At 42.5% G+C, this 144,179-nt stretch overlaps 2 protein-coding genes across 2 annotated transcripts; both read left to right on the plus strand.

Annotated features, from left to right (window-relative positions):
• Positions 1-18,502: 18,502 nt before the first annotated feature.
• TMEM131L (transmembrane 131 like) lies at positions 18,503-90,547 on the plus strand. Its single transcript, XM_075287976.1, has 35 exons — positions 18,503-18,690; positions 19,541-19,611; positions 30,316-30,359; positions 41,891-41,953; positions 43,041-43,164; positions 51,447-51,563; positions 53,123-53,218; positions 54,962-55,039; positions 55,139-55,289; positions 55,398-55,453; positions 57,064-57,169; positions 60,418-60,520; positions 62,052-62,205; positions 63,709-63,879; positions 64,949-65,015; positions 65,447-65,567; positions 65,646-65,781; positions 67,756-67,865; positions 67,997-68,063; positions 70,088-70,215; positions 70,400-70,542; positions 71,690-71,876; positions 72,067-72,252; positions 73,661-73,810; positions 74,871-75,496; positions 77,144-77,298; positions 79,931-80,058; positions 81,363-81,520; positions 82,159-82,341; positions 84,819-84,897; positions 86,086-86,168; positions 87,053-87,173; positions 87,925-88,013; positions 89,644-89,810; positions 90,135-90,547. Exons 1-35 carry the CDS (start codon positions 18,573-18,575, stop codon positions 90,405-90,407), a joined length of 4,809 nt encoding a protein of 1,602 aa, XP_075144077.1. The 5' UTR covers positions 18,503-18,572; the 3' UTR covers positions 90,408-90,547.
• A 49,146-nt stretch (positions 90,548-139,693) lies between these two features.
• Positions 139,694-142,069, plus strand: TLR2 (toll like receptor 2). Its single transcript, XM_075287755.1, has one exon. It carries the CDS (start codon positions 139,709-139,711, stop codon positions 142,064-142,066), a length of 2,358 nt encoding a protein of 785 aa, XP_075143856.1. The 5' UTR covers positions 139,694-139,708; the 3' UTR covers positions 142,067-142,069.
• The last annotated feature ends 2,110 nt before the right edge of the window (positions 142,070-144,179 follow it).

Raw genomic sequence — 144,179 nt, forward strand, 5'->3', positions numbered from 1 at the left:
TCCAGTCAACTCTAGAGCTGCAGTCACTATTCTGCTGTTACATCAGTTCTTATACTCCAGTCACATCTAGAGCTGCAGTCACTATTCTGCTGTTACATTATGTCTTATACTCCAGTCACCTCTAGAGCTGCAGTCACTATTCTGCTGTTACATTATGCCTTATACTCCAGTCACCTCTAGAGCTGCAGTCACTATTCTGATGTTACATTGTCTTATACTCCAGTCACATCTAGTGCTGCAGTCACTATTCTGCTTACATCAGTTCTTATACTCCAGTCACATCTAGAGCTGCAGTCACTATTCTGCTGTTACATTATGTCTTATACTCCAGTCACATCTAGGGCTACAGTCACTATTCAGCTGTTACATTATGTCTTATACTCCAGTCACATCTAGAGCTGCAGTCACTATTCTGCTGTTACATTATGTCTTATACTCCAGTCACATCTAGGGCTACAGTCACTATTCAGCTGTTACATTATGTCTTATACTCCAGTCACATCTAGAGCTACAGTCACTATTCTGCTGTTACATTATGTCTTATACTCCAGTCACATCTAGAGCTGCAGTCACTATTCTGCTGTTACATTATGTCTTATACTCCAGTCACCTCTAGGGCTGCAGTCACTATTCTGCTGTTACATTATGTCTTATACTCCAGTCACCTCTAGAGCTGCAGTCACTATTCTGCTGTTACATTATGTCTTATACTCCAGTCACATCTAGAGCTGCAGTCACTATTCTGCTGTTACATTATGTCTTATACTCCAGTCACCTCTAGAGCTGCAGTCACTATTCTGCTGTTACATTGTCTTATACTCCAGTCACATCTAGAGCTGCAGTCACTATTCTGCTGTTACATTATGTCTTATACTTCAGTCACATCTAGAGCTACAGTCACTATTCTGCTGTTACATTATGTCTTATACTCCAGTCACAGCCAGTTCTGCTACATCTCATATGTAGCAGGGTTCAGCACACACTCAGCTCTGCTGCATCTGAGGGTGTAGCAGAGCACAGCGTGCGCCCAACACTGCTACATCTGAGATCGGACCAGAATGGAGACTGCTGTGGACCGATCTTAGACTCCGCCTACTCCGGCAGAACCAGTGTTGATTGGTCGATTGCTGTACTCTGTATGGCATTTGGCCAATCAACGCTGGCCAATGCATTCCTATGGGAAAATGTCAGCTCCCGCAAGCTGACAGGGATCCCGACCAGATAGAGCCCCAAAGAGCTGTGTGAGTAACATTACCAAGTAAATAAAGGTAATCCCTAGCTAACCCTGCCAGTACATCTATCCCTGTCTCACAGTCACATAGTTCACAGTCTCATATGACCCGGATATTAAATCCACTATTCATATAAATTGGAGGTCACCTGATTTAGCCAGCCAATTACTATTTCCGATTTTTTTTCAATGCCTCCGTTGTCGTAGTTCCTGTCTCACCTCCCCTGTGCAGTTATTGGTGCAAAAAAAGCGCCAGGGAAGGTTGGAGGGGAATCAAATTTTTAGTGAGTTTGCCTCGTGGTATTCGACTGGAATCAAACATATCGCGTGATATCCGATCGAACATGTACTCGGTCGAACGCTGTTCGCTCATCTCTACTAAAGACCTTTTCTTTACAAAGACTCCCACCATTTTAAAATGGGAATCTGACCTGGGATGTGGGTTTGATATAACAGAATGGAACAAGGCATTAACATGGTCCCACAAAGCAACCTCATGCGCTTCCCATTGGGAGCAATATCATAAAATCCTAAGATGGTATTACACTTCTCTAAAACTTTCCAAGTTCTATCCAAACACCTCACGTCTCTGCTGGAGAGGATGTGGTCAAACTGGCTCATTATATCACATATTTTGGGGATGCCCGAAGATTGCTCCACTATGGCTTGCTGCCTTTAGTTCACTTAGCTTTTATACTAAAATACAATACCTCCTTCCGCCCCTCCTGTTGGGAATCCACAAATATCCCCCCGCAATGCAGGACCCTCATATGCCACTTCCTTCACGCCACACATCTATTAATCACTAGACATTGGAAATCCTCTCATATACCTTCACTACCTGAAATAATATCCATTACGACACATAATTGCATACAAGAACACGTTAGCCTGCTGTGAAGGTAAAATTGGAAAATTCTCTTCTCAATGGTCAATTTGGTTGGCACACCATCCCCTTCCTCATAACTAACCATTAACATTGTAAATTCTTCACCCAACATTATCTAATGTCTTTATACAATATTTGTGAGCATTGGATATCACTAACGTGAAACATTAATATTCTTTTGCATTTAGCTGGTATGGACCTTCCTTATCCCCCTTGTTTTTTTCTTGTTCCCCGCTTAAGCCTCTCTCTACAGGTTCCCATATTCTTTCAACGACTGTGAAACACCACCACTTGATGATTGATGGACTTTAATTGTTCTTCCTCATAAATTAACTAATATTATACTTCGATACTATAATTTCTACAAATGCGGTCTTATTTGTGTGCTCCCATTTTTGTAACCTATGTTATCCTTGTTTTGTCTGTTACTATGAAAATTAATAAAAATCATTGAAAAGAAAGGGATGCTGTGGATTTGGGACCGGTTTTGTTGGTCATTATTGCATGATCCTCAATGAATGACTATTGAACACTGGCAGGTCAGATCACTGACCAAAAATAGGTTTTGGAGTAGGTGGGCAATATTGTACTAACCATAAAATAGAATTATGTAATCAACTTAATATACTGTAGAGATCTGAAAGTGAAATACTTGGTGATGTGCAACATTTCAACTTCCTGAAAGCCTTGATCAATAAATATGGATGGTGTAGTCTCTACATACAAAATGCTTGATGGGGGATATCCTGGAAATAGGACGCTGAGGGCCAGTGTTGGACCTCTGGTGGGCCCAGGCTCTAACACAATACTGGTTCAACACAGGACACCTAAATTTGAAGAGTACTATGGACTATTCTCGGGGAGTTATTGGAGGGTGGTCCCTCAGAATGATTTAATCTGATGGGCTTGACTACTATGCATCCTACTACAGAGGGGGTATTTGTGTCCCTCCCAAAAAAAAAATGGTTTCCCCGCGGAGAGGCTGCATATAGACACCGGCGGTTTGCTTTAAAAACCCATTCAAATGAATGGGTTTTAAAGCTGATCACCGGCAAGCTGTCCCCTGTCCAGTTTCGTCAGGGATTAGGACGGAAACCCCTGGCTGACAGCAGACGCTAGTGTGAACACCCCCTAAAAGCTGCTAAACTGCAATAGTGCTGTTGACTTTTGATATTAGAGCTTAATTTCCCTGTGCAGTAAATCTAGTCCAGTATGTCTCACAATGTGCCCATTGATGATTACTTATATACAATACCATACAGTATATAATAATTAAATACAGCTGCAATGTGTTCCTCGGTGAAAAAATGCTTCTAACAATTAGTTTAATGAATTCTGAGTTTTCTCTGGCTTGTTATTGAGTCCCATAACATCTCCTATTACGACATTCTCATGGCTAATTCTGGCATTTAAAAAAAACCTGTTGTTCAATTACAGTGTTTTAAAGAAAAAGTCAAATAAACACAGCTGTTTTATGACATGTCCACTGACTCACATATCATATAGTACGGGCCTGGAGACCAAGTCAACACGCAGACTACAACAGGAAGTTCCTGCACAATCTGTACTGAAACAAACTGTTTTGCAGGACCAGTGGACTCCATTACATTTTACAACTGGCTAAACATAAGAGAATATAGAGAATTCATGGTGCAGATAAAAGCGGTACGTGAAAAACCCCTTTACAAGAATATATATATAATCTCAGATTGCTCAGAAATTCAAGATAAGATAGGAAATCAATAAAATAGCTTGAGGCACTATCTTCATGTAAAATACATCAGAGGTAACTTCTAAAGCCGGCTTCTTGACTTCTGTTATTTGTTCACTTCAATGAACTTTTCTGGGTTTTCTCTTAAAATCCTCCTCTATGTTCTACCTCTCTAGTGTAAATAATTGTTTTCCTGATATTTTCTGCTTTCCAAATTCTCTTTTACCTATCTATTGTAAAATGCCTCTAGGTATTAGGAGTATATCTGCACGCTGACATCTGATTTACCTCATCAAACAAATCACGAAAAAAGCTAGTGGACTATACTGAGGAACTGGATATGGTCTCCTAAAGTGTAGCAGTTATTGACCTTTGGTAGTCACATATATATATATATATATATATATATATATATATATTTATTTTTAAATTAATTTATTAATTAAAACCAGACATGAAACATGTTACATTTTTTCTAATCTGTGTGGGAGAGTGTGAGAGTAGTCTCAGCGGTAGCAGCAGCGGACCCAGACAGTCAAAGACAGACACAAAAATCAGGTATGAACAGGTTTTACCCTGTACATTTATTTTTTTGAAAACTGGAGAAAAATAAATAAGCCTTAATTTCAGACACACCCCCCCCCCCCAAAAAAAAAAAAAAAAAAACAAAAAAAAAACAAACCTGCTCTTCTGAGAGGCTAACTAAACACAGGAACTCTAACTATACATGTGACTTGGTCTCTCACCAGAGGTCAGGCTCTAGGGGCACAACCCAGCTCCTCCACTGTTCCCCAGGACTGAGGCCTTGTCAGGCTTTATAGGAATTAAATGAGGCCCCAGTTCCCACCTTTGCTTGAAAGTTCCTTCCACTGTAGGGCAAGAAGGGGTTAAGCTCACAGGTGAGGTTTTTGCTACAGCTCTGTGTTACTCTCACTCACCACACATACGTGACGAATCTGGGGGAGATGTAGTGTCCTTCCAGAACTTTCTCTGTCACTTTCTCACATCTGGTTTTATTTAGTTTGTTGTAAATATTATTTAGTGAATACAATTATGGGGGCAGCCATCTAACTTAAGCTGCTGTTAATAGTCTTTAGATAGATGCTTTATGCTCCACATTCAGAGCCACTTTAACCATATGCCGCACCTGTACCAGGCTCTATGGCAGCAGCGAGTCCCTGTCTATCGTCCTGAATCCAGTGGTACTGTCCTGAAATTCGGGCAATGTCCTGATTTACTTGGTGCATGTCTTTTAACTCTATCTACTTCCTCAGGATGCAGATAGAATTTAATACAATGGTGGAGCAGAGAGCAGTCAGCAACATGCTCCACCATTTATCCTGCTGTCTGCGACTTGGAACACGCAGACATGATACAATGACATCCTCGATTCCGCTATGCCGAACGTAACAGAGGACAAGCCAGAAGAGAATATAGTTAAAACATAGTGTAGAGCATTCTCACGGCTCCTAGGATCCCGTTTAACCAATTTCTAGGTATAAGGCAAACACAGCGTCTCTCTTTTGGTGGCCTCATCCGCAGATTCCTCCACACTCTTATACCTATACTGGCAATTCTATTTTCGTCCTCTGTGGCAATCCAATGGTCTGATGAAGGTCCTACGTGAACCGAAACACTCTCATTAATTTTTTAGATCGCATATGAATAAAACTACTACTGTATGCTACTGAGTACCTGAATCCTTTATTACTACATTTTATGGAGTGAGATCTTTTCCAGTGCACCAGAGCCATTTCTGAAATGGAGTGCCATGACACCTTTCTATGGCAAACGTGGCAACATAATGTCAAAGTCACAGTAAAATATATGTCTATGGCAAAACGGATGGTAGGATGGTAATAAACATTTTGTTTAACCACACACACATTTTTTATGCTCTTTAAAATAAAAATTGTTAAAAAAAAAAAAAAAATTGCCCGTTTCAGGCGAAGATGCTGTTGCTGTGTTTTCAGACACAACGGTTGTATTGGAAGGAATAATGGCTTTTACAAGCAATCCAAAATTATTCTTATTTGGGGACTTGCAAGTGCAGCAGTTTTGGTGTAATGTTGAAGAAAAGATTGTGGCACCATGCCTGGTTGAAAAGTGAAGAAGTAGTGCCTTCTTTTCTGTAAAAATAAAATGCTAAATATGATCCCTTTATGGAAGCAAGTTTTGTACCCACATGATTTTGTTGGAATAAGCTATATATATATATATATATATATATATATATATATATATACAGTGTATATATATATATATATATATATATATATATATATTTATTTTTTGGGGGGGGTGTCTTTTCTAAAAATAACTTTTTCCAGTAGCACAATCATTTATATAATTATGGAATAGCACATAATGGACTAAGGCCCAGTACATGCCTGACTGAATGGTGGTGGTAGCTGTATATAGTATGGAATACAAAGTGATGGTTGAGAGTGGAGCATATCCATTAGCCACAGTGTCAGTGGCTGTTGCTGTAAAGTCAGGGGCATAACTAGCAAAGACTGATCCCCATATCAAACTGTTGACTTGAGCCTCCCCCCCTTCAGGGCATAGCTTCCCCTTTGTTGGCACCCACACAGTATACCGCTCCATTTAAACTCATTAGAATGTCCCATAGTGGCCCCTGTACACAGTATAATGTACTATAGTGGCCCCTGCACACAGTATAATGTTCCAAAGCAGCCTCCATACAGTATAATGTATCACAGTGGCCCCTCCACACAGTATTATTCCCCATAGCAGCCCTTTCACACAGTATAATGTTCCATTGCAGCTTCCATAGAGTATAATGTCTCACAGTGGCCCCTTCACAAAGTATTATGTCCCATTGTGACTCCTTCATACGGTATTATGTCCCATCATGGCCCCAACGGTGTTTGTTGAAACAACTGCAAACATTTTGAGTTCAGTAGATCTGAAATTTTTGGGGTACACCACCCAGTAACTATTATTATTTTCTGGGATGGGGGAAAAGACCCAGAGTATAACGATAGTTTTCTAGGGAGGTGACAAACATAAAAAGCAGTGGCACCTCTCCTGGGCTCCACCACAGTCTACTTCAATGACATCACAGATGTGGGTTATGCCAGGGTCATTATGCGTCGCGATGCAGGCCTGACCCACGTAATGTCACTACAGAGGCTGAAGACTGCATGGAGTCTCTGGAGACCCCAATGTATATTGATAGCAGTGTTTTTTGGGGTCTGCCCAACAAATACTCTTCTCGCGGCCTGACTTACCGATCCCCTCTCCTGCTTACGGCCGCTTCCGCTTTCCCTTCTTTCCTCTAGGGGACTCCAGTGACGTGATATGAGACACACAGGGCCCCTGGTGGGCAGAAGGGGAAGTGGAGGCGGACGTGAGTAGGAACGGGGCCTATTATTTGCTAGGGTTATACCTGCAGGTAACGGCCTATAAAAAAAAAATAAAAAAAAAAAGCACCAGGGGTCTCCGGCCTTGTGACAGCCAATACTGCAGTACTTAGGCCACTGTGTGAAGTAAAACATTTATCTTGTTCCAGACACTGTACTGGCTGTTAGTGCTGATGGTGTTGACAGAGGTGGTGGAGCACAGACAGACATGTGGCTGGCACTGGCAGTTGTCTACCTAAAAGATACAGCAAGCTAGGTACACAGCATGATCCCTATGGGAATCAGGAAAAAGTTAGTCGGGTGCCAGTTAAGTTGGTGAACCACTGGAAGACTGGGCACATGTTGTTACCTGAACAGACATTCTCATATGGGTGCCTGCTGTTGGAATGGAGGCAGAGAAGAAAAAGCAAACAGTAATTATTATTATATTTATTGATAGATCACCATTAATTCCATGGTGCTGTACATTTAAAGGTTTACATACAGTATATAAAACTAGTGCAATACTAACAGTAACCAGCTGGCACAGTGGGCTAGAGAGCCCTGCCTACAAAGGCTTACAAAAGCAAACAGTAATGTTGATGGCAATGACCATGTGTGTGTTATGAATGTGGCCTAGCTACAAGAAAGACCAAGTGGAGGAGAAGTAGGAGTCTTGCTCTCTTTGCTTATCATTGTTAATTCTATTTTCTATTATGAGCTGGAGATGCCTTTCTCAGTATAGAGAGAGGAAGATCCTACAAAAATTCTTAAATGAGAGATGACTGCACAAAGCTGCCATTAACAGGAAACGTCTGCCAGTGCTTCCGCCGTCACCTTCAGTTGCCTTAGGTCTGTTCCTGTTCATTTCTTTCATTGTCTGTGTATGATAAATTTGGTATTAAATGCGATTTAGAGAAAAATAAATGCTGTGCTGTGTTATGATAATTGTGGTAATGAATAGTTTTAGAACCAGGCTGGCAATACCACAAGAAATAATTAACTGCACCGCTGTCGTGTGACAAATTTGGTCACGCATGGGGTTTAGAACTAGCAATACTACAATAAATAATTAAATGCAGGTCACGATATGACAGATTTTGTAACGAATGTGGTTTAGAACTGGCAGTACCACAGGAAATGATTAAAAGAGGACCTTTCATCAGATCGGGCACATGCAGTTCCATATACTGCTGGAAAGCTGACAAAGCGCTGAATTCAGCGCACTATCGGCTTTCCCGATCTGTGCCCCGGGTAAAGCGCTATCGGTCCCGGTACCGTAGCGCTTTACAGTCAGAAGGGCGTTTCTGACACTTAGCCAGGGACGCCCTTCTGCCCAGCAGTGCCTATCACGCTGTACAGTGTGAGCGGGGAGGAACGCCCCCTCCCTCTCCTGATAACACTCGTCTATGGACGAGCACTGTGAGCAGAGGGAGGGGGCATTCCTCCCCGCTCACACTCTACAGCGCGGTAGGTGCTGCTGGGCAGAAGGGCGTCCTTGGTTAAGTGTCAGAAACGCCCTTCTGACACTAAAGCGCTACGGTATTGGGACCGATAGCGCTTTACACTGGGCACAGATCGGGAAAGCCGATAGTACACTGAATTCAGTGCACTGTCAGCTTTCCAGCAGTATATAAAACTGCATGTGCCCGATCTGATGAAAGGTCCTCTTTAAAGGATTCTATCATTAAAATGCTATTTTTTGTCCCTAACATGTAGGAAAAGCCTTAAGAAAGGCTATTCTTCTCCTACCTTTAGATGTCTTCTCCGCACTGTCATTTGGTAGAAATCTTGGTTTTCTTCTGTATGCAAATGAGTTATCTCACAGCACTGGGGCGGCTTGGCTTCAAACTTCTAGGCATGCGCAGTTGGCTCTGCTGTCAGGCTTCGGGCAAAGCAACTGTGCATGCCTGCGGTAATTTTCCTGTGGCCGCTTACACAGTAAACTGGTAAGCCGTTGAGGCCCGACGGCAGAGCCAACTGCGCATGCCTAGAAGTTTCAAACCAGTGCCGGAAGAAGACGCAGGCAGAGGGTGTTCCAGGTGAAGATAAAGGCGGCGCTGGAGAGTTCTCTTGCAGCATTGGGGACCGCCCCCAGTGCTACGAGAGAACTCATTTGCATACAGAAGAAAACCGGGATTTCTACCAAATGGCAGCGTGGAAAAATGCATCTAAAGGTAGGAGAAGAATAGTCTTTCTTAAGGCTATTCCTACGTGTTAGGAACAAAAATTTGCATTTTAATAATAGAATCCCTTTAAATGCACATTTTCGGTTGAGAACAGAGAACACCACAAGAAATGGCTAAATGCATTGCTTCCATCTGATACAATTGGTAATTTGGGAATGAATGTCACTTAGAAAGGCAGTAACAGGAGGAAATAATGTAAAAAAGGTAAGATAAGATTTGGCTCTGAAAGCTTGGCATTATGGCAGACTTTATGTGAAAACAATGCTGTGGGATTTACATAATTGGAACAAAGGGTGGTCACACCAAATATTGATATAATTTAGATTTCTTTTTTCTTCATTCACTTAAAAGGGTTTTCTGGATTTTAAACTTGAAGACTTACAGTTAGGATAGGTCACGTATTAAAAATCCATGGAGATCTACTGACCAGGGCTTCCCGCGGATCACCTGTGTAAAGCTGTTGTGTAGCAGCAATTCTCCTTGAGGACCACAAGGGTTCCACTGACCATATAACATCGCAATATACCCACGGAAAATATCCCCAGGTAAAGGGACATAAGTACATGTTAGTGGTTGTAGATAGTAAAAGAACTTTCCTCAGCTAGGCATATGAGCAGAGGTAGCAATTACTACCAAGCCCTGGACCCTGCAGAGGTTCCAAAGGTCCTTCTACCACATAAGATATACCACTATTCTAAATGGATGGTGACGTAGGGACCCCATTTGTAGATTTTGCATTGGAGTCCAGAAGCTTCAAACTACTAAACTCTCTGATAAGAGGTTGCAAGTGATAACCACTCTGCAAGCTTCACTGTAGGATCAGTGGTGATCTACAGTGGAACACCGCCTTCCTGAGTGTGCACCCGCTATCCTCCTTATCCTTTCTACAGGAAATTAAGGTCTGTTAACAGAAAAATGTTTTACATCCATACATACAAACTGGATACTGTTATTTGTACACTTGGATTACACTATGTAACAGAGTTTTTGATTTTGGTCATTAGATGTTATTTCCTAACAGTGCATAGGTTGGCATTATAGGAAATACAAATTATTATTAATCAACTTTGTTTTTAAGACCAGGGCATCGAAAACAATAAAAATGTTTGATATTAGTAAAAATAACGTCGATATTCAGCTGTATAGCTTCATATACAAAAACAAAATGTCATAGAAAAATAATGTCATTATACAGCACTGTAAGAGTTGAGATATTAAACTTAAAAGTGTGTTTTCTTTCTAGATTTACGATTATACTGTAAGTCACTTTCTCGAACAAGTCCCCAAATGTAATCTCCCATCATATTTTCGCTGGTCCGCAACTTGAACACTTTCATCCAGACAGTTCCACTGTTTAAGTCTAGATGTCAGTAGCTCAGCATTGGACTTTGTGAGTCCCATATCTCGTATCAAGTCGTTGAGATCCTTTTGATTGGGGTAGTATCTATCTCTCCTACTAGTATTTCTCCCGTACTGATACTATAGACTGGATCAGTTACATCTTCTTGTTCAAAATCTGATGTGCCACTTTCTTCGGATGATAGCTGAATTCTTTTAGGAGGTGCAGGTATGGGGAGCTCAGTGCAGTGTGGTACTGGTGCAATTGATGATGGGATATCAGGATACACCACTGGAGGAGCATTCTTGCCACTTCAACCTTTGGAAAATTGACCATGCAAAAGTAGCAGTTGGTTGAGTGGTCGGTAGGATCTCGCCAAATTCTTGGAATAGCACACTTCATGGCACTTCTTTTCCCTCGGAACCATCCCTCAAGTGTTCTTTTGCAGTTTTCACAACTGTAGTGAGGTGCCCAGGGTTTGTCCTGGCTCCGAACCTGTACTCCGAAGTATACCTTATAGGCCTCACACATCCTGACCAATATTCTCAATGAATATTTCTTGTCTTGCGTCTTGATGAATTTGCCACATATGTAGCAAAACGAATCAGCAGTATGCTTACAGCCTCTTGATGCCATCTCTGCATCTCACTACACACTATATTTCTCAGTCCTATTCAGTTGCTGCACTTGCTCTCACATTATATCGCTATCCACTATCACACTATAACTGCAATTATAATAAGTACTACTGTCCAGCAGACGTGCTTATATAGTAAACAGACAGACGCCTAGAATATTCTACCGACGTCTAGACATGGCTAGAATGATGTAGATGTTAGAAGTTTTCAGAACAGTCTAGAATATTTCACCAACATCTAGACATATGATAGGCTTGTTAATTAAAATATATGATTTTAAAATATTGATGCCTTGGTTCCAAAAGCAAAGTTTATGAGTCAAAATTAGTGTTTAATATTCTTTTCTGATCTAAATAATCAGAAAATAACATTATTAAAACAAAGACAAAATAAAAATTTGTTACATAGTGTTATTGAATCCTCTCGGATTTAATGGCACATAAGTGCAAACCTTGGATGTTTGCGAATTGGTGATTAATAAACATTCAAATTTGTACTTCTGAGGCCCGATTCACATCTGCATTCAGTATTCCATTCAAAGAGTCTGCTTGGAAATGGAAACCTATACGCATTAAAAGCGGTGAGCTAAGAAAACCACACGGACCCCATAGAGTATAATGGGGTCCATGTGGTTTCTGCTCAAATCATGCGGAGAGAAAAGGCTGCTTTTGTCATGACAGAGTATGGTATCCTCTAAACTGTCCTACTCTTTTTGCTGCTGTTTAAAGATTTCTGTCATTTTAGATCCATGTTACAACATTTGCAATAAAACACCATTTATTTCATGTATATTTAATTCTATTTTCCATTTGGGTAATTTGAGCAAGTGATACCTTATTATTCTTTTATTTCACAATTCATTTCCTTTTCTATCTTTTTTTTCCCTCATACTTCTTAACTTCTCTGCTTCAACATTTTCAGACAAATGATAACTAATTCCGATTATGTTTTAATAAATGTAATTATATTTAAATATCTCTTCTAGTTACTTCTTTGTGATTCTTAAATGTTAACATGAAAGAAGACGGTGCAAAGACTTCTATTACGGTAAATGAGTTTTTCCAAGAATTGTCATAAGCTTTTTTTTCTGTTGTTTTCACCTTAATTTTCTTGATATTTCTTTGAAACTCTATTTTTAGTTGAGTCATGAAGTACGTCTGCTTAAAAATCACTTGGCGTTCATCTAAAGTTTAGGATTCAGAGAAGGTAACAGTTCATTTTATTTGAATTTTCTGAAGAATTTGTAGCCTATAAATGTTACCATAAAATAATACAAAATAGCAGAAGTGACAAAAGGCAGAGGTGTTCATGTCCTTTATAAAGTATCAACTCAAGAATTTTTAAAGGGGTTCTCCTGGAATTGGAGCAACCCTTGTGGAGGTCGGGGAGGTGTAAAGTAAAAAAAAATAAAGCATACCCACCTGTTCCCGGTGCTCTGTAGTCTGTCGCCTGTACGTTTTCGGTCTCCTGCCTGGATGCTGAAAGTCTTCAGCCTCAGAGTGGGATAGAGGACCGTGCCTGCGAGGGCTTACAATCTATGGGGGAAGAGGGATAGAGACAGAAGGTGAGGGGAGAGACTGTTCAGATGGGTGTGGTGACAGTAGCGTTATTGGCGGTTGTAGGCCTTCCTGCATAGGTGAGTCTTCAGGGTCTTCTTGAAGCCTGTGATTGTGGGGATCAGTCTTATGTATCTTGGTAAGGAGTTCCAGAGTATGGGGGGATGCAAAGGAGAAATCTTGGAGACGGTTGTGTGAAGAGCGGATGAGAGAAGAGCAGAGTAGGAAGTCATTAGAGGATCTGAGGTTACATGTGGGCAGGTAGCGGGAGATTAGGTCAGAGATATATGGAGGGGACAGGTTGTGGATAGCTTTGTATGTCAGCGTTAGTAACTTGAACTCAATTCGTTGGGCAACGGGTAACCAGTGAAGGAATTGGCAAAGGGGAGCAGCCGGTGAAGAAGGGGGCTAAGTGTATTAAGCGAGCAGCGCAGTGTAAGGTGGAATGGAGGGGGGCCATGGAGAAAGGTATTACAGTAATCTAAGCAGGAGATTATGAGGGCATAAACTAGTGAGGAAGGAGCAGATTCGATGGATGTTCTTGAGTTGGAGGCGGCAGGAGGTGTTGAGGGTTTGAACGTGCAACTTAAAGGATAGGTCAGAGTCCAGGGTGATCCCAAGGCAACAAACCCATGGAAGAGGGGTAAGCGTGGTTCTGTTAACTTTGATAGATGGGTCAGGTAGTAGGGCTGTATGGGATCAGGCGAAGATGATGAACTCTGTTTTCTCCATGTTGAGTTTGAGAAAGTGGGAGGAGAGAAAGGAGGCTATGGCCACTAAACACTCTGGAACTCTGGCCAACAGAGAGGTAATGTCTGGTCCAGAGAGATATATTTGAGTATCATCAGTATAGCAATGGTATTGAAAACCATGAGATTCTATAAGTTGGTCGAGGGTGTAGATGGAGAACAGGAGGGGTCCTAGGACGGAGCCTTGGGGAAACCTACAGAAAGAGTGCGTGGTGAGGAGGTGGTATGCGAGTGGGAGACATTTGTAGTATGTGTCCATAAAAATTATCATCAGATAAGATTTCTTTATGGAGGTGGCAATGAAGCATATTTTGAATTTTCCCAGGCATTAGTAAATTTGTCACTCTTTTGTTGGCTACAATTTTCAGCCTGTTGTAGGGATACAGTGAAGCGCATTCTCACATACGCCTTTAGGTTTGTAAGTGTTGGCGCTAATTGTTGATGTCTGTCCTCTTTCTCTCATCAGATCTTCACCTGTCCTGTCCCTTTCCCTGCACCTCTCTCACCAATCCTCTTCCTTTCCAGCCACCTGCTTCTCCCATTGCTCTGTATTGCCTTACTCCATGTCCCGGCAGCAGGGGATTGAACAGCTGGCATCTCTGGTTCAGATTTGGATCCCTAATAAAAGTCTGTGCTTTCATCCTATAATACAGAGGAGATGTGAACAGAGCCTAATGCTGGGTGCAGTGATTGTGTCTAACAAGAACATGCCCATCTTTTTGCATGTATGCATACTTTTTAACACATATCTATACACATCTCCTGGACCTATGGAACAGGCAAGACTCCTGCAAATCAGCTGACATTAAAGGCAAGCTTGCTGCATATGTATTTCCACTATTCATTGATGTAAATGAGAACTGTATAAATATGTAGGCTGCCTTGTTAGGGCTTCAGGCAAGCAGAATTTAATCATTTTTAGTTTTGACTGTGTAGTGTTGGCACTGTTTATGCAAGACCATAAACATCAGGGGCATAGCAAGCTCTTTTGGTGGACAAGCTAGAGCTTTCCAAGTATCACCCCCATGGTCCCTAAAGTTCAACATAATGGATCTTTGATGTCATATCCATTCAGTCAACAGCTATCAGCCCTTGTTTGCCCTGTAATATAGGCTTTGGCTGTGCTGAACATGCATGTTATGTCTGTGCACTAAAAGGGGCTAATCACTTTTTTTTTTTTAGACCAATGGCTTATTAGATCAATATATGATCAATATTAGATCTGTGAGGGACTGACAGCCAGGACCCCACAGATCAGTTGTTTTGGGACAGCATAGTTTCTAGTAATGTTTACCAGAAAGCCAGGCTGTTCAATTGCTGTACAAAGTGTAGCAGTGGCTTTAGGAGCTGCAGTGCTCTCCCATAGACTTCAAAATTATAAAGTGAATAACCCCTTTGACCATTGTATAATGTCTATATATGGATGTATATTTGTTCATTTAAAAAAACAAAACAAAAAAAACAAAACAACAAAACCTGGACTTCCAAATATTGACCCTAGGTGGCACTCTATCCCTCATCCTTGCCTTGGCTAGCACTATTGTTTACGGTGTCTCTTGTCACTGTTTTTGTTGGATACATTACTAGCACTGAGAGACTATAACCTGGTAATAATCCCAGCGTCATTGCTAAACAAAGGCCTCTTGGAAGGTCGGGCATGAAGCTAAAGGGAGCAGCCATTATTGGGTTATTTCACTGGAATCCTGTCTTAAGACAGGCTTGCACATTCCAGTGAGCGCCCTCTATTGGTTTGCAACAATGAGGCAGCAACTGTCTTCCTAATTACATCATGGAAGGCAGATTTGCATATTCTTCCCATAGCACTATAGGGCACTTTGCTAGCACTATTGTGGCCAAGCAATAGTGGTACACGGCTATCAGTATTGTTTATAGGGACACTCTTCTGGCATTTATGTAGGACACTCTGCTAGCACTTTTGTTTATGGGGCAGTCTGATGACACTGTTTATTGGGGGTACTCACCTGGCACTGAATATGAGAGGACACTGTTAACGCTATTTTTTAGGGGAACACTTTTGGTTATTGAAGGGACAATTCTACAACTATGAGTTAAAGATGGCAAGCTGTTGGCACTGTTTATTTGCTTACACTATTGATCATGGGGCCAACTGCTGGCACTGCTTATTGTGAGTACTCATCTGTCACTCCGTATGGTTGGACACTGCTAGCACTACGGGTACAGGCTGTTGTTGGCACCATTGATCAGGGCACTATAATGTCACTGTTTATTTAGGACAATGCTATAACTAGTTTATAGGACAACCTTGTTAAACTGTATTGGGGGCACTCTACTGACACTATTAGCTCTGACATAACAGTACTCCATACACAGTAGGTAGTGGCTGTAATGTAGACTAATAGCTGCATAGGGTTTCTGAACCGACCATTGCTCTTAACCCTTCAGATAGTCACAACAGAAGCATATAAACAGTGGTGATGCATGGGTGCCGCCATATTGGACTGGATCATCAGCAGGTGGAGATCTGTTGTTACGTCAGCTGGGGCCCCCAGGCCTGTCAATAATGAACGTTTCTAAAAATATAAAAACATATAAAATAAATAGAAGAAAAGAGGGAAATAAACTAAGACTGGCCTATTCTTTTCTTGCTTCAACTCCCCCAAAGAAAAGAATAAAAAAAAATATTCCAGCCATCAAATATTCCCCAAAATGGTATCAACAAATACAACTTGTCCCGCACAAAGTACGGTACATGGAAACATCAGAAAGGTTGTCAGAATATCAACCGGGAGGTGAAGTTCCTGCTATACGCCGACGACCTCCTACTCCTGGCCCCCACCGAGAAAGACCTCCAAGAAAGCCTGTCAGTGCTGGAAAAATTCAGCACCACATGGGCCCTACCCATCAACCACAAGAAGACCAAAGTCATGGTATTTCAGAAGAAGGGCCACAACAAAGCCCCCACCCCACAATTCACACTGAACCGCTCCACACTGGAGAAAACCAACAGCTACACCTACCTGGGGCTGGAGCTCAGCCAATCAGGAAGCTTCAAAGCAGCAATAGAAACCCTGAAAGCAAAAGCCTGCAGAACCTTCTACGCCATCAGAAGACAACTGTACCACCTCAAACCACCGGTGAGGGTCCTGCTGAAGATATTTGACGCAGTCATCGCTCCAATCCTTCTCTATGGCAGTGAGATTTGGGGCCCAGCCACCTACCCAGACCAGCCAAAATGGGACTCTAGCCCAACAGAGACCTTCCACCTGCAGTTCTGCAAATACCTGCTCCATGTACATTGCAACACCTACAATATGGCCTGCAGGGCTGAGCTAGGCAGGCTCCCCCTATGGCTCACCATACAGGCTAGCTTTCCAAGCACACATCCAGGGGAGCAACCCCGACTCCTACCACCACCAAGCATGGCTAAGACACAGAGACCTGAGCAAACCCAACACCCCCCAACCAAACAACGGGCAACCACCAAACCAAAAACACCAACAGATGATAACCAAGGCCGAAATAAAGGCGACCACAGAGGCAAACACAGAGCAGTACATCGAAGAATGGAGAAACAAAATAAATAACTCCAAGAAACTCACCGTGTACCAATCCCTACAAAGGGACTACACCATGGCAACCTACCTGGAGAGAATACCCCACCCCAAACACAGACAGACCCTGAGCTTGTACAGACTGAGTGCCCACAACCTAGAGATCGAAACAGGCCGACACAGGCAGATGTACAAGCCACGGGAGTACAGACTGCGACCAGGGGGCCCTAGAAGACGAGACCCACTTCCTGCTACACTGCACCAAATACTCAGCTGTGAGGGCCGTCTACTACCAAAGACTCTCTGCCCACATCCCAGACTTCATATATGCAGACAAGAAGAGGAAACTCTACATCCTACTGGAAGAAGAAGAGGCCACTGTGGAGATCGCTGCCCAATACATGTCCAGCTGTCACCAAACAAGAGGAAGATGAGACACATGGATTATCAAACCCCCCACCCAAAAGACCCCACGGACTGTTATACCCTAAATCACCCATCCCACCCCCCACACAGCTGTCACCAACTAAGAGGAAGATGAGACCCCATGGACTGTTATACCCCAAATCACCCACCACCCAATGCCAAATATCTTTTGGGACGTGCCAATAAAGCTTGTTTGATTTGAAGAATACGAGGACAGAAATCTTTTTTCCAAAGCTTAACATTTTTTTTTAAGGCATCAACCCCCCCCCCCCCCCCGTATAAATTAAGTATCAGATCCAATCGTACTGCCCCTAGTATATAGGTAGCATTATTTTTACCGCATGGTGAATGCCATAACAAATCTGTAATAAGAATGGTACAATTGAGTTCATTTTTCCCAGTTCTTCCTCATGCTGAATTTCTTTCCGCTTCCCACTACACTGTACTGTATATTAAATTGCACCATGAAGAACTTCCATTTCTCCCCACAAAAAATAAGCTCTGAATAAAGATCTGGGGTTTTGCAGGCTGAGAGTAAAAACCCAAACCAGAAAGCCCCTGTGAGCCCCTTCATGGCGGCAGCTGTCACACAGACAGTGACTGTAGTTAGGACGTACAGCTCCAGCTTGGTGGTTTGTAGATGGGAAGGCTGTAAGGTTTCCAGGGGAACCTCCTCCCTCCACAGCACACAGATCAGGACTCGGAGTGTGCACATCGTCCATGCATGAGGCAGACCCGTGTCCCCTATTGTTTGGGGCTGCCACAGCCGCCTCTTTGTCTGGGAGGGACAGCACCGCCCAGTGGTGCACGCAAGCAGTGACAGCGTCAGAGCTGTCCCCTCCCCGGGCCGCGTTCACACACCTCGCCCCACGTGTGCACGGCGGGCCCGCCCGCTCCGCTGCTGCTGACACCCGAGCGAGCACTGAGCCCGAGCAAGAGCAGCAGCATGGCGGGGCTGCTTCTCCCTCACCGGGGCAGCCGCTGCTGGAGCGCGACGGCCGTCAATGTTATGCTGGGGCTCCTCCACGTCTTGCTGCCCTGCTTTCGGCAAGGAGGGGGACAAGGTGAGGGGCAAGGAATAGATGCACAATAGAGAATGTGGGTGCCCGCTGGCTGAGGGGCCCTGCTGCTGGGGTGAAGGAGGAGGATCCGGCTGTGGAGAAGAGGAAATGGGCCTGTCTGTAGCTCCATGGATGTGTTCTGGCCGGAGACCAGGGGCTTGTGCTCTGCTGCCTGCAAACTCAAGCAGCCCAGTAGTTTTGCTTTGTTCCTGGGCAGCGTGCATGATGCCAGGGCATTAGGGGCTGGTATACTGGCAACTAGAGCTGCCCCATAGGAGGGAACCTGGATATTCAGGGTCTGCTGCCCTCTGGGAGTTCACAGTGGTCTCCAGGATACTCAGCTCCCAAATATTATTGTAGTGCCTGGTAACCATGTGTACCCAGCATCACTTCCTTGGTACCCTTGGCACATGCCCTCCTTGTGTGGGTCCTCTGGACATACACGTGACATTAGGCAGCTGGCAGACAATGACTCTTATAGGATTCTTCTTATATGTGCATTATATTTACCTGTCTGACACAGAAGAAACCTTCTCTGCTGGGGATGGAGATGGTTTCCTTCATTCCAAAAATAGCCAAGTATTAAGATGAATTCTGCAACTACCTGTCTGAACACCGGTCTCTAAGGACCTGGTTTCCTGCCTGGGATTGTCTCCTTTATCCCGTGACAATTCTCTGATGTCCCTGTCTAAGAAGGTCTCCTTAGAGAAAAGTCTTTGTCTCCGCGCTCCAATGTGCATGGCTAGCTTGTCTCTTGGCGCTTGCTGTCATAGTGTGCACAGAGGTAGGCCTTGTATTATTCGGATAATGCCAATAATATGGGTTCTTTTGTCTTCTTTTGTGCCATCTCTAGTGATCGAGCCTGTCCCTAGCATGGTGGAGCTGTGGCAAGCGGAAGATGCTGAGCTTATGCTACCCACTCAGGTGAGATAAAAGGGCTAACAATGTGCTCCACACACCTAGCATTTCATTGCTATCAGTTTCAGTTGATCGCTAGAGACTGTAGTCTAAGTGATATGTCTTTGACAGCTGCAGTTTTATGGTTATTATGGAGTTTCCTCCATTGGATGAGATAATGAACTTTCAGGATGCTGCCGCTATAAACAAATGAGGTACGGACTCTGGACAACAATAAGGTCTACGTGTGCGGCAGCCTCTTGTAAGGGAATGTGTGGGACGGTACCTAGGATCACCATGAAAGCTTCAAGTTGTTACAGTGTGTTGTGTTTCATTATAATGGATGTGTTTACTGTGTTGCTATGTGTAGATGACATTTGCGCTCTATATTATGTTTGTTGGTTGTATTAGCCCTGGCAGGCTATTCATTAACATTAGTATGGTCAGTGAGCACATTTAGATAAAACTGATATCTCAAGAGCTGCAGAGCTAGAAAATACCTTGTAATATACTATTAGGATTATCTGTATAATATTATAGCAAGCTGCTCAGTTTACAGCTTAAGTAGCAGTTATTGGTAATGCTAGTTCAGAATCCGATCATTGCTATACAGAATTATATATTTTTGGTATCTTCATATTCTCTTCTTAGGTTCTGTGTTTCCTTGATATCCTCCATTAAACGAGTGGCATTTGTGGCTTGTTATTCAGATCCTTTTCTAAGTTGAGGGGGGTGGGGGTTCTATGGTACAGATATCCTGAATAAGTCAGTTCCTGATGTTAACTGTAAATGGCAGTAAATGCATAATACAAGAAAAAGTATTATATATGTGTTAGACTTTCATGACTTAATTGAGTCACGTGCCACACGGGTGCCCATATACCCTTAAAAGCTGTTGACCAAATTGGTTTTGTTGACAGCTGTTCACTTCAGTCTTCCTATACCTATCCATGTTTGGTTCTCCCGACTACATTTATTGGGGAATAGTCAGAAGGGCCCACCTTACACATACACAAAATTGACTGATTCAGCTGATTTTGGTTCTATGTATAGGTATCTCTTAAAGAGGGTTGTCTACTAAAAACGGACAACCCATTCAATTTTTAACCGGGGCAAAGAAAAAAATATTTCTACGGTGCCTCCCAGTGTGGTCCGGTCTTCTCAGTCCAGTGTTGATGTGTGGCTGGTCCCAGCCAAGAGTGACTGCTGAGGCCAATCAGGGGCCTCAGAGAAGGGGCATGAGATGTCACACTACGTGTGACATCATGGGTCTCTTTCTGAGGTCACGTCACCTCTGAGGCCAAGCAGCAGCCTCAGAGGAAGGGATCCATGAAATCACAGATGGTGAGCAGTTTCACTTTGAGAAGACGTCGGAGCAGCAAGACTGAACTGTGCTGGGAGGCCTCTGGAGCACCAAGGACAGGTGAGTATGATTTTTAATGCACTCCAATAAAGCTCCAGTATATCGTTTGTTTGTTTTTTGTCCCTTCCATTTGAAAAAAAGTCTGTGTGTAATATATTGTTGTCGGATAACTTACTGACAGCTTTAGTGTGATGTTTTGTTCTCCCCTATGGAGCATAGACCTCCTGTTATCTCTTCTGATGCACACAGTAGGGGGAATTTATTAAGACTGACATTTCCCATGCCTTGATAAAGGCCCCTGACTGACACTAGGTACGCCTGAAGTATTAAAAATCTGCAGCCTTTTAGTTAACCAGGATCAAGCCCATGCGCCAGAATGGAAAGCAGCACCAGTCTGGAACTGGCTCAGAGTTCCTGTTTTACATACTCCAGAAAACTGGCATGAATTATAATAAATATGTTGGGTCAGGTCATTATGTCATATTCACAGAAAGTGGTATAAAAAAGGCTTTAATAGATTTGCATTACGAGTTTAATTGCCTCTTCACACAGAAAACACTGTGTGCATCAGAGGAGTAGAGAGAATGTCAGTGCTTCAGAGGGAAAGCACATAAGTTCACACTAAAGCTTTACAGTATAATATACTTAATAACACTTCACTTTACCGTCTTGTGAGGGGGGGCACATTTTTTTTTTCTGTAATGCTTCTTTAAAGGCAACCTTAAAAGTTTGGTTTATTCAAAGTATTTCTTAGCACTGTATATAAACTGCAGTCCTAAAGTACAAACAATCTACAGTGCTCCGATGGTGCTCTGTGCACCTCAATACAAAACTCTTTTGCTGCAAAATTCAACAGTAAAATCTAAACTTTTAGGGGAGAATTATTATCCATATCAATGAAAAATATAAAAAAAGAAGCTTGTGGGTTGCCATCTAAAATCTATAAAAACAGAAGCGGTAATGTTTCTGAAGCCATGGTATGGTTGGCGAAAGTGGTAAATTAACCTGGCTACCCAGAAAGAAATTCTTACATGCTAACCCAATGCAAATCTTGCCTGTAGTCAGCTGTATCCAGACAGGAATACCATGTGCCAAACAACTGTGCCTTATACCTATAATAATAATACATTTTATTTATATAGCGCCAACATATTCCGCAGTGCTGTACAATTTGTAGGGTTCAAATACAGACTGATACATAACAAAGAACGTCATTTCACACAATGGGACTGAGGGCCCTGCTCGCAAGAGCTTACAATCTATGAGAAATTAGATAGCTTTTGTTGTTTGCCATTAATCACATGACAAGTATTGCCACTTACTTTTGTAGTTGTTTGCCTCTTTATACTTGTCTAGTGACGAGCTAATGTAATGCTATACTTAGTTCACTGAAAATTATGCAGCAAAGTTTGTGTGTTGGAAGGTACCCTAAGCCGCTGTCATCATCTGTTAGGGGACAGTTGTGAGGCCCCATTACAATTGGAACATTTCTAGTACTAGATATGAAGACTTTTTTGACAATATAGTTCTAATACAAGTAATTCCATGGTGTTCACAATTTGAGTGGATTCCCAAGCTGCAGGATTTGTTGCAGAAATTTCTGTTGTAGTTATCTGAATGGGGTTGTTTTAGATACATTTTTGTAAGATCCAATCAAATCTGCCGTCATTCTTCAAATCTCACTTATACCATAGAGTTAGGCTTCATGCACACATCTATGTGTATTCTCAGTCTTCTGGCCTTGTTTTTTTTATGGCTAGCTCCCTGAAACATTATTTTAATGGCCCCATACACATGATTATTGATTTCAATAGTCCCATGTATGGGACTGTGAGCCTAGGGCAAAACTTGACAGTCCCTGTTCCTGCTCCGTTTTGCACCCTGGCTCACTGACAGCAGTGAATAGGCCTGTGGAGGGACAGATGGCATACTGATGTTATCCATGTGCCATTTAATTGCTGCCCAGATACATGCACATGGCCGTATGCATGTAACCTTACCGTCTTGTGTCCATGTGTGGGCTGCTTTGCACAGACTGACACATGGCAGTGTGGATAAAACTCATTGTAGTGAGATACGATGCTGTGAGCTCTCAAGCAGCCTTTGGTATATGTTCTGCAAAGTTCTCGTTTTAAGGATTATTATGAGTAAGACTAAAACCCCTGTAGGCAGGAAATGCAGACCAACAGGTTAGAACCACTTACAAGATCAACATTTTCAACTCCAACAGGCACACATGTATACACTGTGTGGTAGGGTTAACAATAAAATGATGTATTATGCATTAGTATGTGCATATGCCAGACCCCAGGGCAAGCGAATGTTGCTCTTGGTGTGTTACCTGTACTGGGAGTGTATGCATGTGATGGCAGCCCAGCCCTGGCAGGCTCCAGCAGCCTCCTGTGTCAGATAAGATTATGGCAGGGTGGAGTGGGACCTGTTTAAGTGACTAGCTATCTGTTTGCTAAGTACACAGTTATGTAATGTGAATGTCATTTCCATTGGCTTTGTGCTGACTAGTGCTTTTTGAGAGTCTCCAGCATTGTTTCAGGTAGCAGAATTCTGGACTGTAGCTTTATACTAGAGCAGATGTCCTTTTGTGCATTTACTTTTATTGTGTACAGCAGTATTCAGCATGTGCAAGGTTGAAGAAAGAACTTGGTCCCTTCCACCACCACTGAAAGGAGTTTGTTTCTTCACTGCGTTTTTTCTTTTTTAATGCCTAGGCGACTTTTGTCTAACGTGAGATAGGCGGAGCCGTGTAACCTAATCGACACTTTCCAAACTAGAGGTTTTGTCAGTGCTTTGCATTAAGGTGCCTGATGTAATACCGTATCACAGGCGCGACATGCAGGAGAGAATAGGGTACTGAGAAATACAGGAGCAAATACAGGAGCAATTCTTAGTCGTCTTGAAAGCTCATACAGTTCATAGCTGTTAATCCTGGATTTATGGTTTATTCCCGTTAGCTAATTGCTAATACACTTTTAATTGCTGTAAGCTGAAATAATACTGTTTCTTACAATGCCTATACGGTCTCCCTGTGACTGCAGGAGAAAGTAGTCTGTAGACCCTCAAGCCTTGCTAAAAAGTGATCCGATGGCGGTTCCTTTGTCTCTTTTGAAGTCATTGATACTATAATGTTGACTGTTTGCTGTGCCACATGTGGTCATACAGGTTTCTAATATGGGGATAAGAACATTTTTGTGTGGTAGGTTTACCTGTGTGTGTATGGCAGCTGTAGTATGGCTGCTAACACCATGATGATTAGTGTGTCAATGTAATTGTGCTTGAGCTGTCACACAAAGGGAGAAGCACGCTGACTGTATTCCCCTTCCCATTGCAAGTAGAGGGAGGAGCAGATGCGAAGTCCTTCATGTACTCCCTAAATACCAGCACAAGGAGTTAAGCCTCCATTCATTGTCATTCTGTATAGCTGCTAGAGGAGGCGAACAAAAGGCTCAGAGCTCTACATGAATATGTTAGATATGGTTTGTAATATTCTTTGTGAATTTTTTCCAGCAGAACAAGCAGGACTCTTTAGTCATATTAGTAGCATTACCAGAATTCTACTGTAGAGGTAAACGTAAAGGAGCGGAGGACAATTTGACAAGTTCCCTTTGTTTGGAGGCAGATGATACACCATTGTTATCGGCTGTTGCCTCTCAGTTGACAACAAGCAAGCAAATACATTCTTTATTTTGTTGCATGCTGTTGAATATGTTGGCGCTATATGAATAAAATTATTGTGATTATTTTTTGTCGCTTCCTCATTAAAGACACAATAGGGCAATTTTATGTAAGCACAAATGAACTTGCGTATGGAAATCCCTGAATACTGAAGGAGTGGATAGTGGAAGAACATTTTTTAATAGTATTTTTATTTTTTTTTATTTTTAGATATTTGTCTAAGGGTGCATTCACACTACGGATACGGTGACTGATTCTGAACGTTAAAACACGGTCAGAATCAGCGCGTATAAAGCAGATCCCATTCATTTCAATGGGAGCCGGCATACGAGCGCTCCCCATTGAAATGAATGGGCTGCTTTTTTCTCTACGAGCGCTCCCATTGAAGTGAATGGGATCTGCTTTATACACGCTTACTCTGACCGTGTTTTAACGTTCAGAATCAGTCAGCGTACCCGTAGTGTGAATGCTCCCTAAGACCGGATTCAGAAAGCTGTAATTCTGTTACATCAATGCTGCAACATCCAGACCTATGGTTCTGCTGTACTGATCATATACAACCTTTTGACCGCCTGGACATAGGGCTCTATGGAAACAGACATGGTTTTGGTGTATTACATATATATTCTCATCCATCTATCTATAACTTCATATTGCGTTCACCCCTATACAGCACAGTTTATCACTACTATCGTTAGTCTTGTCTCCAATGGGGTTCCTAATCTAATCTCTATCAATATCTGTACATTTTGTACTTCTGTCCTTATGACTTGAGTTTGTGCTTACATAGGTTGCCTCATCACATACATGAGTAGTATATTGCCAGTTGTCAGGTGTCCACCCTCTGTGACTTTGACATAAGCCTCCAGTAACGCTTTACTGAACCGCTTATATATACTAGGAATTAAAGTGGATGAGAAACTGCAGAAAAGTTCACAAACTAAACTACATGGGTTTCCGTCCCCTGCACAACACGACTTGTGGTTTGCTCATCTGAAGTTAAAGTTCCCATGCTTTGTCCCTTTAAGATAACCCTGTAGCTTACATAGTTATGTAAATCTTTATACTTGTCCTAGACCTCTTTGCCTTATCTCACTACTTGCTTAAAATGAGAAGCCACTTCCTGTCAATGTAGGAACTGTCAGCTTTGTTGGTTTCCTATTAACATTTTGTTGTTAAGCTACTTCCCTTTTTTAGCCTGTGTAGTATAATATGAAGCACAATACGCCATCACTATTATGTGTATGCTGACCTTCCCTGACTGACTAATAAAAATATTCCGTCGACTGTACAGGGATAAATATCATTGCAGAGTGTTTTGTTAAAAAAAAAAAAAGACAGAACACCACTCTCGCCAAACGTTGCTGGTATGTGTATGATCAAGCTATGACAGTAAGCCGCATCTGCTATTTTATAGCCTGTATGATTGTGTATCGATGAGTGATGGCTACCAGAAAATTGACAGTGACTGTGAAACTATACAGAAATTGAACAGTAAGGGGTGGTTGGCATCCAGTTTGTACAATCCGACCGGTTTCCGTCTTCTGCCCCGTGAAACTGGACAATCAGTTTTAAAACTCATTCACTTGATTAGGTTTGCAAAGGTGACCGCCCATGTGCGTCCTCTGCCTATTAACGGGGAAACCACTTTTTTTTTTAGCCGGACACAAAGTCGGATATGCAGAACTTTGTATCCGGTTAAAAAAAACAAAAAAAACGTCTCCGCGATCAGGCAGAAGACTACACACGGGCGGTCACCTTTATAAACCCATTCGGGTTTCCTTCTCCTGTGCAGTTTTGGGGGGCAGAAGACGGAAACCGTCCGGATTGCACAAACTGGATAACGAGCATAAGTGTGAACCCACCCTTAGTGTTGTTTGTCCCGTTCAGCAGGAGACAGGGAGAGAAATACAGGCAGTGAGAAGCAAACACTTTAACTTAGTATTTTGTTGCACAACCTTGAAGGCAATCACTGCAATCAAACGATTCCTGTAACTGTCAATGAAACTTCTGCACCTCTCAGCAGGTATTTTGGCCCACTCCTCATGAGGAAACTGCTCCAGTGGTCTCTGGTTTGAAGGGTGCCTTTTCCAGACGGCATGTTTCGGCTCCTTCCAAAGATGCTCAATAGGATAGGATTTAGGTCAGGGCTCATACACTTTTTCTATTCTACCACAGGTGTTCAAATACTTATTGGTAGACATTGTAGAAGGCCACTTCAGAATTGTCCAATGTTTTCCTCTTTGCCATTCTTGGGAATTTTTTTAGCTGTGTGTTTTGGGTGATTATCCTGTTGCAAGACCCATGACCTGCGTCTGAGACCAAGCTTTCTGACACTGGGCAGCACATTTCTCTCTAGAATCCCTTGATAGTCTTTAGATTTCATTGTACCCTGCACAGATACAAGACACCCTGTGCCAGATGCAGCAAAGCAGCTCCAGAACATAACAGAGCCTCCTCCATGTCTCACAGTAGGGACAGTGTTCTTGCTTCATTTTCATGATATGCTTCATTTTTCCTTATGTGAACATAGAGCTTATGTGCGTTGCCAAAAAGTTTGATTTTTGTCTCATTTGTCCATAGGACATTCTCCCAGAAACTTTTTGGCTTGTCAACATGTAGTTTAGATATTATTACTTTTGTCAGATTCAAGTTATTTTTGTGTCCATTGTGTGTTTTTCTTTCATTAAACGAGGGGTACCAACAATTTTGTCCGTGTGTATATCTCTGCACTGATGCACATATTGGGAAAGCAGACAGTGTGCTGAATGACTGTCTTCTTTCTCGCGATATATAATACTGCACATCTGAGGACATGAAAGGTCTTCTTTAATTAGCCCATTGGGCACCAAAATTAACTGCACTTCTTGCTCATGAATGGTGGGGGCTAGAGGCGAAAGTCCAACTGTAGTGGAATCAGTAGAGGTGTATCTATTCGTAGATGCAAAGAACTTGAAGTGGTGGTGGTGAATGGTCTCTTAAGGTTTTCAAAAAGTTATGGCGATTCCAGTGGAGGCAGTTCTGTGATCCCCTCCCACCAGTCTTTGGTTAAATTGCTGCAGCGATACCAATAATCACCAGCCATGGTGGCGATGTCAGTATTTGCATCACGCGATCTCTGACTAGTGATTGCATAAAACAAGAAGCAGCCATATAAACAGACAATGACGGAAAAGCATGGGGATGCTGGCTCTAAAATAATCGAAAAATTAACTAGGTAGGTAGGTGCTAAAAGCACCATGGAATTAATGGTGCTATATAAATAATAATAATAATAATAATAACTTGTTTTAGACCATAAACGGCTGCTAGATATTTTTTTTAAGGCTGAAAACCCTTTAAAGTATTGTAATTAAATGTCTCTCACAAAATCTCTACTTTCTGTAAGTGACTAGAGACATTCTTGTTTATATCCAGAGTCTTAAGGCTTTCTGAGCCAATAAACCTTGCAGATGAAAGTTTGTTTCCGGCTCTAGTAGAGATAATCCTTAGTGAGCTAAACAGCCCAGAAATAAAAAGAATTGATACAAGTTGATACATTTTATCTACACTCATTGAAAAAAATAAAACACAAAGATAGAAATGTTGGATTGCTGTAAAACTCAGTATGCAGTGCCTTAGGCTGGTTTCACACTTCACAGTATCTCGGATGTGAGATTCAGTCCTTGTGTGAGCCAAATTTGCTGTCTGGTCCATTATGCCGAGAGATCATAGTTATCTATGATGCTAGGAGTCCCTGTCACTCTGTTATATACTGTCTGTTGTGGAGTAACAGGGACCCCTAGCATCATAGAAATCTGCAATGGTAGGAATCCGTCACCTGGCATAGTGCACAAGCTGGTAGATCCAAATCTCAAACCCTTTAAATGTGAAACCAGCCTAAAGCCCCTTGCAGACAACCGTGGGCGAGATCAGGGAGTAAACCGTGTTTTTTTCCAGATAGCACGCTGACCCATTCATTTCTATGGGCACATACGCACGACCCTGATTTCCATGGATCAGAGTGCAGGCCGTGAGTCTGTACCACAAAATATGGAGCAGGCCCTATTCTGTTCAGTGTTTGTGAAATGGACTCTCCCATAGAAGCCTGTGCGAAACTAAAAACCACGGACGGCACACAGATGTATTCCATGTGTTGTCCATATCTGAGGAACAGTTACCTAGATACAGGATTTTTATTGCTTCAATGTGTCATCCATATTTACAGTTCCGCAAATACGGATGACACACTGAAGCAATATTGTCTGTTTTTGCACACATATGGCACTGATGCTGAAGACCCACTGATATGACATCCACAAAAAAAAAAAATCACATGCACTACGTTTTTCAAAAACCCTACACTTTTTGTGCAAAATCACATTCACTTTGCTTGTATTGTAAAATGCCACAAACATTGCATTTCCGTAGCATGGTACCTTATCCAGCTATGTATATGCTTCCAGGTGATTAGACCCTGGGTCTTGCCATAAGGGGGCATAGAGGTGATTCCTCTACTGGTTTATAAGAAAGCTTTGAAGTAACTTTTGGGTAATGAACTACTTTGGGAGAGATCATTGACTGCCGTCAGTATCTCCATGACGCCTTGACGTTTTGCTCAGTTGACAGACTTTGAGAGAAATGGGATGGTTCTTTTGACAAACTGTCCATGATCTAGGACAGGGGTAGGGAACGTACGGCTCTCCAGCTGTTGCAAAACTGCAACTCCCAGCATGCATACTGGCTCTGCTGTTCTGGGAACTCCCATGGCAGTGAATGGAGCATGCTGGGAGTTGTAGTTTCACAGCAGCTGGAGAGCCAAAGGTTCCCTACCCCTGATCTAGGATATTCTAACCTGTTAAAAGGTGCTAAGATGAGTGGTTACATGAGGGAACAGTGCACACAGAATGAACAGGCTCCAAACAACCTAGACAGACTATATCAGTACAATAGTTTCATCCACCATGCAGTAGGAGCAGCGCCCACGATTTCCTTCTCCACCATCCATTTTTCTTGGCATCTTCAGTACGCATCGCTTTCTCTGCCCAGACTATTTCCTAGCCCTCTGCTGAAAGAAATTTTGGTGTCACATGGCCCATTGTGTATCCTGCTATTGACAGCTAGCCGCCATTCCAGGTTACATACCCGAATAAGAGAAGCACCGCTTAAAGGGATTGTCTGCGGAGGGTTAAATTTACTTTCCAGGGTCCAGCCCACATAACACAGGTAATTACCTGTGAAATTGGGAAAGGAGTGAGGGTCGATGCGACTCAGGGGTGTGGGTGCACAATGCTGCTTTGGCTCACAGGACATTTGTGACATCACTGCAATCATTGGGGCCATCATCAGCAATCCCCAGAACAGATAAGTGAAATGCAACTCCCAGGACAAAATTATCTAACCCTTATCAGGTCTGTAAAACTGAAAGCTATATCTAGCTATATCCACCAAGTCTTCCTTCTGGCCCACAGCAGGTCTGTGACCTAGACAACCACCTGTAAACACAGAGGAGAGAGATGTAGTTGTATCTGGCAAATAGTATGAGAGATAAAGCAGTGTATTAAGTAAAACTTTTCAGCTACAAGTGTGACGTGATGTTTGAGTTGGCAATATGCCTTTTAATATTTTCAGTTTTGTTGTATTGTTTGTTTCTGTAAAATATTCCATAATCATCAATTTTCTATATATTTTTTTTCTAGGCTGATTCAGATCAGCATACAGGGGAGCATTTACAAGAACAGAAGTAAGTAAATTGTGTCTATTCTGGGGGTTTTCAAAGTTCATGTTTATGTGGCAGTCACATATTGGTTCCTTAAGTGGAAGACAGGAAGAAAGGAAGTCACTTTGTGCTTGGCCTGGCATTCGTATTGTCTGGAAAGGGTATACATGACCAGTTACACACTACCATGTAAATAAGAAGTGTTTACCGTAAAATGTACACCACCAAAGCCAATTTATCGCTGTTTTATCACATTTTTGCACAAGGAGAGTGCCAGCATTTCATAATTGGTGAGGATATGCAGGACCTTAATCTGAACCAATCCCAATTACCTAATCTCATAGAGATGCTACTTGAAAAACAATGTATAATAATGATTGTCTTTTAATCATCACATGAAAATCTCTTATAGAAATTACATTTTGAAACTTTTCTAGTCGTAACTTTATAACATAGGGTTTTGTCACTGCAAACATTTAGGCTGAGGCCCCACATTGCGGAAACGCAGCTTTTTTTTCTTTTTTTGCAGATTTTGCTGCATTTTTTTGAGCCGAAGCCTAGAACGGCTACAAAACTAATGGGAAATATCTCTGAGATTATTGGCATATTGGGTTGGATGTTGGATATGCAATAAATGTCTGATAAGTGGCTGTTCCTGCTTTAGATGTGCCTGATACCGCCTTTGGCAAAGGGAGGGGGCAACACTACTAATATTTTACCTAGCTGTTTATTGGTGTCTGTAGTGACTGAGAGCATATGACATTGCTGCAGTCCTACCGAAAATCTGCTGCTATCCTTAATGGCAATGAACACCATACTATCGAGGTCAGTACAGGATACTGGACTACTTGATCACTTTAGATACACAGTTATTTTTTTCAAAGTTCATAATACGACATGGCAGATCTCTTCTCTGAACAAGAGCCTGTTTTACAATTTTTGTTAAATCTATGCTAGTTTGATGTTACTGGTCAAAATGCATTTATTTTTCTATTCCTTGTTTCTGTAACACCTGTACTGAATCATTCTGTTAATCAGGCACCTAGTTTATTATATAATAGAATTGCTATTTATATTCAATGTTTCTGATTAATGGTAAACAAAGCTGGGTGCGCCTGCATGTCCTAGATAGAAGTTTTATCTGGTTTAGTGCCTACCACCAGTGTTGTTACAAGGAATAGCGGTCTTCCAGGTAATTCTAAAGTGAGCTAAGGCTACAGACAATGAGTCCACAATGGGATGGCTGTAGTGGACACCCCTCCGTGAGCTTGCCTGCAGCAAAAATACAATCAAAACTATCTGGGTTCCAGATTGGTTCCTGAGCGGTTTGCCCAGCTATGAACCTTTGCATTGTAAAAGATAACAGCCATGGTTGCAGTAATTGACCTGCTCTGTGTACAGAACCTGCAGTGCAAGACACTTAAAACCAATCCGGTACACCGCTACTGTACATTACAATAGGGAAGCCGCTGGCAATTCTGCTTCCAGTTTGCTCTGTGTGTGTTTTAGTATTGTTTTTGTTGTTGCCATACATGATAGTGACTTGCTTAAAAGGTCAGTCTGAGCAGAGGATCCTCCAGTGTCCCAAGCTGTGACAAAGCATTGTATCTGTATTACAAGAAGACCTCAATTATTAATTAAAATTGCATAATATTATGGTGACGTTCTATATGGGTTGGTTCTCAGAATAGATTCCTCAGGGGGAGGGGGGTGTGAATGTAAAAGTATAGGTTCCCATTTATTCACATCTTATATATTTTAAGTTTTCTTCTTTTACTGCAATCCTAAGATTGTTGCATATGTTCAGAACATGATTTAAAACAGAGTGTCAACAGTCAAGTTAGAGATATCCCAGGCTTGGTAGAGTAAAGTGTCTGTCTTGAGGGTACAGGATTTCAGTGATCATGGTACATGGTGGGTTACCTGGAGCCCTGGTTACTCTGTGTGCCCTTTCCACAGCAAATAGCAGCGACAGATTGTCCTTGCGGCAGGCATTTGCCCACATAGTCCATGGGGTTCTCTCCTTCCACCTTCTCACGAAGCCCCACCAAGCGCACTTTATTCCACATAAGGTGGTTCTCTTGGTCATCTTGCTTTATTCCTACAATATGCAGCACCCTGGTATGTTGCTGCACATCCTTTTTTGAAAGCAGAATCTTATTCTCCACCATGTCCACTCCCATAGTGTGCTCTGAATTTTCTTAAGCTTAGAGAGATCCTACTAGAGGTCACCAACTTGAACTGCTAGATATTTATGGCACTGAGCTGTGGCCTTCATCAGTCTGTGTTGGGTTATTTTGTTAGTCAGGGAAGTAGAGAGTTCTATATCCTCCTCAGACAGGGGCTGATCAGCAGCACCCTCATCCTCGGCACTAATGTCCTCAGGGTCAGGACTCTGTGTAGCAGCCAGAGATGAGGCCTGTGCCTCTGCTTCCTGGGATGCACAGCTATGGGAACCTTTCCCTTTGCCATGTCGGGAGGGCATCGGTCATTAGAGCCTATAGTAGTGTACTAGTGCGTATTCACTCACTCTTATGGGTTATGGTGAGAAATAGCAGAAGAAATGGCCATATATCAGCAGGAGCGCAAACCAGACACATTGGGTGACTCCCCCAAAGAATATCACATGAATTGATTTCTGTGTTTAGTAATATAAAACTGCCTGCCACAAAGCAAAATGACTACAGTAAAATGCAATTGAGATATCCAGGCGTGACTGCATGCTGTGAATAAGCTGTTAAAGTATTTCTTCAAGTACATCCATATGGGGGGGGGGGGGAATGCTTATAGAGAAGCTTCTCATTCCTGGCTGTGTCACCTGAAGACGTAAGCAACAAGGATGGTTGTAAAAGCTTGTAAACCACTGAAGTGTGTCTACAGGTCTGAGCAGGCCTGTCCCACCCCATGCAGTCTCCTTTTAGAACTCTTGCCAAAAAAACAAGATCTGTAATGTGCAGAAAGAGTAGAATTAAATGAAGTAGCTTTATCTTGACTGCAGAGAATAAACCTAATATAAAGCATTCACCAAGTAATAGATACCTATTGCTCAGGCACAGTTACTTCCAAGGCTGTAGCATTTGTTTGAAGAAGCTTGGGTGTGCGTGTGAAGTAAAAGCCTATGTGCTGCCAGTAGGACTATTGCCAGGTACACTGTCCTGCAGATATGGATGGATAGACGCCTTATTGCTGTAAAGTACATTGTAACAATTATTTAAGGCACCCGTGTGAAATGTAAATGCTATTTGTCTGTAACGGTATGCAAATTGGGAAACGAAATTGTTGTGAAATGTCCATATATGTTCTGGATTTCAGCATACATTCCATTATGATGTGTGCTTTAGAGCTTTGTGAGGGTTTCTTGTGTTTAGGTGCAGTTCTGGAGTCCCCTGAATGATGTCCGTGTGCTAAGGGATATTCATATGTTATTGAGCTATCTGCAAAGTGTAGGTAGAAATCTGTCAGCCATTGGCAGGTGGGTGGAGGGTAGACCGCTGGACTTTCCTATCGACATCAATACTGTTTAGTACTGCTAAGAAAACGCCGAAAAAATATACTGTTATCTGCAGCAGGTTTCCTGAGCGTGTCTCACTTAGCTCCTCTGTCTCCTCCCCTCTCCATAGACTTGTATAGACTTCAGCTCATTTTCACGGAAGACTGATTTGAGCAGTTTAGGAGGGAGAGGAGAAGGCAAGGCAGCGCAGCCTGATGGGTAGAGAAAGACACATGTTTAAGATTCACTGCAAAACATATTGCCTGTACTATGAAAAAATGAAATGCCATTTCACTTTAAGCCTCAGCAGTTTTACAGAACAGAATATGAAGAGGTAGGTAGAGTGGTATTAGCAGTGGTATTAGCAGTATTTTTGTACCTGTATGCAAAGTGGATATATTTAACCCTACTGGGTGAACAAAGCAACTTGGCAGTATGGATGTATTACTGAAAATGCACCATTCTGACAATCACGAAAATCTGTCCTGTAAAGATTTTCTTATTTCACGTAACCAGGTTCCACTTTGTAGGTACTGTAAAATGCTGCAGTTTTTGCTGGCCAGACTGCAGCGTTTACGCTGTGTGTGGTTCTGGCCTTAAGGGGTTTTCCAGGTCCAAACTTTGTCATATTGGAGACCTATCCACACGGTAGGTCATCGGTATAGGATGTGGCTGAGTCCAACACCTGCACCTCCACACAGATCAGCTGTTCCAGTAACCTCCAAGTAGCAGAAGATTTAAGTGGGTGGAGAGCATGTGTGGCACTCTTCCTATTTAAGTAATAGGATTGGTGCAGCAGCCCCGTCCACTGCATGACAGTGGTTCTGGGGAATTGCAATGCTTAAATTAGGAGCATTGCTGCCTGAGCTCTGCATCCACTAGCAGATTGTGGGTGCTCTGATCATCTGATCTATGCGAGGTTCAGGAGTCAGACTCTGACAGATCTTTTGTTGATATATCATCAGTATAGAAAATCAGTTTGGAGTTGGAAAACCCCTTTAAGATTAAATGTGCATGAGGCCCGATTCACATCTGCGTTCGGGTCATTCTTTTCCTCTCTACGCATTAAAAAAAAAAGCAGAGAAAAGTGTTGCAAGTAGCACTTTTCTCTCCACGTTTTTTGTGTGGAAACCACATGAACCCCATTATACTGTATAAGGTCTGCGGGTTTCCTTAGATTAGGTTGACATTCGAGGGATCCACAAGCGGATTCCCCAAACGGAAACCCATATGCAGATATGAACCAGGCCTCAGAGGTGTTTTCCCAGTTGAATAAATAACGTTTACAGCATACAATACATTTTTGCTAAGTTTCAATGTACTTTTTAAGTTCACCATGTTAGATATTAGGACTGTGAACAGTTTTCTTTCTATTCATTGGTTACAGACCTGTACACGACTATTCCTGCTGCCATCTGTTTCATGTGGATGAGGGCAATGTTCAGTGAGCCAGATAGCCTGTAGCCCTCAGTGTAACCCAATGATGTATTTAGCTCTTAGAGATTTATAGCATTTGCCTGTCACATGACTGTAGAACTAGGTGTGTACAAGTTTGTAGTCTCTGGCAAGTGTTTGTGCCTTTTGGCTGGCATTGGCTTGTATGTTCAGGTGGACTATGGGGCTGCCTAGACTGACTGTGTGCGATGATAAACATGGAGGAGGGATGGAAATCGTTTTGTTGTTATAGTATTTTCATCTTCTGTCTTGTGAAATGTTTGTCATCTTGTTTGTGCTGGCTATCTGTCAGAAGTCTTTTGGCTGTATTGCAGTCGAGTGTTTAAGGAAGTGTCTGACTTTCCCTGTCTCTCTGTGTTGTTTTTCCTTATTCTTGGAATTTGTCATGGAAAACAAAGGTGAAAGTGACGTTTTAGAGCTTATTCCAGTTGTTGTGATTTCTCTTCTTTCCCTGAAACTAGCTGCAGGAGAGAACATTCACCTTTCTAAGCTACAAGTAAAATTTCCCTTCAGCTCCCTGCGAGCGCTTCACAAAATGCTGAATATAGTCTGAGAAAGTGAGGGAGAATTCTGACATAGCACACACCAGTGCATGTCTTGATCCTGGATTATTCTGTCCACCCCCAGGGCTGTAAAGTTGGGGCCAGTTTGGGGTGGAGTTAGTGAAAAAAACAACAACTCCAACTTCAAAACAAAATGCTGAAATATTATAAATACTTTACAATTATTAGTATTGTATAATTAGATGTATGTTTTGTATATTTAATTTCATTGGAATTCAATCACTAGTGCTTTTCTAAAATCACAGCAGGAGACTGAGTCTGTGGAAAAGTAGGGGGTGTCTTCTGTGCGGTAATAACAAGGTCATGTGCAGATAAACATTGAAAAATACATAAGAACAAATTAAACGCTATATTTTCCTTGCATTTTTTGGCTGTATCTCTTAATTTTCATTTTCACCTTTTTTTGTTTTGATTTTTGTAAGTCAACCGAACGATCAGTTTAACAGATGTGAAACCTTAGCTGAAAAATGGACATTAAAAAAGTGGACCCCTAGACTTATATTGGAGCCTGTTGATCCAGAAAGTTCATAACAATTGAACATATCCTATTCTTCAGAAGACCCCTCTTCTCTCTAGTTATCGGTTTGAAAACTTGAGGCTTTGGGTAATAGGACTATGAACCTGTTCCTGTAATATGCTGCCTTTTTTACCCAGCAAAGCATATTCACCACTTCGATCAGCTCCAGCTCTTTGCATCACTTAATAGGTGCGGCTTCACTGATTTCTGAGCAATTGGATTTTTGTTAATTTCACCAATATGCTAATTAGGTTTTCTACTGTCAGGTGGGCGGTCTTTGTCTGCTCCAGGCCAGTGCCATTAGCATGTTTGATACAAAAAGTAACAACAACGATTGTTCAAGAACAGTAGGGGTTAGAAAAATGTCAGCTATACTGGAATCTGGGGATTAAAGGGATCCTATTATTAAAACTCATTTTTTTCTGCCTAATACGTAGGAATAGCCTTAAGAAAGGCTATTCTTCTCCTACCTTTAGATGTCTTCTCCACGCCGCCGTTCGATATATAATCCGGTTTTCGGCAGTTTGCAAATGATTTCTCTTGCAGCACTGTGGGCGTCCCCAATGCTGCGAGAGAACTCTCCAGCTCCGCCTCCATCTTCTTCAGAAATGGTTCTTCTTCCGATGGCGGCTTCAAAAATGGCCTCTTACACAGTATTGTAAGCGGACATTTTCTTGTGGCCAGCAGGCATGCGCAGTCGGCTGCCCGAGGCCTACAAGTTTGAAGCCAGCGCCAGAAGAAGATGCAAAGAAGACCTGTTCCTGAAGAAGATGGAGGCGGCGCTGGAGAGTTCTCTTGCCGCATTGGGGACACCGCACTGCTGTTTGAGCGCAAGGGACCGCACCCAGTGCTGTGAGAGAACTCATTTGCATACCGACGAAAACTGGATTATATATCGAACGGCGGCGCGGAGAAGAATAGCCTTTCTTAAGGCTATTCCTATGTGTTAAGCAGAAAAAAATGAGTTTTAATGATAGGATCTCTTTAAAGGATGCAAAGGCTTGTTGGAGGTGGTAAAAGGTTCCCTTTAAGGTGTATATTGCATCTACAGTATGTACTTTATTTAGCTGGTCAGTCATCAGCTAAGAACTCCTTATAACCTTGTAGTTGTAGACATATTGTCACAGTATAATGAATGTTAGAGTTGTTACATACACTGTAGAAAAGTCAAATATTTGTTTCAGTGGCAGAATGTCTATGTAATGATGACTGCTAATATTGTGCGGCAGGGACAGCTGCTCATGATCTACTGGTGACATGATGTTTGTGTATAGCACCACATACACCTGCTGAGTGTTCCTTTTATAGCATTCGTTCTTGTGGAGCTGCTAGTGTTAGACGTGTGTGTGTGTGTGTGCAATCTCAGAGAATGAAAGGGCTAGAAAGTGTTAATTGCACAGTAATGGTCCTCTACTAACCTGGTGATGGATTGGACTTGACAGGAGTCTTGGCTCAAGTTAATAATTATATGTTAAAAAAACCCAAGACCCTTTACTTTAGAGTTAATCTATCCTTGGATACATGTTTCTAATCTTTACTTCTTGTTACTTAGATGACAGTGTTTGCTTATCAGTATTCTGGTTAAGTGAGTCTTAAACTGTAGCTCTCATGTGACCCACAGCTTGTAGGAAACCAAAATTATCCACTTATTTCTTTGTCAACCCCAAATAAGAATAAAATTATGAAATGGGGTAGTTTATTGGGTGTATATAATAAATAAACAGTTGTATGTATGTGTTTATGGAACAAGAGTTGTATTATCTGGACAAGCCCTCGTAGAGTGAATCCACCCTGGTTACAGCTCACTGTTGGTGATTTGTCTTCTCTAGCCCCGAGCAGTCAGCTGTGATTGCCAGGTAAAGCTCCATGCAGCCACTTAGTTTATCCCATGGTTGTGCCTAGTATGTGAGAAGGCGAGCTTCCCTTTACAGCTGTATTTCCCCTTCTCCAGCTGAGTAATTTGAGGCAGGTTTGTGTAATTCCAAAAAAACACCAACATAAATAAATACCAATATCTATCTATCTATCTATCTATCTATCTATCTATCTATCTATCTATCTATCTAAAAAGTAAGTAAGCTCTTGGTTTATTATATTGACAGATCCTCTTTAAGAATTTAAGAATCCTGGTGTATATTTACACCACTACAAGGCAGATTAACTAAATGTTAAAGTTTTAGCCAGTGCATCTTTACACTAGACTAACGCTAAGTTCAACCTAGTATTCGGGGATTCCGTTCCCCATTCCACTTAAAATAGGCAAAGATAAATGTCCCACAAGCAGGACTTTTCTCTCCGCCAATTTTAGTTTAAAATCGAAACCCGTGAGTAACAGCTTTTTAGGCGAATAGGGATTACGTTTTTCGAGTCTTCAAATGCTAGTGTGAACCTTGCCTTTGCAATTTTAGATAAATTTGGCAACTGTCTAGACTAAGTGCCCAACTGCAACCCCAAACCCACTAATTGCCAACACAGCAATTTAACCTTAATACTGCGTAATCCACAATTGCGGACATTTACGGACCCGCAAAATACGGTTGTGTGAATGGGGCTTTACAGAGCTTTCACTAATACAAACAACTTTGTAAGGTAGCAGTCTCTGCATTTAGTACTTTTGAACAATTAGGGTATGTTCACACAGAGTGTTTTGCAGACGGATTTTGAGGCAGAATCCGCCTCAAAATCTGCCTGCAAAAATGGCTCCCATTGACTTCAGTGGAAGACACTCGCCTTTTTTTCCAGCTATGTAGTAGCGGAAAAAAGAAGCTACATGCCCTATCTTGCCACCAACGCCGCAGCTAAGTCAGCCGCAGTGTCCACGGCTTGAGACAAGGGTCTAATCAGGAGCGGGATGCCACGACGGAATGCCGATGTGAACAAGCCCTTAATGTTCACTAGTTACATCGCACAGGATCTGTTTTATAGAGACCATGCAATGTTACTACAGCCTGTAATATCACATCTGCTATAAAAGATACTGTGTGATATAAATAGTGAAGGGGCCCCCAAACAGTAGTAGTAGTACTATCTGCCCCACAGTGGCCCCCACCACAGTGTAATCTGCTCTGCACTGGCCCCTCTACACAGTGTAACATGCTTCTGTACTTACCTGCACTCTCACAAATTGGGCGCTGATGAATGAAGTAATGAAGTACTCGCACCTGGATTGGAGCAGAGGTGCAATCTTCTGTCAGTGTGAGCTGCGGACCACCCGCCTACACTGACAGTGTTTGTGTATTTGCACATAGACCTCAGAGAAGTGCTCACTTGCCGGGGAATCTGGGACCACTTAGTGAGCGATCCAGGAGACTGGCTGGGGCGACGGTGCATGTGCCCTCACAGAGGCCTCAGAGTGCCCCCTCCGGCACACATGCCAAAAGTTCACTGTCATTACATCATTTTTGAAGTGGCTTAAAAGTTCTTGGCAGATTTTTCGCACATGCAGGTGCAATCTAGATCACGTCTCATTTTCACATTAGTCTCTAAAAAGCATCTAAGTCACTTGATAAATCTGCTGCAAAATTAATTGTGGACTAAGGCCCCATGTTGCAGAAAAGCTGCTTTTTGTTGTTGCAGATTTTGCTGTGGTTTATTGAGCCAAAGCCAGGAGTGTATTTAATGGAAGGCAATAGAATGATTCCCTTTATATTTGCCATCCCTTCTATAGCCACTGCTGGGTTTGGCTCAAAACAGTGCAGCAAAATCTGCAACAAAAATGTAAATTTTCTTCAATGTGGGGCCTTGACATAAAGACATTTTTTAGGATTTGGTGTAAACTTGGGCTACTGGGTCAGTGTAAAACCAAACACAAAAAACATGTATCCAGCACACCATTTTCTAGTCCCTAAATATTTATGTCCATAGGGTAAAAATCTTTTATGGTCATTTCCCCATCACACAGGGGCATTGCTAGGTACAATATATTGCAGCAGAAATGTAGTATTAAAAGCTGACTAGTCAATTGAGCGGTGTATCCTTGTATTCCTCCGATGCAAAAGTCATATGACATACATATGTGCTAAAAGGGGCACTCTTAATAGAAAAAAGAAACCCTTTTAAAGAACTTTTTCTCAGTTTTCCTGCTATAATGATTTCTCACCAAGAGGGTGTTGCTGTGCTGCATGTCCTAAGGCAGGCTTTATCTGTCTTCTCACGCTTGTGACACACCTATCATGTGTTTGACACACCTACAAAATATTAGCAGGTGAAAGTGATAAAATGACATGTAAGTACTGAAGTTTCTATAGAATATACTTCAGATATTGGTTAGTTAAGGGGGCGTTCACACTACCGTCGGTGTCCGACAGGTAGTGTCCGCTCCTAGTGTCCGCTCAAAATCTGGCGCGGACACTAGCTGTGCCCGTGACACCTGTCATTTATTTAAATGGGCATCGGGTGCATTCTTTTGCACTCCGTGCCCGTCCTTTCCTGTCCGCAAGAGAAGATGTCCGACTTCTCAAGCGGACAGAAGAACCCTACATGTCGGACATCTTTACAGGCGGACAGGGAAGGAAGGGCACAGAGTGCAAAAGAACGCACCCGATGCCCATTTAAATAAAAGACAGTTGTCACGGACACAGCTAGTGTCCACTCCTAATGTCCATGCCAGATTTTGAGCCGACACTAGGAGCGGACACTACCTGTCAGACACCGACGGTAGTGTGAACGCCCCCCTAACACAGTACATGTGAGAATGTGTCTTGGTGTAGTAGTTTGTTATACAGTCCAATTACAATCCAGTCCAATTACAGTCCACTTTGATGGATTTGGTTTTCATACTTTCAGGCAAGATATTTTACACACTGTCTACCTGAAGACTGGGTAGGGATAATCATAGAATGTATAGTGATCACAAGGAATTTCAGTGACGTTTCTTTGTTAACGACTATAAGGCCCCACATTGCGGAAACGCAACTTTTTTTGTTGCAGATTTTGTTGCAATTTTTTGAGCCAAAGCCAGGAATGGATTGAGAAGAAGGTAGAAGTAGAAGTGCTTTATATATATCTCCCATTCCTCTTGTAGCCATTTTTGGCTTTAGCTGAAAGAAACGCAACAAAATCTGTAACAAAAAAAAAAAAAAAAGCTGCGTTTCCACAACGTGGGGCCTTAGCCTAAAGGGGTTCTCCAATGGGGAAAAAAAAACTTGGCAAATGATTCAAAGTGGTTTAAAAATATGTGATATCTCCCACCAATCCCTCACCAGTCCAGTTCCAGTTCTGGTGTCCCTGGTCTCTGCTTTGGTCCTTGCAGTGAGTCTCCTCAACCAGTAATTGGGTGAGCTCGTATTTCTTGCTGCCGAAACTGGACCAGGAAGTAGAGACCAGCAAAACCCTGGTGAGGAGATCGATGAGAAGTGTCGCTGTTCTTAAACTTCTCTGAGCCCTTTGTCAAAAATGAGGGCCCGGTGGATGAAATCTTTAAACAAGTAGACATTCAGTAAGTGCTAAAGGCATTGGGAACTGTGAAGGGGCATGGCATACTGTGCTTTACTTGCTGGTAACAACTTTTTTTTAAACTTTTTTTTTCCAGTATTGGAAGGCCTAGTGGGAGGGCCTTACATCTCCAGCCATCTGTTCTGGATTTTGGAGCCCAGTGAGTATGCTTATTTTTGCTATTCATTTTAAAGTCCTGTAACATGCCTGGAATTTCTACTGATCGAATGATAAATTGTCAGAAATGAAGTTCTTGTGTGGAATATTTATGAGCGCTTCTGTTACCTCCTCACAGTCTAATACTAGTTTTCATTGCACAGAGAACTTGTTTATATTCCAAGTCTGCAAACCCCGTACATGGTGTAGTCCTGCTCTCTGCTGAGAAGGGGATACCATACTATGCAGTCTAGATAATGCACAAATCTCACTGCTAGTTTGAAACAATGGTGGTTATGACTAGACACTGGCATTAATATGGCTCATTTAGTTTGGGTTAACGTTTTTCGACATGTTAGACATGGGTGTGGATTCTCAGAAAAGGGTGTGTGGTTTAAATGTGCCAAAATAGTGTCAAAAATACTGGCACCAAGTAAAGCAACTAAAAGGTGGTATAAATGTAGACTAGAGAAACACCAGATTTGCCATCCCACCTCAGTCACTGTGATAAATCTGGTGTATTTTCAGACTGCCTGTCTAAGTTTGTACTGTCTTTTAGTAAATCTGGGCCAATGCATACAGCTCATAGAACATTTCTTAGACTGATTTACATTTATCAGTTTCATCATAGGAGCCAAAAAACAGAATTATAACTGTGACAGATATGTCCTACTATGTTACCAGTGACTAATGGACCCCAATGATATATTATTCCCGTCAGGTTTTTTTCCCAACAAATATGATTGAATGTGCGTCAGAAGATCTTTATGTTGCATCCAGCCCATATATACAAGACTGGGTGCAGTTTATTGTATACATACACTTTTCAGCTGAGGAATGAACTAGCTAGTTCTGCATGAGTTTTCAGCCTGTGAATAGAACATGTGTTCTCATTCTAAAGTAGTTAGTCGATATCTTGAACATGTTGAAAAATGGAAACATAAAGCATATTGGAAAGTTGTAGAAGTTTCCATTTATGGAATAACTGGACTTTATTTTATAATCATATTTGGAAATTTTAATGTGCACCAAAAAAGTTGAATGTTTAAATTGTAAAGAATATAAAACGATTCTCCTACCTTGTTTTTCAGATCAGTGGGTCTCCCAAAAATGCAGACATTCTGCGCGTTCAACCCTAGCAGAGACACAGATATTGAAGTGAACTCAGTGTTTACAAGTGGTAGAAATTTCCATGTGTCTCCTGTACATAGCATGGTGAGTGTTGATGTGCTTTTGGAAACTATGTACTGGACAAGAGCCAAAACATTTAGTTTTTCTTGGCACGTGTCTTCCATGTAGCAGCTCCTAGGACGACCCCTCTCCCAACATACAGTTAAGCATTCCTCTGCTAGAGAACAACTTGATGGTTTTTAAAGTAGAAAAACATGTAGGTCAGATATTTTTGGTAATCTCATGAAAAATATCAGTTATCCATGTCACGTTTTCGGAAAGACTGATAAAAGGCAACTTCTTTATATAGAACTTGGTGGCATGGAATCCTTTTGGTCGGTTGTTTTTTTTGTGTATTCACTCAGCCAAGCATGGCTGTTTAGTCACAGTCACCATTTTGTTTTACACCATTTTGTAGTTGACCTACCATCAAAGGCTTCCTTGTAAAAGATTAAGAATCTATTTTCTGGGGATATATCTACCTAAAGCTTTTGTCCACAGCTGCTTGCAAAACACATTCTAGTTCATAGCTGGACATTAATTTTTGTACCAAATACATTTTTTTCTTTGTATAATTGGGTACATAAGACATGAATATGTCTACGTGTCTTTGTGTCTATCTGATCACTATAATTGGAAACAGTTTACACTTGGAGGACCTGTCACTAGGTCTGAAAATCCCAATGTCCTGCATCTGGTACTGTCACCCTGAGCATCTTGCTGTTTTGGTTATCCAAATTTGTTCAGCCACTCCAAATATAGAAGCCTTTTTAATGTTACTGTAAATTAGGGTACACTAGCCAAGTGGGCAGTAACACTGTGGTTACTCTGGGGACATGGTCTTCTTATTCTGTATGTCGTGCAGTGTCACCACCCACTGGACTAGGTAACCCTGAATTGCATCAACATTATTAGAGCTTATACCTTTGGAATACCCAAATGCTCAGGGTGACAGCACCTATCAGATCATGTATGTCATTGGATTTCTCAGAACTGATTACCCATTTCTTTAAAAAGTTCAGTGTAAAACGTTCTTTTCTTGTTTATACATAGCTTAGGGAAATGGATGTACGAAGTCTAACCTATTGAGGCTGTATTTTATCTTAAAATACCTATCTAACTCAATATTAACAATAGTACAGTTTAATTTTTATTTTTTTTTAAAGAAAGGTTGTCATTCTGAAGACTGAAGGGGAGGATGACAAATGTGACTGCTCCTCCCAGCCTTTTGTTAGCAGCCTATTCATAGATCAGTTGTGGACAAAAGAGTTCGTGCTATATGTCAGCTTATACTTGTGGTTAACATCTATAATTTATGTAGCGTGATAGAAGTGACGGTCAGAATAAAAAAAAAACCAGACTTTCATTTATGTTAGTTTCTTGTAAGCGTAACCTGCATTGAAATGTTCTTTCAGAACAGGAGAAAGAAACCTCAAAGTTTCAGCATGACAACACTTTTTTTCTTTTTTGGTAGGAAGCCACAACAGCAGTCATATGTTTGCAGCTTGTTTGTCGTCAAAGTATTCTGGGCTACCACAACTCGCCTAACATTTTCCTCTTCTGAAGCCACTACAGTGAAATTACTGGGCTGAGCCAGCCACATAGAATACTTTTTAGTATTAGTAGATAAGATGGCTATCCAGATGAGGAGTGACCTCTATGACATCTATAAGCACTTACTTAAAGACTTACTTTCACTGCCTGATTCCAGCACAGTTGGAATTTTTTCTTTAGCCCCCACCATCCCCAAGTAATAAGTGCTGTTAGTTTTGGTGCCTGATATGCTTTTTATCTTCCTATTACTAATTAGCAAACTTGTACCTATCGGTATATACCCTCTACCATATATAGCATCTATAACAAAGACTTAACCTAAATTGTAAGAGGAGTAAAATTTAGATCCATATGGTGATTTGATTAAAATTACGGGAACCTGTGTCAATGATTCTACTGCCCCTACAGGGGAGAGTTAGTAGGTCCTCCTATTAAAATCCTACCCTATAATTATTGGCTGACAATTGCTAAATGATAGCTATAAAATGAGCGTATCAATATTGTAAGAGCATCTGCAGTCCCCTCTTAAGCCAACAGTTCCTGCGGTATGTAAAATAACACACAATGCTCCCCTTCCTTCACTGGATTGCTAAATAATATCATATTTTGTATGTTAACATTTTACAATGCCAACATTATAATGGGGTCCTGGTAGACAAGGTTTCGAAATACTGATATATTTTCTCTTTCAATACAGAAATATGTTATTGTGCGTGTGTTCGTTCTCTAGCATGGCATGTGAGGTCACTTTGCAGCACTTGCATGCTCCATGTGGCTGAAAATCCTCAATTAGGACATAGCTCTCCTTGTTTTGCAGTCTCTAATGCACTGCAGATGTGGATACCGAGACCTGTGCATATTTCCAAAATAAGTCATTGCATAGCTGTCAGAATGTGTAGACTAGTATGTGCCTGAACCAAGCATGGTAATAGAGTAGAGGAATGGGTGTCGTTTTAAGCACCCAGCTGAGATCTAATATATAGCAGGACAGAGCTGCCTGTGTTTGGAATAGCTGCTCATTGGGGTGTAGTGCACTAGTTTTCCCAGCCCTTCTGTAACTCTATGCTGTACTTAGAGGCTGCTTTGTTTTTCTCCCCATGTGCTATAACTTTTCTTTTTTTTTTATCATCTTTTAAGCCGTATGTATGTTTAACACATAAAGGACTTGTGTTTATATTCTGGTCTGATCTCTGTTCTGTATAAACAACAATCCTTTCTTTTTTATGTTCTGTGGTGAATAGAAAGCTAACATGGTAATTTCATAAAGTTATGGAACGCCGAGTACAGGAATCTTGGAACGATTAGCTATTGCTGAGTTACATAATAGGGAGCCTCTGACTTGGAACAAAGAAACTCCAATCCAAAGCTTCATCAGATGCAAATGTTAATGTATTATTCAGCACATTCACCTGAGCTACAAACATCTTTATTCTGAGTTGGAACATTTTTTTTTTTTTTTTTAAAGGCCTTTTAAAAAAGACTGCAAATTGATCTTGAAAAAGGCAACCTATGTCTACTGCTTAAATGTCAGCCCAAACCTTCTCTCCTTCGCGTATTCAGGATTTAATGAGGTTTTTGGTCCGGTTTCTGTGACCAGATCTGCTGAAGTTGCAAATCCAAAGCAAGTGAATGGCCTGTTTTTAGACCCAATTAACATATTGTTTGTTCTTGTGGTAAACCACAGAGATCCATCCGATAACAATGGATAATCCTTGTGTAGATCTATTGGCACACGTGTCAACTACTGATTTCTCCTGTACTTTTACATAAGATTATATTCACATTCAAATCTTGACTCTTATGTGCAGGTTAGCAACACAGGTTTGGTTAGAAGCAGCTTTACCTCCCCTTAAACTGCTCATTTGAGGAATATTGCGGCAAAACCATGTGGTTATTGCTAATGTGGTAGTAATGCAGGGTTATTACTGGAGTCACTCCTGCCTGAGTCCCATAGTAACACTACAGTAGCATATTGCTGATTCTTTAATGTTATTCTCGGTGTTCTTCCTCAAGGCAAGTTAACTACAGTCGATGAACATACTTCTTAGGACAGTGTTTCCCATCCTTTTCAGACTCTGGGTACCCCTGGAGAGAAAAGAAATTTGGGCCCTATCAAATATATATATTTTTTTACTCGAAATCTTTCTAAGGACACAGATAATATTGTGTGAAGGAATCTGGTTCTCTTCTTAACTAGAGCATCGTGGTCCCCTGGCAGGTTTCCAAGACTCTCCTTTTAGCAATCCCTGCCTTAGGATGAACCAAAGCTTAGGATCCAGATCAGTAGGACGTCCTGATAAAGTTCTCTGCTTATTCCACTTCTGCTTTGCTAGCATAAGAATGTGAAAATGATTTTCATCTCCACTGTAAAATGAAGCTAAGCTTTTCTTAACCCATGTCATTGTTTCGACTGGATTTGTATAACACTACTACAGATTGCCTGTATTATTCAACATTATTTATTGGCGCATACAAGATCATCTGTGTATTTGGTGGCAGTAATAATATTGTCTTCGATATTGAAGGGGCTCTATCATTGAGAAATGTCATTTTTGCCTAAGCACATCCTTGCATAGCCTTTAGAAAGGCTATTTCACACTTACGTTTTGTATGTAAATTGCCCCAGTGGCTTTTGAATGAGCCTGTTTTTATTCATATGCTAATTAGCTTCCAGCCAGCACAGGAAGTTCCCAGCAGCACTTGTCTCTGCTATTATCTCCTATGTGTGTGCAAACAGGAAGCAGGGAGTCAGCAGCAGCAGCCCGTGCTGTACACGTACATAGGAAAGAATAGGCAGAGGGTGCACGATGAGACTTCCGGGGTGCACCGACAGGCTAATGCCGGGTTCACATCTGCGTCCCGGCCTCCGTTATGCAAGTTTCCGTTTCCTGCCCGAAACTGGACAAGAGACTGAAACCTGCAGTCATTTTTCAAACCCATTCATTTGAATGGGCTTGAAAAGTGTCTGGCTATGAGTGCCCGTGAGAGTTTTATGCTCTCCGCGGTGAAACAGTTTATTTGTTTTTTAACCCGGACACAAAATCGGACATGCAGGACTTTGTGTCCGCTTTAAAAAAAATACCGGTTTCGCCGCGGAGAGACCAAAACGTTCACTGGCACTCACGGCCAGACACTGTCTGTAGTGTTTCCGTCTTCTGCATGCAGAAGATGGAAACCCGACAGACGGAGACCGGGCGCAGATGCGAACGAGCAGTCATTAGCATGTGAATAAAAACGGGCTCATTCAAAAACCACTGAGGCGATTTACATACAAAAGGTAGGTGTGGAATAGCCTTTCTAAAGACTATGCAAGGATGTGCTTAGTTAAAAATGTCTTTTCCCAATGATAAAATACAGAGAGAGAGGGGCACCGAGCCGACCAATGTGTAGAAATGATGGGTAAAAGGTAGGTAAGCAAAAAATTGGCCGCTCACCTGGAAGAGTTGTGTGTGACACAACAACTCTATGACGTATAATATTGGAAGCAATAGGGACATGGGCAGCCGCTGGAAAGAACGCCTGCAAGACGTCAAGGCAATGAAGCAAAAGAGGGACCGTCCTCCTTGTGGAAGATGAAAGGAAAACCGCGCTCGCCCAGGTACAATGAAAAGACTTTATTTTGCACAACGCGTTTCGAGCATACTGCTCTTTCTCAAGTGCATATGATCAACCTTCCCAAGTTGAGGATTAGTGCTTGAAGTAAAGGGAGAGTGTTATAATTAGGGAGAGTGTTATGATTAAAAGACTTTATAACTGAGTCGTTCATGATGTTAAGGATGCTGCCCTCTATAGGGTGGTGTACAGAGTGCACTCTGTTCTCCTAATTCCATCCAGGAGAATAGATTTGCATATTTTTTACCCATAATCCCTAGCGGAGCAGGAATGACTTGTAAGTCTCCGTACTGCCTATGTAGGCAAACACTCTCCCTAATGTGGACGAGTGCCCCCATACCCTGGTCTATAGTCTCTCACTCTGCTAAATCAGTATCCCTACGCTATGCTGAGGATGGCCCAATAGGCCAAAACAGCGCTGTCCATAGCTGGGAATCTGTTCCTTTTGGGACAGAAATACTGATTTGGCAATTAAATCCACATTATGATTAAAAGACTTTATAACTGAGTCGTTCATGATGTTAAGGATGCTGCCCTCTATAGGGTGGTGTACAGAGTGCACTCTGTTCTCCTAATTCCATCCAGGAGAATAGATTTGCATATTTTTTACCCATAATATTATCTATGTATAAATTACTCTAGTGTGTATTTTGCTTGTAGTTATGTTTTTTTTTGTTTTTTTTTTGTTTGTTTTTTGTTTTTGTTTTTTTTTGGGGGGGGGGGGGAGATTCTAACCCCTTGTTTGTTTCAGTTCAGAAAGTGCCTTTTAGTTATTGCTGCTAAGCCCTAAGCTACGGCCTTATGTTCACCTTATGAGAGCTTGTACACGCATGTCTATGCACAGTGTTTCACATTTTACCTTTTTGGGTCAGCTGCTATTATTTATCTTTGTACACAAAACCGTTTTGGCGTGTCGGTAACCCTTCTAAAGTCGGGTTCGTAAAAAGCATTTTATGTTTAGATATGCCATTTGTGAAGACGCTTCTTGTAATTGTATGTTGAAAACTTGCAGCGTTGTAGTGACACACCCTGCTATCACATTTCTTTCCAAATATCTGCAGGACATTTTTACCAACAGCTAAACTTGTGTACAATTCTTTAATGTTGAATCACTATGTGAAAGATTTACCATAACTTGTACAATGTTTACTGTGACCGAAAAAATGGCTCCTGCTTTTGCATTTGGTAAATGAATGTAAGGTTGTGTTACATTGTTTTAAAGGGGCTCTACTGCAAAATTATGCTGTAAGAGCCCCACATATTCGTGAATAGCCTTTAAAAAGGCTATTCAAGCACCGCTAATGTTATTTTAAACCTCCCCCTCCCCCATTTTAAAATAAAACCATAAAAACATATTTGTAAATCATACTTATCGTGCATGCTGGGCGGTCCTCCAAGGTCCGACATCATCTTGCTGTCGTGCCTTCCTCTTCTTTCTTCTTCCAGCGACGTCCTCCTCTCCTGGCCCCACCTTCATCTTCTGTTCTTCCGGCGGCTTCTGTTCAAATCCCACGCGTGCGCAGTATCGCTCCCTCCAGAGCACTACTGCGCACGCGTTGGTGCCATTTTTTTGTAGTTCTAAGCACCCCATAGAACTACGCGAGCTTCTTTATTCCGGAAGAAAAGAAGATGAAGGTGGGGAAGAGTGAGGACAGGAGGGCGTCGCTGGAAGAAGAAAGGAGAGGAAGGCGTGACAGCAAGATGACCTCGGACCATGGAGAACCGCCCACCATGCACGATAGGTATGATTTACAAATATGTTTAAAATAACATTTGCGGTACCTGAATAGCCTTTTTAAAGGCTATTCACGCATATGTGGGGCTCATATAGCATAATTTTGCTGATAGAGCCCATTTAACCATTTCCATATTTCTTATTTAAAGGGGTTGTGTGGGTCTTTGAGAAGAAGGAAAAAGCAGCCAAGTTTTCATATAGTAACATCATGTCTAGGTTTACATGGCAATGCTACATCTCCATCCTACTAAAGTGAATTGGACTGACCTGAAACATGATGATTCTTCCTGAGAAGAAGAAAACATGGCTGCTTCCTGCACAACCCCTTTAAGATGTGTTGTATAATATGTTCAGCACATCTTATGTTCAACCCATACAATATAGGCTGGCTAGTAGTTTAGACTGTATTTAGTTCAGCAGTCCTCTATATCAGTGTATCTCATCCTTTTAAAGCGAAGTAAAATTCTAGTCGAGACCTACAAACAGACTCTAGTCTGTGATATTAGAGACCCTGCTTTGGGAAAGCCAAATCGGCACACACAGCACACCAAGCAAATCCTTTTGCTTGTCAGGGACCCCAGTGGCTGTGGTTCGCAGTCATGGCACCTACCACTGAGACTGCACAAAATACTCCCTGGGGTACACATGCCACAGGTTGAGAACTATTGCTTTATTATTATATACAGAAACTGGTGTCCAGGGCTGCTCATACACCTTCAATAACTGGTGGCCCAACATTAATATTTTAGTTAAACCCTGGGCCACATGAAGCTGCTGAGAATGCATTGGGGTTTGCATAAACCTAGGACAAGCAGAATTTGCCGGGACTATTTCTGAGAAATTAGGACCATCCAGTAAATATGTTGCGTCTAGAATGTATCTTATTCCTTCTGGCTTTCCTGTACACATGCATACTTGTCTGTGCTACATGTATTTAGTGTTATCGGTGAAGAGAGCGAAGAAAGCTGCTGACGTAAACCACTGACGGTGACAAATCTTCCAGAGGAACAAAGGATAGGACATGATGATAAATTTATAATGCTTAATCTTTCCTTTCTCTGACATCTTTTGTCTCACAAATAAGTTGTGTGGCTCCAAGTGGCCTTGTGGCCCTGCTAAGATCGACTACTTGGAGTCTTACATGGGCCCTCAAGGAATGGTTGGTGGAACATCATCACTGTCGAGGGTTTCTTTACTAGACCTGTAGAATTGGCATATTCTTATACTGTAATAATATGTTATGCTACATAAGGTTTTTTAGTTGTGTTTGTTTGTATTCTATGTGATATATAGCTGTATTGTGTTTGGATTTCTTACAGTTTTGATATCCATAGGACGCATTACATGCAGGCAGAATACCTCATAGAAATTCGCCCATGTATACCAAGGATGTGAATCATGAATGTTTTTTTTCTCTGGCTTTTAGGTTATTCCAGCTAGAGGGAAATCTTCTTTTACTGTTGTTTTCCTGCCGGATGAAGAAGGAAGCTTTGAAAGCTCTCTATTTATAAACACCTCATCGCATGGTGTGTTGTCCTACCAGGTAAGGAGGATTCCTTGTCACAGGGGCGGTCTTCACCAAAACTGAAGGAAAAAGGCTGTCTAGGAACACAATGGGGATAATACAACAGAAAACCTGTGTGCTTTGCACATCATCTGTTAATGGCTTTTTGCGTCTTGTCCAGCAGGAGGTGGAGCTTAGTGGCAATACTGCCGTATCAATGTAATATTTAACGTATGGATTTAAAGGGAGCCTGTCACCAGGAAACTCCCATATCATACTAGACACATTGCATTGTAGGGAACGTTATGCTGAGCACCAGCACACTTTTAGATGGTCTGATAGATGCACCATTGCGCTGACAGAGTGGTTTTTAGAAAATGTGAACAGAAGACCCAGGTGCAGCCGGGAAGGGATGGGGGTGCAAGAAACTTTAAGAGCTCCTTCTCAATTTAATTTGCCATACCTTAAACTAGATTGTCGTCCTTTTCCTGTCCTAAAGCCGTGATGATAAATCCTTGCACATACACCACATGCATTTACTTTACAGGTTGTGGCCCATGGAGGCTCTGTTGTGCCCCCATTGTACTTGAACCTCCTTTGCATATTTCTAAATGGCATTCATCTATTTGATATCTATATCTAAAAGTATGATGGCGTTTGGTATATTGTTGTTGTCCCCTACAATGCACTGTGGCTGGTTTGAGTTTCATGGTGACACTCCCTTTAATGTGTGATAGATTTAGTGAATAAGATAGAAATTAACCTTCTGCCTAAGTACAATATGTCTTACCTTCCAGTTATGCATTATTATGCCTAAAGCTAAACTGTTCAGAAATATCTACTCCAACATATGTTTCACTACTTAATGGAGTTGTCCCATCACAGACTCTGTGGTTGGGTCCCCCGACGATCGGGAGAATGAAAATCTGAAAGTCCCCCGGCATCTTCCCTGTGCATAGAGCACCAATGGACACAAATAAACAGCACTCCTTTCACTTCTATGGGGCTGTCAGCACTGCTAGAATATAGAGTCCTGGAAGCCCCATGGCACTGAATGGAGCGCCAATCACTTGACTATGCTGGTGCTTCATTGACATGGAGGAAGCAGAGGGGGACTTTAAGGTTCCCATTCTCCTGCTCGTTGAGGTCCCCAGAAAAATGCCACTTATCCCTTATCCTGTGGATAAGTATCTGTAAAGGAGTATGCTGGTTTCAGCTTATAAATCTTATTGTTTCTGTAATGAAGTTATGCAGTTTCCAAGTGATTTTTTTCTAAATCTCTTTATTGCTGTTTTTAAAATCTCTCTGCAGATATTCAATAGGATTTTTAAGTGTTTATTTCCAGGGGATAATAATCTTCCCTGGGCATGTGACCCACTGGTATAATACAAATATCAGTGTTATGAGCTGGGCTGTACACAAAATGAACTGGAAAATTTGGAAATGTTTTATGGTTCTACAGTTACCCTTTTTTGGGTTGAGCACAGACTATCCTTTTAATTAAATGGATGTTTTTGTGAAACCTGTAACCATAAAAATTGTCTGTCTAATATGTCAATTATCTATTAGCCTCTTACAGTAACTGTTACTTGTTCTAGGTGTTTGGTCTGGGGACTGCTGCTTCCAGAAACTCTTTTCCGAAAACAGATGTGTTGTTTCCTCGGATTGCAAATATCCATCTCTCACAAGCACAGGTATGTCAAGTTGCCTGCCTTGGTAAAGCCTCAGCTTTGATGTATTGGTTGGTAATAAGTCACACTTTTCTACACTGAATCACCTTCTGTATTGACAGTCTCATAGCTGTGAGTAACAAAGATCCTCATTAAATGTATTTTTTTAGAAGTCCACTTTTATTATTGAAACCTCTGAAGCGCAATAAAAAAGGTCAAAACCTGCATCACAGCTGGACAAGTCATGGTATTACTTTGTACTAGTAAAATATGGTATTTAGTCTCTATAATGAAACATAATCGGAATTTCTCACTGTTAATATTATAATCTATATTTTTTTTCTAGTACACAGCTTTAGATAAAAGTGCAGAGTTAGTCATTTAATACCAAAATTAAAATACCCATGCGTCCAGCAATATCATAGCCATAGACGTATGGGGGGTCTCAAAATTAGCAAGGTAAATAACTACCAGTGGCATATACAGGGGTCTCAAACTCGGCCGAGTGAAAGGGCCGCACATAGAACAAATATAACAGGCCACATTCCTTTCATATTTGATACATTGCAAAATCGTTCATCATTCAGTTGACTCCATAGTATTATGGTTAACTCCATAGGCTTACATAGTGTCTCTGCCAGTTTGCTAATCCTCTACCTTGTTATAACTCTCCAATACTTTAAAAAACAAAAAATCCTCGAAGCTTTCTATACTTACCTACCACCAGTGATCCAGCAGCACTCCAGCATGATAGCATTAAAGGGCCCCAGCATGGTCCACTTTTGGCTTGCTTTCTGCTATCTTTGGGACTTCAGTTCCCTGTGAGACACATATGACAGTCTCGGGGGCCACCTATGGGTCATGCATTTGAGTCCCCTACTTTAAAGGATTTGGATTCGGCATGTTTAAAACTGATCCATTTAAGAGGCATAATTTTATCCACCAAGAAAGCATCTTTGGTGGGTTTTTTTTTTTTTTTTTTTTTTTTTTTTTTATAGAGCTTTCCTATGAAACCTATTTGTTTCTACCCTTTGTCGAATGGCTTGTTAACATTCTGTAAATTTTCCAAAACTGAAATAAATGTTATATGGGTTTTCTCATATCTGCTTTGTCTTGTGTCCTCAAGTGATCAGGAAATTGGGGATTGGCAAGCTTCACCAAATTTCCATGTGAATGGAGCAGTGATGCATATGCTTTGCCACCACTCCATATACTTCCAGGATGGCAAGCTGCAGAAATTCCATAGAAGTTAATATACTGGTGCGCATGCGTGCACATCACCACTTAATTCCCATGGGGCACTCTAGGTTTCTGTTCAGTGGGTGGTGGTCAAAATCTGTAGCAGCAAAACCCATTTAAATGCAGCTTTAAGTGCCATATTTACTTTAAGGTGTTGCATGATACCTAGGTTATAGGTTCATAGTAGTCCCATGGCTTTAATTTCTAATAAAAATCATGATGCTCTGATCATATGAGGTTGCTATCGTTTTGACGCTGTATATTGTGCTATTTTGTCTGTTAAATACGATGGGAGGAATATTATTGAAACTACTTCAGGTGTTTTAATATCTTTCTGGACAGTTTATAGGGTTCGCTTGCAGGAGATGAAACCATCCTACTGGGTGAACCCTTATAGTACTGACATGTATGTGTTGCTCTTCTCACGGAGATATGTTGCATAATGGTGTGTGCTGAGTCAGCGGATGAGTTCATTGTTTTATTAGCATACCAGTAAATTATTCAGTATGTTGTGCGTTCTTTCTGCAGGCAGAAGCTATAAACTCCAGTGTATGGCAGGTTCGTCTGAAGTGCAACATTCCTTTCAAACAGCGGCAGCCGTGCAGAGTATGTGTCACCTGTCTTTGGGGATGTCTGTCTTGTGTGTACCTTTCAGTCTATTACTACTATTCATAACATATTGCTTTTTTCTGCTATGATTTGTAGAGCTGCTTCCTGTCCGGGCACTCTCTGCTGTTGCAGGTCTACTTTGCTGTCAGGCTGGATGGCAGCCAACATGACCTGGAGACCCTCAGGAAATACATACTGGAGAATATTTTTATGATCTTTGTTACAACTGAGCGAAATGAAGACATTGGTAAGGCAAAGTCAATCCACTTAATGAGTATGAATAAAAGTCAGCATGGTTAAGTTCACAAATGCTTACGCAGTGTGACCATGTATTTCTTTTTTTTTTTTTGCACAGATAATTCAATGGTTATGTACGTATTGAATTCTGGCAATGGGCTGGTCCATATGCAGGTAATTTCATGATTTCTTAGTATTTGTGTGACATATGCATAGTCAGTGATCTGTACAGATGGATTGGCCAGATCTTAATTCCACTGAACCAAATTTGGGCCATTTACATCAACATAACCACAGCAGGACTGGTTGTTGCAGCCTTAGTATGGAATCTACTATGTAGACTCAGCATTACTTTTATCAGGATTTGGACTGACGATTGATGTGAAGTTGTTGGAATTTTGTCCAAGTGAAATATGTCCTTTTAATCACCAAATTTTGCACTCCACCTATGTCTCTAGATGATTCACATTTGCCACTACAGATCAGTCTAAAATACTCCTTTTTCCATTGTCTGTGATATTAACCATACAACGTTGGGGCCTTTTTTTTTATACATAAGTGCATCTCTTCCTATTTTTTTTTCCATTGGAGAGATTTTACTTTTATGCAAGTAAATTAATGTTCTATTTCTTAAAAGGCAGTGTAGGCTTTTACTTAGATGCTTTCGATGCACAAATTGAACCTTGGTGGTAGAGGTAATAAGATTTTTACGACTACGCAGTTAAGCTTTTTCATGGCTGCTTGAATTGCCTGGCAGAGTTTATTGATCCTTGTATCATAGCGAGCATTATGGCATTGTGTGTTCTGTCTAGTTACTATGACAATTAACTGAAAGGGAATCTGTCATTAGTTGTGGTGACTTTATACCATTACAGATGCTTTTTAGTACTAGAGAGAAGTATCCATGCATAACACACTGAAGAAAAAGATAATCCCTTTATCAACTGTGTAGCGCGAGTCCTTGTTTTAAAGTTTATAGGTGCTGCAAATAAGGTTAATGAAATATTAATGCACTCGCCTCCCACTGGTCCTCGGCTTCCAGAAGGTGGATGCTGTGCACAGGTACTCCGGCATGATGTCCTCTTTGTGTGAGATGAATGCTGCCATCAATTACAGGCCTCAGCAGTGACCTCTTCACAAACAGCGCACCACTTCTAAGCTCAGTCACTCACGTGCTGTTTGTGAAGAGGTCACAACTGAGGCCTGTGATTGTCTACAATGGTCATCTCACACAACCTGGATGTAACTGCTGATGTTAGCTGGGTGAAGCTAGATTCACACCTGTGTGCGGGTTTCTGTTCTTGGGGACCCAAGAAACGAAAACCAAGTCCACTTAAAAAGCGGTTACCTGTGGACTTTATTTTACTGGGGTCCACTGGGTTTCTGCCTGAAAAATGCAGAGAGAAAAGTCATGCTTGCAGGTCTTTTCTCTCCACATTTTTCAAGTGGAATGGGAATACAGAATACCCAAACTGAGTGTTGGTGTGAACCCAGCCTGAACCATACACAGCAGCCGCTACTGGAAACCGGGTATCAGGAGAGGTAGTACTTTTTTTTTTTTTTTTTTTTTTTATCCTGATTATTTTATGTGGCTCATGGACTTGGACAACCCTTTTAAAACTTCCTATCTTAGACAGGCTTTATTACTGCTTCTATATGAGGATGTGTCCTAAAATTCCTGGGTAACCCCTGTATAGAGATTCAAGGTAATGAAAGCTGATGACCTGTTTATTTGATATAGAATCTAGTTAAATTCTTTCATTTTCTTTTCTTTTTTTTCCCAGGATATTCACCATTTTCTTGGTGACAATTTATTTGTTCGTTTTGATCCTGTAATGCTTTTAAGCTCTTCCATCAATTTCACAAAAGCGGCAACCATTGTTTGCTCAGGTAAGCCACCAACATTTCAGCTTGTTTTTTTTTATCTATAATTCCTTATGGGAATAGGGTTTTTCACTATTACACCTTAAAGGGCAGCTCCTCTGGCCAATAATGTGGCCTTTTAGCACTGGTTCCTTTTCTTTGGAATCCTTAGCTGGATTAGTTGGACAGTAAGCAAATATTATACCCTGCTAAGTGTATTGCAACCTTTGTATTTGTCAAGAAGGATCCTGGCAGTATGTCCACAATTATAGGTGATAGGGTTGTTTTGGGGAGGTATATTAGATAATATCCTGTTATACAGCTCTACTTAACATTTCCTGAGGTGAAGGTATATGTGTACAAACTAACCCTAAAAATAGTTGTAAATCTAAGGAATATTGGTTTAAAGTCACATGTTGTATACTGATGACATCACTTGTACCTATTATGGAACCACTGAGGCCAGTGGAGCTGGTTAAGGGGGTGTTAACTTTTGCGCCCTTTCTCATTCCGCCGGGTTTCCATCCTAAGCCTCGGTGAAACGGGATAAGGGACTGCTTTCTGGCGGTCAGTTTTAAAACCTATTCATTTGAATGAGTTTTAAAAGCAAACCGCCGGTGTCTGCCTACAGCCTCTATGCGGAGAAACCGGGGTTTTTTTTTTTGGCCAGACACAAAAAACCGTTTCCCAGCAGAAAGGCTGGATACGGACACCAGTGGTTTGCTTTTAGAATCCATTCAAATGAATAGGTTTTAAAACTGACTGCCGCAAAGCTGTCCCCTGTCCAGTTTCACTGGGGTTTAGGACGGAAACCTGGTGGAATGACACAAGGGCACAAGTGTGAACGCCCCCTTACTCCTGGAACAGTTTTTGCATGAATAGAATTGAACAGTGTACCTGACAGAGTACTGGGTGTAGATGAGCATCTTTATTTTATTTTAAAAAAAAGTTTTTACTCCATCTCTGACTGAATACCACCTCGGTTTCTCCCAGTTTACTGGAAAACCCCTTTAAGAAAGACTGTTGGTGTTATGGAAAATTTTGCAATGCTGCCATTTCCTTCACATGTTTCTGACAGAACATTCAAGCATATTCAAGGAGCTAAGTGAGCAGCAGACTATGGTAGTAGATACGTTAGGAGATGTTGTACCGCAGATGGCAAATGACATGTTGAGTCAGTAAGCAGAAGGTAGCTCATGGGAGGGAAGGTTAGGGGTCAGTAAGCAGCAGATGGATTCACTGAGAGACGCATTGGTGGGTGTTTTGCAGTAAGTAGAGGATGTTGGGTCAGCATATAGAAGGCAGCTTGTAGGAAGGTGCTGTAAGAACCAGTAAGTAGCAGATAACTTGTGTGGAGAAGTTTTGGTGTTTTGCAGCTGATGGTCGGAAAGGGAGAATTGTAGGGATCGTGTACTGCAAGTATTTTGTGGGAAAGCCATAAGCTGCAACTTTCTTGGAAAGAGCAGAGGGGAAAATAAAATTTGGTGGCAGGTTTTTTATGCAGTTTTTTTGAGCCAAAGCCATAAGGTGATGTAGCAAAAAGATTTCCCATTTCTTTAGGATCCACTTCTTGCTTCAGCTTAGAAGTCTGCATGGAAAACTGCCACAAAAACAGCAACCCTTGCTCAAGAAAGTACCATTAAACTGCTCTTCAAAGAAATGTGCAGTTCACAGCTTTACAATAATCTTCCTCAAAACTTCTTGCATCTCACTATCCCTAAAATTCTCTCTATCCAGCTGTCAGCTGCAAAACATCCAACTTTTCCACGCAAGCCATCTGTTCCTTACTACCCATAACAATCACACCCTTAGGGTGTGAAGTGCTATGCCACTTTGTAGTAGAGAATTTCAGGGATGATGATTATGTTGTTGCAAAACATTGTACAATGATATTGCTTATTTCCTTTGAATATACTTGTATACACATAGAAATTGTACAATTGGTATGTTGGTATTGACAGGTAAAAACTGACAAAATAGTAGTTCTTACATTTCTCAGGAGCTAAATAAACACTAACAGGCAACCACGTAAGCTAAAATACTTGTAAAAGAAACTAGAATACTAATACATGACACTGTTTATCATTAAAAAGGTTTTCAACTGAAATGTTAAAGAGGACCTTTCACCATATCTGGGCACATGCAGTGTTATATACTGCTGGAAAGCTGACAGTGCGCTGAATTCAGCGCACTGTCGGCTTTCCCGATCTGTGCCCGGTGTGAAGAGCTTACGGTCCGGTACCGTAGCACTTTACAGTCAGAAGGGCGTTTCTGACAGTTAGCCAGAGACGTCCTTCTGCCTCGCGGCGCCTATCACGCTGTGCTGTGGAGCGGGGAGGAACGCCCCCTCCCTCTGCTCGCAGCGCTCGTCCATAGACGAGTATTATCAGGAGAGGGAGGGGGCGTTCCTCCCCGCTCCACAGCACAGCGTGATAGGCGCCGCGAGGCAGAAGGACGTCTCTGGCTAACTGTCAGAAACGCCCTTCTGACCATAGAAGAGCTACGGTACCGGACCGTAAGCTCTTCACACCGGGCACAGATGGGGAAAGCCGACAGTGTGCTGAACTCAGCGCACTGTCAGCTTTCCGGCAGTATATAACACTGCCTGTGCCCGGATATGGTGAAAGGTCCTCTTTAAAGCATGCCTTCATTTATAAGCAACTTCTCATAAATGAATAGTACAGGTTAATACAGGAAATTGTGTAATATGTCTTATTAAAGAAATGTTTTTTCTCCAATTTTCACTGCTACTTTCTAGATATTAGTCTATGAAGAGGGGATGATAGAAAGGACACTCTTGTGATTGCTATTTCATTTTATTTGCGCATCAACCCAGCTAGGTTTGTAGATAAGAGGATACTAGTGCACAGAATGAGGAAGTAAATCAATTGCGCACCACACTCCACCTTTCCCTTCTTCATAGATCTGTGTGAGGACAAGATGAATCCAATGTAAACAAACAGATTGAAAATAAGAGAAGAACAGCTTAATAACTGGTAGCAAATAGATCATCTTAATAAGATTCATTTACAAAGGTTCTTATTCACCTGTACTATTCATTTATGAAAAGTTGTTTATAACTGGAGGTATGGTTTAAGTTTTGACTGTCTCAAGTAATATGATCATCCTAATATCTATAAGAGCTTTTTGAAATCCACTGGGTGGTCTGGTTACATTAGTGACAGCTATCTCTGTATGCATACTCATATATGGAACACTGTCAGTCATGGAGTGTTCAACATGACATGACATGGCATTCATGACTTTTGCCACAGCCTTGCGAGAATCTGAGTGTGACGACTCTGATGGAAAACGACTCCCCGTCCCAGAAGCTGTTCCTCCCCCATCCCTGTGTGTTTCCTACAACATAACAGAGGGGTACGTGTACACCACATGATGAAACATTTATCTATGATTTATATCTGTGACTATGAGCTGAAGCTAAGCATTATTTTCATATATGTAATAGTCTCCCTTACTTTGAAATTGCAACACTAAGGCTACATTCACATCTGAGACTCATTCGCAGTGTTTGCCGAAATTCGGGAGAGGAAAATGTCCTCTGTAGAGGATTATTTCTTTCCTTCTCTGGTTTCAGTTTAAAAACCACAGCCGATGGACCGCATTATTGTCAATGGGCTCCAGCAGGCTTTGTGTGTAACCTCTGATCCCCAATGGACCCAAACAACGGAGACGCGATGCTAATGTAAACCTATCCCCATCCCCACCCCCAAAAAAAGATGAGCTCACATGATTGATAGACATGTTAAATGATATGCAAATCCTTAAAGAAAAGAAACAAGATATTAAAAACATCTCAATTTATTTAATATCGAGTATGAGCACCATGGCCACACTTGAACACCTTCACATGCTGTCAGTGAGGTTATTAATGGAAGGAAACCAAGTGATACCTGTTGCTCCCTCCTCCAGTGTACCGAAATAGTACTTGGCCACAGTGCACTTGGGATACAGCATCATATACCACTTGATATGATTTTTGAGATTTAATACGGTTAAAACACTTTGCTTTCAGTCTGACTTTTATGCCCCTCCCACATATCAAATATTGGAGCTAGGTGCTTGAAAATTGGATCATTTGCCTTAGTTTGTCCTTGGTGTTGCAGTTTTTATGTTGGGGAGTATACTATCAAACCAAAATAATTATGAAACTAGTGTGTGTGTGTGTATGCATGCCTGTGTGTGTATGCGTGTGTGTGTGTGTGTATGCATGCCTGTGTGTGTATGCGTGTGTGTATGTGTGCCTGCGTGTGTGCTTGTATGCGTGTGTGTGTATATAGATAGATAATATATATAAAATATGGTCTTCTGATACACTAGTTGTTTGTCAAGTCCATCCTGTAGGCCGGTGTCCCCAGTTATTTGTTGGTCATGAGACACTTTCACATACGACCAAATAAATATGGAAAACAAAAGAATCCCAGCAAGTAGCTCTTTCAATAAGGAGCAGGAAAAAGGCATTAGTGTTGTATTGAAAGAGCCGAGTGCTGGGTTTCCGTTGTCTTCTGTGCAGCTTCTTCAGGTGGTTGAGGATCCTGTTTGCCCATGAACCTCAAAAGTGGTCATCTGATCCAGTTCTCACAGCCATACTGAAGAGTAAAAGTGTAACGTCCTATTAAACATACGGCTTACTGGTATGGTTTTGACCCTACTGCTAAGTGACTTTGATATGGATGTGACCGTAATGCCAAGTTCTTATACTCTTGAGATATCAGTTGCCACCAACACATAATAGTTTCTAGAACTGCCAACAGCTTAATAGCCACTGGTTGTAGAAGACTGGTGTAGACTAACCATAGCTCTACATTTGAGACTATACAGTGCTTATTAATGTGACGATCTGAAATAAATGCCCATGTCTAATATTAAATAACATAATATTTTTCAGGTATTTGAATTTCGACACCTCAAATATATCATTTTACGTTCAAAAACTTCAGGATCCTTCTGGGTTGTGGTCATTATGGCTGGAAAACAACCTGCACTTTCCTGTAGTTGTCACTGATGTCTTTGTACCAGAACAAGTCCGAGGACACTTAAAGGTATGCTGGAAGTAATAGTGGCTTACTTATTTTGTACCTGTTTTACCTGGGGAATTCCAATATCTGCACCTTGTAATGTAGTAATGGGGATGACAGTTATGTAGTACAATGCTTATATGTTAGATGTAGACTTTGTTCTATTATGGGAAATGACTTTGTTCTGTGCTCTCCATAGCATCCAGCAGAAGGTACATGATGGCCTTCTTTCACACTTATTGGGGGCATTTATCAAGTTTATTGTGCCCATTTTTTTTTCTAATCCTGTCCCTTTTACCCTTTATTATGTTTTGCCTGTTTTGAAAGATCTTTCATACCTTTGCTTTATTGTCAGGGAAAGTGGGCATGGTTTATCAGTAGTAAGAGTTTTCAATACATTTGTGGTTTTTTTTTTTACTTTTTTTTCACTTTACTTTAAATTTTTTTAAAAATTGCAAAGAAGGGGCAAATGCACTACATTAAATGGATATAAAAAATGCACCAAAAAGCCCCTATAATATCAACAGTCGAATCCATTTCCTTGAGGTGAATTTATGAAATGCTTATCATTTATTATTTATTTATTGTGCTTACTTATATAGCGCCATCACATTCCGCAGCGCTTTACAGACAATGACAATCACTGTCCTGTATAGGGCTCACAATCTATATTCCCTACCAGTATGCCTTTGGAGTGTGGGAGGAAACCCACGCAAACACAGAGAGAACATACAAACTCCTTGCAGATGTTGCCCTTGGCAGGATTCGAACCCAGGACTCTAATGCTGTAAGGCTGCAGTACTAATCACTGAGCCATATTTTAGTAAATTAGATGCGTGGAAAAAAAAGGCACACACTTCTAAAAAGGGGGAAAAAAAGACTAATAAATAATAAATTTCTCCAGTCATACATATTCCATAAATGTCAGTCTTGTGTGTATGGTGGTATTCTGACTCTCCCCTTACAGCAGATGTTATAGGGTAAATAGGAGATCCGTTCTGATGACCTGTTCAGTCATTCTGCTCTCCAGAGTTAAGCCATAGTCAGAACTGTTTGACAGACTTACTCCATTCTCTTGTTTGTACTTGGTCTAGCAAACATGGATCTGGAGGCAAAAGCTACAGTATCTTATGTGTGTGCCCAGCTTCACTGTTTTATCATCTCTGTAAAGTAATGCTGCTGCAGTGACCTCTACTGGTGAACTAACATCTATCTATCTATCTATCTATCTATCTATCTATCTATCTATCTATCTATCTATCTATCGAATACAGTCAGTGCTATATTATATTATGTCATGCTATATGTAAAAGTACTTGCTAATCATGTTCAGGGAAAATACTTTTATGAAAGGAGGGAAAAACCTAGAATTGCATTGACCAGAGTGTATAAAGCAATAATTTGCCTCCTGCCTTACTGTGTTAGAGGAATATGTGTAGAAACAAGCTGCTTCCTGCAGGATCTGGTGAGCGAGGGGCTGGACACTATATTACAGTAGTTCACTTTTCATTTTTTTTCATGTTGCAGATCCTTAACTTCACTCGCTTGCTGCCAGTTCCTCCAGGTTGCTGGGATATTTTTACATTGAAAACTAATGCCAAAGAATCTTCCTGGAATTTTTTGACCAACATAATGATAAGCACGTCCTTAGGTGTTACATTTGAGATTCCTATGCTGGTGCAAAAGGTTTTATCTAAGGTGAGTTTTCTTCTTGTATTAGCATGTATAAATGTGAGATACAGTAATACAGGAAAGTTGTGTATTATCTACTAATTCAGACTGAGGAGACTGGCTGTGCAAACACGTTCTCCTCTTGTTCTCTCTGGGATCCAGGGTGGTACAAAAATAGAGGGAAAAAAAAGTTAAGCATTAGACTGTTTCAGGGCTGTGGGGTTGGTAGGCCAGTCCACCGTCTCAGGCCCTTCTATTTTCCCAAAGCGACATTCCGCTCCTGATTAGATCCGAATGAATGGGCCTAAACAGGAGCGTGTCTTGAGCCATAGAAGCGGCAAGATCGGGCATCTTGCTTCTTTTTTTTTTTTGTCTGCTACTAGCTAGCGGGGGAAAAAGTGAGTGGCTCCCATTGAAACCGGAATCCACCACAAAATGCAAAGAACTCTGTTTAACCTAGCTCTTAAAGGGGTATTCCCATCACACTTGTTCACCAACCTGCAGGCTGTGTGCTCTCTTCACTTCCTGTTTTTCACACATTGGTGGGCGGGGTTTCACTTGCTATCTGCTATGTTTGCAGTAGTATTGAGGGATTGGTTGTAAATGAATTACCACAGTATGAAGCTGATGTAGAAGCTCATGTAGCAGAGCTGGATTTGAGTCAGTTTGTAATAGATACAGAGGTACTTCTACTGATAGGACTCCCTATCGCAGCCCTTATCTGCCAAATTCAATTAAACCGATTGATAAGTGGAAGAGCAGGAGATAAGTTGCTTGTCTGTGGCAGAGACATACACAGCTCAGAGCTGCTCCCAGCACTCAGCCCCTCCCTCCCCCCCTGAGAGCAGGCAGCTAGTCACTTGGGGACTGAGCAGATAAGCCCCTGGTCTGGGGCCCCTGGTCATAGAAACACATGTAAACAATGAAGTGAATAAATTAAGATAGCAGCCAAACAAAGCAGTTTTGATAAAGCAATGTATTTAGAAAAAGTCTTATATCCACATAAACTAGCAGTATAGATAGGATCCTTGTTATGGGATAACCCCTTTAAGGTTATCTGTACGTAACATGATTTTGATCTTCTATTTTATTTCAGTCTGGAATCCAGCAGATAAATACTGCACAGTGTGGGATTCACCCCATTATCAAGCACTTGAACTCTGGTAAATATCATGTAAAAGCATAGTTGTCCGCTTTTTGCTTTGGTTGTTTGCTTTTATCAATCATCTCTTGTGTACATTTTAAACACCTCCTTCTCCTGTCATGAATTTTAATAGTTCAATATTTATTTTCCCGTTTGTTTTATATCACTGCTTCTTCTATATCGCAGCATACTTTCATAGAATGCCAAGTAATGCTACAAAATGTTTGGACTGTGGGAGGGAACCAAAATATCTAGAAGTACTCCATGGTACTGCAAATGGATAATGCTACCTATTAAGCCACAGTAAAATAGTGTGGAATTTCACATTACTATAATCAGAATATTAGAGATATATTCATAATGTGTGTATATTACTATAGTGTATAAATATGTCTGATATATCATGTAAATCCATTATTGATATTCCTTGTCATGTCTTTGTTTCCAAAGAGGAGAGTTTGCGCTGGCAGCATAGTCTCTCCCTTGGGTTGTCTACCTGGAAAATAGACTACGAGTTAGGTACAGAACTTTATGAGAAGTACCAGAAAATACAAGATAAAGACTCTTGCAGGTATATATCATTGGCTCCTGAGCATTGTATAATCCTTCTGCTTATGTATGTAGATATTAACCTGACTTCCCTCTGTAGGCAGAAAACGTCTGAGAATCCAAGCATCACAAGACAGAAGAAGGATGCGGAGCGACCTTTTGTCTTCCTGCTTCAATTAAATGCTGAGCCTGGTCTTGTGGTGAATTTTACGGCAACTGCTCTAAGTAACAGCTCGGTAATTCTAAATTTCACTACTGTCATGTATTTCCCCATCTGCTTCTAAAAGGTTAGGTCTGGTTTCTTGATCTGAGAGACTTCATTTTAGAGCGATATGAAAATAAAATTCTACCGCCGAGATATTTGCTTGACATTTGAAAAATATAGCCTCTTTGGGATAAGAAAAATTAAATATATGGTACTTGCATAATGCTGCTTATTAGATCCCATAGTTTCTCTAGCACATGTTCCCCTTATCTCTGCTATTGCTAAGACCGTCAAACTTATTAGAGCTAAGTCAACCGAATCCACTAGTTTTGGTGGGACTGGCTCTCTATAGTATATTATTTGTATGAAGACCTCTCAACTTTCCCGAGATCTTCTCTTTGGGGTCGAATTGAAATAACTCTCATTTGCTGATTTACAGCACCCAGTTGTCTTGTTTTCAGTAGATACAAGCTACAGTCAGAGGTGTCTGGGCAGAGGGGAATAAACCACTGCCAATCAGAACACATGCTGCTTGGCCAAACCCAGCACGCATGTGTATGGTGGAGATATGAACAGCAACTGTGAGCCAAACAAGCATTCAAGGTTTTTTTTCCATTAATATAACCATATTTAAAGATTTTTTTTTTTTTTTTTTTTTAAAGTTTTTCTCTAACTGTTTTAGTAATGACGATTCTTTGTCTTGATCAGTTGCCAATGGATATGACCATAAATATAGGAACTTTCTATGGCCTGGGACTTGTTGGAAAACCCAGCTTGATTTCCTTATCGTTGCCGGGTTATCTTTTCATGTATGCAGTTTCCTTGTCCACAATAAAGAAATCAAGGCTGGATTTCAGACATGTCCTAGGTGATAAAAAGTTCCCACATTGATTGTTTTATTTATTGACCACCAATCGAAACCACGTAGATGGAGAAAATCTTTAAACCTTTGCAAAATTTTTCACATGTTTATTTCCTTTGTGTGTATTGGAACAACACACAAAAAAAGGGGAAAAAAGACAAATTGGACATAATTTCACACAAAACTGCAAAAATGGAACAGGCAAAATAGTTGGCACCTTTCCAAAATTGTGGGTAAATAACTGTTTCAAGCATTTGATACTCGTTCAGTCACCTATGGCAAGTAACAGGTGTGGGCAATAATTAAAATCACACCTGAAACCTATGAAAAGAGAAGTTGACTCGATCTTTGTGTGTCTGTGTGTGCCATGGTAAGCATAGAGAACAGAGTAGAAGACCATGTCTGAGGACTTGAAAAACAAAATTGTGGAAAAATATCAACAATCTCAAGTTTACAGATCCGTCTTCAGTGATCTTGATGTTCAACCAGTTTACAAACCATGGCATTGTAGCTAATATTCCTGGATGGAAGAGAAAAATTTTATGAAAGGTTGCAAACCAAGTTAGTTCAGATTGTGGATACCGTAAGTAGCCCCAATCACGTACCAAAGAAATTAAAGCTGTCCTGCAGGTTCAGGGGCATCAGTGTCAGCTCGAACTATCCATTGGCATTTTTGGCGTTTTGCGTGAAATTTATATAATTTTATGTATTTTTTTTTCTCCCTGTTTTTTTGTGTTGGTCCATTACACACAACAGAAATAAATGTGTATAGCAAAGTTATTTGTAATTGCAATAATTTTCTGGAAAATGCCGTCACTTACAGTCATGACTGTATTTACAAAAATGTATAACATCAAATTGTCTACAAACTTCAATAATTGTTTGCATAAAGGAGTTTTCCCATAAACATAATTAAGGTCTGTGCTTTGAGTACCATCACACCACCATCTCAACCCACACAACTGGAGATATTGGACTGTTCATCTGTATAAAAGCATATGATTACTTACAAAATTAGATAGTCATCCATACTAGCCAATTCAGGACCTAAGTGTTTTACTGTGAGTATATATATATATATAAAATATGTTGCTAAACAGAACGGTCTTACCCCAGTTACTTACTCATATATTTTTTGTTTAGGTGAAAACTATGAGACTGAAGAATCCATCCCCTTTTCCAGTGTGGGTGCAGCTGCTACCTCTCTCTCATTATCCCAATCCACAAGCTGCTCTGAGCCTTCTGAGCAAATGGTAAGAACGTGAGCTGCTCTATTGTTGAGTCAGAATAAACCTCCTAACTATAAATATGTTAGGTGCTGCAGAGTCACTATGGTACAGAAATCTCAAGTGTTGGTTTTATTTTTTTTTACCTTTTTGTCTAGGTATGGTGTAAATGAGCAGATAGTGGACTTTACAACAGCTGAGTTCAGTCTCCAGAAGGAATGTGAGGTAACTTCTCCCCAATGCTTATCATTTGTGATGTGGCCTTTATTTAGAGAAATTGTGCAAATTCAGAGCACTCTAAGGCTATATTCATACTTGGATTTGCATATTTTGGCACAAGAAAATCTGAAGGCTTAAAGGGATCCTATCATTCAATCACTTTTTTTTTCCTAACACGATGGAATAGCCTTAAGAAAGGCTATTCGTCTCCTACCTTTCATTGTCTTCTCCACACCGCCATTCGCCTAAAATCCCGTTTTTTCTCAGTATGTAAATGAGTTCTTTCGCAGCACTGGAGGAGGGCCCCAGTGCTCTAACAGCACTGGGGGCGTCCCAATGCTCCGAGAGAACTCTCTCCAGCGCCGCCTCCTCTTCTTCTGCAGTGAGGTCTTCACCACGTCTTCTTCCGGTGGCGGCTTGTAACTTCTAGGCCTAGGGCAAGCCGACTGCGCATGCTCGTGGCCACAAGAAAAATGTCCGCTTACATAGTATTGGAAGCGGCCATTTTCTCGTGGCTGGCGGGCATGTGCAGTCGGCTTGCCCGAGGCCTAGAAGTTACAAGCCGCCACCGGAAGAAACACGCGGTGAAGACCTCGCTGCAAAAGAAGAGGCGGCGGCGCTGGAGAGAGTTATCTCTCAGCATTGGGGCCGCCCCCAGTTCTGTTTGAGCGCTGGGGCCCACCACCAGTGCTGTGAGAGAACTCATTTACATACAGAGAAAAAACGGGATTTTAGGCGAACGGCGGCGCGGAGAAGACAACGAAAGGTAGGAGACGAATAGCCTTTCTTAAGGCTATTCCGACGTATTAGGAAAAAAAGTGATTGAATGATAGGATCCCTTTAAACCTGTTTTCTGATATGAATGTGTGCAAATCTGCTCAAGAGTTGGCCCCATTATTATTGACGTGGGCTAAATTTCTGTTTCCTCTCAAATTCAGTATTGTACTCTTTATTTTTGCGGCAGATTTGTTATAGAAACATGGAATGTGGATTGTTAATCAATTTAATGCAGGTTTCAGTGTTTAGAGTGCGGGCACATACCCTAATGGTACAAAAGCCACCTGTTCATTGTTAAAAATATTAAGATGTGTCGGTGATCAGCCAGTTTTTGTCCAGCACCTGGAACCTGAAAGGTCGTGTAGACCAAACATTTCCCCTTCAGCAAAAATGTGTTTTTTCATTCTGATGAATTGTGGTCCACAAATGGATTCACCACAAAAGTTTCTTAAAGAGGACCTTTCACCATTTTGCCCACAGGCAGTCCTATATACTGCCGGAAAGCTGACAGTGCGCTGAGTTCAGCGCACTGTCGGCTTTCCCGATGTGTGCCCGGTGTGAAGAGCTTACGGTCCCGGTACCGTAGCTCTTCTATGGTCAGAAGGGCGTTTCTGACAGTTAGCCAGAGACGTCCTTCTTCACAGCACAGCCAATCGCGCTGTGCTGTGAGAGCCGGGAGGAACTCCCCCCTCCCTCCCTGATAATGCTCGTCTATGGACGAGTACTGCGAGCAGATGGAGGGGGAGTTCCTCCCGGCTCTCACAGTACAGCGTGATTGGCTGTGCTGTGAAGAAGGACGTCTCTGGCTAACTGTCAGAAACGCCCTTCTGACCATAGAAGAGCTACGGTACCGGGACCGTAAGCTCTTCACACTGGGCCCACATCGGGAAAGCCGACAGTGCGCTGAACTCAGCGCACTGTCAGCTTTCCGGCAGTATATAGAACTGCCTGTGGGCAAAATGGTGAAAGGTCCTCTTTAAAAATTTATAGCTGTGGTGACGAAGAAGAGACTTCTCTGATGTCCAATTGTCCCCAGAGGACATATCGCTAAGGGATGCATTAATAAGTCAGTCTCAATAATGTGAAAGTCCTTGATACATTTGTTACCTTCATGTTATTCATAATGTTATAATATCATGATTTAAGAAGTTAAGCTGGTGAACAGCATGTGTTAGTGGATTATAATAATCTTTTGAAGGAAATTTTCATAAAGTTGTGACATTGATTGTAACTTGTTAACATGTACTTTTCAGTTTGAGGAAGGCGATGACTGCAGCCATGAAGTGGTGGAATTACACTTACAGCCCTGGGAAAGTAAGCAAGTTGGAATCGTTTTCACACCAATAGACTACAGAAAAGTGACCTCTCTTATAGTAATCAGGTATGTATGGTTATTGAGTATGACTTATGGAATAATGTGTATGAGAGTATAAAGATGAACCACACAGGATCTGTCTGCGAACAGTAAAAGCTTTACTTGTACTGAACGTTAAAGGAGATATATATTGGATGATTATTTGTTGTAATGTATTAGAGTGTTGCTAATTGCTTTTGATTGTTTTCAGGAATAACCTGACTGTTCTGGACATGGTCACTGTAGAGGGTGTTGGAGCAAGGGAAATGCTGCGGGTTGGAGGAAGACTGCCTGGAATAGGAGGGTCCCTCAGATTCAAAGTGCCAGAATCCACCCTGATGGACTGCAGACAGCGTAAGTTTCTCCCACATCATGTCGTCTTTCATATACCTTTATTGTTAATTTGACCGCATTAAATGAATAAAGTGAGTGCATTGTGCCGAAATATATTTCCTTCTGTCATAAAGTTAATCAATATGACAAACGTTTTTTTTTCTGTTAGAATGAATATAGATGCACAATGTTCCGACTGTATCACTCAATCTACTACCATTAATGTCTGTTGCTCTCATCTTATAGTGAATGATAACAAAGGACATTAATTAACGGTAGTGTGAACTTAGCCTTAAATAGTATAACTACCGTAGAACTATCTTTGATACATGTTTGGTGCAATACTTTCAGTCCTCTCTGCTTATATTAAGAGTTGCATACACATAGTTTTTTTTTTGTCATACACAACATGGACAATTTTTGGATAGAGCACAATATATAATGGTAAAATAATCTCTTTAGACAGTGTTTATTTTTTGTATGGGTTATTGTGTTTTTGTTATTGTGTTTTTGTTATTTTGTTATTGTGTTATTGTATTTTGTATGGGTTATTTGGGAATGTCAGTATTCCTTTCACTTTTTATTTAATTAATCTTAGGACATTTTTTTCCTAATCCAGTATGCCGCTTGTGCTATTGTAAATGGTCCCTGTTGTTATTAATAATAATCATAATGCTAAACAACTAGAATGAGCATGGACTTTGTAGCCGACTGGGATACAGGACTGTGCCTATGAGTCTACATTCTACAAGGGAAGTAGGAAGGGGACCGTAGATGAAAGTTGAAGTTGCTCATATAATAGAGTAGTGACAACTTGGTTACTGTAACTTGTAGACTTTCTTGAAGTTGTGGAATTTAAAGATAGTTGTTTTGGATGGGTGACAATTAATAGTGAGTTCCAAAGTATGGAGGATGTACAGAAGTAATCTTTGCACGAAACTCTTGTGTGAAGAGCAGATGATCAGCTCTTGGAGATTGCAGTGGGCAAGCAGTGAAAGAATTGACTCAAGGGAGAGGTAGATGCGATATCTGTCAGTTATAATGGACAATAATATTGGGTTTGAATTTATACCACAAAACTCCACCCAATTTTTAGTAGACAATGATTTTTTTATTTTTATTTCTGTATGTGTTTAGTAAATTATTTCTTGTCCCCTTTTTTATACAGAACTTAAGGAAAGCAAGCAAGTTCTATCCATCACTAAAATTTTTAAAGTTGAGAACATTGGTTCTTTACCCATAACAATTGTATCCATGAAAATAAATGGATACAGCTGCCAAGGTTTTGGGTTTGAAGTCCTAGACTGTTCTACATTCATGCTGAGCCAAAATACTTCAAAGGAAATCAGTATCGTGTAAGTCTTCTTCAACATTTTGCTGCTTTTATGATCTATCTATCTATCTATCTGTCTGTCTGTCTGTCTGTCTATCTATCTATCTAATGTATATGTATATATATATGTGTGTGTGTCTTGTGTTGTATTGGTTGGTTCCAGTTATAATATCTATGCTGATGTGTCAATCTGTTTGTCTATACATTGACAGCTTTATTCCAGACTTCACATCTTCCTGGGTTATACGTGAGCTAACTCTTGTAAGTGCTTCCAAGCTTGAGTTTCGGTTTACTCTTAATGTCACTCTGCCTCATCACTTATTACCTCTGTGTGCTGATGGAGTCCCAGGACCCAGCTGGGAGGAGTCTTTTTGGAAACTTACTGTACTTTTTGTCAGGTAGGTGGTCTATTTTTGTTTAATTTTAGTGGAGTATAAATGAGTATTACCCTTTGGCTGTTTAGCAAGCAACTTTCTATGTATGACTTTTGTTTTCCTTTTAACATTTGATCAACGTACTATACAGTGTATGGAGCCAGAAGCAGATGACTCTGTATACTTCTTTGCTCCATTTCAGCTAATGTCATTGATGTCCGTATTAGTTGAGATTCAGTAACATGCCCAACTGCTATGCCGTCCAGTATAAAAGATCCCAATGAATAGGGTTCAGTGAAAATAGGTATTTTTATTAATACATTGTGCCACACATGGAATAGCAGAGTGCAAAATACAACGTTTCGGCTGTTATAGCCTTTTTCAAGCTCAATATTTTATGCTTGAGAATGAACGTCGCCAGTTAACTGTAAGCTCGGTTTACCTGGTGAAGGCCGGAGTAGCTTTGTTAGCTCTGATAGAATTGAAAGTGGTAATGTCCTATCTGGAGGAAGTTGAGCTCTTGGTGTAAATAGTGGTTCAGTTGGTTGCAGTTCACTACTTTACGGTGGTGGACCTCCCTTGTCTTAATGTGGTTTTGTTGTGCACCAAGCGGTAGTGCCCTCGGATAGGGTTAACTTGCAAAGCTGGTTTCTGGTTCTGGTAGAAACCTGATAGGGGAGAGCCCTCTGGTAGCGTGGCCTGACTCACCACCGCTACCAACAGTCACCACTCAGGTCACGCTACCAGAGGGCTCTCCCCTATCAGGTTTTCTACCAGAACCAGAAACCAGCCTTGCACGTTAACCCTATCCAAGGGCACTACCGCTTGGTGCACAACAAAACCACATTAAGACATGGGAGATCCACCACCGTAAAGTAGTGAACTGCAACCAACTAAACCACTATTTACACCAAGAGCTCAACTGCCTCCAGATAGGACCCATTCCTATGGGTGCGTGCTAGTTGAAACTTGAGTTTCAAATAGTACTCGCTCATCTCTAGTGACATTCATTCTCAAGCATAAAATATTGAGCTTGTAAAAAGCTGTAACAGCCGAAACGTTGTATATTGCACTCTGCACAATGGCACAATGCGTTAATAATGGCACAATGCATTAATAATGGCACAATGCATTAATAAAAATACCTATTTTCACTGAATCCTCTCTGTTGGAATCTTTTATACTGAATACTATTCAGGGTTGGGACCCTATCCCATGGACCCATCATAGGTGCAGTCACACCTACATTCAACTGCTATGCCACATACAAAGCGTTCTGCTTCCAGCTCTAAACACTGTATAGTATGGTATTGGGAAGCAACCCTGAAAAGTTGATCCATGCAGAGGCTGTCTGTTGGCTCCCACTGATGAAATATTTATGGTCATGTTGTTTGGGAAGATCTAGTAAGCAGTCATTTTCTTTGTTTTACAGCTTGTCACTTTTTGGAGTAGTTTTGATAGCTATCCAGCAAGCACAGTATATTCTCACAGATTTTTTAAAATTAAGACATAGAAACTGCTCCGGCTCATCCTCTCAGCATACCTCTAACCCGGTAGATACGCTCACCTCTGAGTCCTACAGGTATGTTTGTAGCAATATCTTTTATGTGCCTGGTTTCTTGTTTCCCTATCCCTTGTGTACACCTTGTTTTTTATCATTGTACTCTTCCAGTAAAAGTAAGAAAATAGCATTGTATAATTATATAAGTTTCTAGGCATTAAGTAATGTACATATATCATCTAGGGCCTGGATCAGGGGACACACTCAAATTTGTATAAAAAAATTACATTTGCTACCACTCAATTCTCTTTACCTGAAATATCATATTCTCATGGCTTGTTGTATGAGTGCAATAGTTTATGACATTAGTTATGCTTTAAATGTGTCTCTCTACAAACCACTTGTTCGTCTGGCAGCTTTTTTTTTTTACTTAAATAATGTAAGTCACTTAACAAACTTTGGCTCCTTTCTGTGAAATCCTGTGTTTTATTCTGTATCTTTCCCTTGCTTCCCTATTAAAAGCTGTATCCCACTTCTCACGGTGTACAAGATTGTGGATGTGAGGGAAATGAGGGTGGTAGAGGGTCACTACAAACTGTTGTCTATTGGGCATTATACATTAAATGTAGAAACTTTGCTTTTGGTGTCATATGAAGGAGCAGATTCTCAACTTGCATTTAAATATTCCAATCCTCACTGTATTTTCAGTGATATATTTGCAAATCAAACAGGTAGAATTGAAAACCCTGCACTCTCGTTCTCTCCATTACACATGTAGGCCCTGTACATCATACACAGGGAAAAGCAGAGTACGGCTATCAATAGACAACAAGGGAAAGAATAAAGAAATGCAAGATTTCACAGAAAGGAGACAAAATCTGCTAATAATAAATTATATTACAAAATAATACTTACTCTGGTAGAGGCTTACTTTATTTTGGCCTGGATATTAATATCATGGCAGAGTTCAAGTCAAGCTGGCTGAATCTCAATACAAAAAAGCTTTTGTTTGCCTTTTAAACATTTCCTTTCAAACTAGAGAATATAATAAATTTTGTGCCAGTTTTCATGACGGAAGTATTTTTCTCATTTTCCTCCTGTCGCTCTTTTAATGCATTTATTTTGTATGAACACTTCTCAGGGGCAGCTGTAAAAGTTTTTCAGACTCTCCCAGCCCACCAGATAAAGGAAAAGGAAAGGGCTTCTTAGCAGTTGTGACCCCACCAGTCCGAAGCCAGAATGCATCCAAGAGGGGACCCGCCACGTACAGCCACTCCCAGAAGAAGCACAAGTGCTCTGTGTACTACAGCATAAAGCCGAAGCCAAGCAGTGCACCCAGCAATGCACCGGCTTGTGATGTAACCCAACAGCTCATTACTGACATGCAGCCTCCCTCTCCCAAGGACTCTACTTGTAGTGAGACCCTTGCAGAAAGGTGGACGGACTTTAACTCTGAAGACCACATAGATACGGGTAACCAAAAGCACTTAAGCAACCCAGATGTTGTTCTGGGTGCTAAGGAATCTGCACTGCAAACCACACTTCTCTCACAAAGAACTATAATCGAAAGCACTTTGAAAGAGGAGCCAATAATTTGTATGTTTCCTATGGAAACGGACTTCAAAACTTCCTCAGATAAGTCGTCTGAGTCCAGGCAGCAGAACTGTTGTGGTATAACTGCGTCCGGTAAGATACCTGAAGATGTCACGTCCAGTAGTCTGCTGCAGCAGCAGAATGAATCCCAGCCTGTTTTCAGAAAGGTGGAGGGTAAATACAGTTTATTTTATTTTTACTTTACACTGTTATTTAATACTATCGGCACATTTTATATGGCAATGATCTGTATAAGGCTGAGGCGTTACGATGCAGAAACGCTGTGGTTTTTGTTGTGGATTTGGCTGTTTGTTTGTGAACCCTTCATCATTTTCTGTATTTCTATACAAATTTGACCTAAAACTACATCAGATTTTCATACAAGTCTTAAAAGACACTTGATATTTCTTGACATTTGATTTCTTTTCTATTTTGGCAGCTTTTCTGCAACGTGTGGCCTTAGTCCAATAATTTTCCATTTTTTTTGCTTGTCAATTCCCCAGTTCTTAAGTCTGTCACCAAGTGATATTCTGCATTGTGTAAAACGTCTTCTAGTTCAGAAGTGCACATATCTTCCAGCTGTATATAGGCCACGTAATGTACTTCATTAATGTTAGATAATAGTTTACAAAGCCAAACGTTTTTGGGAGATACCTTGGGATTTTTCTCATTCATTACCTTATAATTCCACAAGATTCTTGCAACATTTAGATTAAAAAACCATGCATGCTCATGGAAGCAACATGTAAATGTTAGTCTTGTTTATGGCCAGGTGTTTCCTGTTTACATATTGCAGGGGTTCAGGGGGAGGTGCTAACTCCAGGCCAGGGCCCCACAAGCTGGAAACGCCGCGGTTTACCTGTAGTGGAAACGCCATGGGAAAAATCACAACGTTTTGCAGTACAGACAAAGTGGATGGGATTCAAGTGAATCCCATGCCCACTTTGCGGTACAAATCGCGGTGCGGACACGCCGTGATTTCCAACACCAGTGCGGTTTTGGAAATTGCAGGATGTCAGCTATATCTATGGAAACATCAGCAGTTTCCCCATAGATATAATTGTTTTATGCTTTCTGTTGAAAGCGCTGCGGGAAGAACCCGATGCATTGCTGCCACAGTTTTGCTCGCAGTGCTTTTTGCCTGCGGATCGTCCAGTGGGGCCTTAGCCTTAAAGTTGGTCATACACATTGGATGACGTGTATCAGGTGGGGCCCACATCTGACGTTTGTTAGACGTAAATATCTCAGATGAGAGTATAAAGTTCTTTGAGTATAGATAACCTCAGTAAGTAATAGTGAAATTATGGGGTTAAAGGGGTTGTCAAGAATATACTGCTTTCCTGAAAGGAGGCTGGTGAAGCTGAAAGATAAATCCCATACTCTCCTGTCCCTGGTGCTCCGGTGCCCCCCATCACTATCCGGTCCAGTGGCGCTCCAGTGATTCGTCCTGCTGAAGTCCTTGCCTCATGTGAACGCTCTGACCAATCAGTGGCCTAAGGAGAGTAACCAGGATGTCACTCACGTGCGTCACCTGTGGTGTCCCATTTCCTTTTCCTTAGGCTACTGATAAGAGAAACCATAGCACATGTGACAGGGAAGTTTGTTTTTTTTCGTTTCCAAACTTCTCTGGCCTCTTTGCATAAAACTGTATATTTTGTATATAACCTCTAACTTTAGTACTTCTGAAATCTGATCATTGTTTATTTAGACTAATTTAGAAAATTCCTGTTGTGTTTATAGATAATAACAATACATGCTCTCACATTGCTAGTACTATCAGCATAATGGCTTTTTATACTTATGTAATTTGCGTATTTCCAGGGAATAAGCAGAATCGTGCTTCCCCACCAGCGCTCAAGGCAAACACTGACGCCTCTAAAAAGACAGTGAACAAAGACGTTCCAGCAGAAAAAAGTACTCCGTACATCACCAGAGAAGAGAAGACCTGTGGTAGAATGGATCTGACCCTAGCAAAGGTGCTTTACCTGCACATATTACACGTGTGATCTCATGCTTGAATGGCATTTTATTCCAATTCTCTGTCACTGTGCTCCATGCGGTGAGGTGGTTCTGGGGAGTCTGTCCTCCACCGTTCCAGAGATCGTGACCCAGCAATTTTCCAGTGTGGATGTGGGTTAAATGTCGTTTGTTGAAAAAATCACTCTAAAGCTGAGGCCCCACGTTGCAGAAACGCAGCTTTTTTTGTTACAGATTTTGCTGCGACTTTTTGAGCTAATGTTAGGAGTAGATTGATAAGGAATGGAAAATATAAAGGAAGCCCTTAGATGTTTCCCTTCTGTTAAAATCACTCCTGAGTTCAAAAAAACTTCACCAAAATCTGCAACAAATTAGCAGTTAAAATGTCACATTAAGGCTAAGGCCTGTAGTGAAACACAGCTGAAAAACATGTGTTTTTTTCCCCCCCATCGTTTTTCATTGCATTTTTGCAGTTTTTCTCAGCGGATTTTCTTCCCTTATTAAACCTATAGGGAAAATGCCAGCGTTTCTGCAGGTATAATTGACATGTTGCAATTTTTTTTGCAGCTTTTCCACATCTGATTTTTTTTTTTCTTGCAATGGTGTGGATGGAATAAGCTAGAATCTCATTCACTTTGTAGGCACTGTAAAACACAGGTTGTTGAAAGCAGAGGGTAGCATGCCAAGCAGCCATGAAAGTCTGTGGGCTCATTAGCAACTTTATTGCACATTTAGGGGGTTGATCATACTTCTTTTTTCACAGTTTCTATCATATAAATGCACGAGAAAAGTCCCAAATTTTTTCACCCAAGCTTTAAATTCGTAGCTCAATCTATGCCAGTTTCTAGGCGGCAGAGATTTGTGTTTCTAGCACATGGAGTACAGGAGATTCACATACTTTATTAACAGACATATCTTCTCTCCAGTGCAGGAGAGATCAAGAGTCGAGCAGGAAATGCCACTCTTGATTATCTCCCTCCCCAAGTATCTTTGACACTGCTTCACTATGGTCTGTATCTACTTACATCCATGTGTTGCAGTATCACATTTGGCCTGCAGATGGCAGCTTAGTAAATGGTAAAAGACTGGTGTTTATGATTTAATCTGAATTTATTTTAAGACTACTAAACATTGTTAAAACTGTTTAGAAATGGTGTATGTTCATTAAGGGACTGCAGATGTCTTACAGAACATATTTCCTGCAGTATTTTAGAATAGGTGCAATTCACATTTAGACTCTTACATGCAGTTGTTATTACTGCATTTTATGTTACAATTGCACAATAATACATTAAAATGTAAGATTTGCAAGGCTCATGGAAAGTGTATGTTATACTTAGAACTATACTGTAAAGATCAATTTTGGCTGTTTTAAATGTAGTTTATCAGCTTCTTTGATTTGAATTGAAAAAAATATGTATATGTATTTAAAGCCTTATTCCCCCTAATTCACACTAGTTCACACGTAGGCAAAGGGGCGGATTTTGACAGCGGATTTCGCTTCAAAATCCGCCCCTTTACAATGGTGGTCTATGTAGACCACCGGGCTTTTTTTTTCCACTAGCGGCGGGCTGCTGCTAGCGGTGAAAAGAAAGGACATGCCCTTTCTTCAGGCGGAAGCCGCACGGGCTCAGCCTCGCGGCTTCCGCCCCCGGCAGCTCCCTCCTATGTCGGCTCATTCATTTGAGCCGACAGCGGTGGGTTAAGCCGCGACCACAATGGTCGCGGCAGGCGGGTTTTGACAAGAGAGAGACGCGGCTCTCCGCGGCTCTCTGTGTCAAAACCCGCGCGGGCAGTTCACGTGTGAACTGACCCTAAGCTGTGCAGTGTGAAAAGGATGGCATTATAATAAGCTCAATAGAAAGTATACCTTTCGGCAGGATTTGGAATATCTCCCATTTCTAGAGCACTGAGCTTAGTGAGGACAGAGAATGGAAGACCAAATACCTTTTGATGGTGATCTTTCATATGGATACTAAATCTAACTTGTTCAGGTCATAGCAAGACCGTCTGAAGCATATGTTGGGAAATTTCCTGAAATATCCGATCTCTGACTGAAGGCTGCAAATGCTCCCTTTGTATGACCATACAGTGGGACATGTCTCTCTAATATTTTCCCATTGAAAAAAAAAAAAATAGGCTGCACAGTATACATTTTTTACTGTATAACTACTCAAAAAAAAATATGCTATGCTGACTCACACTGCTTTAGTGTATGCCAAAAAGGCGCTTATTTTCCATACACCAGGCCACATAAATCCTGAACAGACCATAACTATATAGATTGGAGGATGGAGCCAAGTAAGATTTTTTAAATATGACTGATCACTATCTTTGCTGTTTACTCAAGAACAAATAACTAAGTTGGCTTGAGTCATATCAGTCATTGGTAATGAATGTGGATATTATTGTAGTCTACATCATGTAAGTTTACTCTTTGAGGTTTCTCTGAAAGTTATCGTATATGGAGTATTATGGAAAAAAATTGTGTTCCTTACACAACTACTAGCAATATTTATTTTTTGTTTTGTACACATTCTTTGTAAGGAGCAACATTGGTTTTAGTATTGGGTAAGAAAGTTACCTATTCCTAGAATTTTGTGACTGTTACTTATGTGTTTTTCTATTTAGCATGAGGAGCCATTTCGGAAAAAGAGTCCAGTGGAAAAAAGAGATGGTATGTTTCCAAACTTAAATTGGAATAAAAACAGAAGCTGTGCCAGGAAAAACAAGAAGAAGAACAGCGTCTTCCCTGCAAGGTGCGTGCTGCAACACTTCTGTAGATACTCATGGCTATTGCTCCCACTTCCTGGTTTTAAGGGCGTATTGAAAATCATGTTTGGTTATGTTTCATAAATCTTCTTTTATTTCAATGCCTAACCACTTCAACTGCAGAGTATTACATGGCTCTTTTTCATAGGTAGGTTAGGAGTTACTTTATGGCCCAGAGTAGGAACAGTTTGCATGTCTTTGTCCACTAGTTCTTTTTGTATATGTGGCGAACGTGCCATGTATGCACTTTATTTCATAAATGGCTTTGCTTTGTTTCAGTAGAAAAGCCGAAGCAGATTTTTGGTTCCCTATTTGCTGTGCTTGGATACTTCTAACCATGTAAACCGTGGCCTGAAATGTTGCACTTACCTACAACATTAAAATTCTCTGTGGTCTATCATGTGGAAAAACTGGTCAGAAAAAAGGAAGGGATGAGACAAGCTTTTTACCACAAGCAGAGCAAGAATTATATACCTTCCTAAAAATATACATGTTAAAGGGGTTGTCCCAGCAGTATGACTGCCAATAGTTGCAGAATTGCAGAAATATTGTAATGGCTCTCCCTGGTGTTCAAGATGTATCGGTTCATATATGTCATTCTAGCAAGGCTTTATTTGTCATGTATTGCCAGTATACCACAGTATATATCTTCTGCTGTATTAGTGAAAAAGCTAAGAGATCCTTTAAGGTGGATATAGATCTTCTCCTCAGAAAGGAATCCCAGCATTGGCATTTATAACCTTAAGGCTATAGTCCCACGTTGCAGAAACCTAGCTTTTTTTTTTGTTGTTGTTGTTGTTGCAGATTTGTCTGCATTCTATTGAGCCAAAGCCAGGAGTGGAGTGAGCACAAGGTAGAAGTATAAGAACTACCTATGTATTCCCCATATCTTTTGTAGCCATTCTTTGCTTTGGCTCAAAAAACACAGCAAAATCTGCAACAACAAAAAAAGTTGCGTTTCCGCAACGTGGGGCTTTAGCCTAAAAAGTATATGCCCTGGCCTGCACAGACAGGGGGCGCTATTACTAGAATATATTTGTGATATATCTGCGAGGAAACAATTTTAATAGTACTTTAAAATGCATGTTTGGGTTAGTTATTACGATTTGGATGGATGGCACGACCTCTTTAAATTATAAGTTTTATACAGTACTATTTAGGTATTTTTCATGCTGTTAACGTTCTGTTACTCTTTTGGAGCTCTGACTTTTTGTTTGTTTGTTTGTTTACATGATAGTTTACTTTGCCCTTCCACTATAAGAATTAATTTTTTTATCCCCCTTCAACCCAGAGTTACAGAGCAGAACGCTTTGAAACACAGTTATCAAGAGATAGATAGACCAGAATTGAGGGCTACAAGCAGGGTTAAAATGTGGAGTTCCTTGACAAATGGAGATGTTTGCAGAGGAGAACAGAAGTCTTGTAGAATGCCTCCACGTGGTGATACAGGTAACATGAATATTTCTTTCTGGTTAGTTATCTGCTTATGTATCCCTCCACCCCCTTTAGATTTAATGTTATGCACACCACTGGGCTATTTGTGCTGCTCTGATACCTATTAGAGATGAGCGAACACTGTTCGGATCAGCCGATCCGAACAGCACGCTCCCATAGAAATGAATGGAAGCACCTGTGACGCTGACTTTGCCGGCGTCCGGCCGGCGTCACAGGTGCTTCCACTCATTTCTATGGGAGCGTGCTGTTCAGATCAGCTGATCCGAACAGTGTTTGCTCATCTCTAATACCTATGTGTCTTGCTTTCTTGTGGATGAAGCTTCAGTTTGGCTTTTATCATTTGTCATGCTTAAAGGACTTTTAAAGGGTAGGGCATTGATTTATACTGGGGTACATGCTGCAGTGAGGGTCACCCTCCATAATGGTAGTTCGTAGGGCTTGCCTCCCACAAACTAATCCTATAGAAAAGATATTTGGCAGTTATGTCTAAAAATCCCCACATATGATTTTATAGGAAGCAGGCTGTCTCCTTCATTTACAGTGTATGGCTATCCCCTTCAGGTTGGAGTTTTGCCTTGAATATTTGTATGTGTTATATATATTATATTACCTGTATATCTTTTCCTTTTTAGAGTGCTACCAGATTCTGAAAAAAAAATCTGTAGACAAGTTTTCTTCAGACTCTAGCTCAGAATGTGGGAGCTCTCGTGGTAGTGTACGGGCAAGCCGAGGTAGCTGGGGAAGCTGGAGCAGCACTAGCAGTTCTGATGGAGACAAGAAAACGTCCCTCCCTAATCGTCTGTATTTTCCCCCAAGTAAGAACTTTTTTCACTCTTTCCCTTGTTTCTGTATTGAGAGCTGTTCCTGCCTCTCTCTACTTGTTACTGTGTATGGCAGGGGTCTCAAACTCAACTCAGTATGTGGGCCGCAGAGCAAGATCCCAGCCAGTCGGCAGGCCGCACCGCGGCAAATTTAGCTCCACCCACTTTTATGTTGACTCCGCCCATTCATTTTCCATGTGCCCCCACACTGTATAATCCTCCTACAGTCACCCGTAAACTATATGTCCCCCCTCCATCTTTCCCCCAGTTACATATACACCCTTCATCTGCCCCAGATTCATGTCCCCCCATCTCTGCCCTCAGATTCATGTCCCCCCATCTCTGCCCCCAGATTCATGTCCCCCCATCTCTGCCCCCAGATTCATGTCCCCCCATCTCTGCCCCCAGATTCATGTCCCCCCATCTCTGCCCCCAGATTCATGTCCCCCCATCTCTGCCCCCAGATTCATGTCCCCCCATCTCTGCCCCCAGATTCATGTCCCTCCATTTCTGCCCCCAGTTTCATGTCCCCCCCATCTCTGCCCCCAGATTCATGTCCCTCCATTTCTGCCCCAGTGTCATGCTGTTCTCCCCCCTCCCTTCGTCTGCCCCCAGTGTCATGAGCCCCTTCATTCCACCTCAATGTTTAAAGAGGACCTTCCACCATTTTGCCCACAGGCAGTTCTATATACTGCCGGAAAGCTGACAGTGCGCTGAGTTCAGCACACTGTCGGCTTTCCCGATGTGGGCCCAGTGTGAAGAGCTTACGGTCCGGTACCGTAGCTCTTCTATGGTCAGAAGAGCGTCTCTGACACTCAGAGACGTCCTTCTTCACAGCACAGCCAATCGCGCTGTGCTGTGAGAGCCGGGAGGAACGCCCCCTCCCTCCCTGATAATGCTCGTCTATGGACGAGTACTGCGAGCAGATGGAGGGGGCGTTCCTCCCGGCTCTCACAGCACAGCGCGATTGGCTGTGCTGTGAAGAAGGACGTCTCTGACTGAGTGTCAGAGACGCTCTTCTGACCATAGAAGAGCTACGGTACCGGACCGTAAGCTCTTCACACTGGGCCCACATCGGGAAAGCCGACAGTGTGCTGAACTCAGCGCACTGTCAGCTTTCCGGCAGTATATAAAACTGCCTGTGGGCAAAATGGTGAAACGTCCGGATTCAACTTGGATCCGGCGTCCCTAGGCTTGTGCGGGCCGCACAAAATTGTTCGGGGGGGCCGCATGCGGCCCGCGAGTTTGAGACCCCTGGTGTATGGTGTAAGGGAATACTGGGCTGTGTAGCATGTAGAAAAAATAAGGGTGGAAGGGTCACTTCAAACAGTTACATCTCGGACATTATAAAATGTACAAACCTGCTTTTAGTGGCATATGAAAGAGGAGACGGCAGAGTTATCTAAATTATTTCAATGATATATTAAAACATATAATGTACAGTACAAGCAGAGAGAATATGCCATAGTACAAGTATGGTATCCCAAGCATCATACAATTTAGAATAACTTCATGTACCTAGAACTCATAGACACAACGTATATGCCCTAAATCATTATGGTCCCACAATGTCCATCCACAAAAACTTATAATAAATAAGTATGAAGATGCAGTCCATGGGATAAACACAGCTGTCTATGTTTAGACTCTGTGTCTATTTGTTGGTTTGTATTTCCCCATTTATTTTACTATAACTTTTTGTGTAGACCTTGTGGGACCATAATGTTTTGTTATGGCATATACTTTGAATCTATAAATTCCAGGTCCATGAATGTATTCTAAATTGTATTGTATTATGCTTAGGATACTGTACTAGTACTATGGTGTTATCTACGTGGTTGTATTGTACATTATATCATTATAATGTGATTTTGTTAGTGTTGTAAGCATTTTTTAAGGTGTTTTTACCATACTACATTGGAAAATGACAGAAAATGTCTGAAAAACTGTGAGTGTGTGCTGTAAGTTGCAAAATACATCTTTGGAGAATGACAACTGCAAAAAAGGATTAACTGACTCACATGGTATGTCTCCGTATCATATGGGCGCAGCCTTTTTGAGAGTACAGTACATCCTCTACAGGAAATGCAGATGTCATAGTGTAAGAGCAGTTTCTCTTTTATATTCGCTGTGGTTTACATGAAGTTGTTTATCTTCTCATAGACTATCCCTTGTTGGTTGAATACAATTGTTACGTATAGACCTTGTGGAGGGCCGTATTTACATAAACTAGTTTTAAAACTGTGTGTTGTCTGTGATCCACGAAGAAGACAAGATGTCACATAGGATGTAACCTGGCTGTCAAAAACATGCCAGAGAATCGACACCTTTGTGTGAATACAGCATTAATCTAATATTATCTTACTGGTTTAATGAAACAAGATGACCAGTCTAGAATAGCTGCTCTTTTTTTTCTAGCTATAAATTCTTATATGTCTAAGGATTTTTAACTGTATGATGTTTTCTTCTAGGAGAAGTCCCATCACAAAATAATTTCCCCTCAGAAAACCCAATTTCATTGAATCTGTCCCACAGCATTTGTAATACAAAGTAAGTCTTCAGGAGGCAGCCTTTGTTTTCTTACATTTTAAAGCTTTGTGAGATAAGACGTAGCTGAGACGCCTGGGGATTTGCAATGCACACGTATAATAGAAATGTTATACTCCATTACATATATAAGGTTTGTGTCTAGATATAGATCTAGTTTTACTTCTTGCTAAACTGTTCCAGATAAAATCGTTCCCGTTCACTCTCATTGCTGTAACCCGGTATGTCATCACGTGGACACATACAAAAGCATCAGCATAGTATAGGTTTTCTCCTATGCAAGCCAAGTTATGTGTTTATACAGACTGGTAATGTGAGTCTAGTAGACTTGTTTGTATTGGCACTTTGCCTGAATACTTGTGAATAGCAACAAGTACAGATCTCCCTGGCAACTTTTCTTACAGGGGCCCGACTCTTCATTAACTAACCTAGTGGGATTGAGAAGGTTTGACGTTAACACTGGAATTGATGCATTAAAGTGTAACTAAACTTCGGACTACTTTTGCTTTTTGGCAGCATTTGTGTCATTAATACATTTTGTAATATACTTCATTAAGAACTTTTGGCTCCTTCTGTGACACTGCTTTCTTTCCATTGCTTCCCTAGGGGCATTTAGTTCTACTTTTATATGTTTGTGTGATGGTTTCATAAATTGGGCAAGGTGACTTCCTACTTGTTATACATGCTGCTTTTAGAAAAAACTGGTTATGTGCCAGTGACATGGGAAAACCCTAGTACTATAAGTGGCATGTAACAGGGAGAGAGCCAAGTACAAATTTACATTTACCATCCAGTCATGTCTCTGATATGTTGTAAACCTATTTAAACCTTTATATAACCCTCAAACTAATTATTTAAAGGGGTTTTCTAGGACTTACATATTGATGACCCACCCTTAGGATGGGTGGGGACAGGGAAATTCAAACCAAAAGTACCCAAAGATCAGCTGGTTGAGGAATATTGGTATTGCAGTTCAACTGGACTGAGCTGCTGTTCTTTGAAGTGATATTATCTGCAGAGGGAATGCACTCTGACACTTGGATGTCCTTCCGAGTGTCATCTAACTTCATTTCTCTGTAAACTTGGCCCCACATTGTCTGCATGAAGTCTAAACATGGTCATTCTATTACTTTTTGCCAGGGCTTGTATGTGTATGCTGGATTTTTTAACACTTTATCTGTTCATTTTCAGTTCTGATATAAATGCCTTATCTCACTACCCTGACATCTTATCACCACCATTTCCAGAGGTGCCAGATGCTGATAAAAACAAAGGTACTTCTTACTATGCTACATTAGAGGTTACTTCATTATTATTTGTATAATATCCTTAAAATGATTGTCCAGTATTATGGTAGCTGTGGACAGTCTACACACCTACAGGGCCATACTTGCTTTAGAAACGAAAGGAACACTTCCATCGGTTCTGATGGAGGTGCTCATTGGCATTACGGGCACACCAGGAAGTGAGTGGTAAGCTGCATTGTTTATTCGCCTCCATGCTCCCTCCCCGCTTCAGATGCCAAGTACTGACATCACAGCAGAGAGCAGGGCAGTGAATAATGAATGCAGTTCACCACTCGCTTCCCGAGACCAATCACCACCTCCATCAGTACTTGAGTGGGCTATTCTACAGTGTGTGTGAGGCCACAGAGGGGGCATTATTCATATTTGTTAATTTGCATAGAACATTTGGTAAGGTCTCAGAAAAAGGGCTGTCATCCTTAGCTCCAGAAGAGTGGGCAAGTCTTCCAGGCATGACCAAATGCTCCGGCATCTGCTGGGCTCCTGCTCTTTGTATTTTTTTTTCATAAAACTTTGTGCCCAGTTATATACTGAAGTATTGTAAGACTGGCATGTCACTTGTCTACATCACAAGTAAAAAGTCTGACACATTAAAAGTGTTTAGTTTTGTTAAAACATGGTGGAGTCACCTCAAACATTCATACTCCTCTCTTTATATCATGTGATGGGTTCCCATGTCCCCCAACACCACCATCCTCCCTAGAGCCCATAGCCATATCATGGTTTCTGCCAAGGTTACATTGGTGTCCATCACTTTGATAAGAATACTGTCCTGTTTTCAAAACAAATCTGACATTTTATGGCGGCTCCAATTGAAGCTTTATTTTGTTAACACTACATAAATGTTTCCATAGGTGTGTACCCACCGGAAGATGTATGGTCTGCACAGCCCGTGTGTCTAAGCAACGATCTCAACTATAACCTTGAGAACCCAGTGCCATGTGTAACACAGGATCCCCCACCGGTGCAAAATAGGTCTGCATTGTGTTCTATGTTTGTCAGCAGTCTTGTTCTGATAGCAGGAAGAATTATAAATGCCACTGTAAGATTATAATACAATTTGTAACTGAGGATCTTTACAAGATAAGTAAAGCAAATATAATTAATCCCTGGAAATAGACTTGATCCTGACTGCACTGTCCTTACTTCAATATGATATACACGTATAATGGATGGCACATTAGCCACTGGTATCAGCTTTAATATACTGTTAAATACTGCTGACACTAGATTTCCTCTGGCAGCTCATTGTTGGCCGGGGATGTCAAGTCCCCAATTGGAATAAAAAATAAAAATAATAATTCAAAGTTTAGGAAAAAGGTTTTGTGAAAAGTCTTTGTGATGGTATTACAGGGTCTGTTTGTTTTGTTTTTCCCCCCGTTTATTCTGTTAATAAATAAAAAATGAATAATCAATAAATCATATTAACCACAGAATGGTACAGAAAAACATTTCCTGTCCCTCATGAAATAGACCTCCATACAGCTATAGCCATGAAAAAACTAACTCCTGTAAAGACAAGCCGTCATACAACTTTGACAGAAAGCTAAAGTTAACGCTCATGGAATACATTGATGAGAAAGTGTCACACTGTCTTAAAGACTCAAAATAAGCCAGTTAAGAGTTTAACTTGCTGACATTTAATGTGTATTACTGTATATATAAAGCCGCTACACCCGGATAGTAGGGACTACTATAAGTATTAATGTTTTATTTTGTTTTCTAGCTACATGAATTGGAATTCAACCTGTGATGGACAGTTTTCTGGCATTTATAGCTCTCTGGACTTAAGTGACTTTAACTCTTACCCTGAAGGTAAAACCAACATTATACTAAATAAATAACCTCATTTTACATCTGTACAACAGTATATAGATATGTTGCTCACACCACCATGTGACTTTCAGTAAGAGTTTTGGTTAGCCTGGTGCTGTAAGTGTATATGTGTATATGAGAATCGCTGTAGCATGCAAGTACTAGGGTTACACCGGAAATGATTATTGCACAAATATTTATACAGATTATACTTGACTTTAAAAGTGAGCTGGAATAGAGAAATGAAACAGTCTCCTTCCTCTGTTTTAAGGGAACTGAATAAGGCTTGCCTCAAGTGTCTTACTGTTACAAATCTCGGAGGTTTTGTGATGTCTTTAGAATAGCAGGCTTTTATGTTATTTCAGAAGCATGCGTTCTATGAAGGTAGTAAAGCTTCACTTCAAAGTGATGGCAAAACAGGTTTTAGAACCTTATCTACAAAGTGTATTAAAAAGGGATGTTTTTCTTACGCTAGATTCATACCTGTGCCACGTGGGGACCCAAAGAATTGAAAACGAATCCACTTAAAAAGCAGTTACCTGTGGAATACTCAAAGTCCCCATAAACTTTAATGGGGTCTGTCAGTTTTCTGCCCAAAAAATGCACAGAGAAAAGTCCTGCTTGCAGGATTTCTGTCTCCGCATTTTTTAAGCGGATTCGGGAATGGTAACCCCGAACGGAATCCATGCGCAGGTGTGAACCTAGCCTTAGAAATCTGATGAAAGTCACACAAATTTTTTTTTTTAAAAAAACCCTTTCAGGAGTTTAATGCATTTGTGATGCTCTTTCTTAAGGGGGACAGGACAAAAGCACAATAAGTGCCTTGGGTAGCATGATCACTAGGTACAGCCTGGAAACTCACTGTGTATAAGACACTATGTACATAACCAAATGTGCATCACATTGGGGTTAATATTTTCAGCGGAATGCACTTACGTCTATGGGGGCTTCTTGTCGGTTCTGTTCCAATGAAATTGAACAGAATAGGACCTGCTATTAGGAATGTAACCGACCCTTGGACGTGCCCTCAGATGGCACATTTGGACTTGTGTATGAAGCTGCATTGTTCAGCTTTATTGTGAAGATTTGTAGGTCAGACAATTTCCAATCAGTTAGTGACATCTTATCCTGCAGCTAATCCATAACTGTATTTACCAGTAAGGGGGGTAACATAACCATTTTTAAATTTCTAGACAATCTAAAGTTTAGCATTTTTGCAAATATGAGTAATTTAAACATTTTAATTTTAGTTTTTTAAAGAGTTTTTTTTTTTTTCCTTTCAAGTTCTCTTACTGTCTTGATCTTGAATGCCAATGGATACAACTATGAATGAAGGAACTTTCTAAGGTCTGGGACTTGTCAGAAACCCAGTTATGGTTTCTTTATTGTGGACATATTATCAAGCAAGGTCACTAAATGCATAAAAAGATAAACTTATCACAACAAATTGGATCTGATTTTCTGACCATAGAAAGTTCCTCCATTCATTGTCCTATCCATTGACATTTGATTAAGACAACACAAACTAAGCTGGTTATAGAAGTCTTTAAAACTATACAAAATGTTTAAAAAAACTATTTACAAAAATTGTTTGATGCAGCACTGAATTCTGTGTTCTCTATTTCTGCAGAAAACATGAACTTTCACAATAGTTTTTCATGTCCTGATGTACAAAATCCAGCTTTTATTGACCAATGTCAGTCTACTTGGAACTTGAACCCTCCAGCACCAGCACCCCCTCCACCAGGTCCTACTTTGCCAAACTCCTGGGAACCAACCAGCTACGTCAGCAATTCTGTAAGTAAATGTTAAGAATAGTCCAATAGAATTTGTTTATGTATAGAACAAAATAGGTTTATATGTGAGAAATTCTTTGAAGGCCAAGGAAAATCTTACAAACATTTTAACGATAGAACTGTGTACAACACCATAGGGTAGAATTATTGAGTCGTTCTTCCAGTGTATAGTTTGTATTTTGTAGGTCATAGAATATGTAAGCAGGTATCTGGTTGTCAGCAGCACCCACATGATGTAGATGTCTGTATTGAATTGTCATCCGTGTATGATGTTCTACAATATCACCTTCTTCCCATGTTCTCATGACTATGCTCTGTATTCCAGCCTTACCTCTCCAGCACCAGAAGTTTATCCCCAATGTCAGGACTGTTTGGGTCTATTTGGGCCCCACAAAACGATGTGTTTGATGGGTACTGCCCTGTGAGTGGCTCTCCTCCCCATTCTGAGCACATTGGGACTCACTCCATGATGTGCAAGCAGGAATACTCTTCAAGGTTCAACCCCTTTCATGCATACATGAATCTGGACATTTGGACAACTAACAGGAATCAAACGTTTCCCGTCTCCAGAGACTCTGGTTACTGTGGGAACATGTGAATCGGATACCAGTGGAAGAAAATGTGATTAGTGTTACTTGCTGTTTTTGGTCACTAGAATGAGCAAGGTGTTGGAATAGAATATGATGTTGGTGAATATTTTGGCACTTTTTATATGGATAATAAATCCTTTTTTTCCTTTTTTTTACCAACTTTAAGCTTTGAGTTTTCATTTGTTGTTTGCACACGACACAAGAATGTTAAACTTGAAAGAATGGCGCTAGGTTTACACTGGTGTCTGCCGTCTATTGGTCTGGACCATCAGAGAAGGGTCCATTGTTTTTAAACTGAAAGCGGTGGACTTCTCTGGCTGCTGATTTCAAACAGACATGCAAATGTGAACATAGCCTTAGTTGGGATGACTTTCTTCTCTCCTCTAAACCTTAGTAATAGAGCAACAAGTTATTTGGTCTTATTATGAAGCAACCATTACATGGCAACGTTTGTCATGTGCCAGTTTCTCATGTCTCATGCTTTTTGTAGTCCTTCTTTATAAGCTGTCAGTATATTTCAGGCAATGGAGAAGTGTGCCGTGTGTAATACACCCTGAAAAAGATTAATTAGAAGAATTCAAATATAACAAATTATTACAGTGAAAGTCTGTTAAAATGGTGGTAGTGTATCTTGTAAAATTATCATATTCTGGATTATTGGACAATAACATAATAATATATAAAACTCTATTAATATGGTAGAGAAACAAGGAAAAAAAAATCCCTGTTAATTATATTTTTACCTTTCAACACCTCCATCGACTTATGAGGAACCGCTCCACTGCAGTGTTGGTTTTGGTCCCTAATATGCTACTTATGCCCTCTACTGTCAGATTGGTGGTCTCAGGCAAGGGGGCATGATTCTGCCTTGTTACTGTTCACCTCTGATTTGATAGTGTCTGAGCTTAGAGTTGTGTTCTGGCTCTCGCCCAAGATTGCTCATATGATATCTAGATGTATCTACCTTTCATAACTGCTACCAAAACTAACTATTGTGAAATAGTGGAAACATTGTGGCTGCAGAAAAAAAATTTAACTACGGTATGTTAGAATCAGTGGAGCGATGCCTGTTAAAGGATGCAAAAGCTGGAGTTGAAGTAGTTGGTGAAAGGTTCTCTATGACCAAAGATTCTAATTGGTTCTCAGCTTAAAAAAAAAAAAAAATAATAATAATTCCACAATATATTGTGTTAGTTGTCACCAAGGGCTCATTTAAAGATATTCTCAATGTTAGCACTGTAAAATTAGATAAATTCACCGCAGTATGTATGCTGTCACTGCAATACACAGACAAACATAGTGCACTGCAAGCATACAATATGTGATTTTCAAATTGGACTGTTATTTTTACTGCACATATACAAACTTTGATCACTGTTTGAAACTATCTGCCCAACAAGGTGACCACTTATAGATGGGAACCTACACTAAACAGACTCTGTCCTGTCTTTGAACCAAGGTCTCAGAAAGAACTCGGGCAAAGTGTGATGCAGCTACTGTATAATGCTGTATAATGTAGCACTCCCAAAATACTTAATAACCATGCAGGGGCCTGTAGTCTGTGACTGCAATACAAAAACAAGCGCAAAATGCAACAGAACATTGCAAATATTATGTTTGCTCATTTGTAAAGTGACTTTTTTTTCTTTTTTTTTTTTTTAATCAAATCATATCATGCTTTGTAAAACCTCTAACCAGACAAATTTTTCCAAATTTGGAACAAAAGGTATATGCAATGCAGGTAAGAAAGATTATAAAACAAAAAATAAGTGCAAATCATAACAATAAAAAATGAACAAGACATTAGAGTAAGACCTAACAATCAAGTTAACCCCAACCCAGCTACCGCAGTAAAAACCAGCTGAAATAATCCAGTGGTATAGAATTGCAAGCTGTTAACAGCACAGAAAGTCTTCTGGTTCTCCATAGACAGAGCAACCAAACATGGAGGTGTCACCTGGCAGCAGCACATCCTGAAAAGGAAACAAGACTCTAGATGTGAAGCAATGCTTTAAGACCCGAGGTAACCCTCTGTCCAGGTAAGTCCTGGGGTATCCAGCCAGGCCTCTCCATATTTCTCTTCATACTCTAGATGAATGATAAGAGTCTAACAAATAAAATGGCAACTGTTTTCTAGCATGAAACAATATTTGTAAGATCCCCAGGGTCAAAGGGGATTTAAAGTCTAGCCCCAACAGATCTAGCAGACAAACCCGGGTTTATGGCTGTAATCATATGCCCTATACTTTATCAATAAGAGCTAACACACTTCTCCAATATGAACTAATTGAAGGTCCAACAGCAGCCTCATAACCACATCTGGGGCACAGTGCATTTTGGTGCAACCTGATCATAAACAGTAGGCTAGTATTATAGACTCTGCAGTTAATTAGAAGTGCAAGGATTGCTGTGCCGCACAAATTGATAGTTGTGGAGTGAGGTCTAGGACATCATTCCACTGCTCATCTGTGATAGGTCCAATATCTGTCTCCCATTTAGCCTGGGCATGAAATGGATACTTAGCTAAGTGACTGAATAATAAATCTCAATAGGCATGATATACCCAGAGGAGCTCATTCTAACTTCCTAAGGGAGCCTTCACACGATGTAACGCTGCGCTCATTGTGATTGTAAAAAGACGTTCAGAATTAGCGCGTAAAAAGCAGCTCCCATTGACTTGAACGGGATCCGGCATACGTGCACTCCCCATTGAAATCAATGGGAGGCTCCCCCCCCCCCCTATGCTTTCAATGTATTACGCGCGTATGCCGGCTCCTATTCAAGTCAATGGAAGCTGCTTTTTACGCGCTCATTCTGAACGTCTTTTTACAATCACAATGAGTGCAGCGTTACATCGTGTGAAGGCTCCCTTAGAGTGAATAGTACTCTGATAGTTTAGGCAGGGGTAGGTCTCGGAGCGAGAGCATCCAGGCTTATAGAATTCTATAACCAGGCCTTAAAAATATCCCATTGTATCATGACCTTCTGTATCATTCGGGACTCCCACTAAATGGATGGTGTTTCTACGGAGCCTGTTCTCCAGAATGTCCGTTTTTTTAAAATAGTTGAGTAACATTCCGGACAGCACTTTTAAGGTCTTTTTGCATAGAAGGTAACTGATCCTCACCATGGTTGACACAACCCTCAACCTCTCTCACCTGCTCATTAACCTTTTAGAGGCTATGTCTAATAAAGAGTTACTTCCCCTTTGAGGCCTATAATCATGTCAGCAAGATGCTGCTGGGGGCCTGATCAGGGACCCATGCAAGATGCTAGGAAAGCACAGGAGATATATTATGCACATGGCTATCAGGAACCTCAGACTACTGGCTGGTCAGCAGCAGAAAACGATGGAGGACCCCTTCTGGATCCACTGCAGTGGAGGAGTGTGAGGCTAGGTGGCGAGGTGCCTACCAAAGCACACCAGCTGGGATGCAGTGTCTCTCAATAGATTTTGACAAGGGGTATACAGCAGAACCACCATATTAGACATGCTAAAATCACAGCCACTTATCTACATGTCTTTCCTGGTGTGGGTCATTGGTAGGCCCAGCTACACAAAGAAGAGGTTAAAGGAGATAAAGCACCTACCTGGTGACACAGAGAAGTCAGACATTGGCTGGCAGCCTAAAATGCAGCAGGATAAGGCACGAGAGTTCAGCTCTTCACGTCCGGTTAGGCCATGCCCTCTGATCTTTTTTTCTATTTACATAGGTCAGTGATTGGAAATGAGCATTCCTAGGAAAAGTCTTTCCAAAAATTTGACCTGGTAATTGCGTCCCTTGTGTAAAGGGACCTTAGAGGGAATGTATCGCCTCCCTCAAGCATGTTCAAAAGCCTCTTGTGAAAATGAGGCACATAGTGCACTGGGGCACGCCATCAGCTCACTGGAACACTGCTCTTTCCACCTAGACCCCTATCATCTCTTGCCTGTGCCACCTCGTACAGCAATCCCACTGATCTGACATCACCCATCCTCCTCGAGCAGAATGAGTTGTACTCCCATAGCTGATGACCCGCCCCCAGTGTACCACCTGCATTATTTGCATAAGACTTCAAAGTTGTTTTTGTTTAAAGCTAAAAAAAAAGCTAAAAAATGTTATTTATCATTGTAATGTGCTCTGTAATGTGATGATAGCAGTTGAATATCCTTAGCAAAGGTGGAATATTCTCTTTAAATACTACCTGCCTTGGCAAGATGACCATTTGTAAAGGGAACCCTACGCATAACAGAGTCACCTGTCTATAGAAGGGTCATAGATAGACGTGGCCTAAATACCTGAGCGTGGTTATTCCACAACACTGGTGTAAAGGGCACAAAGCTCCCTGCCCTCTGCCAAAATAAGGCTTATATAGTTCTCTCATATCAATGGTTCCAAACTAAAAATACACATTTGTATTGTTTTGGCAAGTCACGGAAGTGATTCTCTCAGGTCTAGAATTTCCTTTCCATCTGTTCATGAAATAGTTCATATTAACCCTTTTTACAATGGCTACAAACAGGCTGTACAGACACTATATACTGTAGTATATTGAAGGTCCTACATGACGGATATTTGTGTGCTGTAAACCGAAACGCCCTACATAAAATCACAATGATCAATTAGGTTCAGAAGTTTTTATTTAGCAGTCCTATGTTAAAGAACAACTACAGTATTGAGAATTTTACTATATCATGTTGTTTTTACCTACATGACATATTACTTAGCCATCCTACGAGGCTACTTCACGACTATTCTTTGTTATGGCAATAGTATGGTCAATATTTTACATCAGTGTTTGTACGCCATTATTATGGCAGTAGTATAGTCAATACTTTACATCAATAGTTGTATGCCAAAGTCAGGAGTGAAATATTAACAAAGAAAATCAATAATGGAAAGATTTGCACCTCTTCTGTCCAGGTGAAAATGGCCTTACTACCGATGTGTATATAGACAGATATTTATACTGTATGTTTTAGACTATAAGATGCTTTTTAGCAAGAAAAAAAAAAGTTGCTAAAAAGTGTGTGTGTCTTACAGCCCAAAGTCGCATAAGTCCAGCAGTGTTGGAGCCTGGTCAGGGGGTCTAAAATTATTAGGAAAAGTGCTGGTAAAGCCCTTTATGTGATTACAGAGAGAGCTGTGAGGTTGCACTTCTCCTTACCTACCTACCTACCTGACTCTGGTTTGTCATATGAGAGGAGGCAGAACATATCATTCAGCCTGGGGGGGGGAACCACAACCCTCCCCACCGTACAGGACCTCATAAGACAAAACAACAAAGCCAAATAAAAGGTCTTTATAATCAGCTATATGAAGGCTTGCCTTTTGTGCAACCAGTTGTACTTTTCTATCATATAATTTTGGGAAAACTTTAGCTAATTTATCTATTTTTATTAATTGTCTCTTAGCAGGATGAGATTAAAAAGTATTTTTTTATGTTCTTAGATTTACCTGGTACCCTGGGCATGCTAAATAATTATTACTAACCTTTATTCTGCCAGTCCGTATGATTATGATGATACTAAATTTATATAGGTTTTATATGAGGTAATACTTTCGCACTATAAAATAACTCAGTTTGCAAAAATAATTTGTTCTTGTCCATATTCTGAGAGCCAAACCATTGGAGCTGTGTGAGATCCGCTGTTGTTTCTATTGGTACAATTTTTTTTTTTTTTTTAACAATGTGTTTACTGCAATGTATTATACATTACCTAAGTGAATGTGAAACTATAAGACCTGCCATTGGGGCCTTCAGTAGGTTTCTCCGTTATCATAACAATGCATCAGAACCCCGCCATCACAAAACGGGAGTGCTGATGAGGGGAAGGCAAACACTCAGAGACCACTTAGATACCACCCTCATTATTTACATCATTTGCATCTAAGGAGTTAAACGGGTGCAAGTAGCACTTTTCTCTCCCCATGTTTCGAGTGGAAACCACACAGACCTCATTATAGTCTATGGGGTCCACGGGTTTCGTTAGGTAACTGCTTTTTAATGCATATAGGTTTCCGTTCATGAGGGTCTCTAAGTGGACTCACTGAACGCAGATGTGAACCAGGCCGTAGGTGAAAGCCTTGACTGCAGGGACCTTTGGAGAAGGCCATCTGCTGCTCCTGGTCAGTTGTGGTGGGCAGCTGCTTTGGACATAGGGTGCAGTATTCTCTGTGCACTACTTACTACAGTATACGGTACATATTTCAGCGATTTTCTCTTTATGCTAACCATATCACCTGTAAAAAGCCAGAAAAGCAATTATACATATTAAGTTGCACAACCTTGTGAATTCATTTAGGGTGTGACCTTTTATAGTATTAAAACACTTCAATCAATTTATTTAGTTAACATCACTTACGCAACCACTGCCTTGGCATGAATTCTGCCATTGTGCCAGGTCAGGTGCTTTAGCTGGACTCCATTCCAATGTACTGCAATACCGGACACAGCACACAGATGGGGGTAATGAGATTGGCACTGAAGTGTACCCATCATTTTATTTTTGGCATATTCTAGCAACAACCATAATCCTCGTATTTTCCGTCATCCTCTACTAAGCAAGTTACACCATAGCCAAGTAGGAATATATAGTTAAACATTCTTCATTTATAAGGTAGATTTTGTTATGAACTCAGTTACATTGTAAAAGTTTTATCAATGTTGTTCCCACAGATGGTTATCCATGTGTTACATCATTGATAGCGATATATGTATTGTGCCATGTTCACACGCACAGTCCTAAAGCTGTGCATAACTTGCTTTGTTTTACAGAAACCTTGCCTTTTTGATTTGGTTGTGGCCTATGTACTTGGCTGAGTTTGCTGCTTATGTTGTATGGCCTCCAAATAGGACATCAACACAGTGGGGGAGCTTTATCTCTACAGCACACCCTCGCCATGCTGAATTTTTCAGAAAATAGTGAGGGAGGGGTAAAAACTCCATTGACGCAGATTTTTTTTTTGCCCATAGCAATAGCATCTATAATGGAAGATTATGAATGATAATCTGTTTTCCCTTAGCCCAAACAGCAGCACAACTGGGGTATTTCTGCCCCTGTGAGCTGTTAGGACAGGTGGAACTTTTACTTAACTAACAGCTTTACCCCCTATAAAGAGGCTGCAAGACCTCCTCCCCCCCGTGTTAGTATCAAGTATACAGATACAAATAGAAATACTAATACAATATATACTATGACAAGGATCTGGGAGGGAGCCTTGTGCTGCTGTTTGGGCTAAGGGAAAACAGATTATCATTCATAATCTTCCATTCCCCCTACGCCCAACCAGCAGCACAACTGGGGATTTAGCAAGTATCGCCATTACCCTAGGGTGGGAGATCCTGGCAGGCTGATGCCAAGACAGACTGTCCAAATGCTGTGGAATCCGCCGCACGCCAATCCAGCCTGCAGTGCCTGGCGAAGGTCAGCTGTGAACTCCAGGAAGCAGCGGCACATATCTGTTCCAAGGAAAGGGAACGTCTTTCTGCCCAGGACGTCGCCACCGCTCTGGTGGCATGGGCACGGACAAACTCAGGTACCGGAAGGTCTTGAGCACGCAGGGAGCAGGTGATGTCCTCCTTGATCCATCTGGACAAAGTCACCTTCGATGCTTTGACACCTCTATTGTGGCCAAACACATTGATCAGCAGATTTTCTGATCTCCGGAAGGAGGCTGTACGGTCCAGGTAGATCCGCAGTGCCCTGACCAAGTCTAGCTTGTGCATCTTCTCCTCCCACTCAGAAGTGGGGGAGGGAAAGAAGGCCGGTAAGGAAATTACCTGGTTGATATTCTGGAGTGAAGGTACTTTTGGCAAAAATCCTGGAACAAACCTCAGCTGTACCCTGTCTGAAAAAAGCTTATAAAGGGTTCAGAGGCCGCTAAGGCCTGAAGTTCTCCAACTCTTTTGGCGGAGGTTATTGCCAACAGAAAGGTGACCTTGTAAGACAGGTACTTGCAATCCACATCAGTTAAAGGTTCGAAGGGGGGAGCACATAGCCCCTGTAGAACTGCAGCCAGATCCCACCGAGGGACTGGAGGTTGTACCTGGGGTCGGAGTCTGGCGGCCCCCTTCAGGAACTGCTTAATTAGAGGATCCTGTGATAGTCGAGTTTCCAGGAGAGCGGACAGCGCTGAAACTTGAACCTTCAGGGTGGCTGGTGAAAGCCCCCTCTCTAGGCCGTCTTGTAGGAACTCCACAATTGAATTCCTGTCAGAATTGCGCTGGTTCACTTCGCACCAGCCTCGGAAAATTCGGGTGATCCTCTGATAGCTCCGGTTAGTAGATTCCGCTCTTGAATGGGCTAGTGTTCTTAGCGCTCCCTGGGACAATCCTCTATCTCCACATACGGCGCGGTTAACCTCCAGGCAGTGAGGTTGAACCTGTCCAGGTCCTGGCAGGGCTGTCTGTTTAGAGTTACCAGGTTGTGGACTGATGGAAGCCTCCAGTAGATCCCTCGACTCATCAGAATGAGGTGGGTAAACCATGCCCTTTTTGGCCAGAACGGCATGATCACTATTGCCGAGGTCTGGTCCTGCCTGAGTTTCGCCAATACCTTCGGAATCATCGGAATGGGACGAAAAACGTATGCCAGTTTGAACCTCCAAGGTATTGACAGGGCATCCACCGCCAAAGGGTTGTCCTCCTGGTACAGGGAGCAAAACCTTTCTACTTTGGCGTTGTACTGGGTGGCCATCAGATCCACCTCGGGGAGACCCCACATCTCGGTAAGATGATGAAAGATTTTTGGATCCAGGGACCATTCGCCTGACGTCACCAGGCCTCTGCTGAGCTGATCCGCAAGGATGTTCAAGCGACCTCGAATGTGAACAGCCGACAACTGGGACAGATTCCTTTCTGCCCAGGAAAATATTAGGTTGGTCACCTGCAGGAGAGAGGGGGATCTGGTTCCCCCTTGTTTGTTGATGTAGTGAACTGCTGTTAAGTTGTCCGTCCTTATCTTCACCGCTTGTCCCTGCAGGTGATGTGCAAATGCCAAAAGAGCTCGGTGAACTGCCGTAAGCTCGCGCCAATTGGACGAGCGCGTTTTCTCCAGACGATTCCATGTACCTTGTACTCGTGTCTCCCCTAGATGCGCTCCCCATCCTGTGAGGGAGGCATCTGTAGTCAACAGGGTCCAGGAGGTCTGGACCGTGGACTTCCCGTCTTGGAGATGAGACCACCAAGCCAGTGATCGACGGGTACTGATGGACAACTGGATAGGCTTCTGAAGTCCTGAAGGACTGTGGTTCCAGACTCTCAAGATCTCGCTTTGTAAGGGGTGCATGTGCCACAAGGCCCAGGGGACTGCCTCGATGATGGCGGACATGAGACCTAGGACCTTCATGGCCGTCCTGATAGTAACCTTCCGGGTAATGGATAGGTGATGAGCCGCTCGACCAATCTTCTCCTTGCGAGGAGAGGGCAGGGAGATCGTCATACTGAGAGAGTCCAAGATGAATCCCAGGAACTGGATCCGGGTTGATGGAACCACTACTGACTTCTGCCAGTTTACTAGCCAGCCCAGCTCGTTTAGTAAAGCCACTGTGGTCTCTAGTTGTGTGGCGAGAACCTCCTTTGACCGGGCTTTTAGGAGCCAGTCGTCTAGATACGGAACTAAAAAGATCCCTTGGAGGCGCAGGGCGGCTGCGACCGGAGCCACTACCTTTGTGAAGGTGTGGGGGGCCGAGGATATGCCGAATGGGAGAGCCGTAAACTGGAAATGAGACAACCTTCCGTTTAAATACACAGCAATCCAAAGGAATTTCCTGTGGGCTGGAAATACAGGTACGTGGAGGTATGCGTCCCTTAGGTCCAAGGTGACGAAATGATCCCCGGGCTGCAGGAAGGGGAGTACCGATCTGATGGTTTCCATCCGGAACCGTACCTTGTGGATGAACTGATTCAGGTACCTGAGATCGATGATCATCCGCCTGACGACTTGGGAACTAAGAAGACTGGAGAGTAGACGCCTTGGCCGCGTTCTGTGAGAGGAACGGGTTCCAGCGCGGCCTTGTCCACGTACTCCTGAACGGACCTTTCTAGATGAAGTTGTTTGGTGCCCTGAAAAGGGTGAGTTGTTATAAATTTCTCTGCAGGGAGAGAGATGAAACTTATTCTGTAGCCTTCCTGGACCAGTTGCAAGACCCAAGGGTCCTGAATATGAAGACTCCAAGCGGCCAAATGATGGGAAAGCCGGCCGCCTACAGCTGCGGGGGCGCGGGAAAGGGAGGTCGGATAGTCAGAAGGATGAGCGCTTCTGTTGGTCACGGGAGGCCCCACGACCTCTCCCTCTGGTCTGAGGGCCGGAGCGTCTCTGGCCTCGAGAACCCCTTCTGGAAAATCCGCGGCCCCGAAAGGAAGGTCTTCCGCTGTTGGAGGGTTGAGGGAGGTTCTTCCCCTTGGAATCCGCGAGGCCTTCCATAATTCGGTCTAATTCCCTACCGAATAGCCTCCCAGACTCGAAGGGGAGGGCGCACAAATTAAATTTGGAGGCATTATCGACTCTCCATGGTTTGAGCCATAATGGGTGTCTGGCTGCGGTGGAAAGCGCCATTGCCCTAGAAGCCAGCTTCGTCTGGTAAAAGGTAGCCTCAGATAGGTGGTCTACCATCAGATTAATATCTGACATGGCTGATAGCAGGTCGTCACGATGAACTCCGGTGTCGATGTCCCTAGCCAGGGAAGACAACTCAGCCCGCAGGCCTGACACCACTTCGCTGGCGGAGATGCCCACCGAAGCCTGGGCGGAGGAGGCTGCATATATCCGCCTCAGGGAGCCCTCGACGCGGCGGTCCATAGGATCCTGCAGATTCGATCCGTCTTCAGACGGGACCACCGTGCGCTTAGATAGCTTGGCCACGGCCATATCCACTTTGGGGGGAAATCCCCATGTTCCCTGCTGGGATTCGGCAATGGGGAACAAGGATCTAAAGCGTTTAGTGGCGTTAAACGCTTTTTCCGGCCGTCTCCATTCTGCCTCCATCTTTCGGACTAAATCCGAATTTGTCCTGAAGGATCTGGATCTCCTGCTGGATCCTTCCCCGCTCTCACGATCCTTTGCCCGGATGGTCTTGAGCAGTCTGGGCATCTTTTCCAATGGAAATATAGATTTCTCCACTTCCTCAGATTCCTCCTCTGAATCCAGCTCCCCAATATGGAGATCCTCCAATGGTGGGAGAGAGAGCTCACTGGGCTCCACTCGAGGTCTTTTTGCCCTGTGGGAGATGGTATCTTTAACTTCTCTCATAGACTGATGAACGAAGTCTTTTACCCAGCCGACCACATCACGCAGGGGGGTATCCTCTGATGGGGGGCCTCTGCATCCATGGCAATCTCTATATTCATACCCGTCGGGTAAGGGAATCTTGCATTTACCGCAGGATAAATGCTTCCTCTTGGAGGTCGACTTACCCCGGGAGGGGAGCACGGAAGAAGAAGAGGAGGACATACTAAGGAGAAAAGCAAAACCAAGTTATTCAGGCTCCATATAAGTGACCAGGTCTGCCCGCCCCTGCCCCCCCCTGCCAAACCTGAAACCAATACGGTCAACCACCCCAATGTGCTTGAGGGACAAACCGACAGCTTGAGCACCCAGAGAGTGAGCAAGCAAGGCAGTACTGACAGGGGGAAGTTTAAATAGCCGGGCAAACCAAAAAGGGGGGCGGAGTTACAATGAGGCCCCGCCCCCTCACAACAGAGCACCGAATACTGAAAAAACCGGGGGCCCAGGAAGCTGGAGATATCCAGGAGGAGACCTGAATACTTCCCCCCTCACCATCCGAACGGAGGGGGAAAGAAAGCACAAAAAAACCCCGCAGTTCGCGGCGACCGACGGCCGGAGAACTACGCATGCGCGGCAAACCCGGAAGCGGAAGTTCCACCGCCCGGGAACACGGCCGCGCACTACAGTTCCCCTATGCCGCCAGGGAAGAGAAGTTCCTCCCCACCTCCTGACCCGCCGAAGTGCCGGCAGACACGCGCCGGCACAGGGGGAAGATGAGTGCACCCCAGACGGGAGGAGGCAAGGAGCGGAGGTAAGCTAAAGTCGGAGGGAGAGGTGCCCCCTAGTAAGAGGTTGCAACACCTCTCCCCCCCTGCCACCTGTCCTGTCCGCACAGGACAGAAAAAAACACGGGGGGGGGGGAGGTCTTGCAGCCTCTTTATAGGGGGTAAAGCTGTTAGTTAATTAAAAGTTCCACCTGTCCTAACAGCTCACAGTGGCAGAAATACCCCAGTTGTGCTGCTGGTTGGGCGTAGGGGGAAAGTCACATACCTGAGCTGTGCAAGGGTTTTTACACCAGAAAACTGGCATAGTGCCATAATAAATCTGCCTTTTAATTTGAGCAAACAAAAGGTTCACCTCCAGGTAAGGTTCAATCTAGGTAAATAAAAAATAGAAAAGGCAGGGCATCTCAGATGCTACATTATACAGCAGGGCAAATCATGTCCAATATAATCTCCCACTGGCACCATAATTATACAATTGACCTTTATCTTCATAGTGATCTTTTATCTTCTATAATTTTATTCCAGTGGGTGTGTAGTTTATGACCGCACCACATTGTGTGAGCAAAGTCGTCATTCAATCTTCATATATATATTATAATATATAGAGATGAGCGAACACTAAAATGTCTGAGGTTCGAAATCCGATTCGAACAGCCGCACACTGTTCGGCTGTTCGAACGGATTTCGAACCCCATTATATTCTATGGGGGGAAATGCTCGTTTCAGGGGTACGCAAAATTCGATACAATTATACTTACCAAGTCCACGAGTGACGGTCGGGCTGGATTCCCCTTGAAGTCTTCTCCCGGCGCAGCACCCCCGCGGTGTCCTCCGGCTGGAATTCACTCTGCCTAGGCATCTGGGCCTAGGCAGAGCCGACTGCACATGCGCGGTCGGCTCTGCCCAGCCCGACGCCTGAGCAGAGCCGACTGCGCATGCATACCCGCGCATGTGCAGTCAGCTCTGCCTAGGCCGGATGCTTAGGAGGAGTGAATTCCAGCCGTAAGACGCCGCGGGGACGCTGCATGGAGAAGACTTCTAAAGGGAAGAGAAGAACCAGCGTTGATTGGCAGAATGTATAGCATTCTGCCAATCAACGCTGGTTCTGCATCGAACCATAAACTTCGAACAGCTAGTAGTGTTCGATCGAGTACGAGTATTTCGAATACTGTAGTATTTGATCGAACATCTACTCGATCGAACACTACTCTCTCATCTCTTATATCAGGGGTCTCAAACTCAACTCAGCATGTGGGCCGCAGAGCAAAATCCAGCCAGTCGGCGGGCTGCACCGCGGCAAATTTAGCTCCACCCACTTTTATGTTGACTCCACCCATTCATTTTTCATGTGCCCCCACACTGTATAATCCTCCTACAGTCACCCGTAAACTATATGTCCCCCCTCCATCTTTCCCCCAGTTACATATACACCCTTCATCTGCCCCCAGATTCATGTCCCTCCATTTCTGCCCCCAGTTTCATGTCCCCCCCATCTCTGCCCCCAGATTCATGTCCCTCCATTTCTGCCCCAGTGTCATGCCGTTCTCCCCCCTCCCTTCGTCTGCCCCCAGTGTCATGAGCCCCTTCATTCCACCTCAATGTTTAAAGAGGACCTTCCACCATTTTGCCCACAGGCAGTTCTATATACTGCCGGAAAGCTGACAGTGCGCTGAGTTCAGCACACTGTCGGCATTCCCGATGTGGGCCCAGTGTGAAGAGCTTACGGTCCGGTACCGTAGCTCTTCTATGGTCAGAAGAGCGTCTCTGACACTCAGTCAGAGACGTCCTTCTTCACAGCACAGCCAATCGCGCTGTGCTGTGAGAGCCGGGAGGAACGCCCCCTCCCTCCCTGATAATGCTCGTCTATGGACGAGTACTGCGAGCAGAGGGAGGGGGCGTTCCTCCCGGCTCTCACAGCACAGCGCGATTGGCTGTGCTGTGAAGAAGGACGTCTCTGACTGAGTGTCAGAGACGCTCTTCTGACCATAGAAGAGCTACGGTACCGGACCGTAAGCTCTTCACACTGGGCCCACATCGGGAAAGCCGACAGTGTGCTGAACTCAGTATTTTTAAATTTTTTTAACTGCTTCCGTTGTCGTAGTTCCTATCCCACCTCCCCTCGCAGTTATTGGTGCAAAAAACGCGCCAGGGAAGGTGGGAGGGGATACGAATTTTTACTGCGTTAGCCTCGTGGTATTCGATTGTAATCGAATACCTTGAACGGCCTGATATTCGATCGAATATGTATTTGATCGAACGGTGTTCGCTCATCTCTAGTAACTATAAATAGATGCAAACAATTATGGTATGCATTCAGCCCCTTAATAGTAAGATAGTTTTAGAGCATTGTCCAAAATGAAAAAAAGAAAAATTGTTGACTTACAGTTCCATATCTACGGTGTTCTCCTGGAGAGTCCTCACGGATGCACAGGTAAAAGACTCCCTCCGGTCGGAGCCGCAATGATGCAGTAAAGAAAAAAGGATCCAGCACCCAGAACTCTTGTGTAGGGAGATTAGATAAAACTTCGCTTTTATTTTTCACATTAAAAATTCGGACATCTCAGAGTAATGTAGTCCATATACAGAGGTGGTACTGTTTAACGCCGACGCGTTTCAGTGCCGAAGCACCTTAATCATGGCATGTTGGCAACTCTTCAATGTGAACTTATATACTAAAACAACTAACATGTGCATATGTACAAAGGGTTAAAAACACGGAAGTACCTGCCTACTGCATAATAGCGGAAGTAGTCACCATTCAGAGAAAAGAAGATAAAGAACAAACAGAAATAAAGTTTTCAATAACAAAATTGCTTATCTTTCTTGCCTAATTATATATCCTAATTTATCTCTTTCCAGGTTGCAAAATTTGCCAGAAAAGTTCATAAGTCACTATGGTCATATTACATGCGTGTGCGGAAAGACGACGCCGACAAGATACAGGTATTTCTGTAAGTAGCTGTATTCTGTCCTTTACTTACAATAGACAGAATAGGCCGTTCCGTGATTGGCCATATTTCAACACGTGACCTTCCGACACTGAAGTAGTCGGTAACATATTATGATAAAACCCATAAGAAGTAGGCATTTTTGTGATTGGCTACATTCAATCTCTTATTTATTATGGATAAAGTAGGCCGCTTTATGATTGGTCACATCTTAACACGTGACTTTTTGATAATGAAACAGCAGATAATTCCATCATGTTAAAACCCATAAGAAGTAGGCATCTCTACAGTGGTGGGTGTACATATCCCTAAAGGCACTCGACCTGGTGGAGGAATGTGCACCAATGTGCAATGCACGCTCTACTCCAGAAAGTACCGAGAACAACATAAGAAGACCAGCTACGCTTAAAAAGTCACAAATCTGAGGTTTTTAACTTTTTATGCCTTAAAACTGGCATAGGACAATTATACATTTGCCCATCATTTCACTGTATTGCTCCTCTGGTCTTGTCTCATTGTATCTGTCACCTATCAGGGGCTCTATCATTGGGAAAAGTCATTTTTAACTAAGCACATCCTTACTAGAGATGAGCGAACAGTGTTCTATCGAACTCATGTTCGATCGGATATTAGGCTGTTCGGCATGTTCGAATTGAATTGAACACCGCGTGGTAAAGTGCGCCATTACTCGATTCCCCTCCCACCTTCCCTGGCGCCTTTTTTGCTCCAATAACAGCGCAGGGTAGGTGGGACAGGAACTACGACACCGGTGACGTTGAAAAAAGTAGGCAAAACCCATTGGCTGCCGAAAACATGTGACCTCTAATTTAAAAGAACAGCGACGCCCAGCTTCGCGTCATTCTGAGCTTGCAATTCACCGGGGACGGAGGTTTCCGTCCAGTTAGCTAGGGCTTAGATTCTGGGTAGGCAGGGACAGGCTAGGATAGGAAGGAGAAGACAACCAACAGCTCTTATAAGAGCTAAATTCCAGGGAGAAGCTTGTCAGTGTAACGTGGCACTGACGGGCTCAATCGCCGCAACCCAGCTTTCCCAGGATCCTGAATGGAATACACTGTCAGTGCATTCCCGTATACCCGATATATACCCCAAATCCCCGTTCCAACGGTGTGCCCCCCCACCTTCACCTCAGAAATACCCTGCAAGTCCCCTAGCAATAGAACTGGGGCTATATACACCCACAATTTTTGCTACTGGTATATAGTGCCATTGTCTCACTGGGAATTCAAAGAATATATGGGGGTTACGTGCACCCACAATTTTTGCTACTGCTATACAGTGCCATTGTCTCACTGGGAATTAAAAGAATATATGGGGGTTATGTGCACCCACAATTTTTGCTACTGGTATATAGTGCCATTGTCTACCTGGGAATTCAAAGAATATATTGGGGTTACGTGCACCCACAATTTTTGCTACTGGTATATAGTGCCATTGTCTCACTGGGAATTCAAAGAATATATGGGGGTTACGTGCACTCACAATTTTTGCTACTGCTATACAGTGCCATTGTCTCACTGGGAATTCAAAGAATATATGGGGGTTATGTGTAGAGATGAGCGAACAGTGTTCTATCGAACACATGTTCGATCGGATATCAGGGTGTTCGCTATGTTCGAATCGAATCGAACACCGCGTGGTAAAGTGCGCCAAAATTCGATTCCCCTCCCACCTTCCCTGGCGCCTTTTTTGCACCAATAACAGCGCAGGGGAGGTGGGACAGGAACTACGACACCGGGGGCATTGAAAAAAATTGGAAAAAGTCATTGGCTGCCGAAATCAGGTGACCTCCATTTTAGACGAATAGTGGATTTCAAATCCGGGTCATATGAGAATGTGAACATTGTGACTATGAGACAGGGATAGCTGTACAGGCAGGGATAGCTAGGGATAACCTTTATTTAGGGGGGAATGTTATTAAAAATAACTTTTTGGGGCTCTATCGGGTGTGTAATTGTGATTTTTGTGAGATAAACTTTTTCCCATAGGGATGCATTGGCCAGCGCTGATTGGCCGAATTCCGTACTCTGGCCAATCAGTGCTGGCCAATGCATTCTATTAGCTTGATGAAGCAGAGTGTGCACAAGGGTTCAAGCGCACCCTCGGCTCTGATGTAGGAGAGCCGAGGGTGCACTTGAACCCTTGTGCACCCTCAGCTCTGCTACATCAGAGCCGAGGGTGCGCTTGAACCCTTGTGCACACTCTGCTTCATCAAGCTAATAGAATGCATTGGCCAGCGCTGATTGGCCAATGTATTCTATTAGCCTGATGAAGTAGAGCTGAATGTGTGTGCTAAGCACACACATTCAGCTCTACTTCATCGGGCTAATAGAATGCATTGGCCAGCGCTGATTGGCCAGAGTACGGAACTCGACCAATCAGCGCTGGCTCTGCTGGAGGAGGCGGAGTCTAAGATCGCTCCACACCAGTCTCCATTCAGGTCCGACCTTAGACTCCGCCTCCTCCGGCAGAGCCAGCGCTGATTGGCCGAAGGCTGGCCAATGCATTCCTATGCGAATGCAGAGACTTAGCAGTGCTGAGTCAGTTTTGCTCAACTACACATCTGATGCACACTCGGCACTGCTACATCAGATGTAGCAATCTGATGTAGCAGAGCCGAGGGTGCACTAGAACCCCTGTGCAAACTCAGTTCACGCTAATAGAATGCATTGGCCAGCGCTGATTGGCCAATGCATTCTATTAGCCCGATGAAGTAGAGCTGAATGTGTGTGCTAAGCACACACATTCAGCACTGCTTCATCATGCCAATACAATGCATTAGCCAGTGCTGATTGGCCGAATTCCGTACTCTGGCCAATCAGCGCTGGCTCTGCTGGAGGAGGCGGAGTCTAAGGTCGGACCTGAATGGAGACTGGTGTGGAGCGATCTTAGACTCCGCCTCCTCCAGCAGAGCCAGCGCTGATTGGCCGAATTCCGTACTCTGGCCAATCAGCGCTGGCCAATGCATTCTATTAGCCCGATGAAGTAGAGCTGAATGTGTGTGCTAAGCACACACATTCAGCACTGCTTCATCACGCCAATACAATGCATTAGCCAGTGCTGATTGGCCAGAGTACGGAATTCGGCCAATCAGCGCTGGCTCTGCTGGAGGAGGCGGAGTCTAAGGTCGGACCTGAATGGAGACTGGTGTGGAGCGATCTTAGACTCCGCCTCCTCCAGCAGAGCCAGCGCTGATTGGCCGAATTCCGTACTCTGGCCAATCAGCACTGGCTAATGCATTGTATTGGCGTGATGAAGCAGTGCTGAATGTGTGTGCTTAGCACACACATTCAGCTCTACTTCATCGGGCTAATAGAATGCATTGGCCAGCGCTGATTGGCCGAATTCTGTACTCTGGCCAATCAGCACTGGCTAATGCATTGTATTGGCGTGATGAAGCAGTGCTGAATGTGTGTGCTTAGCACACACATTCAGCTCTACTTCATCGGGCTAATAGAATGCATTGGCCAGCGCTGATTGGCCGAATTCCGTACTCTGGCCAATCAGCACTGGCTAATGCATTGTATTGGCGTGATGAAGCAGTGCTGAATGTGTGTGCTTAGCACACACATTCAGCTCTACTTCATCGGGCTAATAGAATGCATTGGCCAGCGCTGATTGGCCGAATTCCGTACTCTGGCCAATCAGCACTGGCTAATGCATTGTATTGGCGTGATGAAGCAGTGCTGAATGTGTGTGCTTAGCACACACATTCAGCTCTACTTCATCGGGCTAATAGAATGCATTGGCCAATCAGCGCTGGCCAATGCATTCTATTAGCGTGAACTGAGTTTGCACAGGGGTTCTAGTGCACCCTCGGCTCTGCTACATCAGATTGCTACATCTGATGTAGCAGTGCCGAGTGTGCATCAGATGTGTAGTTGAGCAAAACTGACTCAGCACTGCTAAGTCTCTGCATTCGCATAGGAATGCATTGGCCAGCCTTCGGCCAATCAGCGCTGGCTCTGCCGGAGGAGGCGGAGTCTAAGGTCGGACCTGAATGGAGACTGGTGTGGAGCGATCTTAGACTCCGCCTCCTCCAGCAGAGCCAGCGCTGATTGGTCGAGTTCCGTACTCTGGCCAATCAGCACTGGCCAATGCATTTCTATGGGGAAAAGTTAGCTTGCGAAAATCGCAAACTGACAGGGATTTCCATGAAATAAAGTGACTTTTATGCCCCCAGACATGCTTCCCCTGCTGTCCCAGTGTCATTCCAGGGTGTTGGTATCATTTCCTGGGGTGTCATAGTGGACTTGGTGACCCTCCAGACACGAATTTGGGTTTCCCCCTTAACGAGTTTATGTTCCCCATAGACTATAATGGGGTTCGAAACCCATTCGAACACTCGAACAGTGAGCGGCTGTTCGAATCGAATTTCGAACCTCGAACATTTTAGTGTTCGCTCATCTCTAGTTATGTGCACCCACAATTTTTGCTACTGGTATATAGTGCCATTGTCTGACTGGGAATTCAAAGAATATATTGGGGTTACGTGCACCCACAATTTTTGCTACTGCTATACAGTGCCATTGTCTCACTGGGAATTCAAAGAATATATTGGGGTTATGTGCACCCACAATTTTTGCTACTGGTATATAGTGCCAGTTTCTGACTGGGAATTCAAAGAATATATGGGGGTTACGTGCACCCACAATTTTTGTTACTGGTATATAGTGCCAGTTTCTGACTGGGAATTCAAAGAATATATGGGGGTTACGTGCACCCACAATTTTTACTACTGGTATATAGTGCCAGTTTCTGACTGGGAATTCAAAGAATATATGGGGGTTACGTGCACCCACAATTTTTGTTACTGGTATATAGTGCCAGTTTCTGACTGGGAATTCAAAGAATATATGGGGGTTACGTGCACCCACAATTTTTGTTACTGGTATATAGTGCCAGTTTCTGACTGGGAATTCAAAGAATATATGGGGGTTACGTGCACCCACAATTTTTACTACTGGTATATAGTGCCAGTTTCTGACTGGGAATTCAAAGAATATATGGGGGTTACGTGCACCCACAATTTTTGTTACTGGTATATAGTGCCAGTTTCTGACTGGGAATTCAAAGAATATATGGGGGTTACGTGCACCCACAATTTTTGCTACTGCTATATAGTGCCATTGTCTCACTGGGAATTCAAAGAATATATGGGGGTTACATATAACTTCAATTCCAGGGAGAAGCTTGTCAGTGTAACGTGGCACTGACGGGCTCAATCGCCGCAACCCAGCTTTCCCAGGATCCTGAATGGAACACACTGACAGTGTATTCCCGTATACCCCATATATACACCCCAAATCCCCGTTCCAACGGTGTGCCCCCCCACCTTCACCTCAGAAATACCCTGCAAGTCCCCTAGCAATAGAATTGGGGCTATATACACCCACAATTTTTGCTACTGCTATACAGTGCCATTGTCTCACTGGGAATTTTAAGATTATATTGGGGTTATGTGCACCCACAATTTTTGCTACTGCTATATAGTGCCAGTTTCTGACTGGTAATTCAAAGAATATATTGGGGTTACGTGCACCCACAATTTTTGCTACTGGTATATAGTGCCATTGTCTGACTGGGAATTCAAAGAATATATGGGGGTTACGTGCACCCACAATTTTTGCTACTGCTATACAGTGCCATTGTCTCACTGGGAATTCAAAGAATATATTGGGGTTATGTGCACCCACAATTTTTACTACTGGTATACAGTACCATTGTCTGACTGGGAATTCAAAGAATATATGGGGGTTACGTGCACCCACAATTTTTGCTACTGCTATACAGTGCCATTGTCTCACTGGGAATTCAAAGAATATATTGGGGTTATGTGCACCTACAATTTTTACTACTGGTATATAGTGCCATTGTCTGACTGGGAATTCAAAGAATATATGGGGGTTACGTGCACCCACAATTTTTGCTACTGCTATACAGTGCCATTGTCTCACTGGGAATTCAAAGAATATATTGGGGTTATGTGCACCCACAATTTTTACTACTGGTATATAGTGCCATTGTCTGACTGGGAATTCAAAGAATATATGGGGGTTACGTGCACCCACAATTTTTGCTACTGCTATACAGTGCCATTGTCTCACTGGGAATTTTAAGATTATATTGGGGTTATGTGCACCCACAATTTTTGCTACTGCTATATAGTGCCAGTTTCTGACTGGTAATTCAAAGAATATATTGGGGTTACGTGCACCCACAATTTTTGCTACTGGTATATAGTGCCATTGTTTGACTGGGAATTCAAAGAATATATTGGGGTTATGTGCACCCACAATTTTTGCTACTGCTATACAGTGCCATTGTCTCACTGGGAATTCAAAGAATATATTGGGGTTATGTGCACCCACAATTTTTGCTACTGCTATACAGTGCCATTGTCTCATTGGGAATTTTAAGATTATATTGGGGTTATGTGCACCCACAATTTTTGCTACTGCTATATAGTGCCAGTTTCTGACTGGTAATTCAAAGAATATATTGGGGTTACGTGCACCCACAATTTTTGCTACTGGTATATAGTGCCATTGTTTGACTGGGAATTCAAAGAATATATGGGGGTTACGTGCACCCACAATTTTTGCTACTGCTATACAGTGCCATTGTCTCACTGGGAATTCAAAGAATATATTGGGGCTGATACTATTAAGTATTTAGGAGTTCACCTTCCAGCCGATCCCGGAAACGTTTATAGATATAACCATCTCCCTCTTTTGTCCAATATCAAAAAGCTGTTAAGGGAATATGATCTTCCCATGATCTCTTGGATAGGCCGCAGGAACCTCTTACAGACGTACATAGTCCCTAAAATATTATATACTCTCCAAATGCTTCCTGTCTATGTCCCACCCGAATTCTTTACCTGTTTACGCAGACTTTTCTCTTCTTATCTATGGAAAGGGAGAAAACCTAGATTGCCTTACTCTTTCCTGACTAGAGACAAGCGAGATGGTGGACTGAGTCTGCCGGATATCCACTTGTACTACAGAGCGATACAATTGTCCAGATGGATGGCCTACACCTATCCGTCAAAATGCCCCTCACTTACGACTCTAGAGAGTATTAACCACGGCCCTCGCATGTTATATTGGTTATGGTTGCCAGAACGCAGAGATCTCGCGAAGACAGATGTGGATATTCTCTTGAAGGGCCCAGCAGAGACTTGGTGTCTCTATAAAGAAAGACTGGGAGGTGATACCTCCATTTGTACGCCGGCTAGTTTACTCCCAAACCTCACCTCCTCTTGCAGGTTTCAGACGCCTCAGTGGTGGATGAGGCTCCGCAACTGGAAAGTATCAGATCTAATACAAAATGGCTCTCCGCTCTCTCAGGAGGAATTACAAGCCAAGCTATCTGTACCACATCTCACCTTCTTGGATTATGCTCATTTTGTTCATGTTGTAAATACCGCTCGGAAGCAGGTAAATCTTTCGAGATCACCCACTAATTTTGAGAAAAACCTGACAAGTAAATTAGACTCCAGTAGAAAGATATCGATGTGCAAGATGTTTTTATTGCAGCAGGAATGCCCTTCCAAGCCCACTTACTTGAGCTCCTGGGAACTGGAACTTGGAACTGCATTCACAGATCAGGAATCTGAATTTATCTTGACGCATTCCCACGGTTTCTCTAGGTGCGTGAGGTTGCAAGAGTCACACTTTAAGGTTGTATCGAGGTGGTACAGAACACCCCAGTGGCTGTTCCACAGACAGCTCTCAGAGTCAGATGTGTGTTGGAGATGTAAGAAGGCCCCAGGGTCGATGCTGCACATATGGTGGGGATGTGAAATTATACAAAAGTATTGGTGTGACATCTTGGAACAAATCTCTGTTATCACGAACAGCAAACACGCCTTCGGTCCGGCAGAAGTCCTCTTAGCCAAACCCTCTCTTGAGTACATTCCCTCTAAGAAAAATTTGACCACACACTTACTGGAAGCTGCTAAATCCCTTATACCACTACATTGGTTACAAGATTCTCCCCCTACTGTAAAAGCCTGGAAGGAAAAAGTATATCAAATAGCTAGGTTCGAGGAGCTAATCAGTTGGAAGGAGAGAACGCACGATAAATACTTGTGGACCTGGTCCCCTTGGTGGTCTTCTTCTACCTGATTCATGTCAATGGTTGCCCTATGACCCACCCCCCTCCTAATACCCCCCCCACTCCCCCCCTTTTTACCCCCTCCATCTACTGACTCTACACCCAATTTTTGAGATCAGTTGATATAAGATTGGCTCACAAACATCTTCATACTTCCCCACGTTTTCCATCGTTGGTTGGTGTTATGTTTCTGGTTTCTTTATGTTTATTGTCTTTTATTTCCTCACAAATTATTTACAGACTTTACCTTTTTAGGTATTGCGCTATGTCTACAGTGTACAATCCTTTTTGTTTTTGTATTAGAGTATGTATGTGGTGAACATTTCTTCTTTGTAAAATGTTGTAAAAAATCATAATAAAATGAGAATTGAAAAAAAAAAAAGAATATATTGGGGTTATGTGCACCCACAATTTTTACTACTGGTATATAGTGCCATTGTCTGACTGGGAATTCAAAGAATATATGGGGGTTACGTGCACCCACAATTTTTGCTAATGGTATATAGTGCCATTGTCTGACTGGGAATTCAAAGAATATATTGGGGTTACGTGCACCCACAATTTTTACTACTGGTATATAGTGCCATTGTCTGACTGGGAATTCAAAGAATATATGGGGGTTACGTGCAGCCACAATTTTTGTTACTGGTATATAGTGCCAGTTTCTGACTGGGAATTCAAAGAATATATGGGGGTTACGTGCACCCACAATTTTTGCTACTGCTATATAGTGCCATTGTCTCACTGGGAATTCAAAGAATATATGGGGGTTACATATAACTTCAATTCCAGGGAGAAGCTTGTCAGTGTAACGTGGCACTGACGGGCTCAATCGCCGCAACCCAGCTTTCCCAGGATCCTGAATGGAACACACTGACAGTGTATTCCCGTATACCCCATATATACACCCCAAATCCCCGTTCCAACAGTGTGCCCCCCCACCTTCACCTCAGAAATACCCTGCAAGTCCCCTAGCAATAGAATTGGGGCTATATACACCCACAATTTTTGCTACTGGTATATAGTGCCATTGTCTGACTGGGAATTCAAAGAATATATGGGGGTTACGTGCACCCACAATTTTTGCTACTGCTATACAGTGCCATTGTCTCACTGGGAATTCAAAGAATATATTGGGGTTATGTGCACCCACAATTTTTACTACTGGTATACAGTACCATTGTCTGACTGGGAATTCAAAGAATATATGGGGGTTACGTGCACCCACAATTTTTGCTACTGCTATACAGTGCCATTGTCTCACTGGGAATTCAAAGAATATATTGGGGTTATGTGCACCCACAATTTTTACTACTGGTATATAGTGCCATTGTCTGACTGGGAATTCAAAGAATATATGGGGGTTACGTGCACCCACAATTTTTGCTACTGCTATACAGTGCCATTGTCTCACTGGGAATTCAAAGAATATATTGGGGTTATGTGCACCCACAATTTTTACTACTGGTATATAGTGCCATTGTCTGACTGGGAATTCAAAGAATATATGGGGGTTACGTGCACCCACAATTTTTGCTACTGCTATACAGTGCCATTGTCTCACTGGGAATTTTAAGATTATATTGGGGTTATGTGCACCCACAATTTTTGCTACTGCTATATAGTGCCAGTTTCTGACTGGTAATTCAAAGAATATATTGGGGTTACGTGCACCCACAATTTTTGCTACTGGTATATAGTGCCATTGTTTGACTGGGAATTCAAAGAATATATGGGGGTTACGTGCACCCACAATTTTTGCTACTGCTATACAGTGCCATTGTCTCACTGGGAATTCAAAGAATATATTGGGGTTATGTGCACCCACAATTTTTACTTCTGGTATATAGTGCCATTGTCTGACTGGGAATTCAAAGAATATATGGGGGTTACGTGCACCCACAATTTTTGCTACTGCTATATAGTGCCATTGTCTCACTGGGAATTCAAAGAATATATGGGGGTTACATATAACTTCAATTCCAGGGAGAAGCTTGTCAGTGTAACGTGGCACTGACGGGCTCAATCGCCGCAACCCAGCTTTCCCAGGATCCTGAATGGAACACACTGACAGTGTATTCCCGTATACCCCATATATACACCCCAAATCCCCGTTCCAACGGTGTGCCCCCCCACCTTCACCTCAGAAATACCCTGCAAGTCCCCTAGCAATAGAATTGGGGCTATATACACCCACAATTTTTGCTACTGGTATATAGTGCCATTGTCTGACTGGGAATTCAAAGAATATATGGGGGTTACGTGCACCCACAATTTTTGCTACTGCTATACAGTGCCATTGTCTCACTGGGAATTCCACAAATAATTTGGGGATTCATTCACCCTACATCTCAGGCTCTTGCCATATTCACCCAGGTTGTCAGTGCTGCACCATCTCGTTCCCAGACAGCTCGGCCCGAAAAACACGTTACCTATATAGAGGATTTGGACAATGAAGACAACATGTTCTAAATCTAATGTCTGCACCTTCTCCAGAATTAAAATAAAGGCAGCGTTTAACTTTCAAATAGCACTGCACAAAGGAAGAGCTTATCAGCTTGTCTCATGACATGCTACTGAAAAGTGTCATTTGTGTATCTTAATGTAAATATAGTTGTATAAGCTTTTTGGGTTTTAGGCACTGCCAAGTTATTTATTACCACCCGCTCCCTTATAATGATGATGACGCCAAAGTCAGTGTGGGTGTTCAGAGCTCACAGCTTTGGTTGACATTTGTCTTGCTCTCTGTCGGTACCAGCTGTCTTTTTGGATACCGTAAAGTTATGTTGACTTTATTAACAGCTATAGAAGCTTTAGCCAGGTTGTGACGGTGTGTAACCCTAACAACACTAAGTGGGATACACATTAATAGTCAGTCTATGTACGCTAAACGTATCACTGAAGTAATTTTTTTTCCCTCTCCCCTAATATAAGAAAGGAACAGACATTAGACCTAGACCGGGGTTCGAGGCTTGTAAAAATCCAGTATTATTTGTTCTTCATGATGTGAAATATGTGTTGAAAAGCAACCCAAGATGAAGTCAGCCATGTGTGCCAGTGTGTTACTTTGCATGCCTTTGCTGGCCCCAACTGTAAGGGTCACTCTCCATTTCCTCCATTTTCCACTCCCCTTCACACCATTTGTGGTGAAGCAATGGGATGCACTGAAGTGCACCCTCTAGCCTCGTGTGGACAGGGACATCAGATGCCACTCCAACCCCCTCGTCTTCCTCCGCCAGCCAACGGTGCAAAGATGAGAGGAGTGTGCTCTGAATGTTTTCTGCCTAGCAGAGGCTAGTTCTCACTTACGAAAATGGCCCCACTTTGACCTGTATATCAGGCACAATGGTGTAGGTTTCAAAGAAACATGGCACCAACAAGTTGGAAAATGTGGGCCAAACATGGAACGTGTTGGAGGCTGGCAAGCTCCAGAGCCGCTACCAGGTTCCAGCCATTATCACAGGCGTAAAAATGCCAGGCCCCAGGTGTAGCAGGGAAAAAAAAATGCCATCTCAGCCAGGATGGCATCCCTGACCTCGGAGGCACTGTGCTGTCTGTCCCCCAAGCTGATGAGTTTCAGCATGGCCTGCTGACATCTCCCCACACCAGTGTTTTAGCGTTTGCCGCTAGTAGCTGTGGTGGAGGTTGCAGCGTCGTAGGGTTTCAGTCTACTCCTGCCATGAATTTTGGCCTGGGAGAGGAGATAGGCCACCCCAGTTTGCACCCGGGGAACAGACTCCACCACATTCACCCTGCCTGTCATTAAAGATAAGCACTGCAGCATCCCTGACCACAGGCGCTTGTCCAAGTGTCGGTGGTCAAGTGGACCTTGCAGCAAAGCGCAGAGCTCTGGGCCCACCTGATGTTGAGTGACACGTGCTGGTGCAAGGCGGGGACGCCACACCGGGAGAAGTTGAGACGGCTAGGGACGGCATAGTGAGGTGCCACAGTTGCCATCAGGTCCGGGAAGGCCGGAGTTTCAACAAGCCGGAATGCCAACCTCTCCTGGGCCAGCAGTTTAGCGATGTTGGCGTTCTAGGCTTGCGTGGGTGGGTGGTTAGCGGTGTATTTCTGCCGGCGCTCCAATGTCTGAGAGATGGTGGGTTGTTGTAAAGAAGCGCCTGATGGTGCCTTTGATGGTGCAGGAGAAGGAGATAAGACAGAAACAGGGGAGGATGAGGGAGAAGTCAACAAAGTGGCGGAGGCAGATGAAGTGATGTCCTGGCTCGTCCTCTGGAGTGCATCGCCAGCACTGTGAGCAGAGGCAGTGGCATGAACGGCGGGCGACGTTTGTCCTGCCGTTGCTGCCTGCCACTGATTCCATTGCTTGGATTCCAAATGACGGTGCATTGAAGTGGTGGACAGGTTGCTCTTCTCAGGGCCCCTACTCGATTTCGAGAGGCAAATTGTGTAGACGACACTATATCTGTCCTCGGCGCATTCCTTGAAAAAACTCTACACCTTCAAGAAACGTGCCCTCGATGGGGGAGTTTTTCTGGGCTGGGTACAAAAGGGAACATCTTCGGACATTCCGGGTCTGGCCTGGCTTCGGCAAAGCAGCTGACCTCTGCCTCTGGACATGTCTCTGCCTCTAGCTACCCTTTTTGGTGCTGCACCTGCCTCAACATCCACACTACTTTCCCAGCTTGACATCCGCCTTGTCCAGGTGGGGTCGGTGTCCTCGTCGTCCACCACCTCCTCTTCCAACTCCTGTCTCGCCTCCTCCTCCTGCACAATGCGCATGTCAACTGGCTGCCCTGACAGCAACTGCGTCTCATCGTCGTCGATGAGGGTGGGTTGCTGGTCATCCGCCACCAAATCGACCGGAGATGGAATGGAGGAGACTCTAGTGTTTGAGCATCTGGACACAGATACTCGTCTGTTAGGTCCGTGGAATCGCGAAATGGAGGGGCAGGTTGCGGTACAGTCAAAGGAAGGGAGAACAGCTCTGGGGAGCAGGGACAGTTGGAGTTATTGTTCTGGGAAGATTGGGAATTTTGGGTGGAAGGAGGACAAGACTGTTGGGTAAGAGGAGGTAGAGGCTGACTGGCTGGTGGACAATGTGCTTTAAGCGTTATCCGACAGCCATTGCAAGACCTGTTCCTGGTTCTCGGGCCTACTAATCTTTGTACCATTCAGCCTAGTTAATGTGGAACTTTTGTGCAAAGCGCAGAACTTAGGGCCCACCTGATGTTAAGGGACACACGCTGGTACAAGGCTCAACTCACCCTAAGTGCCAAAAACACTGCTGGTGCAAGGCTCTACTCATGCCAAGGGCCTCAATCTCTGCTGGTAGCTCAGCTTAAGGTCCTGTAACTTTGTTTGGAAGGGCTCATGTTAAGGGCTAGAAAAGTGAATTTTGGAAGGTCTTACCACATCACACACACACACACACACACACACACACACACTCAAAATGACAGTTAAGGGTGAGGGCTTTTGGAATTCCCATTGCCTATTCCATTTGTGGTTGTCATGGGGAACGTGATTTAAAGGGGTGGTTGTTACTGTTTGTTGAGCTTAAATTGGGGTTTGTGTCCATCCATTTGGGGAGTAAAGAAGGTTTCCAGGTATTTTCCCACTTTGATAGAGGTTTTTTTTGAATGTGGAAAGTGTGTAGTTGTTAGGCAGTGATGTTGGGGTAATAGAGGGTCTTTGGTGTGTTAGATGCCCCCAGACATGCCTCCCCTGCTGTCCCAGTGTCATTCCAGAGGTGTTGGCATCATTTCCTGGGGTGTCATAGTGGACTTGGTGACCCTCCAGACACGGATTTGGGTTTCCCCCTTAACGAGTATCTGTTCCCCATAGACTATAATGGGGTTCGAAACCCGTTCGAACACACGAACATTGAGCGGCTGTTCGAATCGAATTTCGAACCTCGAACATTTTAGTGTTCGCTCATCTCTAATCCTTACATAGCCTTTAGAAAGGACTTCCCACATGTACCTTTTGTATGTAAATTGCCTCAGTAGTTTTTGAATGAGCCGTTTATTCATATGCTAATTAGCCTCTCGGTGCACCCCAGAAGTCTGATCATGTACCCTCTTTGCTATTCTTTCCTATGTATGTGTACAGTACAGGCTGCTGCTGATGACTTCCTGTTTGCACACACAGGTAAGAGAGAATAGCAGAGATGAGTGCTGCTGGGAACTTCCTTTGCTGGCTGGAAGCTCATTAGCATATGCAATGATGTGATTAGTTAAAAATTACTTTTCCCAATGATAGAGCTCCTTTAATGAAATACCTCTAAGGCTGTATTCACACAGAGTAACGCCAGGCGTTTTTTGTGTGTTTTTTGCACATAGCGCCGCGTTTACGCCGCGTAGCGCCGCGTTAACGCCGCGTATACGCCGCGTTAACGCCGCGCTATTTAGCGGTGGCGTTGCCCGGCGTTAACGCGGCGTATACGCGGCGTTAACGCGGCGCTACGCGGCGTAAACGCGGCGCTATGTGCAAAAAACACACAAAAAACGCCTGGCGTTACTCTGTGTGAATACAGCCTAAAATAGTCATAGTTACATACAAATCCACAGATTTTTGATATTACCTTTTTTCTGGTTGTGTTATAAAGTGTTATTTTCAGCTTTCATACAGTTAGTGCCATTATTTTGCTCTATTTGTGTATTGTACCTGTAAGGGCAGATTCACACCTGAGCCCGGTCTCCGCTTTCTGGTTTCCGTCTTCTGCCCAAGAAACTGGACGGAAACCGGCAGTCATTTTTCAAACCCATTTATTTGAATGGGTTTGCAAAGTGTCCTCCCATGAGCGTTTTATGGTCTCTGCAGCGAAACCGTTTTTTTTTTCAACCGGACACAAAGTCGGACATGCAGGACTTTGTGTCGGCAGAAGACAGACACTGAAAACGGAGACCGGGGCGCAGATGTGAACCCGGCCTAAATAAAATTCTTATCTGAAATCTCATACTCATATTTGATACATTCAAACAATTTCAATGTCTCATTGACGTGCCCTCGATGATTATTACCATTATTCATCCAGAATTTTCACAATGAATGCCCCCACTTTTATTATTCCAATTACCTCATAAAAGAGTGAAAGGTAGGTATCCTTTTATTCTCTATGACACACATACTATATTCATGCTTAGTAAAAATGCCGCCCTCTTCACTCTTCCCAGCATATTCATTTACCCTACATTACACCTGGTTCACATCTGTGTTCGCGGGGACCGCATGGAAATCACACAGATCCCATTACAGTCTATGAGGTCTGTCTGGTTTTTTTGCTAACCGCTTTTTAATGTGTTGGGTATTCTGTTCGGGGGATCCCCAAGTGGACTTCCCAAATGGAATGCCCAACACACATGTGAACCAGCCCTTATACTCATCTGTATTAATTTGGCTACATAATGATATAAATATAGGACAAGCACATTAACTCTTCCCTCTCTGGTCATAACCTCATAGTAGACATTCCAGTTCTGGGGTTTTCCCTCCCTTAACAAGATTTCCAATATTAGCCCCTATTAACTCACAGATATGTGACGTAAACAACTGTTTGGTTGTATGATGGCATATCTCTGCTGACTCATGGGATTCTAGTCTCTTAATTCCCTATAATACATCCTATTATATTCTTATTCTCTCATAATTTGTGCAAGTGGTTGGATAGGTAGGGCAAACAGCGTGGGTGTTACGGCACTCCTGGTGAATGGCCCTATGCAACACATACACTATTGTTAATACTTAATCTTGCATAAAATCCATTGTACAGAAGATTAATCCATGAATGCAATGTATTCCCAACTCAGATGTCTCCAACACAGTCCAAATATATTCCCATTTGATGTGGCCACAAGTGAGAACCAAGCATGGACTTGTTGGACATAAATCAACTGTGTCTGGACTTATTATATCATACATTTTCATTCCAAGTCTAATGATCTAAAATAAGGGGAATTACAGTATTAAACAACTGTACAAGGGCAACTATTCTGTAACTAAAACATATTGACAAAAAAAAACAAAAACATAAGAAACAGGAGTGATATATTTGATATAAGTGATTACAACATTATAGGGAAAGGAGAAATTAACTGAGGAAAACTGTACAATTGGAAGGAGACGTTAATATTGCCCCTAGCCTGGACACGTGATGATTGGGCATGGAGACATACAGGTTCTGAATGGTGTCCTGCAGTACATATACCCATAGATGTTGAGCTGGGCCTTTAGATCCTGCACATTTCAAACTGGCGTCCCAGCGGGTCCCATAAATCTGGTGTCCAGGCAAGACAAGGAAGTGTTTCAATCTGACAGAGACATTCCTGGAAATGCATGCAGTGTGTGGGCAAGCATTATCCTATTGAAAATGACCAGATGGAATCCTTGCAACAATGGGCAACATAGGTGGCCATAGGAGGTCCAGCACAGATCACTGAGATCCTAGTGTCACTTGTATCATTAATAGAAGAGACTGGCTGTTGTATGTCATGGTTCCCCATATCACCACACCAGCAGTTGGGGCACGGTGTCAATCACAACAAAGGCAGGATTGAAGCAGTCACCATAATGAGGCTTTTATACTTGGACACAACCATGGATCCCAAACAAAACCTGGATTAGTCTCTAAAGATGAATACGATTCCAGACCGTGGAAATTCAGGTAGCGTATTCCCAAGACCACTGCAAACGATAGTGGCAGCGGCTGGCAGTCAATGGTAGGACATGTAATAGGCACCAATTTTTCTTCTACTAAGCAAAGAGTGCAGGCAGAGACAGTTTTTTTTTATAATGAATGTGTTGTTTGTGTATGGATGGTGGACAAAGAAATTGTGATACTTGCTTGTACTTGTCATAAGATCAAACAATCCTCTCTGCTAGTAGTTGGTAGTCTGTTTGCCACATGTGCATACCCTCACGTAGCCACTGCTCTCAACACCTCCTAACAGGTCAAAACGGAATAGATGGTGGGCAGTTGATCAAAACCACCATCCTGCTTCTCTCAGTCCAATGATGCATCCCCTCTCAAAGTGTGTGTAGCAGTCACAATCTCTAATCAAGATGTATGCTACCCAAAAGGAGCCTCTTTTTATAGGGCCGCCGGGGAAGCACTTTTACTTGCACCTAACTCACTATCATCTTCACTCCACTCCATACACCATCTCCCTCTAATCATCCTTATGCAGTTCTTTTCATACATGATAGAGGAAGGTGAGCTCTGTGCTTATTTCCTCATGTTATTGGCTTTACCACATGCTAAAACTACTAAACTTCACTCTTGTTATATCATTGGTTACACTCCTAGCTCCATACTCTCATGTTAACTAATGCATGGCATAGAAGTAGTTCAATTCATGTCATGGCATCTCCACCTTAGTATAACATTAATACGCTAATTTCCCTAGATTTCGCAAACACCAAACCTTCAACCATCCTATTTCTTCAAGGAATCTTGCAAAACGAGTTGGACCAGTATCAGATGGTATCCACCTCTCAGAATTCCTTTTTATAAAGGTCTTTATTACAACTTGGCAACAACGAAAGGGTCATGGTCTTTAATTTCCGGTAGTTAAATGAAGGGCTGTAGTAAGCACAGAGGAGGCAGATATCTAAGTCCATGCAACAGTCTAAAAAATATATACAGTACCTGCCATCTAAATTCTGAATCTTGTCCATGACTTTATTGTAACTGTTCATTAAAACTGGCCATGTCTTTATTTAAAGTTTTTTTGAAACAGACACTTCCCTATAAGACAGAAGAGTGGTGAGCATTATAAGAGTGGCCAAACCACCTCCTATTTAACAATGGTATGATCCTCTGCAGCCTATGGGACTTCTGAAAACCAGTAATTCCTGCAGGGTAGAAATTGCATAATAAATATATCACAGCTTTTTTTTTTAGAAAGCTACCAAACCCCTTTACATTCAAGGATATGACACAATCCATAAACTAAGGAACGAAATAAGAGGAAAAAAAAAAAAAAAAACAGAAGTAAAGAAAGAAGAGGCTCAACTCCCTTCTGCTCCATCCTGCCCCCACTATCCACTACATAATACTGTTAGGTCACACCCAGGTCCTTTACGCATATCCTTTTCTAGAATAAAGAATATAGGCATTTCTTGCTAGCCTAAGTATAGTGTATCTGCATAGAAGGAATTGCGTTAGTACATGTCTAAATGTGTACTAAACATGAACTTCTTTGGACACAAAATTCAGGTGTCAAAAATGTATCCAATATACTGTAATAAGGCTAGTGTATTTTTATTCTAGTTGTTACTGGTGGGTGGATGAATCAAGGACCAAACTGTTCCCCAGAGCTGTTGGGCTTTATGGCCTCCTGTAGCAGCAATCTGCATTCTGACAGGCTTCACAGATGAGCATTTGAAGTTGGAGTCACACATTGGAAGCTATTAGTCTCTCTATACAGTCCATGGAGAAAAACTTGGTGGTCTGAGAGAACTTAGAGTGACTGAATTTGTGGATGACATACTAATAATACTTACAATTGCATGACAACATGTACATAATGTTGTCCTAAACCTGCAGTGTATGGGGACATTATCAGGATATACTCTTAACGTAGACAAAAGTGAGGCACTCCTCCTAAAGGAACCCAACCAAAAACTGTGGACAACACAATTTCCACTCGGTGAACAAATCACATATTAAAGGGGTATTCCCACCTCACATACTCACCAGTCTTCACTCCTGTAAAATCTTCTTTCTTCCTGGTTTCTTGCATCATTTGGTGGGCGGGGTTTCACAGGCAACCTGCCGTTTAGCTCCACCCCCAAATTCGCGTGTAGCTCCGTCCACCCACATTGGACTATGAAGTACAGGCAGCAGCAACTCCATTCTGTGTTACATACAGAGACTGCCTGTCTCTGCCATAATGAACACAACTGAATTAGCTAGCCTGATAACTGGGAGAACAGAAGAAATGAAAGCAGCTCCTCTCCCCTATCTGAGAGCAGGAAGGTCATGTGGTGTAGACACAGGAATAGCTAGATACACAGGCTCGCTCCCTGCACTTAGCCCCTCCTCCCTCCCCCCTGAGAGCAGCAGATACATCATTTGACTCAGGAGCAGCTAAGTCAGGGCTGTGGCCACAAAAAATTGAATAAAGTAAGATAATGGACAGACAAAGCAGTTTTGCTGAAGCAGTGTATTTAGGAAAAGTCTTACATCCACATTAACAAGCAATATAGATGGGATCCTTGTGATGGGACAACCCCTTTAAATACTCAGAGGCTGAACATTAAAAGAGCTTATTCCCAAGTATACTCCTTATATACACCTACAGTATTTATATCACCAACTTAGAGAACACATTGTCTGTGTGAAAGTGATTACCCCGTCTGTTTTTGGAAGCGCTAACATCCTAAAGATGATTACGATCTGCAGCGTCTCTTAGTTAAAGCAGTTTCTACCTATATATCAGTCTAGACCAAAAGATGAGAAACGCGTAAACCAGCTTTACAAAACCTTTTTATTGGCTACTAAAAATTCAAATATCTCAATTGCAATACTACACAGTCCAGTCACATAAATGTGACCACCTGTCAAAATCCAGAATAAGCACTTTTTGTAGAGCGGACCGCTGCGAGACATGCAGGAAGAGAGGGGATGTAGTGATGATGATCACTGGGATGTTGAGCCATGCCGACTCCAGTGCCGTGGCCAGCTGCGCTAGGTTACTTGGTTGATCATCCATGGCGCTAAAAACTCAATCGAGGTGGTCCCACAGATTCTCGATTGGGTTCAAGTCGGGGGAATTTGCTGGCCAAGGGAGTACGGTAAACTCATCCTGGTGCTCCTCGAACCACGCACATACACTGCGAGCTTTATGACACGTCACATTGTCCTGCTGGTAGATGCCATCATCCTGAGGAAAAACAATTTGCATGTAGGGGTGAACATGGTCCGCAAGGATAGATGCATACTTGTGTTGATCCATTGTGCCTTCCACAATGATGAGTGCACCCAGATGGCTGATGACTAGAGATGAGCGAACACTAAAATGTTCGAGGATCGAAATTCGATTCGAACAGCCGCTCACTGTTCGAGTGTTCGAATGGGTTTCGAACCCCATTATAGTCTATGGGGAACATAAACTCGTTAAGGGGGAAACCCAAATTCGTGTCTGGAGGGTCACCAAGTCCACTATGACACCCCAGGAAATGATACCAACACCCTGGAATGACACTGGGACAGCAGGGGAAGCATGTCTGGGGGCATAAAAGTCACTTTATTTCATGGAAATCCCTGTCAGTTTGCGATTTTCGCAAGCTAACTTTTCCCCATAGAAATGCATTGGCCAGTGCTGATTGGCCAGAGTACGGAACTCGACCAATCAGCGCTGGCTCTGCTGGAGGAGGCGGAGTCTAAGATAGCTCCACACCAGTCTCCATTCAGGTCCGACCTTAGACTCCGCCTCCTCCGGCAGAGCCAGCGCTGATTGGCCGAAGGCTGGCCAATGCATTCCTATGCGAATGCAGACTTAGCAGTGCTGAGTCAGTTTTGCTCAACTACACATCTGATGCACACTCGGCACTGCTACATCAGATGTACAATCTGATGTAGCAGAGCCGAGGGTGCACTAGAACCCCTGTGCAAACTCAGTTCACGCTAATAGAATGCATTGGCCAGCGCTGATTGGCCAATGCATTCTATTAGCCCGATGAAGTAGAGCTGAATGTGTGTGCTAAGCACACACATTCAGCACTGCTTCATCACGCCAATACAATGCATTAGCCAGTGCTGATTGGCCAGAGTACGGAATTCGGCCAATCAGCGCTGGCTCTGCTGGAGGAGGCGGAGTCTAAGGTCGGACCTGAATGGAGACTGGTGTGGAGCGATCTTAGACTCCGCCTCCTCCAGCAGAGCCAGCGCTGATTGGCCGAATTCCGTACTCTGGCCAATCAGCGCTGGCCAATGCATTCTATTAGCTTGATGAAGCAGAGTGTGCACAAGGGTTCAAGCGCACCCTCGGCTCTGATGTAGCAGAGCTGAGGCTGCACAAGGGTTCAAGCGCACCCTCGGCTCTGATGTAGGAGAGCCGAGGGTGCACTTGAACCCTTGTGCACCCTCAGCTCTGCTACATCAGAGCCGAGGGTGCGCTTGAACCCTTGTGCACACTCTGCTTCATCAAGCTAATAGAATGCATTGGCCAGTGCTGATTGGCCAATGTATTCTATTAGCCTGATGAAGTAGAGCTGAATGTGTGTGCTAAGCACACACATTCAGCTCTACTTCATCGGGCTAATAGAATGCATTGGCCAGCGCTGATTGGCCAGAGTACGGAACTCGACCAATCAGCGCTGGCTCTGCTGGAGGAGGCGGAGTCTAAGATCGCTCCACACCAGTCTCCATTCAGGTCCGACCTTAGACTCCGCCTCCTCCAGCAGAGCCAGCGCTGATTGGCCGAATTCCGTACTCTGGCCAATCAGCACTGGCTAATGCATTGTATTGGCGTGATGAAGCAGTGCTGAATGTGTGTGCTTAGCACACACATTCAGCTCTACTTCATCGGGCTAATAGAATGCATTGGCCAATCAGCGCTGGCCAATGCATTCTATTAGCGTGAACTGAGTTTGCACAGGGGTTCTAGTGCACACTCGGCTCTGCTACATCAGATTGCTACATCTGATGTAGCAGTGCCGAGTGTGCATCAGATGTGTAGTTGAGCAAAACTGACTCAGCACTGCTAAGTCTGCATTCGCATAGGAATGCATTGGCCAGCCTTCGGCCAATCAGCGCTGGCTCTGCCGGAGGAGGCGGAGTCTAAGGTCGGACCTGAATGGAGACTGGTGTGGAGCGATCTTAGACTCCGCCTCCTCCAGCAGAGCCAGCGCTGATTGGTCGAGTTCCGTACTCTGGCCAATCAGCGCTGGCCAATGCATTCTATTAGCCCGATGAAGTAGAGCTGAATGTGTGTGCTTAGCACACACATTCAGCTCTACTTCATCAGGCTAATAGAATACATTGGCCAATCAGCGCTGGCCAATGCATTCTATTAGCTTGATGAAGCAGAGTGTGCACAAGGGTTCAAGCGCACCCTCGGCTCTGATGTAGCAGAGCTGAGGGTGCACAAGGGTTCAAGTGCACCCTCGGCTCTCCTACATCAGAGCCGAGGGTGCGCTTGAACCCTTGTGCAGCCTCGGCTCTGCTACATCAGAGCCGAGGGTGCGCTTGAACCCTTGTGCACACTCTGCTTCATCAAGCTAATAGAATGCATTGGCCAGCACTGATTGGCCAGAGTACGGAATTCGGCCAATCAGCGCTGGCCAATGCATCCCTATGGGAAAAAGTTTATCTCACAAAAATCACAATTACACACCCGATAGAGCCCCAAAAAGTTATTTTTAATAACATTCCCCCCTAAATAAAGGTTATCCCTAGCTATCCCTGCCTGTACAGCTATCCCTGTCTCATAGTCACAAAGTTCACATTCTCATATGACCCGGATTTGAAATCCACTATTCGTCTAAAAAGGAGGTCACCTGATTTCGGCAGCCAATGACTTTTTCCAATTTTTTTCAATGCCCCCGGTGTCGTAGTTCCTGTCCCACCTCCCCTGCGCTGTTATTGGTGCAAAAAAGGCGCCAGGGAAGGTGGGAGGGGAATCGAATTTTGGCGCACTTTACCACGTGGTGTTCGATTCGATTCGAACATGGCGAACACCCTGATATCCGATCGAACATGTGTTCGATAGAACACTGTTCGCTCATCTCTACTGATGACACATCCCTTCTGCGATTGGTTATTTAACATTGGCGTCAGAAGTAGGCGGTGGTCACATTAATATGACTTGAATATGGACTGTGTAAAACAAACAAAATTACATGGGGGCTTCAATTTCCAAGATATCTGTATATTGTATCTCACAATACAAGTGTGAATTATACAAGACTGGATTAAATTCACAGTTTACTTTACAGACACATTTCAACCAATAGATGGCGAAAATCCTCTCACTTCCTAACCTTTTACACTCCCCATAACTCGATATGGAAACCATGGAGTAGAATTTACCAGTACTTACACACTCCATAGGATTATGACTCTACCCACACTGATATGAGGACATAGTCCCACACCATGCCAGTCCATAATCGAACTGTACTTATTGGAATACTTGGTGAAAACCTTGAGGTCAGCCAGATACACAGAGATGACACTTAGGATACTGCATAAATCATACATATCCACGTTAGATGGTCAAGAAAAAGTTGAATTTTACCATTGGATTTGGACTTCAAATAGGGAGTGCCAGAGGGAAGACCAGTTCCATTGTTTCTGGATTTGTGGAGCAGTCCAGTCCCATAGAAGGGACGAGTGGAGCTGGCTGTTATACTCTTTGGCAGACCATTGTTTAAAGGGGCTCTATCAGCAAAATCATGCTGATAGAGCCCCACATATGTGTGAATAGCCTTTAAAGGTGATCTACTTACCGAACGTGCACGCTGGGCGGGCATTCAGGGTGCACCGTCTTCTTCATCCACGCCTCCTCTTCCTGCGATGTCCTCGGGTCCCGTCCTCCTCCGGCGCTCGCGAACTGACATTGCTTAAAAAAAAGGCCTGGGCGCATGCGCAGTAGCATGCGGCTTCTACTAAGGCTACTGCGTATGCGCCCAGGCCTTTTTTTAAAGCAATGTCAGTTCGCGAGCGCCGGAGGAAGACGGGACCCGAGGACATCGGAGGAAGAGGAGGCGTGGATGAAGAAGACGGTGCACCCTGAATGCCCGCCCAGCGTGCATGTTCGGTAAGTAGATCACCTTTAAAGGCTATTCACACACATGTGGGGCTCTATCAGCATGATTTTGCTGATAGAGCCCCTTTAAACAATGGTCTGCCAAAGAGTATAACAGCCAGCTCCACTCGTCCCTTCTATGATCTACATATTACCATACTTATTCACGGTGGACTTGATGCTGCATAGATCACTTATTTGTTTTACTTACTTATATAGCACCATCATGTTCTGCAACACTTTACAGATATTGTTTTCTCTCTGCAGACCCAATGATAACCAGGAACTCTTCTATGGTTCTCCTGGCATCACCACCATTTTTTTTTTACGCATCCTGGACTATGTAAAGTTTTCTCTTTTAACATTTGTTCCTATGTTTATATGGGAAGTTGAAAGATACCAAAAATACAAGCTCAAAAAGTGAAAATGGATAGGGGAAGTAAGAGCGCTGCGTGTAATTGTCACTCATGAACTGAATGACAGCTTCTCTTCTTATGTTTCTGGGGTCAGGCTTTACCAGCAGTAATAGCCTGTATGGAAGATAAATGCCATAACTGGAAATGAAGTCACTCGATTTCCTACAGTAAAGTACTGCCAAATTGTATGTAGTCGTAGTATGAGATTTGCGCTCTAACAAATACTACAAGAAAGCTAGTTGTCCATATTTTCTTACTTCTCAGTATATGATATCACCTAATCACAGAGGGCTACAACCGTGTGGCCTACTTATTGCCTGGAATAGGAGACTAGGATTTCTGATCTGCTTTGTAATAAAAACAAAGGCTGACTGCTAAATCACTGGCCGGTTGCCTGGTATTCAGAGCTGGCGCGTTTCCTGCTCCTTGTTTTGGTAGCCACTATTTTTATTGCGTGTTAAAGTTTAGATGTTTCTTATTTGCCTCCACACAAACAAGACTAAGTAATCGCTTTGGCAATATCTTACACTGTATTTATAATGTTACAAGATCCTACAGCTCTAGAAAGGATTGAGTCTCACTAGTGAAGAGAAAGCAGCATGCTCTTGGAAAAGCAGACGAAAACTAATTCTATTACATTAAGCCAATAGGTAATAAGTAAACCATGGACCAAATCCAGGGACGGATTAAGAGTGTCATGCATCCCTGGCTGAAAGAGCAGGCCCTCCTTCCACTCATGCCAAAGATCCCTGTGACAGAATAATGTCCCATAATGGTCCCTCAACACAGTATAATGTTCCATAGTAGCCCTTCCACATAGTATAATGTCCCATAGTGGCCCCTCCACACTGTATAAAGTCCCAGAGTGGCCCCTCCACACAATATAATGTCCCATAATGGTCCCTCCACACTGTATAATGTCCCATAATGGTCCCTCCACACGGTATAATGTCCCATAGTGGCCCCTCCACACTGTATAATGTCTCATAATGGTCTCTCCACAAAGTATAATGTTTCATAGTAGCCCCTCCACATAGTATAATGTTCCATAGTGGCCCCTCCACACGGTATAATGTCCCATAGTGGCCCCTCCACACTGTATAATGTCCCATAGTGGCCCCTCCACACAATATAATGTCCCATAGTGGCCCCTCCACACTATATAATGTCCCTCCACACAGTATAATATTCCATAGTGGCCCTTTCACACACTATAATATACCAGAGTGACCCCTACATTAATAAAATTGAAGAAAAAACACATACATACGGATTACTGAACCTTTTCTTGTTATGAAATTTTGGTGTTTGCCACCAAAGAACTATATAATAGTACATTGTGGTCTCTTCAGATCCCAGAGCAAAATAAGCAGAGACCCAGGGGAGGTGAGTAGAAATAACAAAACTCACTACTTCCCTTTAGTGTGGGTCCCTGTCCACTCTGGCCTTCTGGTCAGGGACCACTCAGGCCTGCCTGTAACTGGGATTCAGCAGTCATGTGGATTATGCCAGTGTCCTGACGCATATATACAAGTATCTTAATGTGTTACTCATGTAACCACTGAGGCCCAATCATATACCTCAGTGGTCCCTGACATTCAGGAGCCCCGAAGAGGATGGAAACCAATTCCAAAGCCCAGGGGAGTTGAATAACACTGTTTGTTATGCTTATATACCACTCCAGGGCCTCCGCTAATTATACTATGGAGTTTGTTCGATCCTAACAAAACCACCAATGGAACCTTGCAAAGATTAGTCTTGCAAAGTTCGCCCAACAAATACCTCCATAGACTCCCATACCCCTACGCAGTTATTATAATGGGGAAAATGGACAATTACTTGCTATTGGCCCCCTTACACATATACTATAATATAAAGGGGTCCGCCTGGTTTCAAGCACATTTAAGATTTTAAGTAGAATGGGGGATGGAGTCTCGTTCGAAGAGTCGAATGCTGTTGTGAACATACTGTAAGCATGATATTCTGTACTCTTACTTCACATAATGTTCAAACATATTGCACTGTTTCCATATAGGATTGTGAAATAGGTACTTTCTTGGATTTCTATTAAAAGCTACTTAGTGACACAAGCACTCTCATTTACATTCTAATGCTCCATATGACGGAGGAAGTTAAGTAAAATGCAGTTTCGACTTCTCCTAAAATACTTTAAAAGCAGACATTACAATTGTGTTTGGTTCACTCATGTCAGTATAAATAGAGAAGTTGCAGTCCCAGTTCACACTTGAATACCCACTCACCAATATCTATTGTAAGATCTTGAGAAGTTGAGAGTTTAGTCCAATTATAATGGATTAATTCACCTGAACACTGATCTCCAACCTTACCCTATTACCATGGAGGGACTGCTGTAAATTGTTTGCACTGCTGCGGAGCCGCTACTGCCAGATTCCTATGTCAGAGAAGCTTGATGTAAGGGTAGATAACGTAAATAAGTGATGATCAGAACTATAATATGTTTATTCAAGCCAAACATAGTAAGACTAGGATAAGAATGATATAGAAGGTGACCAGGGGCCAGTCATCATATATGGTCTGTACTACAGCTTTCATTGTGACTATCTATGTTTTCATTTATTTGTGGTCCATTCAGGTATTTACCTTTTGTATGCCAATTTGCACTTGCACTTTATTATATATGCATAATAATGCCACCTTTGGACTAATATGTGTAACATTTATTAAATATAAGCACCTAGCCCTTTATGGCCATTTTATAATGCCAATTTTTGCTGGTCACCCTTTGTATCACTCCTCTAATCCTAGTCTTATGTTTGGCTTTTCACGTAATAGACATCAATTTTATAACACTATTTTGTTTTGTGAGTTTTTAGGTAGTATTTGATGTAGTTACTCACAGATCATTATGCATACCTCCTAACTATCCTGGATTCAGCGAAACAGTCCCAGATTCCAGGTCTTGTCCCGATGTTCCAGTCGGTGGGAGGTATGTCTTGGTTTCATCTGATATGCATCTGGAGGAACTTCACCACTATCCCTATGTGTGCTCCAGCCCTGAGAGCTGTAGGTGCGATGTGATGATGTCACTCACATCACGCCTGCAGATCCCTGAAACCTCCAGGAGCAGCGACTTCTACAAAGCAGCAAGGGATCGAGAAGAGGTGAGTATCAGTGCTTTTTTGTGTGAAACTTTGGGAGCAGATGGAGGGGGGGCATTAAACTTGGGGGGCCAGATGAAGAGGAACATTAAACTGGTGGCACAGATAAAGAGGCACATTTAACTGTGTGTGTGTGTGTGGGGGGGTGAGACAAACTGCCAGGGGCAAATAAAGAGGAATATTAAACTGGGGTGTCAGATGGATTGGGATATTAAACTAAACTTGGGGACATATGAAGAGGGCCATTAATTTAGGGGAGGTGCAAATGAAGAAGGACATTAAGCTTTAAACGGATTCTACCACTAAAACACATTTTTTTCTAGTTACCACGTCGGAATAGCCTTTAAAAAGGCTATTAGTCTCTTACCTGTAGAAGTGCTCTCCGCTGCGCCGTTCGTTCAAAATACCGGTTTGTACCGGTATGCTAATGAGTTCTCTCGCAGCGATGGGGGCGTCCCCATCGCAGGAGCAGCGATGGGGGCGTCCCCATTGCAGCTCGAAAACTGACCGCAGCGCCGCCTCTCTGGTCTTCGGTGTCCTCCCCTTGCTTCTTTAGCGCCTGTCGGACGCCTGCGCAGTACGCTCTGTTCGGCGAAGATTGCCGAACGTACTGCGCATGCGCGAAATTGCGGTGCCCGCACTATGGCTGGGACCACAATTTCGCGCATGCGCAGTACGTTCGGCAATCTTCGCCGAACAGAGCGTACTGCGCAGGCGTCCGACAGACGCTAAAGAAGCAAGGGGAGGACACCGAAGACCAGAGAGGCGGCGCTGCGGTCAGTTTTCGAGCTGCAATGGGGACGCCCCCATCGCTGCTCCTGCGATGGGGACGCCCCCATCGCTGCGAGAGAACTAATTAGCATACCGGTACAAACCGGTATTTTGAACGAACGGCGCGGCGGAGAGCACTTCCACAGGTAGGAGATGAATAGCCTTTTTAAAGGCTATTCCGACGTGGTAACTAGAAAAAAATGTGTTTTAGTGGTAGAATCCCTTTAAGCTGGAGCTACTCCCTGTTTAATGTCACTGTTCAGCAGCCCCATAGCTTAATTTCCTATTCCAGCAGCTCCAGTTTAATATCCCCCTCTAGTTGCCCCCAGTTAAAACCAGGGAACTAGGAGAGAAACTTTGTATTGAATTATAATATTAGGGTGATTTTATACTGTGTGGGGGCACAAAAAGAAATGGATGGGAATGGGCGCAATCAAAGTAGAAGTGGGTGGCTGTCCTTTGAAAGTTGGGAGGTATGCTTTACACTTTACCTGGTTACCTGGCTGAATTTGGTTTAAAGGGGCTCTATCACTAGGAAAAGTCATTTTTAACTAATCACACCTTTGCATAGCCTTTAGAAAGTCTATTTCACACCTACCTATAGTATGTAGATTGCCTCAGTGGTTTCTGAATAAGTCCGTTTATATTCATATGCTAATTAGACTGGTGCACGATAGATGGTGCACACCTCTCCCTGCTGTTTTCTATGGGAGACTGCTGCTGCTGATGACTCAGCTTCCTGTTTGCCTCACACACATAGGAGATAATGGGAGAGAGGAGGCTGCTGTGAACTTCCTGAGCTGGCTGGAGGCTCATTAGCATATGAATAAAACCGGACTTATTCAGACACCACTGAAGCAATCTACATACAAAAGGTAAGTGTGGAATAGACTTTCTAAAGCCTATGCAAGGATGTGATTATATAAAAATGACTTTTCCCAGTGAGAGAGCCCCTTTAAGCTTCCCACTTCCAAACCCCATAACTTTGTTATTTTCCTGTTCACAGAGTCATCAGAAGGATTATTGTTTGCAGGACAAATTGTACTTCATAATTTTATGATTTGATAACCTATAAAATGTACTGGGAAGCTGGAAAAAAAAAATAAGATTTGGTCAAGAATCCGCCTCAAAATGAGCCTCCAAAAAAGCCTCCCAATAGAGTTACGCAGTGCTAAAGTGCTGCGTGAAAAATCTCAGTTCTTTCCACAGGACTTTGAACAGAAAGTTCTCTGAGTTTTCCTCCACTTACTTTCTGTTACCATTATATCTACGGGAAAGCTGCTGCCGTTTTCGGAGATATAATTGACATGCCGCCATTTCCAAAGCTGCACCGGTTTTAGAAGTCGCAGTGTGTCCACAGTGCAGTTTTTACCGCAAAGTGGGCATGGGATTCGCATGAAGAACCATAGGTACTAGACAAAAACTGTCATTTGTACTGGAATCAGTTGAACAACACCTATGGATGTGAAGAGTTGGTGGAGGTGGTGAAAGGTCCCCTTTAAACAAATCCCCACCGCAGATAAAAATGTGCAGAATAATGTGTCTTGCACTGCAGGTTTTGAGCACACGATATACCGATCATTGATGTATCTTCCAGCTGTGCAATGCAAAGCTTGAAACTCAACTACCCACACAGGAAACCACCCATGAAAACAGCAGCATAAACCAAGTGATTTCAATTTGTTTTTGCTGTGAGAGGGTTTGCTGTGCAATGTCTGCTACGGACATCCCACTGTGAACTCAAAGTGTGTGGCTTTAGCTATAGGGTATGTTGCAGTGGCACTCCTGCTAGAATTTGGAGAAATCTCATCCACTAGGCAGTTATAGCACATTCCATTAGGCAAGTTCACAAGTGCATCCTCACTGACCCCAGCCTTATACTTACCCATTCATACAAGAGCAAAAGCCTGGGGGCACTGAATAACTAGATGTCCATGACTGTATGACTCACCATGGTACTTGACCTGAGTCACTTTCTGGATTACCAGTGTCTAGTACATGTCTGGGGCACGAAACATACTGGACAATGAAAAGGTCACCAACACACTAGACAACAGGCATGATAAATTGACATTAAACCACTTGAAGCTAGTGTAGTGGACATCAGTGACTGTAGCACACAATCACTGTATTCTAGACTCTTTGTGCACCCTCGCACAACAGTTACAGGCTATGGCTGGCCACCTCTTATTTGGAACACCAGAGAATAAACGACTCAACCACAGGACACTCATTTGAAGCCAGGGACAGGTTTAGGCCTGGTCCACTTCTGTGTTCGGTATTCCATTCAGGAAGTTCACTTGGGGACCCCCCAAACGGAATACCGAACGCATTGACAAGCGGTGAGCTTATGAAAGCACACGAATACCATAGACTATAATGGGGTCCATGTGTTTTCCGCACGGTGTCCACACAGAACATGAACTAATTTTCTCTCCACATGACGTGTGCGGACACTGCATGGAAAACACACGGACCCCATTATGGTATATGGGGTCCGTGTGCTTTCACAATCTCAGCACTTGTCAAAGCATTTCGTATTCTATTCGGGGGGTCCCTAAGCAGACTCCCCGAAGAGAATATCGAACGCATATTTGAACCGGGCCTTACATTGTTGAGTTCACCATGAATGTTTAATTACCACATGGTTTGGATGTCAGTGCATGCTGGAAGTTGTAGTTTTGTAACTGATGGAAATCACTGCTGTAAAGTCTAACATCTGCATAATGCAGAAAATTAAGCAGATTTACCTAGTGAGAAAATCCAAACCATAATGTACATGTAAAACTGTCTTCACATCAGTCTGTTGTTCTGATCTGTCACAGGACCCAAACATTGGACTGAAAAACTATTACAAAATTTGTAATACCTTCATTCACACACAGGTTTTGATTTGGGATAGAAGTACCATCAAAAGTTTCAGGGAGCCTTCACATGGAGTAAACGCTCGCTCATTTTGGCAAAATACACATGTAAAAAATACCCGTGTAAAATTCCATCAAAGTCTTATTTTTACACGTGGATTCTTTACATGTGTATTTTGCCAAAATGAGCGAGCGTTTACTCCGTGTGAAGGCTCCCTTACTATATGAATCCAGTATCTTGGATTGGTTAGCCATTAAAAAAGGTATCGACTACCGAAGACTCTGTATTTTTATATGAATCCAGACACCGGAGCTGGTGTATGACGTTTCTAAGACTGTTGTTGGAGACAGGCACCACATACACTGTATTTTGCAGTTGCACCAGTCCTTGAGACAACGCCACAACAATTTTCACATATTTTTTGTACCTTTTCATACGAACATTTTCCAGACACCTATGACTTTCTGCTGTGCATTTCTTCTCCTTTGAAGTTCTGTGCTGTGTATGTGGATGTTCTTATAAGATCTAACAGACTCCCAACATCTGACTGCAATGTTTTAACACAGAAAACACAGCAAAAATTCTGCTTAATGCTGCACGAGGACCTAGCATAAGGTCTGGTATACTGATCATTTATAAAAAAAAAAAAAAAAGTGTGAAGCCAGTATTATTAGACACGATTTCTAGCACATGGTTATTTTTGCCACCAGCAGTGATACAGCCCTCTAGCTCCTGATATAATAGAGCAGAGCTCTGACTGACGGGTTTTTCCAGTAATAAGTAGAGATCAGTGCAGCTCCCGCCTCCACTGTAGTATGGGCTGAACTGTTTAGCTGTCTCTATACAACTCCAGACCTGGCTGACTATGACACACGATGTAACCAGCTGCTACCACTGAGACATGGCACACAGTCAGATAACAAGCTGCACCTGACCCTGGTCTATAGGTAAGTGACATGTTGTCATTGCCAAGGATAACCTGGATGTGATCTCTGTGCGTGCAATGTCCAGCAGTGTGGAGGAGGCAGATTATGTCAGATTGTCCCTCTCCGCCTACAAGCTTTCATTCCTAGCATGGTAATAGTGATCCTTCTGCTGGAAGCTGAGGTTGTCTCGAGAAAGTGAAGTGAGCACAAGACATGCTTAAAACTTGTAATGTTCACTACAGCAACTCTACCCCACAAAGCAGATGTCAGGGGCAGCAGCAACATTAGCTGTTACCAGTCCAGATGATACATGTGCACAGCGAAGTCAGGAAACACTGGATAAACCTGTGCTCTCAGTCTAATACACCTTATAGTACATTATGCAATATATTACAAAATGTGAGGAAATTGCACAAACAGCATTCCCTTCATTCACTAACAAAATGCCTATATATATGTAAATGCCTATAAGCCATGATATTTTTGTTAACCCTTGGAATGCACTGATTGGTAAATAAATTTGGCGAAAAAATCTGCAGTGGAATAAAGAGGGGAAATATATCACAAGGAAAGGTCTAAAGTCAGATTTCATTACTGTAATTTATATAAACTTTTATGGTTTTTGAGACTTTCAAAAGATGCATTTGCTATAAAATTTTCATTTGCCAGAAATCTGCTGAAGGTCCAAATCATAGCCACTTACCCAGCCACTATTGAAAAGTGGCAAAAGAGATTAGAAATCTAAAAGTGCCAGAACTTTGAGCAAATAATTTTACAAAATCAAAGCCTCCCCCTCCATCCCCCCAGACATTCTGTAACTTCCTGACTCTAATTCCAGTGTGAGGGCTTTGATAACTCCCCCATGGATTTTGGTTGGTATTTTCACTTTTCTTTTTACTGCTTCTCGTTCACAGGGCTTTTTTTGCAATCTTAATAGCACATTTGTACGATTTATTTTCCTGAGGCCTGATATTACATTAAAGTTTATACTGCATTTATGCGTATGAAATGCAATATTTGCAAAGAGTTTTTGGCTGTTTTTTTCTAAATGCAGCAATTTTTTTTGGCATCTAAAAAAAAACACCAGAAAAAAATACCTGTTTACATTGTTAAAACACAAAAAAATGCAGATACAAACACAGCAAATAATCAGTGAAGAATGATAAATAATACACAGTGTTTTTAACAGTGAAAAATGCAAAACCAAAAAACCTGTAAAGGAAGGCTTAAAGGGTGACCACTACCTCCCCCATACTTATTCAACCATCACCACCATTTTAGAGAGCACATTAACAGTAATAAACAACATATATTTGTTATGTAAGTCAGTTTTGTAGATTTGGAGAAAAACAGCTTTGAAGTGATATGCAAATTAGACGGTGCATTGGGAGCGGTCTTTCAGCCCTGAAAATATACTGGTCTTGCTGTTCAAGTAGGACGGATAATGTAATAGCATTCACAGGATCAACTTTCACTACATGGGGTGATGTAGGAAGAATTGGTAGGGGTGTGAGTGGGTAGACGAGTGCTCCAGCACTGTCAATATACCTACATTATATTATACCTACGGAAATGCTGATGTTTTCCCTATAGGTATAATTGAAGCAGAAACTTTATGTGAAAAGCAGTGCAGAAAAAACCCCAATGTGTCACAACCACAGTTTTTTTCCACATCGCTTTTTTGCTGCGACCCGTTATGTGGGTTGTTAGCCTAAAGCAGTCATGCTGTATGTAAATAGAAACATTAACATAATGCAACAATATTTTACAGTATGGTATGTTTCCCCTTTAGAACACCTTTACTGAATGGAACTGGATGACTGTAATATAACTGGATGAAGGTCGTCATTTCCAAACTGGAATACTATCTGCAGAAGTCTCAGAATTATATTGCATGTGTACTAAAAGGTAAGAGACCTAAAATTGCCCTCTTATATTGGTTGGTTTCATTGGATAAAAGTTTCTTAAGAGTAAAGGAATGCCCAATTCCTGTTCCATGTGGAAAAGTGGCTATGTGTGAACGCATACCCTCCATTTAAAGAAGACCTTTCATGTCCTCATCAATGTGCGGTTTTATATAATGCTATACCGTTATGTGCCCCAGAGATGGAGATATCGGTGCTGTTAATTTTGGCATCGATATCTCCCCACTGTCAGAAGGGTGGGCCTTACAGTCTAGCACCATTGTTGGGCTGTGAGGATCATCCCCATGACTGTACTCTAACATAGCCTTCTACTGCTAGAGGGGTGTTCCTTACAGTTCCCCATCTTCGCTGGCCCTCTTTAATCACATGGTGGGGTTGTTTAATGAATTTTGCTTCTTATTTCTATTGTTTGGTTGTTTAATATATTTTACCATTATTTTTTTTTTTAATTTGTCCTCAGAAAAAAAAAATGGTGCACTACTTACTGAATTTCTGCTTACTCTACTCATTGCTAAGTACAACAAATTCAATAGATGGCATGGGATGTCACTGTAACAATATGGATTTTTGTGACTGCTCCTCACAACGCTTGACTTCAATTCCTTCCACGCTGCCGAGACAAATGAAGGGTTTAGACTTGTCGAACAATTTAATTCAGGCTATATCAGATGATGAGCTGAAGCCATATGAAAATCTCAGAATAGTCTGGCTTTATGGAAATGAAATTCATAGTATCAGCAATAACTCTTTTCAGTCATTACAAAACCTTGAGGAACTGGATTTGTCATATAACAAGTTGCTGAGCTTGTCACCCACATGGTTTGGAGGTCTTCAGAAGCTGAGAAAGCTGAACTTGCTGGGAAATCACTACACGTCCCTTGGTGGGACACCTCTCTTCTCCACTCTGAACTCACTGAGGATTTTAAAATTTGGAAACCTGGACTTTGTGGACCTCTATAAACAAGATTTTGATGGTGTGCTGAGATTGGATGAACTCCACTTAAATATTTCACGCCTTAAACAATATACAAAGGGCACCATACAATCTATAAAACCTATAGGGCATGTTACTGTTGCTTCACCTTTGATTTTACTGCCAGATATAATACGTGATCTTTTATATTCAGCTACCTGGTTAGAAATTAGGGATATATATTTCCAGAAGCCTGAGGATTCAGAAGTATTTTTACTGCTCAATGACACAACAGTGAAGACATTAATGTATAAAGACTGTACACTGACTGATGTTAGTTTAGGAAGGCTGGTAGAAATTATACATACCTACAAAAACGTTACCACTCTTGCTTTGGAAGACAGTAAGCTTTTTGGAACAGGACAATCGATTCCCTATCTGAAAAATCAGAACTCATCAATATCAACAATTATTGTTAAGAACCTGGAAATACCAAATTATTTTCTCTTTACCGACTTCCATTATATCTATGAGGCAGTACGTGCTATTAAAAGTGTCACCTGCATAGACAGCAAAGTTTTTCTCATGCCTTGTAATTTCTCCCGGGCCTTCAAGATGATGGACTACCTTGATCTGAGTGGAAACGTACTCACAGACTTGTTCTTGGAAAGTTCAGCTTGTTATATGGAAGGTTATGGGGCTTGGCCTTCTGTACAAACCTTAAATGTCAGCAGAAATATCTTATCGTCACTATCCAGAGTTTCCAAAGCACTAGCACAAATCCCATCACTGACTGCTATTGATTTAAGTCAAAATATGTTTGGTGACATCCCAGTTTCTTCCTGCAGTTGGCCAAGGAACCTGACGTACCTAAATATTTCAGACTGCAAGTTAAAACTGGTTGACGACTGCCTGCCTGACACTTTGGAGGTTTTGGATATAAGTGCCAATCATCTGGAAGAATTTGCTGCTAATTTGCCAAATCTGAAGGAACTCTATATATCAGATAACAGATTGTCCACGTTACCCATAAAAGCTTATCTGCCAAGGCTAGCCTTACTAGATATCAGGAAAAACAGACTCAGTGACTTTTTTCAATCAGATCTGAACCACTTTCAGAATCTGACAACATTGGATGCCGCTGACAACAATTATTTCTGCTCCTGTCAGTTTGCGTATTTCGCTAAGCACAATAACAAAATTCTTCTGGGTTGGCCAGAAAACTATATATGTGATTCTCCTTCTTCAGTGCGAGGTGACCAGATTAACAATGCACAACTCCCTATATTGATGTGTCATAACACATTAGTCGTGACGCTGTCCTGCATCATAGCAATATTACTTATAGTCACTATTGTGGTACTTTGCCACTGTCTTCATTGTGTTTGGTATGCGAAGATGATCTGGGCCTGGTTGAAAGCTAAAAGGAAACCTTTAAAAGTCTCGGAGAAAGAGATCAGTTTTGATGCATTCATCTCATACAGTGAAAGGGACTCTGAGTGGGTTGAGAATAAGATGGTACCACAGCTAGAAAATGGTAATCCCCCTCTGAGAGTTTGTTTTCATAAGCGGGATTTTGTGCCAGGCAAATGGATAATTGACAACATAATTGACGCCATGGAGAGAAGTCGCAAAACCCTGTTTATTTTATCAGAGCATTTTGTCCAAAGTGAATGGTGCAAGTACGAGCTGGAGTTCTCACACTTTCGTCTTTTCGATGAAAACAATGACACTGCTATTTTGGTTCTGCTGGAACCCATAGAGAAATCAACTATTCCAAAACGATTCTGCAAACTGAGGAAACTCATGAACACAAAGACCTACATTGAATGGCCGTCAGAAGAAGAAGAACAACATGTTTTCTGGGGTAACCTCAAAGCAGCAATGCAGCCAGAGGAATACATAGAGGCATAGTCAATGACTAGAGATGAGCGAACAGTGTTCTATCGAACACATGTTCGATCGGATATCAGGGTGTTCGCCATGTTCGAATCGAATCGAACACCGCGTGGTAAAGTGCGCCAAAATTCGATTCCCCTCCCACCTTCCCTGGCGCCTTTTTTGCACCAATAACAGCGCAGGGGAGGTGGGACAGGAACTACGACACCGGGGGCATTGAAAAAAATTGGAAAAAGTCATTGGCTGCCGAAATCAGGTGACCTCCATTTTAGACGAATAGTGGATTCCAAATCCGGGTCATATGAGAATGTGAACTTTGTGACTATGAGACAGGGATAGCTGTACAGGCAGGGATAGCTAGGGATAACCTTTATTTAGGGGGGAATGTTATTAAAAATAACTTTTTGGGGTTCTATCGGGTGTGTAATTGTGATTTTTGTGAGATAAACTTTTTCCCATAGGGATGCATTGGCCAGCGCTGATTGGCCGAATTCCGTACTCTGGCCAATCAGTGCTGGCCAATGCATTCTATTAGCTTGATGAAGCAGAGTGTGCACAAGGGTTCAAGCGCACCCTCGGCTCTGATGTAGCAGAGCCGAGGCTGCACAAGGGTTCAAGCGCACCCTCGGCTCTGATGTAGGAGAGCCGAGGGTGCACTTGAACCCTTGTGCACCCTCGGCTCTGCTACATCAGAGCCGAGGGTGCGCTTGAACCCTTGTGCACACTCTGCTTCATCAAGCTAATAGAGTGCATTGGCCAGCGCTGATTGGCCAATGCATTCTATTAGCCCGATGAAGTAGAGCTGAATGTGTGTGCTAAGCACACACATTCAGCTCTACTTCATCGGGCTAATAGAATGCATTGGCCAGCGCTGATTGGCCAGAGTATGGAATTCGGCCAATCAGCGCTGGCTCTGCTGGAGGAGGCGGAGTCTAAGATCGCTCCACACCAGTCTCCATTCAGGTCCGACCTTAGACTCCGCCTCCTCCAGCAGAGCCAGCGCTGATTGGCCGAATTCCGTACTCTGGCCAATCAGCACTGGCTAATGCATTGTATTGGCGTGATGAAGCAGTGCTGAATGTGTGTGCTTAGCACACACATTCAGCTCTACTTCATCGGGCTAATAGAATGCATTGGCCAATCAGCGCTGGCCAATGCATTCTATTAGCGTGAACTGAGTTTGCACAGGGGTTCTAGTGCACCCTCGGCTCTGCTACATCAGATTGCTACATCTGATGTAGCAGTGCCGAGTGTGCATCAGATGTGTAGTTGAGCAAAACTGACTCAGCACTGCTAAGTCTCTGCATTCGCATAGGAATGCATTGGCCAGCCTTCGGCCAATCAGCGCTGGCTCTGCCGGAGGAGGCGGAGTCTAAGGTCGGACCTGAATGGAGACTGGTGTGGAGCGATCTTAGACTCCGCCTCCTCCAGCAGAGCCAGCGCTGATTGGTCGAGTTCCGTACTCTGACCAATCAGCACTGGCCAATGCATTTCTATGGGGAAAAGTTAGCTTGCGAAAATCGCAAACTGACAGGGATTTCCATGAAATAAAGTGACTTTTATGCCCCCAGACATGCTTCCCCTGCTGTCCCAGTGTCATTCCAGGGTTTCCCCCTTAACGAGTTTATGTTCCCCATAGACTATAATGGGGTTCGAAACCCATTCGAACACTCGAACAGTGAGCGGTTGTTCGAATCGAATTTCGAACCTCGAACATTTTAGTGTTCGCTCATCTCTATCAATGACTTAATGTCAGGAAGACTTACTTCTCGAAATGCATACCAAAAGTTTAAGCTGTACTTACTGTATTATATTGATAAAGGATATGATCCTTGTACGTGACTATGGGGCAGAGACAGAAATGTGTTTTCTATGCAGCTCTTTGTATAATGACAGTTTCTTAATGGAATGTGTTATAGTCTGTTCCAGAAGACGGATTTCCTAAATTTGTTGGCTTACTTACAAGAATTGTACATACTGAAGCAGGAAATATTCAGAGAGAATATTGGAGAATTCCATAAAAAAATAACATGAAGTTTTTAGATACCACATGCACATAGTTAGAGAGTATGGAAGAAAGAAGACAAATGTCCATCAAGCTCAGATAAGGGAAGATGTAGATGAGAGA

This window comes from Leptodactylus fuscus, chromosome 1 (assembly GCF_031893055.1).
Source record: "Leptodactylus fuscus isolate aLepFus1 chromosome 1, aLepFus1.hap2, whole genome shotgun sequence".
NCBI classification, from domain to species: Eukaryota; Metazoa; Chordata; class Amphibia; order Anura; family Leptodactylidae; genus Leptodactylus; species Leptodactylus fuscus.

Coding starts and splice junctions, on each gene's coding strand:
- TLR2 (XM_075287755.1), top strand. CDS start 139,709: ATGGTGCACTACTTACTGAATTTCTGCTTACTCTACTCATTGCTAAGT.
- TMEM131L (XM_075287976.1), top strand. CDS start 18,573: ATGGCGGGGCTGCTTCTCCCTCACCGGGGCAGCCGCTGCTGGAGCGCG. Junction 55,290..55,397: donor TGAGCGAAATGAAGACATTG/GTAAGGCAAAGT, acceptor TTTTTTGCACAG/ATAATTCAATGGTTATGTAC. Junction 62,206..63,708: donor AAGTCCGAGGACACTTAAAG/GTATGCTGGAAG, acceptor TTCATGTTGCAG/ATCCTTAACTTCACTCGCTT.